The sequence below is a fragment of the Phyllobates terribilis genome, unplaced genomic scaffold (assembly GCF_046119375.1).
Source record: "Phyllobates terribilis strain yellow unplaced genomic scaffold, ASM4611937v1 Scaffold_10__3_contigs__length_209671492, whole genome shotgun sequence".
Lineage (NCBI taxonomy): Eukaryota > Metazoa > Chordata > Amphibia > Anura > Dendrobatidae > Phyllobates > Phyllobates terribilis.
In genome coordinates, this window is record NW_027362770.1 from 155654480 (window position 1) to 155798658 (window position 144179).

Consider the following 144179-nt stretch of genomic DNA (forward strand, 5'->3'; position numbering starts at 1 on the left):
GTTCAGGTGATCACCGAATCAGAAGCACATTAAGTAGAATGAGGTGGACAGTGGTTGGAATTCACCTGACACTGGAATGGAATGGCTGTCAGACATGTAGAGATGGGGATTTTTAGAAAACTGTGCAGTGGTCTCTTAATTTTTGCCAGAGCTGTATAAGTACCGGTTCACACAGGCAGTAACAGGACATAGCAACTCTACAAAAGTGATTTCCCACAGACTACGCCTTACCCTACCTGTAGTAGGTATAACCTCAGTCAACCCTTTATTTAGCCATCCTTCCATCTCAGAAAAGGGTTTCTCAAGTGTCTTCAGGGGGTCATAACCAAACCTATCCCAGGAGGCGCCAGGTGAACTTTTAATTATCTATTTCCTCCGTCCACATGGGTGAAAAGCATTTTTTCCCAAATTGTGGTAAAATTTGTGACTTTTTGATGAAAAATAACTGATGCAAACGCCTTTATAAATTGCCCTTTGTATGACAGAAAGCCTGAAAGAATCTATATTATTCCATGTGTTGCCCCATGGTGTGCCATAAAGTGCCATTTTTGCTAAGGAACACTTCTCGGGAAATTATCTGTTTGTCTCAAAGCTAATTATCCAAATGAGAGTTGAATGTTTTCAAAGCTATAACAATTAGGAAGATTGCTATAATCACTGGAGGCCACCGGCACAAAAATAAACCAAGCATTTAATTTATACTAATGATACATGTATGTCCGACACCTTTAAAGTGAATTTCACTTTTATCGAAAAGTCCCAAAACCCGAGCACCTCAGCACTATGAAATATATACAATGTCATTGACACAGGATCTCAGAAATGATCTGGATTATCAGGATTATTTTGACTTTTCCATCATAGTTACAACCCCAGTAAATACTTTGAGAGATCAAGAGCGAGATGGAAAGATGAAATTTCTACTAATTTGTATAAAAATACTTCTTATTGGTATGGTGCCTAAATCCCATGTTCAAGACTTTATCAGATTTTATGTTGGAACATTTAGTACTTGAATGAAGACCAGATTATGTTTGGTGGAAGTATAAGCTTATCCTGCAAGAGAGAAGCAAAGACAAAAATGGTGGTTCCATCTTCAGGTACTTTACATTTCCTAAATGTAGTGAATTTAAAAGCCATTTACCTCTAGTCAAAATCTATTAGAACAATTGTCCTATCATTGCTCTAATTTATGTCCTAAGTCTGTACCAATGTGTAGACCATTCATATATATTTTATATTCCAATCCCTGTTGGCTCAGTGGAAAAGCATGCTCTCCCCGGTGAATTTATGCGATGGCATCTGTTCCCTAGTGATCCAACTGAATAGTATCAAACCTCTGGTGACCTAGTTGGCTAAGACCTAGTCTGTTGTGATACATGTAGTTTGTGGTGACTCAGTGAAATAGTATCTACACTCTGGTAAACTTATGAGATGGAATCCATTCTCTGGTGATCTCAATGAGTAGTTTGAAGTCTCTAGCAACCTAGTCTAGGAGCATCTATTCTGTGGTGACTGAGTAGGATAGCATTCATTCCCCGATGTCCCAATTTAGTAGTACTTAGCTTTTGGTGAACTCATTGAATAGGACTTAGTGTATGTTGATATTTTCTGATGATCTAGTGGGTATATGCTTTCTGGAGAGCCTATCATATGGCACTCTTCTCGTTATTGTGTATGTGTTGACCTATGGTGGTTCGGTGATGTCTAGTTTGTGATGATAGACTGTGGTGACCAAGTAGGATACCTTCCACTCTCTTTTGAGCTAATGCGATGGGATCCAATTTGTGCTGACCTCATTGAGTAGTCTGCATTCTTTAGTGACCTAGTTTGAGATAATTTTTACTGAGTTGACCGAGTGACGCGCCCAGGGGATGGGGATGACTACTCGGCGCCCGGGCCTTGTTGTTGCCTGAACTTGGGGGATGTCGCGGTGGTTGGCTCCCGGGCCCGTACCCTGGGGTCACTCTTAAAAAGGAAGGGGGGGAGGTGTATGGGAAAGGGGAAATTGTTCGTGACGCCACCCGTGGTGTCTGGTGAGGATCACCAGCGCTGCTACAGTCCTCTGAGGCCGGTGATCAGGCAGCTTAGTTGGTGCGGCTCCCCACAGGGCAGCGTAGGAGAATGGATGCAGGACAGAGGGGACCCAGCCGGGTCAGAAGAAGAATAGGCACACTCACAACAGTTCACTTCAGTACCTTTACTGGTGGTGTTTCAGGCACGATCCAGGGCACTGTAGGTTGAAGGGTGCATTTCAGGACTCTCCCCAGTGAGTGGGTGTGAGGCCTCCTGTTTCTTGCCTTTTCCTGATAAGTTTATGACCTGCCTGGAGCTAGGCCTATCTTGGTCTCTGTCTTGCACCGGCTGACCTGGTGGTAGGGCCTTCTGTTGGAGATCACACTCCCTGGTCTCTTGGGCCTCCGTGACTCCTGACCCTGGTATGACAGTCAGCTTTTGGTGTTCCTGGGACATATAGTTCGCCAGGGGTTCCAGTAGTTTCTGCTGGGCCTTAGGGATCCCTGCAGACGCGGACCCGGTGTCCGGTAAATGGTTGTGGGGTGAGCTGGTTAAGCTCCTCTACCCCCTATGTAGCTCGCTTAGTCCACTTGCTTTCGGCCACACTCGGGGCCCTCACTAGGCTTCACACTGGCAGTAAGCCTCGCTACTCTTCACCGCTCTTATGGCGTCGGCACGCCTTAGGCTCACTAACCTGAGCTCCCTGAGTCTGGGCTGGACTGACTTCCTCACAGACTGTAGGTTCCAGACTTCTTACAGACTTGACTAGACTCAGACTGAACTGCCTAGCTCCACCTTCCCTATTAATGTCCCTAACGGGCTCCCTCTGGTGGTCTGAGGTGGAAGGTGGAGGTGTGTGAATGCTACGAGGGCCTCTTGTGGAGGAATCCGTCCATGCACCCCTCTGGGATTTGTGGCACCAATGCGCAGCAGGGCGCCACACCAGCAGGATACCATCTACTGCCTGGTCAGCAAAATGGATGAGATCCAATCTCTGGTTACTTCATTGAGTAGACAGAAGTCTTTAGTGACCTAGTCTGGGAACATCTATTCTGTGGTGACCCAGTAGGATAGCATCAACTCCCTGGTGAGGCCGTGCGTTTGAATCCATTTACCGATGGCCCAATATAATAGTTTCAAGTCTGTGGTCTACAGTGATACAGTGATGACCTATACTTTGTATTCTTTGGTGACCCAGTAGGATTGGATCTACTTCTTGGTGAGACTACGTGATAGCATCCAATCATTCAGAAGTCAAGTCTCTAGTTACCTATCTGTATAGCACCTGTTTTATGGTAACCTCCGTGATGAAATGATGAGATAACATCAACACCCATGTGATCTCATTGAGTATTATCAAGTTTCTGTTGAGCCAGGTGGATATCACCTACACAGTGCTGATAGTATTATAGTTTCTGGTGAACCAATTGGGTAGCATCCATGCATTTTTAGTTGGAAGTATTTCTGTGGTAACCCAGTAGAATAGCACTCATCCTTGATGATCTCATTAGGTGGTAATGAAGTTGAATATCACGAATACTGTAGTGTTAGACAATATGCTCTCTTTAGTGAACCTTCAAGTTGGAATCTATTTATTGGTGAACTAAGTACTATTAGGTCTCTTGTATTATAACTTTGGCCACATTAGATGTTGGCTTAACTGCCCAATTTGGGTGACCTGTACCTAACCTGTATGAAATTGTTGGCCAGCGTTGTTTCAAATGCCCAATCCTTTGTTCTCAGCTGAGACTAGAGGCACAACCATTATAAACACATACATGGTTGATCAAACTAAGCATGTGTAGCGCCCCGAGGGTTCGGTCGCTACAGAGGTATTGCACCTCAACAAGAGGTGTGATATTCCACTCCCGGGTAAGGATGGTGTGTGGACCGGGACTCTGTTAGCTGCATGCATCACACACACCCCATTTCCTGGGGACAGCTCAACGGTACTCCCATTAGTACAGTAATGCAGGCACGACAGAACATGTCCCTGGCTGGAGTGGGGAGGGGGGAGGAAAACCCAGTGATGTAGGAGCAGGAGGGGACGGTTTCTGGGCATAGGTAGGAGCCCATTTGTTGCAAGTCACCTGGGCTCATACACTAGAGGGAGGTATAAGAGGTGGGCACCATCTTAGTTCTGAGTGAGTTCAGTGAGAGAAGGAGTTCAGCCAGAGAGGGCTGACAGGGAGCTGTGGCTCAGTCTGGGCCCAGCTCCACGAGGCAGGCCTAGGGTGAAGGCCGGAGCCAGAAGAAAGGAACAGAAACAGAAAGGAATAGCAAATGAAGAGAAGTACCCAAAGTGTAGAAAGGCCCAGAGACACGAAGGCGGAAGGAACCCTAAGGACCCAGGAGATTACGGGTGACGGGTTGGCAGAACAGGGTAGCGGATCCCAAGTTGGTGGAGGTGACTAATCCTTAACCAAGAACCGGCGGTCGTGACTATTTACTGGTGCGACCCCTCACTACACCTACTAGAAAGGCACACCACATAGGGTCAGGGAAGTGGACACCCAGTCCTCCCAGGAGAAGACCCGAGGCAGCTGGACAGAAGTAGTGTCACTGGTGGGGCACGGCTGACGAAAGGATAGAACGGAGTCCTATGCCACACTCCGGAATTGCCTGGGGGTTGATCGAGCCCCCTGCCTGGTGGACGCAGCATGGCTCGGGCGGTTCTATCTGTGCACAAGGGACCTGGATGAGAACTGTGAGTAAAGAACCTGAACTGCAACACCTTATCTCTGTACTTTCTCACCGCGTCAGCACTACTAGTATTGGGACGCCCGTGCACCATCACTCCCATCATCTCACTCTACACTGCCCTGAGGCTATACTCCTCCCGTGGGGAGTTGTACTACACTCTGCTGCACCCACAACACCAGCCTCAGCGGTCTGCCTTGCAGCGGCGGTTCATCCTGACCGCAATCCACGGGTGGCGTAGTCAGACAATTAACCTAAAACCTTACAAATAGACTGCCACTGGTTTGACCACCCTGAGCCACGGGACCGGGTCTCCGCCACGGTGACTACAACCCCCAGCGTCCCACAAAAGGCCCAGTTCCGGGTTCCCCACGCGGCCCAGGGGGCGCGTCACATGCATGTTGAATTCTTTAAGAACAGCTTTCATCTTGTTTGGCTGGGAAATAGTGAAATTATGTGGCCATCTTTAGTCCATCAGGACTGGTTCTGTTGGGAGTAGACCCATCATGATGCCATCCACCTCACCCAATATTTCCTGGTTACTTCATTGAATAGAATCAAGTCTTTGGTGACCAAGTTGAACAACATCTAATCTGTGGCAATCCAGTAGTATTCTTAAGTGCACCCTCTTTTCCCCTGCTGTCGCCCTACTATTAGCCTGATTCCATACTCTGGGTTACCAAATCTTCAAACTACCTATAACATAACAAATTAATGGGATTTCTAGATAATAATCAGATATAGTTTGATATGTGACACAATAGACCGAGACTGCCATAAAAAGTACATAAATATAGAAACCCTATAACATTTTCTTCCCAATAAAACAATTTAAAACAATCCAACTGGTCGTGTGTGTCAATTTTTTTTCCTGTAATGAAGATTATCTTGATGAATATGTTGTTCAAGCCAAATTCTTTGAGCAGGGAATGCGAAAATTGTGTTTTCCTCTTTTTCGTTCTACTCCTATTGTTAGTGTTTTGTTTTATTTTCCTGATAGGGAAATTACTAATGGAACTTTCCCCTTAGGTCTCAACACGTACACAGTACCTTGCAAAAATTCGGACACACCTAAAAGTTTTTAGTTATTTTTAAGGGGTTGACAAAGGATATAAATTGGTAGTGCTTGTCTCCTGTTGGCTATGCTCAACTTTCTTTGCCACTTTACTAAATTACCCACTATTCAGTCATGGGGAAAAGACAATGTGCCATGGGGAAAAGACAATGTGCCAAAGATATGTGCCAAACAGAGGCTGGACAGACATCTGTCTGAGATGGTTTAGTGAATCCTGCATTGAGTAGGAGGTTGGACACGATGACTCTGGCGGTCCCTTCCAACTCTAACATTCTATGATTCTATATTGCTTATGACGCGCCCAGGGGATGGGGGAATGACTCGGCGCCCGGGCCTTGTTGTTGGTTTTGGGGATGTCGCAGTGGCCGGCTCCCGGGCCCGTACCCTGGGGTCACTCTTAAAAGCAAGGAAAGGGGGGAAGGTGTATGGGATAGGGGAATGTTTGTGACGCCACCCGTGGTGTCTGGTGAGGATCACCAGCGCTGCAACAGTCCTCAGAGGCCGGTGTTCAGGCAGCTTAGTTGGTGCTGCTCCCCACAGGTGGAGCGGGGCCTCAGGGCAGTGTAGAGAGGGAAGCAGAATAGAGCGCTGGCGGGTGCAGAGCCGCGGAGGAAAGAACAGACAGAGGCAGTTGTTGAAGTCATCCAAGTCTTTACTCACGGTAACGTTTTTTCAGCTCAGAGCTTCTCTCTGCTGTCACACGGTGAGCTGCGGCCGCCAGGGTGGGGGTCAGCACACTCCAGGTAATTCAGGAGCACTTGACAGGACCCCCAGCTCTAGTGTGTTCCTCTCTTGTTGAACTTCTCCCACCTTGTGTCCCCCACTGAGTCCCGTACGGGTACTGCGATGTCCCTTGTGGGTAACGTGTAGTTCCCGGACCGACTGGGTGTCCTTTTTGGTGACTTGTGGTGAGAACGTGGCATAAGGCCGGGTCCCTCTGGATAAACTCAGATTAGGGCATACAGGTGGCGACTCCGCTCCGTACGTATCCCCCTGGGATCCACATAAGCCTCCGGACTTTTCCAACAGAGATGTGAAGTGCAAAGTCAGATAATCGGGGAGAGGTACCCCCTCTTGCGGCAGGGTCTCTCTGGCTGGGCCAGAATAAGGTATGCAGGTGGCGACTCCGCTCCGTCCGCACCCCCTGAGATCCTTTCGCCTGTGGAGCCTATCTCCTCTGCTCCTCTCCTGGGCCTTCTTGGTTGGACTCTGACCGGGGACAGAGCCGGTTATAATTCTGCCCCGATCCCCCGTCTCGAGGCCTGAGACCGGGAACCGTGGACCCTGAGGCGGCTGCAGCCTTGTGCTGACCTGCCGTCCCAACGACCCACGACCAAAGACCCGGTTAATAAAATGGCCTCCAGTTATATATGATTCTAATTAGGTGCTAAAGTAAAGTGCTTCCTCCACCCTCACTCACTACGTGGTTCCCCCTAACTTTGGTTCCCCCCAACTCCTCCATTCAGGCCCGGGGCAGCACTATGGTGCTTTAGGCCCCCTTCTGAACTGGAGTGGTGTAGTGTTGAGTGTGTGGTTGGGGTCCTGTGAGGTACTCCATCCTTACCTGGGAGTGGAGATACCACACCTCAATCTAAGGTGCAGTACCCCTGTGGCGACTGAACCCTCAGGGGCACCACACTTACCTAGATTTTGCCACTGCGGGAACTTTTCTCCCTGAATCAGGAACACACTACATTACTGTGACAATTGAGCATTACCTGTTCTTCACCTGGCCAAGGCTCATTATTTCTGTCCCTTGACCAGAAAATGTTGATAACTTACTCTTAGATCTTCTTGCTTCATTATTAAGGTCTCATTGGCTACATCATCTCCCTTTACCTGAGGATCTTTTTTCCAATCTTCACTTGTTTGCACTTCTGGTTTCAATCCCTGCTACATCTCTAATTGCAACTTTTGGTATCGTGTTCTTTGGATGTCTGGCTTTAATCTGCCATGTGCTAAATGTGAAGGTCACAACATTAGGATTTTCTTGCTCTGGAACCTAAATTATAGGAGGGGTCAAGGTTGTATATCTGTGATATCTGTAGACAAGTGTTCCCCAACTTCAGTCCTCAAGAGTCACCAACAGATTATGTTTTTCAGGATTTCCTTAGTATTGAACAGGTGATAATTTCAACACCTGGGCAATACTAAGGAAATCCCGAAAACATGGTCTGTTAATGGCTCTTAAGGACTATAGTTGAGGAGGAACACTGCTGTATACTCTTCACCTCAGTTAAGCCATATTTGCCAACTTTTTAGGTTGGCTTTTGAGTTAGAGCAAGCAAGGCATGCAGAACATTATTTGAAACTTTTGCAACTGACTATATTCTCACTTTGAAGCTGACGCGCCCCCTGGGCCGTGCGTGTGTGTGAATACCCGGAGCCAGGCCTCTGTGCGACGCTGGGGTTTGTAGTCTCCGTGGCGGCGACCCGGTCCCGTGGCTCAGGGTGGTCAAACCAGTGGCGGATCTGTCTCTTTGGTTTTGTAATGCTTATGACGCGCCCCCTGGGCCGTGTGGGGAACCCGGAACCGGGCCTTTTGTGGGATGCTGGGGGTTGTAGTCTCCGCGTGGCGGTGACCCGGTCCGTGGCTCACGGTGGTCAAACCAAATGGCAGTCTGTATGCTGAATGTCCGACTACGCCACCCGTGGATTGCGGTCAGAGTGAACCGCCGCTGCAGGGCAGACCGCTGAGGCTGATGTTGTGGATGCAGCAGAGGATAGTATAACTCCCCACGGGAGGAGTATGGCCTCAGGGCAGCAAGTGTGGATGTTGGTGGTGATGGTGCGCGGGAGCAGTAACGACACAAAGTCTGTCATGCTATTCAGGGTCTTTACTGTTGATGGTATTAAGGGGCCCGTCCGAAATACAGGTTAACAATGGAGGCCTGGTCAGTCTGAGAGCAACTGGGAAATCCCGCTGGTCAGGGGGAGTTTGGAGGCCTACCGTGCTGACTTCATTCTTTCTTGGCTATCCTGCTGTAGTGTAGTGGTAGCCCAGGTCTCTGAGTGTACCGTGTTGTTCTCACCCGTATGACTGGTGACTCGGGCCTTCCGTACTTCTCACCCCTCCGGGGCAGTAGTAGTCCCTCTCATGTGGCTGAGCCTCCGGGCTTCCTTGGGCCAGAGGACTTGAAGTCCCCTGCGTGGTCGTTTTCTGCTGCTGGGCTTATAACCCTCACAGCCTCGGACTCCAGTGTCCGGCTTTCTAAGTCTCTATCCAGGATGAGCTCTTCTAGATCCCCTCCTGGCCTCGTGTTCCTCCTCTGCCTACAGGGACTCCTCAGCCTGCTGCTGACCTGTCCCTGTCTCTGGAACTTGTCTCTGGCTGGACTCTGTCTAACCCCGCCCCAGATCCAGTTTATAAAGGGCAGGTTTCTCCCCTCTCTGGACTGAGGCAGGAGGTGCTGCATGCTAATTGTCCCCAACCAGGGAACCTCCCACCTGCTCTCAGACATGACATTGCTGCCACTGTGGCAACCAGACCTCGGGGTGCCACACTTAAATGTCCGACTACGCCACGCGTGGATTGCGGTTATTAGGAACCGCCGCTGCGTGGCAGACCGCTGAGGCTGTTGTTGTGTGTGCAGCAGAGAGTAGTATAACTCCCCACGGGAGGAGTATAGCCTCAGGGCAGTGAGTGCAGATGGTGGGGGTGATGGTGCACGGGAGCAACAGTGATGACTCAGAGTCCAGTGATGCAGTCCAGGGTCTTTAATCACAGTTTTACATTCCAAGCCACTTCTGCAGGTCGTGGCTGCCCGTGTCGTGCTGTGCTCACCAGGTGATGGGCTCGGCCAACTCCCAGGTTCCTTTGGAATGCTTTTCAGGACCCCCTTCGTGTGTCCTTTCTCTGGCCTGTCGTACCCCACAATTGACCACGTTTCTGTCCAGCTGCCTCGGGCCTTGGCGGGCAAACGTATGTTCCGTTTCCCTGGGCCCTATGTGGTGTCTTCCTAACGGGGTCCCTTCAGTCTTCTCCTAGAGCTTCCTCCGTTCTTCTTCCTTCCTTCCTTCTGCTCCAGGCCCAGGCCTTAAGACTTGGCCTGCCTGCGGAGCAGAGCCCATGCCGAGCCTCTGCTCCCCGCCTTTCTCTCTCTGCTCTCTCTCACTTTCTACTCTTCTACCTTGACTCTAAGATGGTGCCCACCATATATACTCCTCCTTACAGTGCACCCGGGATCTACTCTCCCCACCCACACACTACCGGGTTCCCCCTTTCTAGGTGTTCCCTCCCCCCACTCCAGCCAGGGACAGGGGCAGTTGTGCTCACACCCGGGAGTATTGTCGCCCTGCCCCCCAGAAATGTGGTGTAGTGCATGTGGGTGTTAGGGTCCTGAGCCACACTCCATCCTTACCTGGAAGTGAGATATCACACCTCTGGGTGAGATGCAATACCTCTGTAGCGACCGAACCCTCGGGGAGCTACAAAGCCATATCCCCTCGTCGCCCCACTACATGCCTGCCTAAAAATGCAATTGGATGTTGAAGCTTCGTTTACTGACAGAGTATCCTATCATCAAGCATGAGAAACCTTCCAGAAATTCTTGCTTCTAGGACGTTTCCAGAAAGTTTAGGTGGGATATTTGACAACTTGTCTGGGAGGTCTTCTCTTTTTTCCTTGAGCCTCCCGGATGCTTTGGGAAAGTTATCAAGTTGGACTTAGGCTAATATTAAGTCAGAGAGGTAACTCTTCTTCTACCATTACCCTGCACCTGTTTTTTCTGGTCAAAGAAAGACTTTTATATTAAGAATTTGTAGCATATAAATGTATGGCTACAAGGCTCTTGTATCTACCTGGTTAAGTCAAACCCCATCATAGTCTCTTTAGGGGACTTCAGTTAGCTGTTTTTGGGCACGTTTCTCAGTAATTTTTAAATACCTTTCTTTTTAAAGGGTTTTTCACTTCTAACCTATTAAAAAAAAGAAGCTAAAACTGCTTCCGTCACCCTTACGGGTCCAGCACAAAGTCTCCATCGCTGCTCCCACTCCCTGGTTTTGTCTGAAGCACTGATGTAAAGACGACAGCCCTGCAACCAAGAAATGAGCTAAGTTATTGACTGCAGCGCTGTTGATGAGATATTAACATTGCAGACAAAAACAGACACCATTACCCTGGAAGAGGGAGCAACAAACCGCAGCATTTTCCAAAACCAGAAAACCCCTTGAAGAAGTTTTTTTGATCTGCTTACTTCTCCAGAACAGACATGAAAATACTTTTAATCAGAGATTCCAAAAAGTTTCTTATAATTGCCTTATGTACATGGCCGTTAATTTGAAACCTGTACAGCAGCACCGGAAGCCCCTAGGGTGTATCATAAAGCAGTGGGCACTCTTCTTACTACCACATAGTGCCTGTATAGTATCAATACCTATGTAGTATGGTTACCTATGAAAAAAAACCATTTTATGGAACAATGAGAAAAAAAACATGAATGCATAGTAAGGTTCAATATTGACCCACAGGTTGTGTGCTATGGCTTAAAGGGTTATTCCCATCTTCATAGATGGATATCATCCGATTGTGCTTGAAAATGTTAAGTTCACCTAGTGCCAGGGGCGTACATAGAAATCATGGGGCCCCATAGCAGAAGTTCTAATTGGGCTACCCGCCCCCCCAAAAAAACCTTAATATTAGGCGGGGTCACAGAAGAGCATATCACACAACTTTTCAGACCTTACAAAATAATTTTCCTCCTATTGAAGCCCATAGATTGCTCTTTCATTGCCGCCATAAAGTATAATATTGTCTCCCCTGAAACACAATGTGATAACCCCACAGTGAATTCTTCTATAGTATACTCCACACACGCGGTATGATGACCCTACTATACCCCCGTCTCACTCAACCATCAGCTGGGAAAGTATGGTGACTCCAACACAGTATGATGCCCTAACAGTGATTGCCACACAGCACTCCATACAGTATAATGGGCCTCCATGCAGTATAATGGCCCCCACACCCCTCCACTCAGTATGATGGCCCCAACGCAGCCATCCACATTGTATAATGGCCCCCACTAGCCCTCCAAACAGTTTCGTGGCCCCTACACAGCCCTCTGAACCCCACAAAAACCTTCACACCATATAACTGCTTGCATACGCTATAATGGCCCCCACATAGCCCTGTAAACAGTATAATGCCCCACACCTAGACCTGCAAACAGTATAATGGCCCCCACATAGCCCTGCAAACACAATAATGTCCCTCACATAGACGCCCAAATAGTATAATGGGCCCCACATAGTCCTCCATACAGTATAATGGTCCCACATATTCCTCCATACAGTATAATGGGCCCTACATAGTCCTCCATACAGTATAATGGCCCCACGTAGTCCTCCATACAGTATAATGGGCCACACATAGTCCTCCATACAGTATAATTGCCCACATGGTCCTCTATACAGTATAATAGGCCCCACATAGTCCTCCATACAGAATAATGGGCCCCACATAGCCCTCCATACAGAATAATGGACCCCACATAGTCCTACATACAGTATTATCGCCAAATACAGTCCTCCATGCAGTATTATGGGGCCCATATAGCCCTCCATACAGTATTATGGGCCCCATATAGTCCTCTATTCACTACTATGTGCCTCATATAGTCTTCCATATGGTATTATTGGCCCCATACAGTCCTCCATACAGTATTATGGGCCCCATATAGTCATCCATACTGTACTATGGGCCGCATATAGTCCTTCATACAGTATAATGGGCCTTATAGTCCTCCATACAGTATTAAGGGCCTCATATAGTCCTCCATACAGTATAATGGGCCCCACATTAAAAATAAATAAATAAACAAATACTCACCTCTCCCCGTTCCTCCACTGCTCTGGTCTCCTCAATGTCTTCTGACCCTCTACACTGCTTGGCACAGAGGTAGTGACGTCATCATGCCCTCTGCCCTGAGATGTAACAGAGCTCAGATGCAGAGGGGGAATAATGGGAAAGGCAGAGTCAGCTGATGGCTGCCTCTCCCATCATTGGTGTTCAACTGTATCGGCATCGCCGATACAGTTGAAAGTTCAATGCTGGGCGGGGGGCCCGGTGCCGGCACTGGCACCAGTCCCCCCTGACTCATGGGCCCCATAGCAGCTACGTGGTCTGTTCCACTGACCGGTGCGGTGGATTCTGTAAGCCTCAGGTCCAGGTGGGCATTGAAGCAGCAAGGGGGAAGGCATGAGGGCAGTGAGGACTTGGCAAACACAGGAATCTCAGGAGTTGCAGGAAGTGGAACCCAGAAGGATCCGCATCTCCTGCCTCTACTCCCTCTCCCCTAGGTCTGTGCATGTCTGGCAGATCTCCTGTCCCTGTCTGTTAAAGAAACATCACACACTCTCCTAAAGTATCCCCAGCCAATAGCTGTGAGACACTTACTACTTAAGGCACCTCCACCTGTTGGGAGGTGCCTGAGCAACATTTGTGTTAGTTAGTTACTTGCTTGCATGTTGTTAGTTTCCCTTGTCCACTTAATCTGATCTTGATCCTGATTCTGTGTTGTCTAATCTGTATTGTGTAATCTGTATCATGTTTCCATACCTGACCTGTCTGCTATGCAGACGCAGCACAGTCTGTACCAGTTACCAGTACCAAGTGGCCATCCTGTCTGCTCCTCAGAAGCTGCACAGTCTGTACCAGTACCAAGTGGCCATCCTGTCTATCCAGAAGCCGCACAGTCTGACCCAATACCAGTGGCCGTCCTGTCCTGCTTAGGACACACAATTCGAACCAGCGTCTTTGACCCTTGGGATCAGCTGCCACTGTTCCGGACACTGCCCTGAAGTGGTACCTGTCAGCTACCTGCCGCGCAAGCCTGACCTCACTATCAGAGGCTCCAGTGAATATCAGGTAGCTGCTTAGTTGCACCCCTCCAGCGTAAGCCCAGCTTAATGGGTCCATGATCCACAGGCGTTACAAGCTCTAAACAAAGGAAAGTGTTAATATCTCAAAAACAGCTGGAAATTTAAATAAGCAGTAAATTGCAGAATTGCTTGGTTTTACAAGCTCTATCTGACAATATCCATCTATGAAGATGAGATTAACCCTTTAAAGAAAAATTTAGGGCTCCATTAACCCCAATAAATTAGCACCTAGCTGCATATAATGTAAAGCATTCCATACTGCTTTTTTTACCTAAATTTTTCCTTTCTTTACCACATAGTGGCGCTGTTGCCGTAGATGAAGCTCCACGATTCACTTTCAGCTTTTCAATCCGGACTGTTAATTTTTTGCAGAACCACGTGTTGGTTCATTTGTAAGGACAAAAAAAAAGAGAAAACACAGAATTCTATAATTAAGTATTTCTACTTCTGAAATAATCCATCCAACTTCTGTACATTTTGATCCTCGGCTGTGATTATTTTTGGACTCTCTAGTGGTCTTCAGGAATATCTCAGCACACGTGCCGCCTTTCATGTTTGTTGACATGGTCAGGGTAAAGGTACCTAAAAATATAACACAGTTAATTCCCCAGGAAGGGCCTAACACAATCGGATCTGGATTATAACACGTCTTAGCCGGCCGGTCTATCACTCTTCTACTGAAGTACGTAGAGATCAACGCTCTGGTTGAAGAACATTTGCAATGTGTAGGACAAGCTCTGCTGTTTACTAGCGTAAAATACACATAAAAATTACCAAAATAAAAATCACTGTAAACGAATAAAATCCAGAATCCGTTTCAAAGGGTTGTATGATCAAGATTAAATACACTTCCACAGTGATCAAAGATAAACGATGTTTGAAGAACTAAGAACATGTTTGGTGCTGACATGCTTCACATTTCTGCCCCTTCTCCACTATGTTTTATTCTTTTTTTCTTTCGAGACTTTTCTACTTCGTACACATTTTTGGCAAGTTTTAGCTGTCAGATATCGAGTTACAAGGCGTGTTGTTTGCATGCAAATGTGTACAGTACACACACATACCCTCGAACACATTTATGCTTATGACCCCCCCATCCCACCCTCCCACCACCCTTAACAAATCCTTATGCAATAGAAAAGTCAGCCTTGGTCTACGTCTCTCTCTGTCTCTCGGGAACTCTTGTAATAACTGTGAGCCTTCAGCTCTGCTTATCGTAGTCAGATTTTCATAAGACTTGGTGGGATGAAAGAGCCTCCCAGATCTTCATTATCTACATTTCAATGTTAACCCTTCTAGTGGCCACCAACGACCGGTTGACTCTTTGTTCGACATCAGTGCTCCGAAGCCTTTTCTGTCTCTAAAAACTACATTGGATGGCTTAATCTGTCACTCAACTATCCAGGGGGTGGTGAATTCCTTTGGGAAAACATATTGTGAGATTTGCCAGCCAACTCTTTCACAGCAGAACGTTTTGACTTGAAACTCCCTGATCGGTTGTTGTTGGGACTCATGTTGGAGAGTCAATCTAAGAGTGCTGGGAAACCTTTGCACGCTTCGCAATTTTTTCTTTCAACTTTTGCGGACTCAGAAAAATGCTCAGACCATTGACATTACTACGAGCTACCGAGAAGAAGTTTTCGAAACGATTTTCCGCCCAGGAGTGTTTGGCTGATACCTCTTTCGTGTCTGATCGCGACGAGCTTTCATCTGTGACCATTACAACAGCCGGGGATGTTCAGACCAGGGCAATTTGTATAGAGCAGATTTTTTTCAAGCTGTTTTGTCTATTTCATCTGATTGGAAAAACTCTTCGGATTGAAAGTGAAATTTACCCTACTGAGAATCCTAGACCCAGAAGAGGGTGTAGGATTTCCTGAAAAGAGGGCACAGGTAGGGTCAAAATGCCAAAAGATATTTGAAGATGCAAAAGGGGGAAACTGGAGATGGATATACTGAGGAACAAAAGGAGTTTTGGGAAAGTGGAATAGAAGCAACTACACCTAATTTCAATGTAACCCAATGCTTTCAGTCTCTAAAAGGTATTTGAAGGTCCACTTAACGATTGCAAGAATATACATGTCATCTTAACTGTTCGACTGATAGTCTAACATATATTTTGACACGTACGCACAGTACTTTTAGAGAAATATGGTAAGATTTAGAGACGTGCATTCTGAATGATGGCAACTAATCTGTACATAGATCTGGAGAGGTAATAATGTAACTAAAATGACAATGACCATACAAGAGGGATTTAGCCATCATCACCGAGATTAGCGTTGCAGATTGACAGAAAGTATGTTTTTGTAAAGATGATATTTTTGACAATCATCAATGTTGGTATACTCTTTCAGTATAACAGGTTTTATTTTCTCAATTATTATTGTATTTATATTTTTTTTTATATAGAATATTTCCCCCAGAAATAAAAATTGAAAATTGTATCAAAATGCAAGAAAAAAAAAAAAGAAAAATTTACAATTTTTCCTAACCACAGAAAAACTGCATGTTTTCCCCTAAAAAAAAGGAAAGGAAAAAATATATATAAAAAAAGAATAAATAATGCAAATTTGTAATTCTTTAAAACAATCCATAGGTAAATAGAAAGATCAATTTGAACCCAAAATAAGAAATCTAGCAATTTTTCGGTGGTCAAAGTCAAGTAGCAGCTCCTGTGATTCTGCACAGTGTTGCTTAGACACTTGGCAGGGAAAGGGTTACTCTTCAGAGCACCGAGCCATCTGGCTGGGCTGGTTTGGTATAATCGAGCAGATTATGTTCACAAGACTCAGAGTTTAAGGCTCCTCACCCATAGAGCAACTCAGAAAAATCTTTTGTACGAGGCTTGCAAAAAAAAACAACTTTTTTTTTTTTTTGTTACCCTGAATGAATACACTTCCAGCAAACTACAGCTTCATGTCGATGTTTCTTAATAGATTAACACGGATGCCATGGTCAATCCAGCCGCCACGGTAAGAAAAATTACCTGTGATCTGCAAAAGCAAGGTAGGCAGCTGAGAATAGGAAAAAGGTTATGGGGTTGAGTGGGAGGGTTAAAAATCGAAAAATTGACAAAAATTTTTACACTTTGTTTTAAATGAAAAATTGCTAATTTATTTAGTATTTTGCATTTGTTTTCAGAAGAAATTCCTACGTAGTTTATAGGATTTATGAAAATTAAAAAAAAATAAATAGGATAAAAAAATTGTAAAAAAAAATATATAAATTATTAGAATAGAAAAAAAAAAATCTTCGTTCGCAGAAGGAATGTATAACTAGCTGTAACAGACCTCATTCACCCCAGAGGCAAATTTTAGACCTTGCAAAATCTTTTTTCTCTTACTGGCTTTCCTTCTCAGGTAATACACTTAATCTGCCAGCTTAGTTAAACATTCGCCATCATTGTTTGCATTGTTTTTTTTTTTATTATTATTATTATTTTTTTTTTTGCGCAGCGCTCCATCCCACATGTGTTGGATACTGTAAAGTGTTCTTGTAGAGTTTGGTGAGAGGGTTATTTACTATGTTAGAAAATCTCTGGGGGTATACTAATTCTGAACATACCATTTCCACATGCTTAAAAAAAGTTACTTAATAGAGTGCAGTCTCCAAAAATAACGTCCTGTTTCTTAGGACACGTCAAGCTGTTTTATTACTGTATTTATTTTGGTTATGTGTAGAAGAAAAAAAAAAGAATCTTAAAATAATATATTAAGCTAAAAATTTTCTATGTGTTCAGGTGCATTCATGATAAAAGTCGAAAACTTCACTTTTAGGTCGCGATTTATTGAGTTGGGTATTTTTGTTATGGTTTGATTTTTCTTTGGTGAGTCTCGCTCAAGACTCAAGCTTTAGGTTCTCAGGGTTTACTATCTAGTGGTTGTGTAACGAATGTCATCAGTGCTTAGCGAAGACGTAAGACTCTGAATTGCGATGATGTACGGTCGGTTTCGAAAAGAAAAATTGAAAGTGTGAAAATTTTTGGCATGGACGATGATCAACTTGACTGATGGCAACGTCATCCCTACATGCATGGGCATAATGGATGATTATGACTAAATGCTGAAGGAAAGCTAGGGGTGTTATAACGATGAATGATCTCAGCTAATTACTTTGCTCGCTGGAAAAAATCATTAAAGTGTAGCGTTTATGGACGTTTTTGAAATCCTGAAGTCGGGAGTTCAGATGCTCTTAGAATCCATCATTTTTTTTTACTTCTCACCAGTAATTATTTTAAGGCATTGTCTTTGGGAATCTTATCTCAATCTCAACTAATAGGATTTCGCCGGATATTTCTGACGAGCCATTGCCAGTTTGCTGTGAGCAAATCTTGTCACGTGTTGGTTTATCTATGGACAAGTGAAACCGGAATCCAACTTTTTGAATGCTGTCAAAATTTACTCTTTTTATTGTTTTGTTTTTTTGGGGTTGGGGGGAATTTATGTTCTTTAAGATATTTATATTTTAAGAGCGTGTTTTTTTAGGGCATGAAGAAAAGGTGAAGCCTGTATAACAACTTTTATATGGAGTACTAAGTACCGTATTTTAATATGAAGAGTTTAATTTAAAGGATAATTTCACCCCTCCCTTCGAGCTGCACATGTGTTGCACCTGTTGCCCCTACAGCAAGTTGACAGCTTGCTGCCAGGAGTAATCTGTAGGGCCCAGAAATGGGGAAATCTTTTGGTAATCATATGTTTTGGGTACCAGATTGGCCCTTAACTTGGATTTGCTTTTTGTTATTTTTGGTATTTCATTGTAGCATATCTATAAATAGGAAAAGCCCACCAGGCCGAGAAATCATTTTATTAGCGTTGCGTTTCCATCAAGAGCAAAACAATTCAGTGCAGGAGTGTTGATGCTTCTAGTGTCTTTGTAAAAAAGTTGAAAACTTCAATCCATAGGATAAGTGATAACTTGTTGGTTCGTTGGGGTCCAACCACTGGAATTGCTGAGACTGACACCAATCAGGGTTTTCCATCTATAGAATAGGTGATTAATTTGTTGGTTGGTGGTGGTTCAACCACTGGGACTGCTGAGACCAGCAACAATCGGGGTTGTCCATCTATAGGATAGGTGATAACTTGTTGGTCAGTGGGGTCCAACCACTGGGACTACTGAGACGGGCACCAGTTGGGGTTGTCCATCTGTAAAATAGGTGATAACTTGTTGGTCGGTGGGGTCCAACCACTGAAACTACTGAGACTTGCACCAATTGGGGTTGTCCATCCATAGGATAGGTGATATCTTGTTGGTCGGTGGGGGTCCAACCATTGGGACTCTTGGGATCAGCAACAATCGGGGTTGTCCATCTATAGGCTAGGTGATAACTTGTTGGTCGGAGGGGGTTCAACCATTGGGACTCCTGGAATCAGTAACAAGCAGGGTTGTCCATCCATAGCATAGGTGATAACTTGTTGGTCGGTGGGGTCCAACCACTAGGACTGTTGGGACCAGCAACAATCATGGTTGTGCTTTCATAAGATAGGTGATAACTTGTTAGCCAGTGAGGGTCCAACCACTGGGACTGCTAAGATTAGCAATGATAGGGGTTGTCCACCCATAGGATAGGTGATAACTTGTTGGTCAGTGTGGTCTAACCACCGGGACTGCTGACACCTGCAGTGATCAGCAGAATAAGGCACTTTTATCACTATTAGGGCTCACTCACACTGGTAAGTAGCCAGGGTATAACTCAGATGAGTGCTATCCAATATTTAATCAGATAGCACTCGCTCCATTGTTATACTATGGAGCAGTGCCGACTAGTCAGCATGAGAAAAAAATCACTGCATGCTGCGATTGGCAGCATATATCGGACAACACACACCCATACAAGTCATGCATGCACAACGTCGGACTACACTAGGATGACATCCGAGTGCAGTCTGATATACGCCAACTCACATAATGGAGAAGATGGAGAAGTTAAGTTCTCCATGTTCTCCTCACCTGTGATCCGATTCTTGCATCCGAGAGAATCGGATCACATAAAGACGCTCGAAGCAGTGTTTGAGGTGAAGGTCACTGGCATAAAGTATCCGATTCTCTCGCATGAGAGAATCATCGGATGCTGTACACTCGTGTAGAATTGAGTGGAAATGAACATGCTTGACCGCCATTCCTTTAATTGTCCATGGGGCTGTTGAGAGTTACCCCATGTTTTCTCCGGAAGCCCCATTGAGGATGAATAAAGTGTCAGTCAGGCATCATTCATTTTATAATGGGATAAAAGTGTCCTATCGGGAATAAAAGAGACCTCCACCGATTTAACTCCCATCGATGAGTAAGTTATCACCTTTCCCGCGGATAGGTGATAACTTGTTTTTATTAAACAATTCATTTAATCTTTTTTTAAAAAGCCACTGCAGATTTTATATGGTTCTCGTTGGATGGATGATTTATCAACTCTATGGTTTCTGGAAATGAACAATGGAAAAAGGCCCATGAGTTTATAACATTCTATCTGCCATTTTTGTGTCCTATTAAGCAGTGAGACACTTGAGAACATTTGGTTTTGACTAATATAACGTGATTTTAAATTTAGAATTCAAAAGTGGATAATAAATGTTATTTTTAAGGGTCCACTTTGGAAAATCCTGTTAAAAAGCTACTAATAGATGAGATGATCTCAGGTTATATAACTATTGGACACTCGGCAATCAGGTGTGATCTTTGAGGAAAGTCTACAGCAAACGTTCAATTTCTCTGCAGCGCCACCACAGGGGAAATTAAGCATTACATTAAAATAGTGCCGCTCTAGACCATGGTTCATTACAGTTCAACTCCATACAACTTGAGCTGTATCCTGCGTCAGACTGGCCCATTGAAGTACCGGAGGATCAATTGGTTGGCCCAGCCTATGAGCCTTTAATATAAAAGGTCCAGAAGAAGACAACCCCACTCGTAGATGACACAGGAGGCAATCACTTGGGTTTTTTCTTATTGGTTGATTCACAAATAACCATGTTGGTTACCACTTTCAGGTAGATGTAGTCCATTTATCGATGTAGCGCTACAACTTTAACCTGGCTTTCCTTTCTTATTGTAAGTGTATAAGAAATGTGTACTAGACAGGCTATATAGCAGCTATATGGACTATAGTAAACACTAGTGTGAAGATGTTCCTTGTCATCTTTAGGATAGTGTTGTGTGCATAACCCTTAACCTGCACAGAGGGGGGGGGGATATCATCACCTATTGTAGATGGTGGATCCTGTGTTATCGACATATAGATGTTACCCATCCTTGTAACCTTGTCTGTGATGATAAGGAGACTGATGAAAAGTAATCTCTATAGACCAGGAAGTGGTGTCAACCTACTATTAGGCCCTTTTGCCCAAGTGGTGATATTTTGGAATATTTTTGTAAATATGTAAAATAGAAAAAAAACAAGAAAATTTCTAATAAATGTCACTAGATTTTACTATACCAACTTCTTACAATATTAAATAGATCTAGATCTCTTAGACCTGATGAGGCTTTTGTGAATTTATGTCATAGAGGCTGTATATGAGAGAGAGAGATTTTTCCAGCTCCAAAGTTCGGGTCTTCTTTGATTTCTATAAGGTTCGGGTTCCCAAACTGAACTTTGGACTAAAGTTTGATCGAACCCGACGAACCTGAACTTCCATGTGTCCACTTATCCCTACTCAAGAGTTCAAGTGAATTCAATCTCTGCCCACATAGCCTAAATGACAATTGCAGGCAGGAGGAATGCTGAGAAGCTGTTAGGCTAGGTGGGTGGAAAAGCAGCAGCAGAGAGGAGGGACACTGAGGAGCTGTCATTGCTAGGAAGGTTGAGATTCAGAAGCAGCAGGGAGGAGTGATATTGAAAGGCTGTCAGAGGTGGGTGGAGATTCAGCAGCAGCAGCAGGGAGGAAGGGGGAGCATTGATCTGTCAGATTAGGTAGGTGGAGATTTAGAAGTTGCAGGGAAGAGGGACATTGAGGAGTTGTCAGACTAGGTGGTGCAGATTTAGCGGTTGCAGGGAGAAGGGACATTGAGTAGCTGTCAGGCTGAGTAAGTAGAGATTCACTAGCAGCAGGGCAGTAAAGGACTGAGGAGCTGTCATACGAGGTGGGTGGAGATGTAGCAGTAGTGAGGAGGAACATTGAGGAGTTACCTAGATGGTTGGAGATTCAGCAGCATGGAGGAGTGACATTTAGAAGCTGTCAGGCAAGATGGGTGGATATTCAACAGGGATGAGGGTAATTGAGGAGCTATCAGGCTAGCTGGATGGCGATTCAGCAGCATTGAGGAAGGGCACTTAGGAGCTGTCAGGTTAGGTGTATGGAGATTCATCATGGAGGAAGGATATTGAGAAGCTATCAGGCTAGGTGTTTGGAGATTTCGCAGGGAGGAGGGACATTGAGGAGTTGTCAAGTTAGATGGGTGGAAATTCAGCAGCTGGAAGGAGTGACATTTAGAAGCTGTCAGGCTACATGGGTGGAGATTCAGCAGGGAGCAGGGTCATTGAGGAACTGTCAAGCTAGGTGGATGGAGAGTCAACAGCAGCATGGAGGAAGGGCGTTGAGTCTGATTTGTACTAGACTCAGTTTAAATTTTTAAAGGATTATACGGACATTCTACACGGATTTTCAAAGTAAGTACACCAGCCTCACCAGGTATATACATATATATATATATATATAATATATATATATATATAATAATGTATGAGGTTTACATGGTGACATCTGGATACAGCTTTTCTTTAAACAATAGGCCGGTCCCTTTAAGTTCTCAGTAGTCACTTTTTAATGATTTTCTGATACACCAGGTTTTATGATGCAATTCAGGGATACATTTTAGACGCACAAAGTCAACTTAACAGATGTGCACTTAGGAATCCGAATAAACCAAAAAGGTATTGAAGACTCCATTGTCTACAAATAAATGCCTCGAAGCGATGGAAGTAAAACTATGCCCTTATTTATGTTGTAAAAATTTGGAGTTAGTCCAAAAGAAAGACTCTTGTTCCTAAGCTGTACCCAAAACTTTTATTAAGTGCACTTCTCAGCAATGTGCATGAATGGAGATTGCCTAGTTAAAAAAAAATGTTACGGCACTTGTTGTGTTGATGATGATGGCTTGTTGCCATAGTAACATGACTTGTTCAACCATATACCCTTCCATTTACAATAGCCATTGACACAGTCTTTTTATACCATTGTCTTTTTTATATATCCTTTATATCCTTCTTAGTCATAATGTAAGCCATCATCGTTAAGTATCTTCTTTAGGGAGTGGTAATACGAGGATGTATAGTAAAATGCAGGGTCACTTTAATGGTAGAGTTCAGTACCCCTCCCTTGCCCAAGGCCCACCAGTTTTGATCTACTAGTTATAATGTTCTTGCATATATGTAGAGCAGGCATTCGTAGGTGAGTGTGCATGTACTGTATGTGGTGAGCATGCATATATGTGATGAAAGTGTGGGTCAAAAAGGGATGTTAAACTGAATAACTCTTGTTCATATGCCCTATCAAGTAAAGCACATGGACATCAAAGGAGGTAGACATGTGCTCGGGACAGTCCAGGGCCAGCTCTTGCTCTGGTAGCTATGAAAAGATGAGCAATTCATTTATAGCCGCCCTGGTCCGGTGTCCAGTCCGGTCCTTCGCGGCAGCCGGTCTTTACTTCTGCATCCATGACTCAGCTTCTGGAGCGCTTAATAGGTCTTGCGATGTCCTGATGTCACAAGGAGCCTGGTAAGCACCAGAAGCTAAGTGAAGATTGGCTGCCACTTGATGTCAAACCAGGACGGCGTGAATCAAGTTGCTCATTTCTACTCCCATATAATAAGACATGTTTTTGTGGTAGGGTAAAATATGGCCCCTTCACCATCTTCCATCCAGAAGATACAATAGCTGGCCAGCTGATTACGGCATAAGGAGAGACGTCTAACCCACACTGGTCAGTAGTCTTGCTTAGGGTCCACTTGCGTGAAAATGGGGTAGTCAAGCTGGACTAATTTCACATGGCAATGCCATGAGTTAATTACTGATGTCATATTAGATAGAAACCATCAATTAGAGATGGTTTGAATTAATCCACAAGAAATGGTCCAGAGACTACATCAGTACTGGACGAAAGCCCTGAGAACCATCTGTAATCTCTCGGCATCTATGACTCTTTTTTTGATTAGCCAGTGTGACATCACATTTGTGTCAACCGACAACGGAGATGTCACTCCAGACTGGCTATTCATAAAAAGAGTCTCGATTGCCATCACATAAGAGGTGGTTTTCAGGGCTTCCGTCAAGCGGCCAAAGATCACCAATGTGGCCACTGGGCCAGGTCCTACTAATGAACTTGCATCATCTCTACCAGTCAACCATTATTTTTCAGAGTGAGCGCAGCTGACATCCTTACTTCTGAAATGAAATACCACTGTAGTCTAGGGAACACATAAAAACCCTTTCTTGCATGTTTAAGTCAAGTTAGAAAAGTTTAGACAACTCTTCATTATAGTTTACAATTCACAATTCACTTGAGTACAATTGAAATCAACCACAGTGAAATCCAACCGTAAACCTCAAGTGTTTGTTTGTCTGCGGTAACCCCTTACCAGCCCGATCCAGACTACTTCAACCAGCCTTGCTTAATATTATACTCCTCAAAAGACAAAAGAGTCGACTGGGAAGACAATGACCTGACCCAGAAGAGGCAAATATCTTCAAGTGTCTTTAAGGAGCTATTGTGAGGTTTTGGCATCTCGTAACATACATCACAATATCGCACGTTATAAAGCATTTCTACAGATGGGAAATTTTGAAGCAATGCTTAAAGACGTAGCCAAGCAATTATACTTCTGATAATAACAGATGTATCTTCTAAAATGGCTTCGCGGAGTCTGTGTGACTGAGGAGGAACGCTTGAGCTGGCCATACACATTAGAAAAAACAGGTTCTCCAGCAGATAAAAAATGTTATTAAAAGGGTTAGATCGCTCTAAAAATAAAAAGGATCACCGATCCCTCATAGCTCTTGGTCCGACACTTGCCTGGTCTCCTTGTTCAACCTCGACATACCATTTTCTTATGTGTTAAGATGGGACCAAGTTGTGGAGACCAGCAGGGACCCTAACCCTAAGCATCAGAAAAGGATTTTCTCTTCTTTTTTTAACCAGTCTGAGAAATTTTGAAAATTACTTTTATTTGTTGGACAACTCTTAAATTGTTGGCTCAAGCAGCCAATCTTTTTAAGTGTATGGATACCTCCTGACTATCCACCGACAGATCATATCAGGACAAAAAAGGACGAGATTTGTTGAATTTTAATGCCCAATCATGTGTTCGTAAGGAATGGTAGTCTATGGTGGCAAACTCCCTTCACTCGATACATGCATGTTCACCAAGTCGGGTGTTCTTGTGTATGGGACAGTGGGGGAAGCTTTTGGCTGTGTCTTGATTCAAAGGACAGCTTTCTTTTTGTATGGGCAGTTTTAGCAATCCAACCATATCCCTTAACCCTTTCCTTACAAATATAATTCTGAACTTGACAGATTTTTTGGGTTTGTGTTCTTTCGAGTACATAGCAACAGACTCTACAGTATTTGGTTTACATTACCCTATAAATAGGTTTCCACCATTTATACGAACAAGAGATATTGCCACAGAAGACAATACCGAGGACTAAGTAGCTGTGGGGACACTTTTTGGTAATTTTTCGAGTTTGAAGGGCAGGATTGAGTGTTTTGTTAGCCTATATTTTGGTGTAGTAATATATCTAAGTACTTGAGGGCATGTTAATTTATGTAAGATGTCAACTGTTTGAATGACAAAGTAATAATTTCAGGGAGGTCTGTTGCTACCTTAGAGCAGGTAGAAGGCTATGTTTTGCATCAGTCCATCCATGAGAGCTGTGGGAATCAGAGGTTGCCCTTTGAAGGGTATCTGGCAGTAGGATCAACCCTCCTAAGCCCTCTACAAGGCCATGTAGGTCATATAACCTTGAATAAAATGATATCTTGTTATCTATGATCTGATGTATTAATCCAGAGAAATCCACATTTTTCTTAATATGTAAATGAGCGGTTAAGATCTATGGGCGGGACATAGATCTCCCTGAGAATCAGCCTCCAGAGCTTATTTTACATGAAAGGGGAAGATACCAGTGGGATACATGTAGATCAGGAGAGTAGACTGTCAGTCATTACATGTCTCAAACTGATAATGCCCTGTTTCATTTAAAATAAGCTCTTGAGACAGATTCTCCAGGAAATCTATGCCCTGTCCATAAATCCTAACAGTTCATTCACGTATTAAGAAAAATGTGGATTTCTCTGGAATTTTGGTTAGACCAGTGCTTGCTTTCACTGTGATCAGGGCAACGGTAAACTCCTAGTGATAAAACCTTCATTGTACGTAAACTACAGCACACAGCCTAATAAATGACACATCTCTGAATTCAATGTCTCACCTGCTACCTCAAGTTGTCCTCAGATTATTAAAGTTATATTTAATCTTCACCACCTAAACTATATATCAATTTGTTTACCTCTATTTACCTCTACACGATGTTTCCCACAGACTGGTCTACATTTTCAAAGTCATGAGTTTTCTTTTTCTTACTAAAGTAAAAAAAAAGTTGTTGAAACTCTCATAACTACCATTGGAAGCCAATAAAATTTCTTGTGTCCTGAAATTAATCTGTTATGATAACATATTCCTAGCTAGATGAAAAATTAGACTACTAGAGTACCAGTGAGTAGATCATGCTTTTGGGTTTCAGAGACAACGTTTTCAATATAAGCTAGACATAGATTTCCTACTTTAATAATGGCTATTTTTTTTCTATTTGATTCACCATGTTAGATAACTTTTACAGCAAATTAATTTGCTTTGAATCGCAATATTGCAAAGTCTCTAATTGCTCTAAAAAAATGTCCCAAAAGCTATAGCTCCTAGTGATTTGTGATCAGGTAGACCATTCTTTGCCAAACAATAACTTAAACTGATAGTGTCGCTGTCAGAGGTAACACAATCCTGCTGTTACTAAAGCAAGTAATGTGCCATTTATCCTATAATGTCCTCACTAATACGTTTGCTGGGGCAAAGGAACCGATTGTTGCCTGCATTTGGTAGTACTGCTGCCTGGATAGCTGGTTAAGCAAGGGTGACTTGTGTCAGCAGACCTGGAGAGCACATTTGTCCGCAACACCGACGACGTTACATAAGTGCTGCAGACAAAAGCAGGCACAAGGAGCAGTGGCGGAAGCTCAGCATTGGACACAGGCAGGATAACTAAAGCATAGTTTTTTTTTTTTTTACTGCCAACGTAACTTAAAGGAAAAACTTTTTTGAAAAGCGACAACCCCTTTAATGCATTATATTCATATCACTGAATCAGTCATGGTAGATGTGAATACCCCTTTCACCAATTTCCAAGCTATATTGAGACATGGTCTCAGACCAATCACTTTCTTAAGTGTGTTCGAGTCTTCTCCAGGTCGTATCACCTGGAATTTTCTGGTCAACTACTTTAATTACTTGTAAATTGTAATCTTATTGGTCAGGGTTGGTCATTGACTGTCTGCATAATGAGTATGACCCATATGTGAGCTGAGAAGATTAGTGGATTATTGTGGAAAGGAGAGAAGGAACCAGCTATTCCTTCTACTTAATGACGCAAGTAATCAATCTGAATTTCTGGGCTTGACTAACTTCCAGTGATTATCAATAGCACAGATTTTACTGATCTTGGGGAACTTTTGTAAATGATGTACTGTTTAAAACTTAAAATGATTCACGTTCCCGTTATAGCAATAAACTATTCTTAGAATGCACAGGATTCCTCCTTTAGTTTATGGCTTGACATATTCCGAGATGAGTGGCCCGAGACGTCTGAAGCTCTCATGTTAGAATATATACGTTATGGATGTCTCCGAAGTATGCCATCCGTTTGCCAACTGTCACCATTAGGCTTATTGTTTTTTTTACTCATTGTGATGGATGTCTTCAACAAATATCATCTAGCAGCCATCCGTCACACATAGTTTAGATTTTTTCACCTTGTTGGTTCGAAACAGAATTTGTGTTCTGAAATATTGGAGTGCTTTCGAAATATAGGGGAAGTTAAAGGTTGGCACAAATGTTAGTTGCAAGAGCTAATGAGGTTATATGAAATGCACCTCTATCTATCTATCCATCCATCCATCCAATCTAGATCCACGATCTATCCTAAATTTCTCAAAAAAAAAGGACAAAAAAGCCCCAAAATAATGTGTGTCCCTGAGTGTTACTCAACACCATGAACAAGTCTATAATAGAACAAGACAAATCTTTTTACACTTACAGGAGATCTGACCTAAGCAGGATTTAGAGGGAAAGAACTGCAAAAGGTCTGCTCAAATGCAACCCAAGAATCCGCTTAGCCAAAGGGATTACCCATGACATACCGACTGTGACATCAGAGGATTTCCCTATATCACCAGATCTTAAGGAAAATTTAGGAAAATTTTCAGAACCAGAAATGTATTGTCTTAGATTCCATTGGATTGTAGCAACGAATGTCTTTCTAATCTATTTTATAAACACAAAATACCCAATGCTTGAGGCGAGGACCTTGGGTTATAATCCAAATGTTTCATGACCACCAATTTCTCTTTCCAAAGCTGTGATCCCTATAATGGTCTATGGAGGAATATTCATCTCTTAAATGGGATGTGTCTTTAGAAAATGACCTATTGTTTAAATATTTTTTTTTATGTGTTAAGTGTTTTAAAACACTTTTGACAATCTTCTTTTTCCATATCACAAATCTTTTAAAAAAATGAAAAATAGAATCTTGCAATTTTCACACTGGCCACTGGGGCTTTCTAGACTCTAATTTCCTGTTGTTGCAAAACTTATTTTGAAGGGAGGCGAAGCAGGGTCAGATGTAACATCACCCAGTGTGATTGGTGGATCCTGTGTCATCAGCTGTGTATGGAAGTGTTATATCAGTCATTGTAACCTTGTCTCTGATGATAAAAAGCCTGCTGAAAATGCTTCCTGAAAGGACTGGAAGTATGAATCTAAAAGATCTCCACTGGCCAGTGTGAACATTGCAAAATTACAATTTTTATTTTCTGAAGATCGTGATACTAAAAATTTGCTCCAATTTTTTTTTAAGTAGGTCATATTTTATTTTACATCCCCATTAAACTTTTGAAAGGCTAGCAGAACAGGAAAAGTAAGAGCTCTTTCAGCCAAGGTGACCTCGGACCTTCAATGGTCTACCTATGAGGAACCAAATAGTATAAGCACTAGAAGTGGTGGGAAATGTGGAACATGGGAATATGATTATTCTTGTTAGATCAGCTAAATGTGGCCTTCATTGGACTTCTTAGAGTTGAAGTCAAGGTCTTTTTAATCTCACTGGTTTATCAGAACGAGACTAAATGTGAAAACAAATCAACAATTTGAGCCTACAGGAGCCACATTTCCATGGTATTTACAAACACTCCATTGATTTCGTATACTTCAACTTCTATAATATTAATATTATGATGTCCTGTTGATGAACAACGGAGGATGACCTTGGTCATCGCTTTGGATGTATAGTGTAAATTGACATGACAGCTGTTCTTCTTGGGTTTATTCATTCGCTGAAACATTATGATTCTAGGAATATGGCTTCATGTATTTACATAGCTTAAAAGCTTACTTATTTGTTGTGCACCCTTTGGGACTCGCCTTGGACTGACGTAAAATGGGTCTAGGCGTGACCCAAAGAAGACGCACGTAAGAAAAACTCAGCGAGAAATCTTTAACTTACTGTTTCAGTTGGAATGCAAAAATAAAATACCAGAGATTACCCAAGTTGAACTTTCCAATCATAAAAAACCTTTAAACTACAGATGGCTTGGTGGACATTAGGCTTATTAGACATGAATAAGGGTCTATAAAGATCTAAAATATATTTTCAGTACTACTTAGATCTACTGTCTCAGGGTAGAAAAGCAGCCATGCGTAGTAGGCTCGGACTGGCCCATGTACTGGAGGATCATTCAATCCTACATTGGTCATGCCCCATCTACTTCTCCTCCTTCACCTTGCACCATGAGTCTAAAGCCATAAAACATATAAAACTGAAAGGTTTTCTTCCTTGTGTGGGTTCTCCTATTTGTTGGCTTTTCTTCCCCTTTGGTATCGTCTGTTGCCCATTTTTAATGGATTGACCAGAGACCTTTTGACTTTCTATATACTCACACATGGTTATATAGATATGGTGATAGAATCTACATTGACCCCTTGTATGTACTAATACATAATATTTGGTTGGTTCTCTTAGTTTTCCGTCCAGTTAGTTATTGAATTTCTTTAGGTTTTTTTTTTTTTTTTGTGGGGGGGGGGGGGGGAGTCCACCTCTCTTCTTATAGAACATAGAATACTAATAAGTACATAAGTATTGGGCTAAGGAACATGGGATAAGGGGCAAAATAAGATCATGAAAGCAAACGATTCCTTAATGGCTAAACAAAGGTTTACTTTGTCCAACCACTCATCCTTACTGTTACACAGTAAGTTCTTGATATGTTGTAGAAAAAATAAATTCGACCAAACATTTCTTGACTCGATTATTAATTATTTGTGCCCTCGACTGTATTTCCTTTTTGGTGTACTCAGTCTTTTTGTCGCTAACTGTACTTGGCCTGGAACACTTGGCTAGTAAAACTACAGAATCTGAATTTCTTGCCTTCCTGTTTGGAATATCGTATTTTTGGCTTTGGAAAGCTGCTAGGAAACATCACGGAGGCTTGTAGCAGCTACCCTTTAACTAGGTGAAGATGAGATAGTGAACACAAGTGATGACATTTTGGAGTTGGCAATCTTCTCCAGTGAATGGTTTGTGTATCAGTTTTTGGATTACTCTCGATTAAAGATGATTCTTACGAGGCAGAGGAACAATTTGGACTTTTGCAAAACTGATGAACCTGGTTCCTTTTGGGCAACTTGATAAATGCAAAATTTTATGGCTCAAACTAGTAAAGTATTTGACATGAAAACATGTCTGGTGCCAAGTACATTCATATTACAATTGTCAATTTATGTATAATGTGTAGAATTGAAGACAAAGGGCCCAATTCATCAAAGCTCTCATGCCAGAGTTTTGGGGTAAATACTGTGAAAAGTCTCAAAATTTTGGCGCAGCTTGGTGTTACACCGCAAATTTGAAAATTTGAGTATTTTCATGTCAGTTTCTCCCAGTTCTGACAAAATGGGCAGAGTTGGGGCAGGACGCTGGCCCGGGAGGGGTGGGCCACCACATGTTGTATAAGTCATGATGAGCCATAGCGTTTCCTAAGCTAGAAATCTTACTCCAGTACCTGACTGGAGTGAGGTTTCTGGTGTGGCGCATGGAGGTGCACGCAACTTGTCAGATGCTACAGATTCATGAAGAGGTCTCCACCTCTTCATGAATCAGGAGCGTCAGACTCCAGCATCCCCCCTCATCAAGACTGGCGTAAGCAACATTGGGTCTGATGAATCGGGCCCAAAGTCTACTGCCCTCAAGGGAGAGGTCAATGAGCACACATTGCATTGGCCGTCACCAGTATAAGGCAAATCTGGACAGATTCTGGAACCTATTATTTATGCTTGTCAAGTCCAGGGTGAAGTGAATAGGAAGCAAGGGGCGTTACTATGGTAAGTGCAATGGGTTTCAGTCACACTCGGGCCCTGGAGCTTAAAGGGGTTGTCCACTACTTTAGATTACCCCCCAATGTACCCCTCCGGGGCCCCTAAGATGTTTTGTAAACACCTTCCGTTTCAAATAATGTCTGTGAGCGGCGCTATCACTGGCCGCTCACAGACATCACATGACCCCCGGCTGCAGCCAACTCTGACATCCTCTGATGTCATGACAAGTGCTGGCAGCAGCCGGGGGTCTTTGTCTTCCTGGTTCCATGGTGGATGCTGGGTGTGACGTGGAGGGGTAACCCCCCCCCCCACAAACCAGCAGCCATCGCGGGGACCCCAGCGCTGATTCACGCCTCACTTGTCGTGACGTCAGCACAGGGTCACGTGATGCCTTTGAGTGGCCACCGATAGCGCCGCTCACAGGCATTATCTGCAACAGAAGATATTTACAAAAAGTCTTAGGGGCCCCGGAGAGATACATTGGGGGGGGGGGGGTGGTAATATAAAGTAGTGCACAACTTTTTTAAGAGGCTCCTTAGGCCCATATAAGAAGACCAATACTATTACAGATATACGATAATTATTGGAGATTTTGCTTCAAGTTACGCCACTGATAGAAAGTCCTTAAAGGGTTTGGCCACTACTAGGACAACCCTTTCTTGATCTAAATGTTTGGCCCTAATAAAATAAAAAAGCTTACACTCACCTCCTGTGTTGGCGCCATTCCAGTGGTGTCGGCACTCGCGGCCCCATTTCAAGTGAAAGCTAGCAGTTTGGTATTGCAGCCTGGGGGTGGGTGGTTAGCTGCATATTTGCGCTTGCATTGCAAGGAATGGGGGAGGTACAATTGAACACTGCCCTGGGACAAGGACTTGCACGGGGATAGTTGCAAGTTGCAACAGTGGTTGTTGTGACAGATGAGCCAGGCGTCCAATCAGCACCCCACTTTCTGTCGAATTGAACATGAAGAGGGAGTGTGGGCTGCAGCTCATCTCTGACTTCCTCTTCATGTTCAAGTCATACAAAGGCAGAGACAGTAACGCCAGCGCTGATTGGGTGCCGGGCTCATGTGTCACAACAACCGCACGAGAGCCCCGGGACCTCGAGTGCCGACACTGCTGGATCGGCGCCGGCTCGGGAGGTGAGTATAGGCTTTTTTATTTTATCGGGGTCAAGCTTGGGGTATGACAAGGAGTTGTCCAAGTAGTGGACAGCTTCTTTAAGGACCTATTTACATATTTGTTAACTTTTCTATAAATTATTTTCTGGACTTTAATGCCGCATCCACGCCACGTTCTCTCAGACTAAATTAGCGTCTACACCTTGGGGTGGAATCTGATGACGCAATATTCACACAGCAAAGGAAATGTTGGTCTTTCTGGAGCTTTTTCTACATCTGAGTGTCTTGCTTTTTCGGGTATCTGAGGGATCTGCCCTTTTTTTCAGGAATCTCTCAGACATTCTAGGACAGTTGACTTTACAAATTTCTGGTGCCAGCATTACTTTCTCTATACACCTTATTTACTGTAAAAAGCATGTTCTTTAAGGTCATGGCTTTCCTGTCTGACGTCTGACAAGATTTAACTCAGAATGTTTTCAACCTTAAAGGGAATGTGTCATCTGAAAATGACTTATTGTCTAAATTAGGCTTTTTGTGTTGCTTTTTATTTTTCAATTTTTGGAAACTTTTTTTTAAATTTCAAAACCTTTATTACAAAAAAATAGTAATCTTGCCATTTTCACACTGCCCACTGGGACTTTATTAGATTCACACTTGCTGTCCTTTCAGGTAGAGTTTTCAGCAGGTTCTTTATCATCAGAGGCAGGATTACAATGATCTTTATACACAGCTGATAACAGAGGATCCACCAATAACAATAGGCAATGTCACAGCTGACCCTGTTTCCCCTGCATTTATATAGACCTTATTCAGAAGTGCAAGGTCTATGGGATTGTAGCCAACCTCCATGAACGTCGCCGCAAGACAAAAATTATTGACAAATTGAAGAGATGGATAATATGAATGTCAACCAAAGAGCCCAGAACTGCTTCCAAAGAGAATAGAGGTGAACTCCGAAGGTCAAGGTACATCAATGTCAGATCACACCATCCTCTGCTGTCTTGGCCAAAGTGGACTTCATGCAAGACGACCGAGGAGGAAACCACTGCTGAAAGCAGATTATAAAAAAGAGAGACTGGAATTTGCCAAAATGCACATGGACAAGCCACAAAGCTTGTGGGAGAATGTCCTTTGGGCAGATGAAACAAAATTGAAGCTTTTTGGCAAGTGACACCAGCTCTATGTTCAGAGATACAAAAATGAAGCATACAAAGAAAAGAACATTGTGCTTACTGTAAGACATGGAGGAGGCTCGGGGATGTTTTGGGGTTGCTTTGCTGTATCTGGCACAGGGTGTCTTAAATCTAAACAAGGAAATCTCAAGAGTATGAAGATATTCTGGAGTGAAATGTGTTGTCCATTGTCAGAAAGTTTGGTTTGAAATGCTGGTCATGGGTCCTCCAACTGGATAATGACCCAAACTGCTAAAACATCCAAGAATGGCTAAGAGCTAAACATTGGACTCTTCTGAGGTGGCTTCTATGAGCCCTGATCTAAATCCTATTGAATATCTGTGGCCTGGAGAAGGCACCTTCATACCTGAGGAACAAGGAGCAGTTGGCTTACAAGGAGTGGACAAAATACCTGTGGATGGGTGCAGAAGTCTCATTGGAAGTTATGGAAATTGTTAGTTTCCAGTGATTGCTTCAAAAGGTTGTGCAACAGTATGTTGTGGCTACCATCACCATCATTTTTGTCCAAACCAGTTTAATTATTTTTCTTTAATGCTTCGATTGAACTACAATTCAAAAGCAATGTCTGATTGTCATTAGTTGATATCCTCTCTCTCTCAAATTGGAGTAATTAAAGGGAATCTGTCACCCCCCTGGGACTAATCAGACCTCTAATATGGGCATACAGGTGATAGAAATGTAAATCTATACATACCTGTATGTCCCATGTTAGAGGTTTTCTTTCTTTGAAATTGTTTTTTATTAATTCAGTTTTCACATGATTCCCGTCCAGGGGACGCTAAGAAATCCCTGCCTATCTACTCAATTTCCATATTCCTCCCCTCCCGTGCACGTCACAGTGCCCTGTGACGTGCACTCTTCTCGTTCACATCCCGCGCATGTGTATATAGATATATATGTATGTGTGGCACCCGTGTCTATAGCGCCACAAAATGTCTGCATGTGTGATATAATTCATATGTATTGCCAGCAATGGTGAGGGATAAGTTCTTTGCGGTTTTCATTACATACACACATTGTTACCCGATCTCTTACTGGAGAATTGTGCACTTTTGTCCAAACCAGGAAGTTTTGCACGACCCCTCAGATAAGGGAGTAGGTGCTTCAGTTCTAGATGTAGTGTGAGGAAGGAACATCATGGAGTTCCCTGTGCAAGGGAGAGAAGTCTGCTTGCGCTCTGCATGCTTAAGCTGCACAAGGCAGGGTCCAGTCCCCAGAGCACAGAGTCTGTGCTAAACTGTGAGCCTGCTCGGTCTTCATATAACGAGCAGGGAAGTGTTTTGCCTGGGAGCTCAGCAACCGCATGGAATCAAAGACACTGCTGCAAAAGAAAGTGAGTGCTCTGACAGGATTCATGTTGCCTGCTCGCTGGAAGGGATCACAGATCCAGTAACTGTTTACCTTGGACCCCTGGGGATCCAAGGAATCGTCTACCAGAGGTATAATTAGCAGCAGGAAGGCTACCTAACCTCACAGCAGAGAATCTGAGCCCTCACCATGCAGGTTTGTCTAAAACCCTGTATGTGAATTGCCTAGAAACTTCTGGGACTGTTTGCAGAATTCCAGTAAAAGGTACAAACTAGTTATTACCCCATCTGAAGCTAATTATTTCCTGCTGTGCCATTCCTGCTCCAACTCCTCTGGGAGCCAGCCCTGGTTGGGAAGGGTTAATCATCTGGCACTGCTCATCGCCACCTAACTCCCAGGGGCCCTCATCAGTGCCGGCCATACCAGGCCGAACATCCCAACTGGTGTCACAAACCATTTTATTATTAACCCCCACAATTGATAAAGACTGTCTCGCACCCCCGGTCGGACCATACCAGCACTCAGACCGCCGTGCACCAGTACTGTGACCGCAGCTGCCTGGCCGGTGCGGCACATACTGTATGTATATACATATAATTCTTCAAAAATCCTTATTTGACCCCTACAAGTAGCACCATGCCAATCCATTGATTTACAATAATAGCATAGTTTTTCTTCGACCGCAGAGCTGGACGGGTAGACTACATATCTGTAGCCTTGAAAAGCTAAATCATGATTTAAATGAGGACATCGGTGCAGGTTCCCATGAGAAAGCAGCCTAATCACAGTCCCTGACTCGGAAAAAGGTCAACTATGTTCAGCATGTCAACAATGGTAATAGCATTCACGGCTGGACTCATGCACTGAAAACATTAATTTTCTGAATTTCCTAATGTGAATAATGTCTAGATGTAGACACACCAGATAGGAGAAGGGGGCTGTTTAATAACAACGTCAATTCGAGGGTCATCAGAAACGACGAGGGGCCGATCTCATGTTCTGCTCAATGGCCTGAACGTTGGCCCTCAGACTGTGTCACCAAAGCAACAGGTTTGGCATCATTCGACTACTGGAAACCATTCAGATGTTCAGAAAAAAATATCAAAAGTTTGGTTTTGGATGTTTGTGAGGATTCTGTGGGAAAGCTTGTGTTCTGTTTCTAATATAATTTCCCATGTAATTGCCAGAGCCATAAATATCTATGATAATGATAAAACATTGGCAAGGAACACAGGAATGTTGCTTTGAAGAACGGCTTGGTTGGTGGCACAGGCTTGCTTCACGCCATGCTTCACCCATCCCCGCCGCACCGTATATATTATATTCATAAACTTCTATTGACCAGACATACAGCTATACTGTATATACCTGGGACATATTATTGGGGGCTTGTTTCAAACATTTATGACAAATATAAATCCTGACTTGAACTAAACATCACGAGCGAGGCCTTGTGTTCATATTAGTAATTGATGTAAACAACCATAGCAGTGTTTGTTTCCCATAGCAACCAATCACAGCACAGCTCTCATTTTTTAAAAGCCGAGTTTGAAATGAAAGCTCTTTTGTTGCTATGGGCAATAAAGGCAGTGTTTCTTTTAGACAGTTCATAATCTGCATCTAAGGCAGGGATGTCAAACTTAAACACACAGAGGGCTAAAATGAAAAACTTTGACAAAGTCGCGGGCCAATCAATATACAGTATAATGGGCCCCACATAGTCCTCCATACAGAATAATGGCCCCACATAGTGCTCCATACAGAATAATAGGTCCCACATAGTCCTCCATACAGTGTAATGGCCCCACATAGTGCTCCATACAGAATAATGGACCCCACATAGTCCTCCATACATATAATGGGCCTTACATAGTCCCCCGTACAGAATAATAGGCCCCACATAGTGCTCCATACAGAATAATGGGCCACACATAGTCCTCCATACAGAATAATAGGTCACACATAGTCTTCCATACAGAATAATGGGCCTCACAGAGTCCTCCATAAAGAATAATGGGCCCCACATAGTCCTCCATACAGTATAATGGGCCTTACATAGTCCGTCATACAGAATAATGGGCCCCACATAGTCCCCCATACAGAATAATGGGCCCCACATAGTCCTCCATACTGTATAATGGGCCCCACATAGTCCTCCATACAGAATAATGGGCCCCACATAGTCCTCCATACAGTATAATGGGCCCCACATAGTCCTCCATACAGATTAATGGGCCTAACATAGTCCTTCATACAGAATAATGGGCCTCATATAATCCTCCATACAGAATAATGGACCCCACATTGTCCTTATTACAGAATAATGGACCTCACATAGTCCTCCATACAGTATAATGGCCCACATAGTGCTCCATACAGAATAATGGGCCCCACATAGTCGTCCATACAGTATAATGACCCCACATAGTCATTGATACAGAATAATGGACCCCACATAGTCCTCCATACAGAATAATGGGTCCCACATAGTTCTCCATACAGAATAATGGGCCCCACATAGTCCTTCATACAGAATAATGGGCTCCACATAGTCCTCCATACAGAATAATGGGCTCCACATAGAGGGGTGGTGGCTCTGGTGTCGCAGACCAAATATAACCACCCTGAGGGCCACATTTGGCCCATGGGCCTGAGTTTGACAAATATGATCTAAGGCATCATTTACACATATGTTTTTTGCGTACCTATAGTACTGAATGGGACTGTGATTTTTCGTGGACCGAGCGGTCGCACAGACATGTCCAATTTTGCAAAAAAATGCTGATGAAACTCGGACCAATTTTATCGTATGAGAAAATCACTGATGTCTGAATAAGCCCCAAGGAGAAGCCCCCCATTAGGCGATGACACCTTATTGAGGGGCAGACATACCACTATGTAGACAGCCTGGGTGAAGGGGCTCAGCTAAAGGGGTTTGAACTATCTGGGGTCTGGTTCACAAAAGCGTATATAACTCGCCCCCTGGGCCGTGGGGCACTCGGATCCGGGCAGTAGGGAACGATGGGGGTAGTAGTGGCAACCCGGTTCCGTGGCTCAGGGTGGTCAGGCCAGTGGTAGTCCGTTATGTGCTATTGATAATGTCCGACTACGCCACCCGTGGATTTGCGGTCATTAAGTACCGCCGCTGCAAGGCAGACCGCTGGGGCTGATGAGGTGTGCAGCTGGGATGGTGTGACTCCCCACGGGAAGAGTGCGGCCCCAGGGCAGTGTAGTGGATGGTGGGAGTGATGGTGGTGAGAGTCCCAGTACCGGTAGTGCTGGAGGCGCGAAGGAGCACACAGACAATAGGTTGCAGTCCAGGGTCTTTACTGAAACAGGTAAACTGACCCATAAACAGTCCCAGCTAGGAGGGGACCTGGATGTCTGAGAGCAACGGGGAAATTGGCCCTGGTCAGGGTGAGGGTGTAGGCCTACCGTGCTTTCTGCGCTCCTTCTGGCTATCTCCTCGTTATAGGGTAACAGCCCACGTTTCCGAGTTTTCTGTGCATTCTCGCCTGTATGGCCTGCGACGTGGGTTCCTTTCTGCTCCCAGCCTTGTACGGCTTTACTGGTCCCTTCGGTTGTGGCAGGGCCTCCAGGCTTCTTAGGCCAAGGAATATACAGTCCCTTGCGGACTGGTTCTCTGCTGGAGAATGTGGAATCCTCCCAGCCTCAGACACCAAAGTCTGGTAAAGTCAGTCTCTTATCTGCCAAGACAGGCTCTCTTCGCCTCTTGTCTCTGGCTTGTGGCTCTCCTACTGCCACACTTCCTCTTAGGTGCAGTGCAACTGTCTGTCCCTGCTCTGCTCTGGGACCAGTCTCAGTGCTGAGACAGGCCATCAAGTTCTCCCCAACCCTGCCCCCAGCACCAGCTTTTATAGGGGCAGCCAGCTCCCCCTACTGGCCTGAGACAGGAGGCATTGCATGCTAATGTTCCCCTGACTAGAGAACCTCCCCCTTGCTCTCAGACACAGCTTTATTTACACTTGTGGCATCCAGGCCAGGGTGACACATTCCCCCCTAGTGAAATTTAGTACTCCAGGACTAAACAGTAAACAAAGACAATATGCATAACCATAAAACAACAACAGACAGACGACGCACAGATTGAGTTCTTAAGGTCACAGTGTGGTCTGTGACCGGGTGTCCATATCACCAATACAACGGGGAGCTTTAACCAGGTGGGGGTCTGTCCTACCCCAAGTTCTTTACAGTCTTAGTTCATTCCTGGGTTAGGCTCCGAACGCAGTCCATACAAGGTCCCGGTTATAAAAAGTCCATAACCTTTGAGTCCTTGCGGTAGCTGCAAGAAACTGAAACACAGAATTACCAAACAAGCATGTAACTTGGCAAACAATTCAACATTTGGTAACAGGGTTATTTACAATTTTAGTACACTCTATATTCTCCAGCGAGCGGGTATCTGCCCCTTTGTGCTCCTGGTTGACCTCCTTAACCCACTGTCTGGTGGTGGACCAACCTGGCTTTCCCCACTAGCGTTAGGGGTACAGCTACCAGCTGGGTGTACAGGTAGGGCAGGCAGCTGTCTGCGGGTCCTTTGGCTTACCGCAGGCATGGCAGGCTCACTGTCAGCAGAGGGTTGACTCTCCTGGGCTGCTGATACAGGCTCTTCTGCCACTGGAACCGCTTGCTCCTCTTCACCTTCCGGCTCTGGTGTTGGTTGTTGCTGTGCCGGTTGCAGGAAATGCAGGACGGTTACCACTATGGCATCATTTATGCGAGTCCAGGACTGAGGGAACTCTCAGAGAACGGTGCTGATCATTTCTTCCTTGTCCTCTGCGGGTTCAAGGTCACTTTGATCCTCTTCTGCACTACGGAGTTGCTCGGGGCATCTTTTAAGGTGGTCTCTGGAGACGACACTAGTGGTTTCTCCTCCGTCCTTGGTGATTACGCACACCTTTGGGTTGTCATGGTCAGACTGCAGTACGGTGTAGGGTTCCCTTTCCCACTGGTCGTCCAACTTATGTAGCCTTCTTTTTCGCTTTAGGACTTGCTCACCAGGTTCTAGGGGACCAGCAGGGGCATGTTGGTTGAAGAGTTTTTCTTGCCTCTCTCTCACCTGGGCCAGGCTCTTCTCCACACTCTCCTGTACCTTCTTGTACTGCAGTTGCCTTTCCGTATCCCAGTCCGCATCCGGGGAGGTGTCCTCAGGTGTTAGGACTCCCATCTCCAGGTCTACGGGCAGCTTACCTGGTCTGGCTCGCATCAGGTAAGCCGGGGTGCAGTTTGTAGCATTCACCGGGATATGATTGTATAAGTCTATCAGATCCGGCAGTTTTTCTGGCCACAGGCTGCGTTCCTCCAGGGGCAACGTCTTTAGGAGATCAATGACTATATTGTTCATCTTCTCACACATCCCGTTGGTTTGGGGGTGGTAAGGCTTTGTACGAATCTTCTTACAGTCATAGAGGTTGCAGAACTCCTGGAAGATTTCAGCCTCGAACTCTGGACCCTGATCTGTCAGGACCTGTTCCGGATACCCGTGTGGATGGCAGAAATATTGCTGGAAGGCTCTGGCCGCTGTTTGGGCTGTCAAGTCCTTTACCGGGACCACCACTAGAAAACGGGAATAGTGGTCCACGATTGTCAGGGCATAGATGTATCCTGACCGGCTGGGAGCCAATTTGACATGGTCCAGAGCTACCAGCTCAAGAGGCTGCGTGGTGACGATGGGCCTCAAGGGTGTCTTCTGGCTGGCACGGTCCTTCCTCCTTAGGTGACAAGGGCCACAGTCTCTGCACCATTTTTCTACAGCTCCTCTCATGCCGACCCAAAAGAACCTTCCTCTTAGTAGGAACTCCAGTTTCTTCCAACCGAAGTGTCCCGCTCTGTCATGGTAAGCCCCCAGGACCATAGCAGCATCCCGCCTTGGGACCACGACTTGCCAGGTCAGCTCGTGCGTCCGGTGGTTGACAATCCTTCTGCACAACTTGCCTTCGTAGAGGAACAGCTTGCTCTTCTCCTTCCATAGCTGCTTGGCTTCCTCTGGGGCATCTGGATCTAAGCGGGCGTCTTCCCGGGTCAGCAGATCTTTCACCAGGCGGACTGCAGGGTCACTATCTTGGGTCTCGGCCCAGCTGTGGTGAGGTAGGGGATTGATCATCACAGTTGTTAGATCCTCCTCCTTCACGCGGTGAGAGTATTGAGCGGCTCCATACCGGTGAAACGCGGGGAGTTCTACCTCCTCCAGCTCTTCTGGGTCTTCGTCACCTTCAGGTAAGTGAGGCATCCTCGACAGGGCGTCTGCGTTGGCATTGGTTTTGCCGGCCCGGTACTTGATCACGAAGTCATAGTTGGAGAGACGGGCCATCCACCGCTGTTCCAGGGCACCCAGTCTTGCATTGTCCAGGTGTATCAATGGGTTGTTGTCCGTGTACACGGTGAACTTTGCGGAGGCCAGGTAATGCTTGAAGCGTTCCGTCACAGCCCACACCACCCCCAAGAATTCTAGCTTGAAGGAGCTGTAATTCTCCGGGTTCCTCTCGGTGGGTCTCAGCTTCCGGCTGGCGTACGCGATCACCCTTTCTCTGCCCTGTTGGTTTTGGGACAGTACGGCTCCCAGTCCCACATTACTGGCGTCTGTGTGGAGAATAAAAGGCTGACCATAATCAGGGTAGGCCAGGATCTCATCCCCCGTGAGGGCCATCTTCAACTGGCGGAAGGACTCCTCTTCCGGTTTATCCCACTTGAAGGGTGGCTTTTGACTTCGGGACTTGGACTGTCCGATCAGGAGGTCCTGCATAGGAGCTGCCATCTTGGTAAACCCGGGGATGAATCTTCGGTAGTAGCCTACCAACCCGAGAAACTGTCTCACCTCTTTGATGTTCGAGGGGCTTGGCCAGCTCTTGATTGCCGTGACCTTGTCAGGGTCGGGGGCCACTCCTTCCGCGCTTACCACGTGCCCTAGGTACTGGACCTTTGGTTTCAGCAGGTGACACTTCGATGGTTTCACCTTCAGGCCATAGCCTGCCAGGGCTTCGAACACCTCAGCCAGGTGTTTGAGATGGTCCTCGTAGGTCTTCGAATAGACGATCACGTCGTCCAGGTAAAGGAGGACCGTCTCGAAGTTTCGGTGCCCTAGACAGCATTCCATCAGCCGTTGGAAGGTCCCTGGTGCGTTGCAGAGCCCGAAAGGCATACAGTTGAACTCACTCAGTCCCATCGGGGTGGTGAAGGCGGTCTTCTCCTTGTCAGCCTCTGCCACAGGAACCTGCCAGTACCCGCTAGTAAGGTCCAAAGTAGAAAAGAAGTTAGCAGATTTTAGTGCGGCTAAAGACTCCTCTATTCTAGGCAGCGGATATGCGTCTTTGTGGGTGATACGGTTGATTTGTCTATAGTCCACGCACATTCTCATGGTGCCGTCCTTCTTTTTCACCAGAACCAAGGGGGCTGCCCAGGGGCTACAGCTGTCTCTAATGACCCCAGCTTCTTTCATCTCTCTTAGCATGCCCTTTGCGTTCTGATAATGTGCAGGGGGTACAGGCCTGTGTCTCTCTTTTATTGGTGGGTGGCTCCCTGTGGGGATGTGGTGTTCTATCCCCTTTACTCTGCCGAAGTCTAGCGGGTGCTTACTAAAGACTCTCTCGTACTCCTGTACCACCCGGTAGACTCCTTGTTTTTGGTGCAGGGGAGTGGAGTCAGCACCCACATGGAGTTTCTGGCACCAGTCCTCCTTTTGTTTCTGGGAGCCATTACCCTCCGCCTGTGGAGATGGAGGCAAGGGTTCCACGGCCCTGATAGCTTTGTGTTCGACAACAAACAGTTTGGCGAGTGTAGCGTACCTGGGTAAGTGTACTTCCCTCTCCCCAATGTTGAGGATGCGGACGGGCACCCTCCCATGAAGGACATCAACCAACCCCCGGGCTGTCAAAATGGTGGGCCTGCTGTCTGAGTACACGGGTTCTAACATGGCTTGGTAGTCTCTACCTCTCAACCCAATTGCAGTCCGACACCAGATCATCATTTCACTTTTGGGAGGCATGGAAATGGGGAATGGGTCACTCAGTCTTACGCTACCGATCTCACCACCAGACAGTTCTACCTGCTGCCGTCTCATCAGGGCTTTTATCTCCTTGTTGAGGACTCTCTGTTGGCTGGAACTAGCATTCACCGCCACCTGTTGTAGAATTACAATTACCTCTGAAAGACAATTTTCAATTACATTAGTACCCACAGTTATTTTAGGGTGACTTTCACGACGGTCAATGTCCACAATAATTACTCCCTGTGCCGGCAGTTCAACTTTACCAATTTTAATGGTCATCTCCTTGAACCCCATCTGCGGCACGGGTAAGCCATTACTGGCAATGATGCTCAAGTTACTGTCTGGATACCGTGTGATATCAGCATCAGTCCAATACTGCTTAAAAAGTACATAAGGGATAGTGGTTACTTGTGACCCAGTATACAGTATCATGGGGATACCGTCCAGCACCACGGGTAAAACCGGGCGCCCCCCAACGTACTTATTACACCAATTGTAAGGGCCTGGTGATCTTACGCCTGGGGGTTGGCCCTCTGCCCCAGGTTGGACCCGTTTAAATTACAGTACCTGGAAATGTGTCCGGGCTGGTTGCATCGACGGCAAATGGGCTGTCCATCCTCTGCGTAGCGGTCTCTGGGCCTCCCTCGGAACGACGGGATCCTCCTCTGTCGACGCCACGGGACATCCTCCGGACTTGAAGCCAGCTCGATGGGTCTTGACGGGTCCACTTGCAACGCCTGGACGGTCCTGGTCAACGCCGCGACGCTCCTGGTCAGCTCCTGGACTTGATGGTGCAGGTCTTTCGACGGGGCTTGGTTCAGGGCCTGTGCATCAGCCCCCACGGGATCCATAGGGAAGGGCGCCGCCTCCTGGTGGTAGGTGATAGCAGGGCGCCGGGGGTTTATAGCGCCACTGGTTGCAGATTCACGGAGCACCCTTATGGCCCTGTCCTTGAATTGGGCAAAGGTCAGGTCAGGGTTCTGGAAGAACATGAGGCGCAGCTGGGCCCTGTGGGCGCTAGACAGCAGACCTTCTATGAATTGCTCTGTCAGTAGTTTATCCGTTTCCTTCACGCTGCCAGGGTCAGTTTGTTGTATGGCCCTCAGGGCTTCTTGCAAATTTAGGGCATAGTCTCTGATGCTGTCCTGTGCCCGCTGCTTACATCCATAGAACCTCATTTTAATTTCAGCGGAGGTACGTGTGTCAAAGGTACCCCGCAGCCGGGCCAGAATACCCTTCACAGTCCTTTTCTCCTCAGGGGGCCATGATTTTACCTCCCTTTGGGCTGCGCCAGTTAACTGCCCTGTTAATATGCTGACCTTCTGTTCCTCTGTCAGGGGGTAGACTTGGAACAAACTGTACAGCCTTTCCTTGAAGTCAGTTAGGGCATGGGGCTCCCCTGAGTACTTGGGCAGCCAGGCCGCTCCAGGGATGTAGGGCAGGGAAAAGGGCATCACCGCTGCTGCAGCTGCGTTGGTGGTAGTGGGCGCCTCTGTGTCCGACATCTTCCTCCCCCCTAGTTAAGCGTGGCCTACCTTCCGACGATCCTCTTCTGTAGGCCGCGGCTCCGCTGCTGCTGCTATGGACGAGGACCTGGCGTCGCGTCCTGATGACGTCAGCGTCGCTCTCTCTTCCTTCCAGGACCTTGTGCAGCGTCGGTGCGTGGGGCGGAGCTTCGGATCTCGCGCGGTTTTGACGTCCACGCCCCTCTTCTTCCCGCGCGGCGTCCTGAAGATGGCGTCCGATGGCGGGCAGCAGCTGCGGATGGCGGAAAGACGGCAGAAGACGGCGGGAAACGGTCCAAGATGGCGTCTGATGGCGGGAATCGGCTCCGGATAGCGGGAAACGACTCCAGATGGCGGTAAACTTCGCCACAGGTAAGTTACAAAAGTCTTTTTCAGGCACGCAGTACCCGGTGGTTGCGGGAACGAAATCCTGCCGACTACGCCAAAGCTAACTCGCCTCCTGGGCCGTGGGGCACTCGGATCCGGGCAGTAGGGAACGATGGGGGTAGTAGTGGCAACCCGGTTCCGTGGCTCAGGGTGGTCAGGCCAGTGGTAGTCCGTTATGTGCTATTGATAATGTCCGACTACGCCACCCGTGGATTTGCGGTCATTAGGTACCGCCGCTGCAAGGCAGACCGCTGGGGCTGATGAGGTGTGCAGCTGGGATGGTGTGACTCCCCACGGGAAGAGTGCGGCCCCAGGGCAGTGTAGTGGATGGTGGGAGTGATGGTGGTGAGAGTCCCAGTACCGGTAGTGCTGGAGGCGCGAAGGAGCACACAGACAATAGGTTGCAGTCCAGGGTCTTTACTGAAACAGGTAAACTGACCCATAAACAGTCCCAGCTAGGAGGGGACCTGGATGTCTGAGAGCAACGGGGAAATTGGCCCTGGTCAGGGTGAGGGTGTAGGCCTACCGTGCTTTCTGCGCTCCTTCTGGCTATCTCCTCGTTATAGGGTAACAGCCCACGTTTCCGAGCTTTCCGTGTATTCTCGCCTGTATGGCCTGCGACGTGGGTTCCTTTCTGCTCCCAGCCTTGTACGGCTTTACTGGTCCCTTCGGTTGTGGCAGGGCCTCCAGGCTTCTTAGGCCAAGGAATATACAGTCCCTTGCGGACTGGTTCTCTGCTGGAGAATGTGGAATCCTCCCAGCCTCAGACACCAAAGTCTGGTAAAGTCAGTCTCTTATCTGCCAAGACAGGCTCTCTTCACCTCTTGTCTCTGGCTTGTGGCTCTCCTACTGCCACACTTCCTCTTAGGTGCAGTGCAACTGTCTGTCCCTGCTCTGCTCTGGGACCAGTCTCAGTGCTGAGACAGGCCATCAAGTTCTCCCCAACCCTGCCCCCAGCACCAGCTTTTATAGGGGCAGCCAGCTCCCCCTACTGGCCTGAGACAGGAGGCATTGCATGCTAATGTTCCCCTGACTAGAGAACCTCCGCCTTGCTCTCAGACACAGCTTTATTTACACTTGTGGCATCCAGGCCAGGGTGACACATATACATCGGTTAAGTGCTATGTTTTATCGGGTAGCACTCGGGCCAATATTACTCTATGGGGCAGTGCTGATCAGCGTTTTTTTTCTCATACCAATTCGACATGAGAAAAAAAATCACAGCATCCGCAAATCAGATGGCAAGCAGCCATTCAAGTCTATGAGTGTGTGGAGAACACCGGTCTGCACTCGGATGACTTCCAAGTGCAGTCCATTTTCTGTCGGTCCACAGAATGGAGAAGATGGAGAAATTTTGTTCTCCATCTTCTCAACAGCTGTGCTACAATGTTCTCTGAGGGCTTGTGTGACTCCGGCCTAAAAGCAATCACAGTCCATTAGGGACACCGAACATTGGATGAGGGAAGGGGCCCTCCTCCTGGCATTTGACTACACTCAGTAGATGACCCCATTAGATTAAGTTTTTTGCTTTTGACTTAAACTTGTAGAACGGAAGGCAGAAACATTAACAGTGAGCCGCATGCGTCATCGTTATGTTTCAAAGAATTTTCTCAACCTAAATTTTTAAACTGTACTCTTCTTCTTTGCAGGTATATTGTACTGGTACATAGAAATAAAGCTCTTTTCATCAATATACATCATCTCAACTGTGTAAATGTGTGCAGAATGCGCACATATTTGCATTAGAGGTTGCGGCATGATGGTGAGAGAACCAGACATATGTCCTTCACAGAAGTTCTTCATTGTCATTGTCCACTCCTGGTCTTTCTTTTTTATAAAAGTTGTCTATCAGAAAAAAAGCCTTGTTGCCCATAACATCCAATCATGGCTGACATTTAAATTAAATCTGCAATGATATTGGCATTAGGGGAACACGCATTGGATTGATACCTGAGAGACAAACATTTTCGAAATGCGGCTGCTGAAATAGTCAGCTGATTGCCCAAAGTCTGTTCTTGGCACCGGCGGCAAAAAGATGCCAGTATTGTAGTATGACATAGCAGAAACCTGTAATTAATAACCATACTTTTAATACAAGATTGTCTCAAATCCTCCTGAACTGTAGTCAGAGAGTGGTATTCCGAGCTGACGACCAACTTTGATTAAGCCCTAAAGATCTTCCTGTGACATGCAGAAGTAGTGCTGTTGCTTCAAAAGCATCCAGCAACTATAAGCGTTAACACAGTCACAAGAGACAGGAAGTGTTGTGCTTCAGAAGCATCCAACAACTAGAGGGGTTAACACAGTCACAGGAGACAGGGAGTGTTTAGCAGAGCCTCAGGGGGATTGTGGGGAACTTTGTTTATTAGCTCTGGCTGGAGCCTAAGAGAAAGGTGGTTTGTGATCTGTATCTCACAGAAGGCGAGTGAACAGAATTCAGGTCAGGAGAGAAGCTAAACACAGGTCAGATAAACTCCCTGAACTAACAGTTCAGAGTATTATCGGGTAGGAAGATAAGGACTGGAAGGAATTGTGTCACAGGGATCATCTCCCTCATCAAACCCCCCCTCCATCTCCATGCAGGATAAAGAATGTTGTGCACTATTGTGTCCTTGTACAGGAAAAACCTGTGGTTGTGTATGCATAGAAGTGGGCTGCAAAGAGATCTAATCTGTGCTGAATTATGCTACTGAAGAGACTGACATTACTGTGCCTGCTTTAATAGATTGTACTGTGGTGAAGCCTGTTGCTTCAAAGAGTTAAATGGTACTGGCCATACTTGATTAAACTCCACTGTTCAACTGACTCTTGTCAGATGTGTCTGGTCAGCAATTGAATCTATCATGTGCCTGAGAGAAGCTGCAGCACATGGTCTATGGTCGCCCTGGGTAACGGTTCTCCCAGGATTCCAATGAATTCATGAAACCTGTCTCTCCCTATCTGAACCTAGCAGCGTGCGTGTAACATTCCCTTTAGTAGCAGCCCTCACACTGTTCAGTTGTATATGACAGTCGAAGATGTTGCTCCTGGTAGCTTAAGACACTACTAAAACCCCAGTTGGTGCTATGGCTAATAAATAAACTATTTTCTTAAATCAGACCTGTATTGGTGGTGGCCCATGAGAACCATTTCCCAAAGCAAACCCCAAGGTACTCTTAAATCATTTAAGATCATGACTCATCATTAGAGATCAGTGCCACCTGCCAGGGCCGGCTCCAGGTTTTCATGGGCTCCTGGTGAAAGAGTCTCAGTGGACCCCTTTAACACATACCATTCTTCATGATGCACAGATATGGCAGAGAAATATAGGTATAGTACAATCCCAAAGACTTCACTTACTTTTTACATTATATGAGTGATATATATTGTAAATTCTACAATACCATACATATAGTATAATGTGTCCCATAGTTCTCTATATAGTATAATGCACAGCCCATAGTCCTCCATATAGCATGATACACAGCCCATATTCCTCCATATAATATAATGTACCCCCATAGTCCTCCATATAATATAATGCACCCCCATAGTCCTCCATATTCCTCCATAAAGTATAATGCTCCTTCCTTTATAATGCACAGCCCATAATCATCCATACAGTATAATGCACAGCCCACAGTCATCCATGTAGTAGTATGGCCATCATGTACTCTCTAATTTAAAAAAAAATACTAACCTCCCATCCGCTCCCCCTCCATGCGGCGTTCTCTTCTGAACCAGGCAACTGACTTCAGTATGCAAGCAACGGGAGCGCATGATGTCTCTGCCATGCGCCCCTGGTCACGTGCACGCCAAGATCAGATGCTGGCCTCTGATAGGCCGCCAGCGTGTTTTGATGCTCATGAACCCAATGGGTCTGTGTGCTGCAGTACACTTAAGCTGAAGACACACATCCAGCAGGCCCGGGCAGTCGCAATGGCAACCGCTGCAACCACGGTAGTTACGCCCCCTTCCAATGGTGAGTGGACCCCCCATTTGTCTAGGGCCCTGGCATTTGTGCAAGTGCGCCGGGTGGTGATGCTGTCCTGCTACCTGCATTGAGTTGCTCAACAGGGTAAATACTGAGGACAACACAACAGCAGCTAGCACGGAGTAAATCGAACGTCCGAAAATCCATATTAGCCTAAAACCTCCCACAACTTAGAGTTGGATATTAGAAATGAGCAAATATATTCAATGCTAATCAAATTAGTGCTGAATTTTAAGAAATTTGCTGGAACTAACGAATTTGTACAATTTGCAATTCGATTTAAGTGAATCACCCAAAAAATGCCCTCTGCACACAAACAGGGGCGTACATAGAAATAATGGGGCCCCATAGCAGAAGCTCTAATTGGCCCCCCCCCCCGCAAAAAAAATAAACAAATATTTGTCTGTGTCACAGAAGAGCAGATATCACAACTTTCCAGCCTTTACATAGTAATTTTCCTCCTGCTGAAGTCCTAGATTCCTCTTTTATTGCCCCATAAAGTATGATGCCAACAAAAGTGCCCACCAAACACAGTATGATACCCCCATGGTGCATTCCTCCACATTAGCCTCTACATGCACAGTATGATGACCCTATTGTACCCCACCTCAACTCTGAAGGCAAAGTATGGAGACCCCAACACAGTATGATCCCCCAACTGTGACTCTCACACAGCCCTCCATCCCTCCATACAGTATAATGGCCCGCACTAGCCCTCCAAACAGTATGATGGCACCCACACAAACTTTCATACCGTATAATTGCTTTCATGCAGTATAATGGCCCCCCACATAGCCCTCAAAATATTATAATGGCCCCACATAGACTTCCATATAGTATAATACGCCACCCATAATCCTCCATATAGTATAATGCGTCCCCCATAATCCTCCATGTAGTATAATGAACTTCCCATGGTCCTCCATAGAATGTAATGCACTCCCAATAGTCCTCCATACAGTATATTACACAACCCATAGGGTAAAATGCAGCCCCCATATAGTATAATGCATCCCACAGTCCTGCAGTATTATGGGCACCACGTACTCACTGATTTAAAAATACTGTATATTTTAAATAAGCCGACCCGAGTATAAGCCGAGGCCCCTAATTTTACCCCCAAAAAGTGGGAAAACGTATTGATTCGTGTATAAGCCTAGGGTGGGAAATGCAGCAGCTACTGGTAAATTTCCCCATCCTGGTATGTATTAAACCCTCATCCCCCAATACTGGTATGTATGGCACCCCTCATCCCCCAATCCTGGTATGCATGGCCCCCTCATCCCCCAATCCTGGTATGCATGGCCCCCTTATTCCTCAATCCTGGTATGCATGGCCCCCTCATCCCCCCAATCCTGGTATGCATAGCGCCCTCATCCCCCCAATCCTGGTATGCATGGCCCCATCATCCCCCAATCCTGGTATGTATGGCCCCCTCATCCTTCAATCCTGGTATGTATGGCCTCCTCATCCCCCAATCCTGGTATGTGTGGCCCCCTCATCCCCCAATCCTGATATGAGTGGGCAGCCCCCTCATCCCCCAATCCTGGTATGTGTGGCCTCCTCATCCCCCTATCCTAGTACGCATGCATTTACTGAACATACTTTTCAGTAGGCCAACATTTCGGATTTTAAAAGCATTTTTCAAGCTGCTGTTGAAGTATTCTAATTTACTGAGATAATGACTTTTGTGATTTCATTGGCTGTAAGCCATAATCAACATTAACAGAAATAGACACTTGAAATAGATCACTCTGTCTGTAATGACTCTATATAATATGAGTTTCACTTTTTGTATTGAAGAACTGAAATAAATTAACTTTTTGATGGTATTCTAATTTAGTGAGATGTACCTGTATCAATCATTTAGCTCCTAGAGGATTGTCTAATATATTGAGCAGTGCATTTGGTTTCCTTTAAAGGGGGTATTTCAGGGGAATGGAAATCACAGCTTCAAGATCTCCGACCAGCCACAAAAAATAAAAGATATAGTACTCATCCTTCCTGGTTTTGTAAGGTCCCATTCTGGGATTCCCGATCCATTGATGGGTAAAGAAATGTAGACATCAGACTCCCTCCAAGCTTTAATATGCTAAACTTACACTGCCCTCCTTTATGTGTATAACACATAAAGGAGGGCAATATAGATTTAGGGGACTGGATATTGGAAATTAGTGTACATGGCAGCAGAAAATAAACTAAGATGAAGAAATCTGCTTCTAGGGTCAGTTTCCGGAAATGGCCAAAAATGGCTACTCAGTCAATAACTGTTAGTGTTGGGTCACAACTACAACCATTGATTGATTGGCCAGGCATGGTGTTTTAAGGATGAAACCAGGAAGCATAGATTAGTGAACACTGGGTTCACTGCTGGAACGAGACCTACAGAGGATCAGGGAAGGTATCAATTATTTTATTTGTTTTTTTTTAGTGGTCTGAAGAATTTAAGATCTAATTTCTATTCCCTAGTTTAATGTCTTTTATATTGGGGTGTATGTATGATATATTTCTCTATGGCATACCCCATAGTTTTATAATACATCTACAGACCTACCTGCTGTAAAATTTCTGGGGTTCATATGCTAAGCATAAATTATATGATCTGAGTATTAGTATGAAAATATAAAACTACTGTAGATATCCGGGTTGGCTGTAAAGTTAGACAAAAATTAAAACTAAGTTTTGAACAAAAATTGTCAGCAGAATTAACAAATTAAAGTTTGACATAAACAACCACAAGAACTCGTAATTAATGTTTACTTATTATTACACTCTCTCCCCTTTTCCTTTTATACTGTACTAAAAACATCATTAGAAATTCTTAATAGATAAGAAAAACTTGCCACCTGTCTCCATCTCAACAAAATATGTAATTAAATTTGGTAAAAAAAAATAAAATGTTACTTTTAGAATGGAACATTTTAAAAAGTGAAATTCCCTGTCGTGAAGTAGTTAAGCACCTACATTTACTACTCTTTGGCAGGAAGTTGTTTAACTTGTGAATTTTTATTAGAACACATGTTTACCATGATCTCTGGAATTAAACCTGGAAATAGGCCTCAGAGACCCAGGTACTCACATCATTGGGGCATGTTTTTTCTCTGATATTGTAATGGTAATGGCATTTCGTCTACTCGGCAAGAGAAAATCGTCTAGAAGAAACTGAACATGGCTCGTCGGTTAAAATCATTTTGTATTCTTAGGAATACAAATAAGGATGAAATATATTTAGCAGTTATTATTGAATTGTATAAAGTTGTGCAAAAAGATTCACATGACCTTGGTCCAGCGGCAACTACAGTAGTCCATGGCCACCCTACCAGAACACTGCGAACCTCATCATACCTGTCATTATATATGACATCCTCTTCTGATTAGTAGGCTTGACATGATGTTCTCATTGTGGTGTAACGCATGCATGATGTCTTGAGGGACCTACTCATCAGAAGATATACATGTAGGAAGAAGCTTGCAGAGCCATGATCCTGCGGCGACATGCAATTGAGAGGACTGCTGGTCCAGGGTCCTTTGAGTCTTTTTTCTTAACTCTTATATTGTGTATTGTGAAAAAAACGTCGTCAATGTACCCTGGAATTAACATTGTAGGTGGAGTGATATAATGCTCCTGTTTTGATAGTTAACATGATTGTAAAATAAAAATCTTTTTTTTTGGCTAAAAGTCTTGATATTTTAAGGAAATTCATGAATATTGATGAATATTGAATTGTACATACAGTATATATTTAAGACTACTCTATAGGTCTCTTGCACTAGAGCTTTATAACTTTTATTAACCAAGTTCTTCCATGTCTTTTAATAACTATTTCATTCATGATTATAAACTGTCCTAAATATGGCATTATTCTGTGACTTTTTTGGTATAGCACTAAGTAGGTGGTCTTAAGGTAAAAGATCAAAACAGGCTCCCAAAAGCTGGCAATATACATTAGATATTTGAATGACTATATATCTGTTCTGACTCCCTTTAGAAACTAGAAAGCTGTTGGCCAAATGAACAACTATCGCACTCGACTTCCCCATGTACATGAGTTCTCAGCTTGGCCAAGCTTTCATGGTTTTCAGTGGAGAGGAGAAAACCACTTTCAGACCCCTCTGACAGCAGCTTTTCTGACCTTAGAACAAATAGATTAGGCATTGAAATGATACCTTTCGGATCTCCAATGCCATCATCCGTCCAGGGAGATTTTGGAGGCCCTCCAACACATCAGATGATAAGCTTTTCCGCCGAAAACATGTGTTTTAGTTGACTTTCATCTAATGTTATGAGTACCTGGACCACACCAATCACAAATGCTGTTAGAGAGTTAACAGTCACACTCAAATCCTGATGCTTGGGGAGGGTGAGGGTCCATAGGATACTCTGCCTCAGTAGAAGACACATGTATTATAATTGCCATATGGTAGGGAGGTGGAACTTGTTACGAATATTGCATTGAGTTTCAAGAGGTTCATGTTTCACCCTTGACCGTTCAAATTTCAAGACATATCCTAGTAATTATCAAGCACTGGCAGAAGTACCATTTGGACTGCTATCCCATAACCATGACCATAATACAGATCCCATGAGGATCTGAAGGGCCCCATACAGATTAGACTAAAGTCAGCTGAATCCAATGATATCGGAAGGACCAACCTACAATCTGATGCGGAGGGATGTCTTGACATATGATGTTTGGGGAGACAAAGATATTCCTTAACAAATGAGGTTGAGGAAAGAACCTCTTGGCTATACCCTGACAAATGATGTTGGTGGAGAGAAAGCTCTTCCCTGACAGATGATGTTGGGAGAGGGACCCATGACTGTCCTCTGACAATGATGTTGTAGGAAAGAAAGATCAGGCATGTTGAAAGTCGAAGATGCTAGTGCAGAGGGCAGTCAAATAGATGGCTATTTGGCTGACCACCATCTACTTTATGGTGTATAGACAACTTATGTCTAGTTCTCATAAAATGTGAGAGAGAGAGGTATTTTGGCTGTAATAGGGAAGTTAAAATAAACCCGTTACAGTTACGTGAAAGCAACTGCTTACACATATTATACCACTGGGTAGCAAGTTTGCTGTTCAGTGAAGTAATTTGTAAGCTTTATTTTGTTCTACAATTTTTCAGTCTTCTCAAGATTTCTACGAAATTAGAGAAGAAACTACCCATGGAGACTTTATACATGCATTCCATATAGGCCAAGAGATTCTAATCCATTTCCCTGCCCTTGATTTACCCGACAGTGAAAGCCTTCTAAATAAAGAACCATACTTTCCTAATCCTATGTTGACTTTAGGAAGCAATTTATCAAGCACAGAGGTGTTTTATAAGACACTTCAATAAATGGACCTCATAAAAAGAGAGTACAAAGTGAAAATTTTCTCTACTGTGTTTTCTTTGGCACCAAACAAACCAGGCATTCGGGCTTTACTTGAATTATAGGGACCCAATGAGACACTTTTTTTCTGGAATTGTTAAAATGTCTTCAGAAAAACATCAAGATCTACCGGCCACTAGTCTACAAAAAAGTCTACCTATCGATAAAGTCCACCTATGCTTGCTCCAGTTTTTCCCTCAGAATTGAATTATCCAGACATTTTGTTTAACTAGGAACTGTAATTTTACAGTTTCATTGAACCTAGTCACTATGAGTTGCCATCCCAGGTAGGTGTGATCGTGTACTTTACCATGTGCCTCTAGCACAAAGCTGACAAGTGCTCCTCAACATGAACCAACTGATGGTAGCCAAGTTTTCACACATTGTGGAAAATTTGGAATGATTATTATTTTGCCATCATAATGGTAAGCATTGTGGTATCTCAAAGAGTTTGAATGGGCTGTTTAGCTTAGAAATCACAATTTCAAACAAGGTTATAAGGAATTCTGAGTACAAAGAGCATCTTCTACTCTGAAGGACCCAACAATTTTGTAGATTAGATGGACAGCCCATTGGTTTGAGCAGAAACCATGTATTACTTAATTTCCCTTGAGATGGTGCTGAGGGTAAATTGAACACTCTACAGATGATTGTTGGAGTATTTGTAACATTTCTAAGCTGGAAAATATGATTTTTCCTCCACTGATGAGACATTTCTTCTTCTCCGCTTTGACACTTGAACTCATGAATGAGGCATCAGATTTCAGCTGACCATTTAACTGTATGGAGAGGAGAAGATAAAAGTAAATTAGGTAGAGAAACAGATTGTGTCACTGCTTTCCAATAAGAGTTTATATCACTTCTGAGCTGGATTCACAATTACACTGCTCAGTGCTTCTGCTTGATGTCCTATATGCAGCTGGAACTTTTGAACATGTACTACACAGAGACATAAGAGCAGAAATATTTCATATCTGTGTGTGCTGTGTATGGGGAAAATCTTAGAAGCGTGTCTTCACTCACTAGCTCAGAGGAAATGGAAAACTAGAGATAAAGCCTGCAAAGGGGAAAACTGGTGAAAAATTCAGGATACCAGTTACGCAATGGCCAGAAATACTGTTATTTTTCATGTAAACACACATGACTGCTTATTCTAAACAGTCACCTAAAACGATGGGTATGCATTTAGATTTGTTTTGTGAATTGGGATATTTGGGAAGGTTTTGTTGGATTTATGAGGTTTTAGTAATGTCTGCTCCATGCTAATATCGTCCATTTAGGTCTATTACTTAGGCGTTCAGCCTCTTTTCAAGAATATTGGCTTTCGGCCTAAATGTGACTAGAGTCGTACCTCAAAATAGAAGCATGTTAAGTAATTGTTGAAATACTTCTCATAATTCCTACTTGAAAGAACTCTTCCTTTTGAATAATTGCTCTTAGATGAAAGGTGTTTATTATGTTTATGTAGTTTTGTGATTTATTGCACCTTTCCAGGTTATGTGAATATGGATTCCTGATAATTAAAGACTAAACATGGTAAAAGGAAATACACAGGGGTAACCATACACAGTGCGATGTAAGGGACACCTTATAAAACCTCTGTTGGACTGGTGTCCCAACCACAAAAGAACCATTTTTGGGGTTATAGGCTGGGGGCTGAGCTGTAGCTTTAGGAGGTGCACTGGCATAGCATGAGGGTAGTTAGAGGGTGGTTTTTCACCCACACACATCATCCAAACTGCAAGTGCACAGTGAATGCCCATCTGGAGTTGCTTATGTAGAGCTCAGCAGTGGAAATGCGTTTGTTACCGGCTGCTGTGCTCTGCATAGGCAGCAACCAAAATAGCAAAGCTAAGTTCAATGAAGTGAGCTTTATCATCCCGGTTTCTGCCTATGCAGAGCTCAGCAGCCGATACCGAACTCCTCTCCACGTCTGCTGTCTGCATAAGCAGTGGCAGTGAGGATAGCTGATTAGCATGTAAAGAATGATGACAGTATTAGATCAAGTGCACTGGACTTCATATCTTCATTTTTTCTAACCCTAGCTGGGGTTAGTGTTAGGGACTGATTTAAGGTTAGAATTAAAGGGGTATTCTCAAGTTCTTAAATTGCTTTAATTGGTTATATAGCATGAAAATAAGCAATTTTGCAAATGACTTGTTTTTTCTATCCGCTGTCCTTCTCCTGTAATGAGACCTTTTATGTTTCATAGTATAGAGCTAATTTCCATGGAGCTTGATCTCCAAGAGTGCACAGTAGCTATTTTCCAGGAATGAAAGAAAAAGGTTAACTCCTAACATACCAGCCACCTCTCTCCAGCCAATTGATTTCTGTACAGCACATAGCTGCTCTCCTTCCTCCCTTTCATCTTCTGAAGAGATGCAGTTATAAATCACCAGCCTGCAGCTTTCAGAGCAGATCTGCTAATATTGGTTCTCTGCTCTTGCTGTCCAGACCTGTGTGCTTGTTCAAATACCCTGTCATTTCATTGTGCAAATATTGTGATAACAGTGTAGACTCCAGAACAAAACACCGATGAATGTGTTACTTACAGCAGAACTTGTGCTGATCTTTCTGGTTCTACCAATACTACAGCTCTGTTACTCACTTGAGCTTGAGCTGTCACTCAAGGAGGAGAGCCCACCCTGCCAGACTCCAAGAAGTAAGGAAACTATAAGGAGATTGAGAATACCTCCTTAAGGTGCATTTTTAATGAAAGATTATAATGAATGAGCATCTTTAGGAGCATGTCTTTCATGATAATCCTACAGTCTAAACAAGCTTGCTTAAAAATCATCGTTCTTGGCTACTCATCTTCCGGTGTTAACAGGACTTACACTGTAGATAACAATGTCAGCCTATGCACATTGAATGATCTATGGCAGGTCCTTCAGTGCACACCATTTTGTGTAAACAGGCTTTTAAATGACTAAAGTCCACTTGTGTGCCCTTGAGCTAAGATTAGGGTTAGGGCTAGGGCTATTCTTAGTGCTAGGGATTGGGTTTGGTTTTGGGGTAGATTTAGGCTTTGGGTTAAACTGAGGATTAGGGATCTGGATAAGGTAATAAAATTGTTACATAAAAAAAATCTAATAAAAAAGCAAAAAATATATATATATTTTTTTATTTTTTAAATTTTTTGCCTGATTTCAGCAAAAAGCAGGAAAAATTGTGTAAACTATAGTGTAAACTATAATCACATCAGTATTTATTACAATATATGTGCTTGGGGGATAAGGGGTTCAATATTGTACTTGTGGAAGGAACTGGGGGAACACTAACAGTTCAAGGGTTAGGGGGTGCAAAATGCTCGCCTTGCCTTGGAAGCTGGAAAGCCACTCTGTGCCACTGAGGAGTTACAGAGGTTGCAGTCACACCCGGGCCTTGGTGCCAGAAGAGACCTAAAGCCTTCTCTGTCACATAGGAATTCACTGGGATTATCAATGGCACATTGTAGGTGGTGGTCCTGTTACAGATTTGGTACTGGGGCTAAGGACCTTTAAGTTACACCTTTGCTTAGATAGACTTGTTGATAGGATAATCTCTATTGGTTTGCATGAAAGAGCTTTCAATCTGCGTCCAACCACACTTGGTCCCTGAAATTCACAATGATTAGTGTTGGGTTCAGCCAGTGCCATGCACATTGGGCTCCATATGAAATGTCAGCAAATACAGTGACAACGGGTCAGCTGGGTACTCTAGCCTTAACTGTAGAGCAGAAGAGTCCCGAGACCCTCCAGCATCATTTGCTTCTCAGACATAGCTTCTAACACCTCATCTAGAGTAAGGGTCTTAGATGGTGTCCACTCTTTCTAAGCCATGTCCTGGTCCTGTATAGTCTGTTAGGTGACCTACAATGGTGAACATTGGTGGCAGCTGTTTTGGGTCTTTGAGGAAAAAACACAAGTACATGGCTATACAAAAGGTGAGATGTTTTTGAGCTCTACTAGCAAGCTAAGCCAAACTACTAATGTTGCATACCAAAAGAAGGGTTCTCGGACAAACCTGAAATGTACTGCGTGTCGTTATGTCTTACTGGTATCTTTGGAAATTTTTATGAGATCTGTGATAGATCTCAAAAATACCTGACATCCATTAATTTCTGCAAATTAATTGATCAGATATTTACAGTGCTGAAGGTACAATGATGGGTATGGGCATAAGACTATGCCTACCTAAGTCCTTGGGTGTAACTATAAAGAGTGAAAAGCCTGCCCCTACACCTAGGTTCTGGTGCTTGAGGTGGTCCAAAAAGTTTCTCTGCCAAATGAGAAGATAGAAGTACTATAAATTAAATGGGGGGTTGTAGATTTTGCCTTGCAGCCTAGCTAGAGATGATCGACTCTGACATGATTCAAATTCGCCAAATTGTACAAATTTTACAGGGAAATTTGATTTGCAGTGAAGTGATTCAATGCAAATTGAATGTTTCTTATTGTGTTCTGGGGTCTTTCCAGAGCATAATAATCATAGGAATTAAAAAATCCCACAAATAATACTCACCGCACAGTTCACCTGTGCCATCGACCAGTCTTCTGTTGTCTCTTCTTGTCCCCTTCCTCTGTCTCGTACATCCTCTTCAACCTCTTTAATACAGGCCATTGCTTTAGGATCTACCAGGTCTAAGATTTCACCATGCTGTCACTTGGGCGAAATGCGTAGTAACATCGTGTACGTCCCAACGCGCGACGCGAATACACGACACACAGTGATGTCAAAGGCCTGATCTAGCCAGAAGCCATGGCTTGAAATAAAGAGGCCAAAGAGGATGCTCAGGACAGGGGAAAAGATGAAACATGGAGGACTGGATGGCAGGTGCGGGTCGATGGGACAGGTGAATGGTAAGGTGAGTATTCTATTTTTTTTTTATAACTGTTTGTTTGCCTGGCCTTCATTGATCAGCTGGCCGCCATTTCATTGAATTAATTAGGAGCCACATGCAAAAAAAATCTATATTTTTGAGAATGCAAATTTTTTAAAAATTACACTCGAATAAATTCACTCATCTCTAAGCCCTGATAATTCAAATAATACTTGGTGATCACCTGTGATGGATGATAACATCTTGCACCATCCATGACAATCAATAGTCCGAAAAAAGACCAGGATGTTTAAAATATATATCTAGTAACCAGATATTAGTGAGTACCTTCTCTCCAAACCTTTCAACTTCTAACAAACTACTGGCACTGAACTCATTGTCACAAATATTGCAATAAACATTGAATATAAAATATAAAAATGAAGAACTTTGTAAGTACTGTAGGACTTAATAAAAACTTGTATTTTCCACAGCTCCTATGTGTCTCCATGGTAACAGACTACGAACAAACCTTGTGTAGTCAGATCCTGATGTATTGTGTTGCTCCACTCTATCAGCCCCCTACTTCTTGCTTACCTACAGGTTGGGCAAATCGAGGGTAACACATGTCATTTACTTTGTTGACTCTAGTATACAGCGTACATTTATTATAATTACATTGATGATCACTATACAAATATTCTATTATTAATTGTTGTCAGTAGTACATAGAGCAGGATAAACACTGGCTCTTACCGGGATCAACAGAATGCAATCAGTGGATATCTGTTACCATCAATCAACAAAACATGAAAGATTGTGGTGACGGATGGGACAGATGTGTAATTGGTGTATTTGTGATGTGACTTTTCATGGTTGATAGAATGGCATGAAGCAATGAATAATGCCCAGAATAAGGCTAGAGCAACATGGGGACTAAATCTTGGTAAAATTGTCTTCACACCATATTTATTTTTGGGGTACATGGCCATTGGGAGTGCTGGGTGTTGGACCCCACTGACCCAATATTGATATGAATTGGTCATCGATATTGTAGTCCTGGACATCCTCTTTAGATGGCAATACATCAGATAAATGTTTGCTGAACCTGAAAATTCTGGTGGGGTTGACCAAAATTCTAATGTGGGTTTCACTGATTCTTCCTTCAAATTTTCCTCTTTTATGTTATTTCTCCCCAAAAAAGGTATCTACTATCCATAGGATAATGAATGTCTTGCTGATCCCTTAGGGTCTAACCGCTGGAACTCCAATGATCCCAAGATCGGGGTTCTGAAACTCCAAGAATGGGGCTTTGTATTCTCATTCTGAATGTAGGTGAAGTGTACATGCTTGGACTCCTCTCCATTCGGGATGGGGCCACAAAGCCCCATTCTTGGAGTTCCAGAGCCCTGATCTTGGGCTCGTTGGGGGTTTCAGCAGTTGGACCCAAAACAATTAGCAATATGGATGGATAGGGGATAACTTGTTTTTGGAAATAACCCTTTTATGATTGTGTGTATTTACTTTAATCACCGGTTTATTTTTCACTGTATGCTTATGTGAAAAATTAATTGCTTGTACCTCCATGTCTGCAATTGACATGATATTATAAATGATCTTTTGAAGAGTTAGGACATATATTTATATGATGTAATGCTACCTGGTTTGCAATGTGTATAGTAATGAGCATGTCCACCTAATAAGCTGAGTGCTGGTGGACACGCACATGCTCAGTCCCTCTCCGCACAGCCAGGTCTCTGCATGGTGATCCACTGGTTAGTGCAGAACCTAAGGAAATCGTTCTCTGTCCTACTTGTCAAGGAAGGAGCAGAGGATCTGCAGTACGATGGCTATATAACTGAAAAGCCTCTTTCTACAGGGAATGTAAAGAAGCTAAATATGATCAGCTGCCAGAAGGGGGAGGAGACTGATTCTATCCAAAGCTTGCTCTCAGCAGCATAGCTAGTACCAAGGGGGACACATGGAAGCAAAAAATGAAATATATTTTTTTGCTAAAATCACTTAAATTCACAGCTATGAACAATCTTTAAGGTCTTCTGGTATGAAGATGATTCATGGGATAACCATAACTCCTCTAAATAATTTAGTAAATACATGACATTACTTGACTTGCATATTTTGGATTTACAGAGTTGGTGAGAATCGTTTCTCATGACTTTCTCCATTGGTCATGACTTTCATCATTGGTAACGTCAGTAATTGGTGACCGCTTGACGGGATCTGTGAGAACCAATTCTCATCTGATGGCATCTAGGGGTCTTCTTTTGACTAGTCAGCGTGGCCTGATGCTGTAAGGTAAGAGGTGGTGCTCACGCCCATCCAGCAATCAGAGATTCTCACCAACTCTACAACTTTTATTGTAATCCAGAGCTACATTCACAATTCTACTGGTTGCTACTGTCACTAATCAACAACTTATGGGCAAACACATGACCCAAGAGCTTAGCTGATAGCAATACCCAACATTGGCACAGTTTTCTCTCTGTCGAAGCCCAACCATCACCCATCTCTCCATTTTCCATATGGATGGGACCACCACCTTTCAAAAGTTTCATGGCATAATATGCGTGCGAAGTGGGAAACCCCAAGTTGGGCTGAGCTGCCATCTAAATCTAGCTTTTTCAACGTGTCTTGACATTAGTATTAAATTACTCATAACCTTTTAAGTAATATTAATCTTAATAGGATATTGGATACAAGTGTGCATCGGAGGAATGGTTAACTATTCATCCATGTGATACAACAGTTTACCTGTAGTGGCCGCTGTAGGAATTATGTGCAGCTTCTGCAGCCTCCTCCTTTTGGTAATCACTGATGATCACCAGAGGACCTTCACTTAATGATATTGTCCAGGGTAATTAAAAATATTTGATATAATGAGGACAGGTGCAATGGTGTTTTAATTTTTAACAATAGTAGCCATAAGATCCATTGATATCTGTAAACAGAAAACATTGGTTAATTTGTTGCTTTATTAAATATGTTCAATGAGAATAACTAAGAAGGAAAAAAAAAAACAATACAGTGAAGTGACACATCATCACTGATGGATTTGTGGTTTGTGAATTGTTTTTGTGGTTGTTTTATACTCATGAACGTCTAATTACTTCCTGAAAGCCTCGTTGAGTAATGACTTCATATCATCATGATCTCCTTGTGTCCCTGCTGAGCCATGAGCCAATATTTTTTTTCAATGTATTGTAGGACGAAGCTGGAGTTACCTTAGATCTTCAAAGTAGTCACTGACTCCCTTTCCCCTCAACCTTTTGAACATTCGATCTCAACTCTAGCACCAATATGGTTCCTGGTTCGGGAAAACCTTGCATTGGCAACCAATATTGGCATTCCCAAGGCTGGGGTGTGTTGACCAATTCTTGTCTTATTGGAAACTTAGAGGTTGTCCACTACTTTCCTTAGGATAGATCATTAATGTCTGATCGGCCGGGGTTCAACACCCGGCACCCCAGCCGATCAGCTGTTATCTGTGGCAGCCGCCTGCCGGAGGAGCTCACTTACCAAGTTGCTCCATCTACTTGTAGCGGCCACCAAAGGGTACTACACATCCACCTCCTATTGATTTGAATAGGAGGCGGATGTGCAGTACCAAACCCCAGCCACTACAAGTAGCTCGGCAAGTGAGAATTTCCGGCCGGCAACACCGATAACAGCTGATCGGCGGGGCTGCCGAGTATCTGACCCTGGCCGATCAGACATTGATGACCTATCCCAATGTAAAAGTTGTGGACAACCTCTTTAGGTCATCCTTTTGACACTCAAAAATGCATTTCTTACAGGGGCATTCCATTTGTCACCCGTCTACAGGATGGGAATTAAATTTTAGATCAATGGGAACCCAATTCATCACTACAGTCTCCTCTTTCTCCCCACTAGCATGTCTACATATGTTTCTTCCCTTACGCTTCCTCTTAGTTCAACATGACCAACCTTGATTCTGTGATACTTTGTCGGGAGATGTTTATGCTATATGTATCTATAATTTGACCGCACAGATGTTTTTCCATGTGAATTGAAGCCTGTTGGGTTTTTGGTAGCATAGTAAATTACTATCTTGAGAAATTGTAGTCCTTATCAATTTTTTTGTGGACAGAACAGGCTGGAGACATCTGAACTTTGGAGTAGAGTTGTATGTTTTCTCGGCCACCACACAATATAGCTCAATAGGAGATATAAAAACAGTGGGGTAATATGGCTCCGCCATCTACTAAACACAAGCCATCTTCAGAAAATGACACTATTGGTCATAGACTCATAGCAGTTGCCATTTTTTATTCTAAATGTCCATTTATTTATCTTGAGTCAGCTATATAATACCTGAATCTTAGTGCTCAGTAAAGTAGAAAAATCCTAAAGAAAAAGCTTCCAACAAGTAGCTTAAACGTAGAAAAGATCACTAGAGAAGTGATTACTTTTTGTTTCCAGAAACAGTGCCACTTTTGTCCAGTGGTCATGTCTGGTATTACAACTCGTGAATATTCAAAGGATGAGCTGCAATACTAGACAAAGCCCATGCACAAGAATGATTCTTCTTTTCCGAAAGAAAGAAGGTAGACTAATTTTTTTAATCTCCCACAACCCCTTCATTGCAGTTCAGGATGACAATTCCAGTCAGCCGATATTTGATCTGGCAGAATAGAGGTTTTTATAGAGTTCTTTCTCCTGAACACCTCGGCAATGATTGTCTAGTATAAGATTGGAAAGTAGTAGTAGTTGCTTTCTTCCCAAAACAGCGCCACCCTTGTCCATTGGTCACGTCTGGTATCGCAGCTAAGCTCTTCAGAAGTGAGCAAGTTTAAGGTGCAATACCAGACTCGACCTGTGAACAGGTGGGGCACTGTTTTTGGGAAGAAATTAACTATTTTTTTGTATTCCCAGACTCTTTTAAAATATTCTAATATGGTCAGACTGGCACTTTAAGCGAAAAAACGACTACAGAGCAAACGGAGTGCAGAATATTCAACTCATCTACACCACTAAGCTGCTTTAAATCACATGTAGAGCTATCACTTTGCCGCTAATGAGTTCACTTAAATTACCTAACATATTGGCTAATGACTATGTTTCAGACGGAATAATGAGAAGCAGATTCATGGAAGCTGAGAGAGAATAACTGGATAATTGGTATCACTTGTTTAATTGCGGAATAGTAACCACATTTTAATCAATTTGAATTAATTTATTTCACTCAAATAAGCTGAAGTAATTCATATTACCAAGTAAATATCCCTTTAAGGTATAATCTCTTAAAGGGGTTGTAAGCCAGACTGATTACTTTTTCACAAGATAGATGATATATATATATATATATATATATATATATACATATATGATTGCTGGGGGTTTGACTGTTGGGGCACTCACCGAACCTGAGAGCAGAGGTCTTAAAGTCCCTTTTGTGATAAAGTGTTAGTGAGCATGTGCGACCACCACTCCTGTTGACAGTTAATGGAACAGTGGTCGCACATGCTCACTAACACTTTATTCACAAATGAGATTTTAGGCTCCTTTTTTTATTACAGGTACTGGGGCTCGAACCCACAACAATCATACTTTTGTCATCTACAGTATGCTGTGGTTAGGTGATATATGTTAATGGAATGTCAAGTTAAGGGTACGGTGGAATGTTGGGAGATACAATTTGCTGTAGATTGTTTGGTGGAATGTTGGGAGATACAATTTGCTGTAGAATGCTCGGTGGAATGTTGGGAGATACAATTTGCTGTAGAATGTTCGGTGGAATGTTGGGAGATACAATTTGCTGTAGAATGTTCGGTGGAATGTTGGGAGATACAATTTGCTGTAGAATGCTCGGTGGAATGTTGGGAGATACAATTTGCTGTAGAATGTTCAGTGGAATGTTGGGAGATACAATTTGCTGTAGAATGCTCGGTGGAATGTTGGGAGATACAATTTGCTGTAGAATGCTCGGTGGAATGTTGGGAGATACAATTTGCTGTAGAATGCTCGGTGGAATGTTGGGAGATACAATTTGCTGTAGGATATTCGGTGGAATGTTGGGAGATACAATTTGCTGTAGAATGCTCGGTGGAATGTTGGGAGATACAATTTGCTATAGAATGTTCGGTGGAATGTTGGGAGATACAATTTGTTGTAGAATGCTCGGTGGAATGTTGGGAGATACAATTTGCTGTAGAATGCTCGGTGGAATGTTGGGAGATACAATTTGTTGCAGAATGCTCGGTGGAATGTTGGGAGATACAATTTGCTGTAGAATGCTCGGTGGAATGTTGGGAGATACAATTTGCTGTAGAATGCTCGGTGGAATGTTGGGAGATACAATTTGCTGTAGAATGCTCGGTGGAATGTTGGGAGATACAATTTGCTGTAGGATATTCGGTGGAATGTTGGGAGATACAATTTGCTGTAGAGTGTTTGGTGGAATGTTGGGAGATACAATTTGCTGTAGAATGTTCGGTGGAATGTTGGGAGATACAATTTGCTGTAGGATATTCGGTGGAATGTTGGGAGATACAATTTGCTGTAAAATGCTCGGTGGAATGTTGGGAGATACAATTTGCTGTAGAATGCTCGGTGGAATGTTGGGAGATACAATTTGCTGTAGGATATTCGGTGGAATGTTGGGAGATACAATTTGCTGCAGAATGCTCGGTGGAATGTTGGGAGATACAATTTGCTGTAGAATGTTCGGTGGAATGTTGGGAGATACAATTTGCTGTAGAATGCTCGGTGGAATGTTGGGAGATACAATTTGCTGTAGAATGCTCGGTGGAATGTTGGGAGATACAATTTGCTGTAGAATGCTCGGTGGAATGTTGGGAGATACAATTTGCTGTAGAATGCTCGGTGGAATGTTGGGAGATACAATTTGCTGTACAATGCTCGGTGGAATGTTGGGAGATACAATTTGCTGTAGAATGCTCGGTGGAATGTTGGGAGATACAATTTGATGTAGAATGTTCGGTGGAATGTTGGGAGATACAATTTGCTGTAGAATGCTCGGTGGAATGTTGGGACATACAATTTACTGTAGAATGTTCGGTGGAATGTTGGGAGATACAATTTGCTGTAGAATGCTCGGTGGAATGTTGGGAGATACAATTTGCTGTAGAATGCTCGGTGGAATGTTGGGAGATACAATTTGCTGTAGAATGCTCGGTGGAATGTTGGGAGATACAATATGCTGTAGAATGCTTTGTGGAATGTTGGGAGATACAATTTGCTGTAGAATGCTCGGTGGAATGTTGGGAGATACAATTTGCTGTAGAATGCTCGGTGGAATGTTGGGAGATACAATTTGCTGTAGAATGCTCGGTGGAATGTTGGGAGATACAATTTGCTGTAGTATGTTCGGTGGAATGTTGGGAGAAACAATTTGATGTAGGATATTCGGTGGAGTGTTGGGAGATACAATTTGATGTAGAATGTTCGGTGGAATGTTGGGAGATACAATTTGCTGTAGAATGTTTGGTGGAATGTTGGGAGATACAATTTGCTGTAGAATGCTCGGTGGAATGTTGGGAGATACAATTAGCTGTAGTTGTTCGGTGGAATGTTGGGAGATACAATTTGCTGTAGGATATTCGGTGGAATGTTGGGAGATACAATTTGATGTAGAATGTTCGGTGGAATGTTGGGAGATACAATTTGATGTAGAATGTTCGGTGGAATGTTAGGAGATACAATTAGCTGTAGTTGTTCGGTGGAATGTTGGGAGATACAATTAGCTGTAGTTGTTCGGTGGAATGTTGGGAGATACAATTTGCTGTAGGATATTCGGTGGAATGTTGGGAGATACAATTTGATGTAGAATGTTCGGTGGAATGTTGGGAGATACAATTTGATGTAGAATGTTCGGTGGAATGTTAGGAGATACAATTTGCTGTAGAATGCTCGGTGGAATGTTGGGAGATACAATTTGCTGTAGAATGCTCGGTGGAATGTTGGGAGATACAATTTGCTGTAGAATGTTCTATAGAAAAAGTAGATAGAATCTGATTGGACAATTGCGGAACATATGAGCAATTTTCCACATGGATAGTCGTGAAAATGTTTTTTGCAGCTCCTGATAGTCTTATCGTTTTTGAGTCATACTTGCCAACCGTGAGTGTTGGCCTTTCCAGAACTTCATGAATGCAAGGCGTGTCGCTTTACGATTTTAACATCCATGCCTCTTTTTATAGACCATGCCTCCTTCCACTTCCTCTTCCCGCCACCTAAATGTGCAATTGGATAAAGCATCGCTAAATCAAGGGCGAGAAACCTATGTGGATATCTGCTTCATGAAAGGCATTATAGGGTTATTCCCATCTTTATAGATGGATATTGCCAGGTTGTACTTGTAAATTCATTAAATTTTTACATTTTACTGCTTATTCAAATTTGCAGCTATCTTTGAGATATTAACACTTTTCTTTTATTTACAGCTCGTTGCCTTGGAGACCGACCACCACTGCTAGACAGCAGAACATGGCACAGCTCTTACAAGCTTTTTTTCTATTGAGCTTGTAAGTGCTGTTTTGAAACTGGCTAGGATCACTGGAGCAAGCTGTTACCTCGCCTGTAAGCAGTGCTTACAAGCTAGACAGGAGCGGTGGTCGGTCTCCTAGGCAGTGAGATTTATGTAAAAGTGTTAATGTCTCAAGAACAGATGAAAATTTTAATAAGCAGTAGATTGCAAAATCCTTGTTTTTCCAAGCTCTATCCAACAACAGATGAAGATGGAAATAAGCCTTTAACAATGTTTTTTGCTGCCCTGGGAAGATTTGCAATTATTTCCTGGAGTCCAGGTCTCCTCTTTCTCGGAATATAGAATTAGTATGTCATACGGACAGGTTCTTTTGCACTAAGCTCTGTATCCATTGTATGATATTTTCTTTATATTGCTTTTAGAGGAGGAAATGTCCATAGTATGGCATCTTAAAGGGGTTTTCCAGCTACATTCAGACTAGACGTGCTCGTCCTCTCTCACTTCACTTCTATTGAGCATGTCTAGTGGGCACGTGACTGCAAATCTCATACTTGCGCCCACGTGACTGCCCACTCTCACAGGTAACACAAGAGAATCCTGACCGCAAACGCACCACATGCTGTCAGCATTCAGAAGTTTGTAGTCACAAAGAGTGGCTGTAGACATTCATTCCAAAGCTGCCTTTAAGTTTCTAAGCTTGTGCATAAACTTACAGGCAAAGAAAGGTACAGGATGGCCCTGTAAAAGTCTATGGGCATTTTATTACTGAAATATGCTGGTTGCACAGAGATTCAAGATTGTCATGTGTATGACCCCATGAAAAAAATTGTACAGGATTAGAAAAAACACAGCTGCATTCTTCCAGAAACAGCGCCACATAAGTTTAGAGGCTGTGTTTGGTATTACAAGTGAATAGGCTAAGTTTCAAACCACATGCAATCTGTACCTTTGGTTAGTCCACTCACATTTAATCTGGAGTCTTGATTGGTCTTTAGTTTGTCATTATCAGAGCAGATTGATTTGGGCAGATTCGCTCAATTTTTGGTGGAGAAATTGGATTTGCATCAAATAAAGTTAGAACAAGACAAACTTGCTGGGTAGAAGTTACAAAAATAAATTAATTCACTTTGTTCCTCCCCAAGCCTGTCCCTCCATCACTTGGTCCTCAAATTGGTTCTTCTCCAGCCTTCTTCTCCTTCTGGCCAGATCTTCACTCTCATGGCACTTCCATTGATTAGGCCCCAAGCTGTTACATGGGACGTGATGCTCATCATTGACGTCATTGACCACATTGGGTCTAAATAGCAGCGGTATCCGACAAATTATCTGAAATAAGAAAAAGGCCAAAGAGTAGCGATCAGTGGACAAGGCGGTGGGAGAATTTGTATGGAGAATGCCAAGGAGAGATGAGTATGAGTTGTTTTTTTATAAACCCGTTACTGGTGCTCAGAATACAGCTATATGTCTGTAGAAACCCCCCAGGCCACCATTTTTCTGGATTTGCACAAATCGAATCACAAATCAAATCCCAATCAAATTCTGATAGCATCCCTGCACGATCCCTCTTCCTCCTCCCGGCAGGTATGCCGACATGCTCACTCACTCACCTGCTCTTCTCCGGTCCCTGCCACATCTGCTTCCTCTCAGGACTTGCGTATGGCGCGCAGATCTCCTGGGAGTGTGCTTAGGGCATACACGCACTCCCTGCTTCTTAAACAGGCAGCGCGTGCACTTCTGAAATGCCCCCAGCATGCTTCCAAATATTTAAGGCACCTTCCCCTATAGGGAGGTAGAGAGGTGCCTTGGCAACATTACTGATCAGTGTTTAAACCTGCTTCTTAGTTGTAAGGTCCTTAAATCTGTGCTCTCTGAGTTTGTTCCTGTCCATCCTGTCCGAACTTGGTCCTGTCCTTCCTGCTGAACCTATTCTTGAACCCGACCTAGCTATACCTAGTCCTGAAGTCTGATCCGCCTAGTCCGCACCTGTACCGCTATTCCCACCTGTCCAGTCTGAACCTGCAACTGTGATCCTGCACCTGAGTCCTCCCTGTGTTCCGGAACCTGTCCTTTCCATGTTTGATCCAGTATCCATTCTGTCTACCAGCTGTTCAGTCCTATGCAGAATATGCTCTGTCTAACCAGCCGTACGTCCTCCTGTTTACCAATTCTAGGCTATCCCTGCTCTCCTAGTCCAGCCCTGCTTTCCTGCCCCTTTGGGTTCAGCTGCTGCTGCTCTGGGGTCTGTACTTGAGTAGCACCTGGTGTCCACCTGGGTTCAAGTCTAACCACACCATCAGGGGCTCTAGTGAAGAACCAGATAGTCAGTTATGCCCCTCCAGGCTCTCCCCGATCCCTTACGCAGTGGCTCCACAATCACCAGCGTGACACAAATATTGTTCCAACTCTTACCAAGTCCCTATTGTTCTCTACTTTCTGTTCTTGTCTAGACATACCAGAAGTGATAAATATTGTACACTCAACCAATCACTAGCCAATTACATCAGCCGATGATTGGCTAAGCAGCATCTCCAGCCTCTTCCTTTGTGTCAAGAGAGGACCAAAAAAGCAGAGACCAACGGTACCCATATATGCTTTGGAAAACTGGGTGTAGGAGATTGTTGAGGGTATCGAGTTTTTGTGTTCCTTTTTATAGCAGAGTCCTAACAGGACAACCTCCTTTAGCCACAAGTGAGAGGAGATGGTAATAGGACCACCTTTAGTGTCCATATTACAGCCATAAAATATAGAGCCCCAACTGGGTCAAACTTCAATTAGATACAAAAATGAAGTCAGTTCACTCAAACAAGACCATAATAATCCTCAGCACAGATGAATCCACCCTCAACCAACATTGCAACAGGTAAATCCAAGTAAGAAAGTCCTCCAGCCATAGATTACAATTAAAATAAGATTTTATTCCTGTAAGGTTAAAAAGGTGACATCCTCTGATACATCCAAAGTACAATTGACGAATTTCCAACGCGTTTCAGACTGCGACCAAATCCTTATTCATGGACTTTTTTACTCCAACTTCAATTACCCTTAAACCCTTCAGTGTGAAGGACAAAGGAGGTCCCAGTTTTCTGACCATAATATAGACATTACAATAAAGACTGTATGTAACTGGCCTTAGAGGAAAGGGGTTTCATTTTAAACAAAAGAAATGTAGGTAATGTATATTACAGATGACTTATCTAATCCATAGGTCACATAACTCCTTCTCTCTGATCTTCTGACATCTTTTTCCCTTTCCAAAATGAGATTTCCATTTGACCTCAGCTTCTGTTCCAAATTGTGAAATCCAAGACCTTAAACTCTTTTGATGCCATTAATGCATATGTATAATAGGTTATGGTTATTATTACATTTCCACTTGAAGCACCAACTTGTGGGTAATGGAAGTTGGTAATCTCATTAATGGAGACTTAAAGAAGTATTAATAGAAAGACATGTGTCCTATAAAACCTAGTATTATCCTAGTTGGCCTATCCTTTAATATTTTTAACAGAAACTACCACTTCCCCCCCAAACAGCTGTGTAAATCTATTCTACATATGTACCGGGAATCAAAATTTATGTAAAAAATTAGTTAAAGGGGTTATCTAGGTCAGGAAAAATTATTTTCTTATATCAAATTAAGGAATTCTGAGATAATTGAGGGAGATGTCCATTCATAACTTTTGTTAGACACAGAATGTTTGTAAAGAGTGTCTCTTCCTCTGGAGGACCCGGTACACCCAGGACAACACATAGATATAAATGGAAAGTGGTGGCGCTGCAGGAAAGTTGGACACTTGTTTGCGAATTCATCCCCAGATTACAGCTGATGGTGCCCCACTCACTCCCTTCAAACTTCTCTTTTTGGACCTTCAAGTGCTGATTAGTCCTCACATGGTAACTTGAGGGACAACGCACGTCAGTGATATGGGTTTTCCTCCACGTGGCTGCTTCACAGGAACTCCTCACGTGACCATGTGACCGCATGGAGTGATGGCACCAATTTGCTGGATTAGTGCGAAATGAATACCAAAAATTTCTAATTCTGGTAAATACAACATTTTGGAGAAATTTGTTACGAATCGATTCACTTACCTCTATTTACATGGACTTCCCTTTTCTCATAGATTTTGGTTCACATCAAGAGTAGAGGAATTGTTTCCTGGAGAACAAAATATGGTGGTTACCACATTGAGTGTCTTTGATATGTTTGGTCATACATTCTGTACTGTCAGCACGAAAGGCTCAAGTTAGGAATAGGCAAAATTTGGTAACTTCCTTCAGATAACAAGAACATCTCCCATTCTGGAGGACTAATAATGACCACATGTTTCATGGTAGCTCATTCATTTGAATTGGTGAACTGTAGCCGGTCCACATTTCTCCAGCTGTAGCCACTGCAGGAAAGTTGTATTGCCACCTTCAGCTTCCATTAATGGTTATAGCTAATCACTTGGGATTTTAGCTGCTGGACCAGATCACAAAGGGTAGATTCTAAAAGTTTTGACTTTGGATAAGTTCAATGAAGCTTTGGTGCTAAATCTACAGTGGTAGAACATTTGAATATTGATTTTTTAAAATAAATTTCTCTATATTTAATCATTTTTTATCCTCAAAACCCCTTTAAAGTGTTTGTGTCATCTACAGTAAAGATCCCACCCTCCAACAAAGCAGCTAAAATCCTACACGATCAACTGATGGTGGTCGCATGATTCTCCTGCTGTGGCCACTGCTGGAGAAATGTGGAATTGCATGTCACCTGCTCAAATGAACTACCATGCAAGACACAATTTTTGTTATTAATTTGAATGCAATACTAAGTAATTTTTAAGAACCCAGATAACACCTTCAAGTTTATACATCTGGATTAAACCATTTTCTTCTTCATTTTTAATTGTGCTATCAAGGGAGTGATGATTTCTCTCCATGTAGCTACAATACTGAGAATTCCATCTCGTAGCATATTAGTCACCATCTCAGATACCAGTACATCTGTGATCGTCAAAACTTCAATGACATTTTTATTAAATACGTCCAAGAACGCCCTGTGGACCTAATTACTAAATCCCTCAATTACATCTGAACACCACAGGCGAACCCTTCAATATAAAGCTTCAGTTCAACTGAGGACGATGCAGGAAAGTGCCTTGTGTGTATCCTGATTGGAAGCAGAACGTTTCGTGAACTCTTCCTATCTCTTCTACATGACTGGTTACTATATTAAGCTTTGGCTCCTTCGAGACTGTGAATAATTTCAGAACTCCGATGTCACATTTTATCTCCATCATTGACGTTGTGGTCAATGTTGACAGTTGTTAAGTCGGTTAATGGTTCTCTTTGTTCCATTATCCAGTGCAATGAAAACAGTCAGGATATGTTCACATTAGGCTTTTTTTTCACATGGTTTGTTGAGGCATATGAAACCCACCTATAAACCTCCTTCCATTGATTTCAATGAGAAATCGACGTCGCTGTTCAAAAATGCGTCAATTTTTTTTTACATGCAAATTTGAAATCCAAACTGAGAATCGAACAGTCATGTCCTTAGGTAGTCTTATAGGGTAGCACTTAAAGGGGGAAAATCTGAATATGGATCCTTGACACATCAAACTGCAAATCCATACATTTTCTGGCAAGTTAGCATAAGAACTTTTTTTTCCCCAACTTTTTGAACTAAACTTATATTATCACGCAAGGTGAGAGAAGGAACAAGTGTACAACACCGGGAAGAGGGGGAAGGGAGCCCAACAATTAGGGGGAGTGGAGACCCCCTAGGTAGATCTAATATCATCCTTACTACCCTATCGACCCTATATAGGTTCCCCACCTATCGCCAAGCAGTAAACCTAATCACTTAATGTCCCTAGAGCTAGGCCCTAGGTAGTGAGGGGATGGGGTGAACACTAGTCAGGCCCCACTGTAACTAAAGACAACAAGGTAAACAAACAAATACACTTAGCTTGAGAAGACACCAGAGAGATAATGTCCTCCAAGGGAAGTCCAAGAAGAAACTAGCCAATTACTAGTACTCCAGACATGGACAGAGGAACATAGAACTATCACCGGTGACTTTCTGGAGACACTGAGAGTTTTTAACTACCAAGCAAGGGTGTGTCAATTAGCAGCAGAAGGTGGAGGTTGCTGCTGGGTCCTAAAGGAAGAAAGATATCACTACACTACAGAGATGGGAGGATCAAAAAGGCATCTGCAATGCCAAGCGCAGTGACCTTCTACAGCTGGATAGAGAAATTTTTCTTAATGGGGTATCTCAGCCAGAAATATTCATTACCTATCCCCTGGTTTGGGTCCCTCCACTAGGAACCCACTTATTACTTGAACGTGGCTGGTAAACCACAAAGTTGTGCTATAGAATACCTATAAGGGGTGCAGAGGTCTGGCGCCTATGGGACTCCAAAGGCTCTTCTAAAATATAAGAAAACCTCGGTATTAGAAATAACACATAAAAGGTTATAGCCCTGTTATAGGTTTTGCATGAAGGCCAAGGAGCTTGAAGTTTCATCTTTAGTGGGGGATGTATTCAGCAGTTTCCGACTGTCCTATAGTGTTTGAATGAAGTTCCGGCATGAACTAGTTGGATTTCCTTATGTGGAATCGGGAAGGAATTTTTTTCCCTAATATTGGGCAATCAGCATCGGACTCATGGGGTTTTTGTCTTCCTCTGGATCAACATCATAGAGTATAGGAAAAATGTGGGTAGTTTCCGGCACAACCAACTGGATAAAATGTAAGTTTATTGACTAAGGGCATCTTAGTATACCAAAAACACATCAGGTGTTGAGGTTTTTAACTTTAATGGACTTTTAACTTGATTCAATAAACTTAAATTTAATCCAGTTGGTTGTGCAGGAAATTACCCTTGTGTTTGCTCTGTCAACTGCAATCACCAGCAGGTACGGCACCCACTGGTTTCTAATTACAGCAATGGATCCATCTATGTTTCCAGCATGAACAGCTCCAACCTTCCTCCTCTCCCCTACCTGCTCTTCTACTTATAATAGGGTATAGGTTGAACTCAATGTCTTCTTTCAACCTCAAAACTATGAAACTATGCTAAACTACAAGATATGGGCGAATCAGTCAGAATTGAAAAGGAAGGTACATCCAACACTGGGTCCTCATAAAAAATTCTTCTTTTTTGCAAATCCACAAAAACTCCAGATATAGAGTAATCGCATACGAGTTTCAGACGGTTACGTCCTTAGTCATTGCATACAGTCAGAATTCTCCTATTCTTTAAGATTTTCCAAGGAGATTAATTATTCTCTATAAATTTAATGTCCCTTATTATGCCCTGGAGTCTTTTTAGAACCCATAACATAATAAACATAAGATGTAAAAAGAAAATACTAATATTAACTTCAAACACTCACCTGTCCGGCTGTGTCTGATGCTCCATGGCTGCTGTCCGTTCCTCCACAACTTTGTTGCATCGCATCTCTGGACCTGTGTTCACTCTATGTTGAGACTTCTGATAACGAATAAGCTCCAAAACATGCTAAGTGAGCTCCAGGGCTTACTCGCTGCCGGACGCTCCGGCCTAGAGTGAACACTGGGCCAGAAATGCAGTGGACGAAGGCGTGGAGGACCTGACAGCAGGGAGGGAGCAATAGGGGCAGCCAAAGAGGTGAGAGGTGAGCTGAGTGATTTTTTTTTTTTTTTTATCCTTTTGGTGGCCCTCTACCGTTCAGCAAGATGGCCGACATTTTGTTGAATTTGTTCGGAGAAAATGACAAAAAATCTGCATTCTCGAGAATGCAGATTTTTGTAAAATTTAAGTAGAATTCTATTCCACGGGAATAAATTCTACCGTCTCAATTTTTTTATTGATTGGTGCGATTGATCTAAATCCCATCTGTCTAGCGGATAGGGCATCCATGTGGATGGGGCATCAAAGTTTTAGGTTGGAACCCTTCTTTAAAATGGCATCCCACAGTTGGAGTTTACTGATAATTAAGATCGAAAGTTAAAGATCACTGGATCACTTTTTTACCTAATAACTCAAAAAAAGTATTTTTATAACTAATATTTAATAAAGAGGGATCTTATATCCATGATCCTCATTTCTTGGCAGAGTGTCCATCACTCTGGAGGAGCTGTCCTGTCCTGAATCACACAGACATCCTATTAATTGACTTGTGCATTGTGTAATACTTCATTTCTCCTGTGGAGGCATTGCAGGGAAATGAAACAGTTCTAAATTTTCTCATAGCTGATTCCTTGAAGTTAGAACAGTGGAAAACTTTTCAGTCAGCTTTTTTTTCGGAGCCTCTTTTTAAAAGTAGGGGTGGTCTACAGCGGACAGCCCAGAGGTCTCAATTTAACTGCGCACAAAAAAGAAAAATAGTTGAGTGTGATATTCTACCAAAAATGTAAGAATGCTATCCAGTAACAATGATTATCTTTGCTTCAATTTTCATTTTTACAATAACATTCATCATTGCGATTGGCATAAATTGTTGTCAGGCTTCAAAGTGGCCACAAATGTTGAAATGTCTCCTTTAGAAATCAGTGTGAACAGATGTGGAATATCATCTTTATTACTCTTGACAGGTCTAGGCCATTTATTAAGAAACGTTTGGGTAATAATAGTCTGGTAATTCATATGGTGGGGTATTTATACAGAAAATGTACTGCTAATGCACTTCTAGTAAAAGTAAGAAGATAACTCAAAACAATTATCAAAAATGTAAGTTTAGGATCCTACACATTTAAAGGCTATAGACAGGTCTGACATAAAAAAAAAAGTTTTACATATGTCCTTGATTACTATTAGTTAATAATATTGCATTAAGTTTCACTCTGCAATTGGCATTCCTTCCTTAATTTTCATACCCCCTGATATGCAGTTTTCGGCTAGATCCAAGTTTCAGCTTTTTTTCTTGTGGGAGTGTTCCTCTCAGTAATATAGGCTGGATGTGAGGTCTGTGTGTATCCAGGATACTGCTGTCTTCATTAGCTCATATATCACCACAGCTTCTATCCTGCACTTATTTCCTCTTAATGTGTTTTCCTCTTTTTCCATAGCTTGCTTACTCTTCCTTCCCTGAGGCTTTAGACACTTTCTCCGCCCTCCCTTGGACTTTAGACAATTTCTCCCCTTTCTAGGCTGTGAACATCTAAGTACAACATCCCCACCTCACTGCTTCTATCTCTAACACTGAGAGAAGGGAGGGGAGAGCAGAGAGAGCTGTGAGAACTAGGAGCAGGACGGATTTGTAACATTTTTGAAGAGCTCTCAGCTAGGTAAAGGATTTTGCAGAGACAGTACAGATGAAAAATAGTAGAACACTTTTTAATGAATACTATTTAGAAACTTGCTTAATTTTGCAGTTAAAAATTTAATGAACTTTATAAAGAAATTCGGTGAAAAGGTATAAATAGCCTTTAATGTTAGAGGCATCTTTATAGAGGTTGTCTTTTTTTAGAAGGCTCATTTTTATGTTATTCAGTTAAAGGGTGGGGTGTTCAGGATCTAGATCTATTGGCTAAAATGAAAAGTGACTATAAGGAGCATTTCTTGCTTTGGAGGACCTATCCAATCTTGCATTACACAGACGACCTATTAATTTAAATAAGCACTGTGTAATGCTTAATTTCACCTGCGGGGATGCTGCGCATAAATCAAACTGTTAACAGCCAGCTTTCCTCTAATTGCTGGTGGTCCCAGCAGGGAACACTTTGTGTTCAACTTATTGCTAAGAGCGCCCCCTCCAAAATCAAGGGATTGTCCATATTTGAAAATGACTTTACGTGAAAGTTTATTACTAAAAAATTATCGCATATGGGGTATGGGTTAGCATACTAATCGCTGGGGGGCTGAGCATTGGGACCCCCCGTGATCCTTAGATTGGGACTCTTGAACCCTACGACTGACTCTCCGCAGCCCAGTCCTTAATGGAGCAGAGTTACTGTATGCTTGATCAGTCTCCGTACCATTCATAGTCTATGGTGGACACCACAGTCTTCCACCTGGCGCTGCAGCACACAGTTTCCCTCTTTCCAGACGACTGATGAAGGTCTTGCATTGACCGAAACGTCTCTGATTTTTGTTTCTGGATTTACTATGATTAATAAAATTTCTTGTTGAACACAACAAAACGAGTGTCAAGTGTTTCTACGTTACAGTTGATGGATTTGGTATCCTACTTGCGCACCACTGTTTTTCCAGAAGTTTCTTGTCTTTTTTACAATGAATGGAAGGATGGCTGAGCATACACAAATCCAGTCCTTACCATTCAGGAGATTACTTTTTTTGGGGGGCGGGGGGCGGGGAGAGGGGGAATCAACCTTTAAGCAACAATCGTTTCTCTTGCTGGAGGACCTAACATGTACTTGTATTGCATAAACAGTTAATTTCAGTGTCTAGTTTTCTTCGAGGAGGTGGTTGTGGTGGTGGTGAAGAGGTATAGAACATTTGTTAGGAGTCCAACCTTGTCTAAAGTTACCTAAGTGATAAGGTTTAAGGGTAAAATATGTACTTTCAACTATTTTATTATAGCAACCAACATTTTTATGAACTTCAAAGTCAAGTTATATATAATCTATGTTGGTACAACAAGAAAACCAGGTCTCTACAATATCCAATGCCTCATCTGTCCTTGGGTGGTGTCAGGTATTGCAGCTCAGCTCTTTTAAAGTACCGGAAACGCAGCTGAGCTGTAGTACCCTAAAGAACCTGAGAGCAGGAGTGGCGCTGGCTGTGGAAAATAGTAGCCATTAACAGCTTCTGTAAAGCTATGAACCTACGAGTGAGGTCAAGAGTCCATGCTTTAGGTTTGGAACATATCTCCATTTTGAACTTGAAAGGAATTGTCAACCTTTAGCCCTTCCTCCTACATAGAAAAAGATGTCTAACTTGGATACCTCATCAAGTCCATATTGCCAAATTTCTATATTTAGGTGTTCATGGGAATGTACACATTCTGTAAAATATTAACTTTGACTGTGTGGGAAAAAGTAAAAAAAGGTGGAGAACCTCTAGTAGGACGTTAACCTAACTTTTCGGTCACATCCATTTCGTCAACTCAGCACTAATTCTGTGTTTTTTTTTTTTCGTCTTCTAGATCTTACAGGTGAATAAGGTGATGTCCATCCTGTTCTGTGTGATGTTTCTTCCTTATCTTTGTGGCATCCACGCTACCACCATGGATAAAAGGAATTTGCCAGAAAGTTCCATGAATTCCCTATTTATTAAGCTCATGCAAGCAGACCTTCTAAAAAACAAGATCCCCCATCAAGTGGTCAACGTCAAGGAAGTCAAGCAGCAAAGTACAATACCAAAAGCGGAAATACTTGACGTGGACATGGTTGACAGGGGGAAATCTGACTTCCAACCGGTCATCTCAATAGAGGCGGAACTGTTTAAGCAACAAAAACAAAAACGCTATAACTCACCGCGTGTGCTTTTGAGTGATAGTCTTCCCTTGGAACCACCACCTTTGTATCTTATGGATGATTTCATCGGACACTCTTCATCTTCCAACAGAACCTCAAGGAGGAAAAGATTTGCAGAGCACAAAAGTCATCGAGGGGAATATTCAGTGTGCGACAGTGAAAGTTTATGGATCACAAATAAGTCGAATGCGATTGACATTCGGGGACACCAAGTAACTGTGTTGGGTGAGATTAAGACTGGGAATTCACCCATCAAGCAATATTTTTATGAAACTAGATGTAAAGACGCACGACCCTTCAAAAATGGATGCCGAGGCATTGACGACAAACACTGGAATTCTCAATGTAAAACATCCCAAACTTATGTCCGAGCATTGACTTCAGAAAACAGTTTACTGGTGGGCTGGCGATGGATAAGGATAGACACGTCTTGCGTGTGTGCGTTATCGAGGAAAATAGGAAGAACATAGCTTTGACTTTTCACTATATAAATTATTACTTTAAATTATATAATATGCATGTAGCATATAAATGTCTATATTGTTTATATATTATAAGATGTTCTTATTTATTAAATTTCAGCAAACGTATATAAGCTTTATCTCCTCTCCAGATGGATCTCAGAAGAAGTCTGTGCCTTCTTTCAGGGGGCATTGTTGAAAAAAAAAACTATCACAAAAAAAAAAAGTATACATCCAATTCTACTGCGTGCAGTATATAATTATGACCCTACAAAACCAAAATCTATATGTCAGTATTCCTCCTACAGTATTTTCATGCCACCGACTCTTTCTAAGTAGACTTTTTGAAATCCGAATATATCAGAGATGTATAAATTGTATGAACTTTATATTCAACGGCAATATATTTTACCTCAATTAAAAGAAGACAAAAAAAATAATATTTAAAAAAAAAAAAATTAATAATTAACTCGTTCCATTTCAAACAAATGTTAAAAATAAGATCCTGGTGATGTTATACGTGACTTTAGTTTTTTTGTTTCATTTTATTTTGTATATATAAGATGTTTTTATTAATATAGACTTTTTTTTTTTCTTATCTCTGACATTTCTAAAACTAGAAACCCGTAGAAAAGAAGGGGCATCATGACAAAGGTCAACATTTTCCCCTCCACCATAGAGGGCTTTGCTATCCAGGACGGCTTGCTAGTTATCTTCCTCCACCACCACCACCATGGTCTATCCATGACCCATTGGCCAACTTCCCAGTAGCTGCATGGGTTCTTGGTAGGATGGGTCCAACAAAGTTTGGATTTCCTCTTTCTAAGTACCCCATAGAACCATTAGTATGTCTTTTTAGTATGTATTCCATTGTAGTAGCCCAAACTTTTTTTATTTACTTATTGATCAGTCTTTGCAAAGTTATGAATCTTTCAGAGTTGAGGAGACGGATTTGCCAGACCCTAGTCCAACATCCATGTTGATAGTCAATTGAACCCTGCAAACCTTCTCCTACCTGCCGGCATCCTCAGCGCCTCTTCTAATTAGTAGGCCTGGCTCAATATTTTGAATGCATCCCAATGGCTTGGGCCTATTAATCAGAAGAGGCTTTAGGATTGCCAACAGGTAGGAGGTTTCGTAGTGGTCATGTTGGTAGTCTGTAGTTGATCGACAAGGGTCTTGTGAATCTTTTTGTTCAGCCCTTGATTCTTGATAATATATTCCTTTATCTTATTATGCACCCTTCTCTTTCAAACACCATACCAAATATGCTGTTTTAACTGCCTAGCTCACGCTCTTTTAGAAGCTGCTTTGAACTGCTGCTCTAGCAAGGATGTGAACTTAAACAACCTCCCTGTGTGAGCTTCTCTGCTTCCCTCCCCTATCCTCATACAGTGACAGCGCGAGTGTATGTCACTAGTGTTTGAATAGGGATTCTTGCTAGAGCAGCAGATCAAAGCAGCTTCTAAAAGAGCATGAACTAGGCAGTTAAAACTGCACTGATGCATGGTGTTTGGGAGAAAAGAAAGCAAAATAAGGTAACTAAAAAAGAAAGATTCATAACTTTGCAAAGACTGATCAATAATTGAATAAAAAAGAGATTAGTTACTCTTTAAACAACCTTGGAAATTAAACAGTATGTGATGTATAAAAAGAGGAATTGCAGCATGTATATGTGACAGGAGGATATCCTGCAATCCTTTGCCTAGCAAGGTCAAGTATGTCTGATGTTGGCATCAATATGTCAACTAAATAAATCATTTGAGTTAGTCGAAATATCATGATAGATATAAATATACTAGATGGTGGTCCGATTCTAACGCATCGGGTATTCTAGCATATGTCTCCCGACCCTCAAATATATTAATTAAAGGGGTGGTCTGGCCACTTATTTATTTCTTTATTTTTTAATGCTCATAGGGATGTAAAATAATAAAATAAGGAATCACCTTACCAATCCTCCTTAACTCCCATTATGATACTTCTGGGTCCCCTAACAGTCTTTGTACTTCCTCCTCTTTTTGGACAGTCAAGTGACCAGGGCAGCTAAGCACTGCTTGTAGCCGCAGAAGCCACATGCCCGTCCAGACGAAGAAGGAAGTACAGAGGTATCAGGAACTGTTAGAACAGGTGTGATAGGAGTTTGGAAAAGTTAGTTTGACTTCTTATAGTATTTGAATAAAACAAAAGTGACCAAACCACCCCTTTAAGATGCATTTAACATTGCTCTGTTTATTTTTTCACTATCCAATGAAATATTAAAAATAGACCCATAAATATCCCCAGACCGCACCCTTTTACAGAGTTGTCCAATTTGTACAATCACTTTTTTCTAGAATGGTCCCATGTTAGAGTTAACCGAATCTGGCAAAATTTGATCTCTAGGTTTGCTCGAATTTGGCAGGAAAACTTGATATGTGACGAATTTAGTGCCACAAATTGAATCGCTAGTAAAAACTATTCTCTCCAAATTACAGAGCATAATAAACGAAAAATGTAAAAAAATAAAATAAAATACTCAACTTACCCCTCGCCTGTCTCCATGCCCGGGCTTTTTATTAGCTTGATTCTTTATAGGGCAAAAAAGGGATTAAAAAGTTGAAAAATGTTTGCACTCGCATCAACCCTCACCTGTCCTAGCACCACAACTCACCCCCCAGACCTCCATTTCCTTGCTTTTTCTGTCTGGCTCCAGTCTCTTCTGTCTTCAGTCTTCCTCACTCTTCAGCACCTACAGCATTCACTAGGCTTCAAGAGACATCATGACTCCCCGTTACGTCAACATGTTGCTTGAGGTCTAGAGAACACCGAAGCGTGACAGAAGAGACTGGAGCCAAAGGGAGGAAGCGAGCCAACCAAGGGCTGGGCGGGAAATTGCGATGCCAAGTCAGGTGAGGGTCGATGTGAGTATAAATTTTTCACAACTTTATAATCCTTAATAATCAAGTGAAAAAAAAACTCCTACAAATTTGGGTTCTGGCATCTGAATATTTTGCAAAATTCTAAGTGAATTCAATTTGTCTTGAATCAATTCGCTTATCTTTATCCCCTGAATATAAATTGAGCGCACCACTTCTATGAGCCCCAGTGATTATTTGTAATCTGATGAAACCTGATAGCAATTATTCAATTTCTCTGTAGCACCCCCGCAGGGGAAATAAAGCATTACACAGTTTATATTCAAAATCAATGGACTGGTTGGTACATGTGTCCTCCAGCGCAAGAGAAGATCTTGGGATCGTATAGATATTTATTTAGCTTCGAATGACCTGATCTTTAGACAAGGTCTTCAATCCATGGTGAGGATGTCAATGTTCTCAGTCACCTGTTTTCAATATTATTAATATTAATCCTACTTCCAAAAAATCTAAATTAGGGATTTCTCTTGCCAGTGGCTTGAAGAACTGTATAAACAGCTATGGTCCATCATTGTGGACCCTAGTAGATGGTTCCTCACTGATGCTGGTGGAAACCCAACATAAAGCTTATATATAATGCAAACTAAACCCTTAGGAAGCTAAAATGGAGCCTTCTGCCTTTTGGACTTTGATGTCCTAAAGCTTCGACAAGGTTGTTCTTCTCAAAAAGGACAAATGCTATCCCCATCTATGTAGAACCAGCGTCCTCCATATTTATATGAAACATTTTCAGTCCATAATGGGCATTGTATGTAGCGTTTTATTCATAGGGCCAATATTGTAATTAGTAATTTCATGAAAGTCCCTAACTCATCTGGATTACAGGAGATGTGCAAAGGCAAAGTATAAGAGTAAATGTACCCAAGGTCCAAATTCATAAATGTTCTAGAAATATTGGAACACAGAAAATTAAAGAAATTTAGGATCTGGAGAATATCCTCGGGAATGATAATCCGGGCTACACAACACCCAATGTCCCTGTGAACACTGTATTTTAGATGAATGGCAAGCGCAGCATAACCATCCTAGACAACGACATCTCTTCCGTATCACATAGCCACGAAAATAAGGAAACATATTTTTAAAGTTTTACTCCAGGTCGGCTATTGTATGAAATGACCAAAGTTATGCAAGGATATTCTGTTTTCCACTCATGTTTTTGACAGATGTTTTGTGCAGTTCAAAGCTGAAACAAAATTTGATACGTCCTCCAAGTAGCCTTATTCAATATGTTTTGTATTATTTTCTGTATGAAATAAATGTGTCTTTTGATATGGAAAGATATTACTTAATCTCAGTGGTTTTCCTGAAATATCTCAAACAACCATTTACTTATCTATCTATCATCTATCTATTATCTATCTATCTATCATCTATCTATTATCTATCTATTATCTATCTATCTATCATCTATCTATTATCTATCTATCATCTATCTATTATCTATCTATCTATCATCTATCTATTATCTATCTATCATCTATCTATTATATATCATCTATCTATTATCTATCATCTATCTATCATCTATTATCTATTATCTATCTATCTATCTATCATCTATCTATTATCTATCTATCATCTATCTATTATCTATCATCTATCTATTATCTATCTATTATCTATCATCTATCTATCATCTATTATCTATTATCTATCTATTATCTATCTATTATCTATTTATCATCTATCTATCTATCTATCTATCTTCTTCTATATCTACCATTGCATCAAAAAAGAGAGAGACAACACTCTACTACTTATCTTTTATGATCTTTCTATTTATGTTTCTATCAAATATTTATCTGTCTCATCTATCAATCATTTATCTATTCTAGATCCTGGAAAGACATACTAGTAATAGTGTCATCATGACCCCTTCCTGTGATAATGTCCCCCGTCCTGGCCACTTTCTTTAATAATGTCACTTATCCTGTCTCTTTCCTGTAATAATGTCCCCCTTTCTGAGCAACTTTCTGTAATAATGGGCCCGTCCTGTAAAAATATCTCTCATCCTAGGCCCCTTCATGTTATAATATTCCCTGTCCTAGATCTATTCCTGTTATTATGTCCCCTATCCTGAGCCCCTTCCAGTAATAATGTTACCTATCCTAGCCCCTTCCTGTAGCAATGTCCCACATTGTGGTATGATGACCCCCATCCTGGGCCTTTCCTAGTATAATGTCCCCCATCCTAGGCCCCAGGTATAATGACACTCATCTTGGACCCCATTCTGCTATAATGACCCCCATCTTGGGCCCCTTTCTGGTATAATGACCCCATCCTATAATAATGTCTGCCATTCCTGGGTACATTCATGGTATAATGACTTCCATTCTGGACCCCATTCTGGTATAATGACTCCCATTCTGTACCCCATTGTAGTATAATGACTCCCCATCCTGGACCCCATTCTGGTATAATGACCCCCATCCTGGACCCCATTCTGGTATAATGACCCCTATCCTGGACCCCATTCTGGTATAATGATTCCCATCCTGGACCCCATTCTGGTATAATGACCCCCATCCTGGACCCGATTCTGGTATAATGACCCCTATCCTGGACCCCATTCTGGTATAATGATTCCCATCCTGGACCCCATTCTGGTATAATGACCCCTATCCTGGACCCCATTCTGGTATAATGATTCCCATCCTGGTCCCCTTCCTGGTATAATGTTCTCCATCCTGGGTTCTGGGCCCCTTCCTGGTATAATGACCCCCATCCTGGACCCGATTGTGGTATAATGACCCCTATCCTGGACCCCATTCTGGTATAATGATTCCCATCCTGGACCCCATTCTGGTATAATGATTCCCTTCCTGGTATAATGTTCTCCATCCTGGGTTCTGGGCCCCTTCCTGGTATAATGACCCCCATCCTGGACCCGATTCTGGTATAATGACCCCTATCCTGGACCCCATTCTGGTATAATGATTCCCATCCTGGTCCCCTTCCTGGTATAATGTTCTCCATCCTGGGTTCTGGGCCCCTTCCTGGTATAATGTCCATTCCATTTTCCAATTTGTCTGTCTATCTATCTAGATCCCCAAGTTCATTGGCCCTTTTAATCTTTTTCTCATAGCTTAGAACCAGGGGGACATAAACACACTTCCGCCACATGAGAAGACATCAGAATTGTGAATATCTCTTCGTAGAGGAGGATCTTCTTACAGAATTGCCACTGGATCTTAGATAACTTTTTCCCAGACCTAAACTTTTATGTTTTCTGTCTGTAAAATAATCCAACGAGTTTTAAATGTCATCTATAAGTTTCCAAGAGCAGTGATGCATAAGTAATGTGTACCACACGTTCACAAAAATGTCACCAACGCCAGAAAGGAAGCTCACAGTCAACAATAGGCATTTTGTTGTGAAGTTACCATTTGTCATTTGTCGTAGTGTCTTCATATAGTCTGTGGGTTTGGATTCAGCAGTTCTTTGTTAAGTAAGGAGAATACATTGTTTCTAGATTTTCTTATGGAATGTAAAACCCCATCCTCTCTCAACCAGCGGACCATGACTGAACAAGAAGTACCATGGGGAGTACATTTGTTTGTAGCAAGAATCACCTAGAGGTGTAACTCAAAGTTGCATTTGCTTTGACTTTTCTGTATTTTTAGTAACAATTTTTGCAAATTCCAGACTAAAAGAGGATAAGGCTTAGGTAAACCCTGCCTAAAAGAAGTTTCCTTGATCCTCAAGGGTGGGACTTACTATACCAAGTAATGTTGAACAACTTGTAATTAACCCTGCCTAAAGGGAGTTTCCTTGATCCTCAGAAGTGGGACTTATTCTATCAAGTCATATTATGCAACTTATAACTACTGGACCTGCCAACACATCTTTTATAGAAGGGGAATTATCATATGAGACAAAGGGCTTCCTCAGGACACAAAGCCCAGATAAAAGCCTGTAAACAGTCGGAATCCAACACCATGTTGGTGAGATGTAAAGGCCTTTGTAGCCTTCTAGATCCTGTAAAGACAAATGTGTAATAATGTCCCTACCATGGCCCCTTTCTGTAATAATGTCCCTCACCCTGTCCCCTTCCTTTAATAATGTCCCCCGTCCGGTCCCCTTTCTGTAATAATGTTCCCTGTCCTGCCTCCTTCCTTTAATAATGTCCCCCTTCCTGACCACTTTCTGTAATAATGTTCCCCTTCCTGGCCACTTTCTTTAATAATGTCACCCATCCTGTCACCTTCTTGTAATAATGTCCCCCTTCCTGTCCCCTTTCTGCAATAATGTTCCCCTTCCTGGCCACTTTCTGTAATAATGTCCCCTGTCCTGTCCCCTTCCTGTAATATTGTCCCCCGTCCTGTCCCCTTTCTGAAATTGTCCCCCGTCCTGTCCCCTTTCTGTCATAATGTCCCCCGTCCTGTCCCCTTTCTGTAATAATGTTCCCCTTCCTGGCCACTTTCTTTAATAATGTCACCCATCCTGTCACCTTCTTGTAATAATGTCCCCCTTCCTGGCCACTTTCTGTAATAATGTCCCCCTTCCTGTCCCCTTCCTGTAATATTGTCCCCCGTCCTGTCCCCTTTCTGAAATATTGTCCCCCGTCCTGTCCCCTTTCTGTCATAATGTCCCCCGTCCTGTCCCCTTTCTGTCATAATGTCCCCCGTCCTGTCCCCTTTCTGTAATAATGTTCCCCTTCCTGGCCACTTTCTTTAATAATGTCACCCATCCTGTCACCTTCTTGTAATAATGTCCCCCTTCCTGGCCACTTTCTGTAATAATGTCCCCCTTCCTGTCCCCTTCCTGTAATATTGTCCCCCGTCCTGTCTCCTTTCTGTAATAATGTCCCACTTCCTAGCCATTTTCTGTATTAATGTCACCCATCCTGTCACCTTCTTGTAATAATGTCTCCCTTCCTGGCCACTTTCTGTATTAATGTCACCCATCCTGTCACCTTCTTGTAATAATGTCCCCCTTCCTGGCTACTTTCAGTAATAACGTCACCCATTCTGCCACCTTCTAGCAATAATGTCCCCTTCCTGTAATTTTGTCCTCCATCCTATCCCCTTTCTGTAATAATGTCCCCCTTCCTGGCCACTTTCTGTAATAATGTCCCCCATCCTGTCACCTTCTTGTAATAATGTCCTCCTTCCTGGCCACTTTCTGTAATAATGTCGCCCGTCCTGTCCCCTTCCTGTAATATTGTCCCCCATCCTGTCCCCTTTCTGAAATATTGTCCCCCGTCCTGTCCCTTTTCTGTCATAATGTCCCCCGTTCTGTCCCCTTTCTGTAATAATGTTCCCCTTCCTGGCCACTTTCTTTAATAATGTCACCCATCCTGTCACCTTCTTGTAATAATGTCCCCCTTCCTGGCCACTTTCTGTAATAATGTCCCTTTCCTGTCCCCTTCCTGTAATATTGTCCCTCGTCCTGTCTCCTTTCTGTAATAATGTCCCACTTCCTAGCCATTTTCTGTATTAATGTCACCCATCCTGTCACCTTCTTGTAATAATGTCCCCCTTCCTGGCTACTTTCTGTAATAACGTCACCCATTCTGCCACCTTCTTGTAATAATGTACCCCGTCCTGTCCCCTTCCTGTAATTTTGTCCCCTATCCTGTCCCCTTTCTGTAATAATGTCCCCCTTTCTGGCCACTTTCTGTAATAATGTCCCCCATCCTGTCACCTTCTTGTAATAATGTCCTCCTTCCTGGCCACTTTCTGTAATAATGTCCCCCGTCCTGTCCCCTTCCTGTAATATTGTCCCCTGTCCTGTCTCCTTCCTGTAATAATGTCCCCCGTTCTGTCCCCTTCCTGTAATAATGTCCCCCGTCCTGTCTCCTTTCTATAATAATGTCCCCCTTCCTGGCCACTTTCTGTAATAATGTCCCCCATCCTGTCACCTTCTTGTAATAATGTCCTCCTTCCTGGCCATTTTCTGTAATAATGTCCCCCGTCCTGTCCCCTTCCTGTAATATTGTCCCCCGTCCTGTCTCCTTTCTGTAATAATGTCCCCCTTCCTGGCCACTTTCTGTAATAATGTCCCCCGTCCTGTCTCCTTTCTGTAATAATGTCCCCCTTCCTGGCCACTTTCTGTAATAATGTCACCCATCCTGTCACCTTTTTGCAATAATGCCCCCCCCCCCTTTCCTCTGGGAGAGAACAGTGTCATATTATGAAATGCAGTAAAATATAATTTTTTTGCCTTTCAAATTTTATACAAATCTGTGAAAAAAAGGCCTCATATAAAATCCAGGCACACGGAGGTGCAAGGTGTGTGAATCTTCCGAAATTCAAACTTATTAGATTCACTCAAATTTAAAAGGAAAATTAGAATTTATTTGATGCAAATCGAATTTGCCTTATTTTGATCTGATGTATCTCCAGACCCCAGATCATAATAAATGTAGATATACACCCCTTCCCCTGGCCTCACCTATCCAGCCTTGCATCCCCACAAGACATGATGTGTGTCATCCAACGTTCTCACAACATCATGAGGCCTGATAGCGCTGGAGATGCCAAATATGCTGGAAGACTAAGTCTGGCTGAAGACCTGAGTGGGGGTGCATGGCAGGACAAATGTGGGGAGAGGTTAGTGTAAATTTTTTTCAATTTTTTACCCCTTCAGAACCCTTTAAAATTTTCCAAAATAGTGGCCAAACATTTTCAGTATTTACATGTAACAGACTTAAAAAAAAATTAAAATTTTAGCTAATCTGAAAATTTTTGTAAAACTAGAAGCAAATTTTGATTAAAGGGGTTATCTGGCTTTGGGGTACAAGTCTGCACTCACTGTGCATTGTGAAGATTTTCCGGTGCCGGCGCTCTGGGTGGGTGGTCATGTGACTTCAAGTATACGATTTGCATACTTTTGGCTACATTCCGACTAGACGTGTCCGCCCTCACTCAGTACACTTGGATTGAGTAATGCTGCACATGTCTAGTCGGCATGTGACCGCATGTATGCAAATCACATACGTGCAGTCAATCATCCGCAGCTCCCAGCGCAGTCACCAGGGACTCCTCACAGTGCGCAGTGTGAGAGATGCGGGGATTCACAAGTCTGCAGTCACATAGAATGACTGCAGACTTGTTCCCTAAGGCTGTACAGCACCTTTAAAGCTTCATTCAGGCATCCATTTTTTCATGTAATGTTTTTCACATAACACTTAACTATTATAGTTTTTGGGGATTTTTTTGCACAATGACTGGTCTACAACAACAACAAAAAATGGACACGTCCGTTTTTGATCTGAGTCATGGACCAATATCACCAAAACAAATCTCATGGTCCGATTTTTTAGAATTCTTTAATTTATTTAACAAAAGTTTAACATGTAAAAGTATTTTTATTTCAATACTTGATCTGTAAATAATCCTCAACAAAATCAGCGACAATAATTTTCATCTAGCAGATTTTGACATCCTCATTGAACTTAATGCGGAAAATCTGCAACAAATCCAAGAAAGAAATTGAAATAGTGAAGATAGTCCTAAAATGTAATATTTTTTTTTTTACCTAAAACAGTTCATAAATACAATTAAAAGACAAAATCCACCCCCCCCCCAAAAAAAAAAACAAAAAACAAAGAATTGACAAATAGTGGTACTAATAATAGTAGTAACAATAATAATAATAGAACAATAATGACAAAAATTGCGCATTTTTGAAAATCGAAACTTAAAATAATTCGAAATTCCTTCCTCAATCTGTGACACATTTTGGAAATGTTTAATGAACAAAAATAATAAAAAAAAGCCCTTGAAAACAAAACAAAACAAAACTACAAAGTGTGTAGCTTAGAAGGTCCATTGTTCTATTATGGATTGCAAACATTAATCCAAATGATACAAAACAGATGGCAAGCTCAGAGCTTTGTTAGGATTGTTTATAGGAAGGCTATGTGGTATTATTGGCTTCCAACAATCTTTTGTCAGGCTCCAGTCTCCTTTCTGTACTTGGTTTTAGGTTACAAAAAGCATAAAAGCTATCATTAACCCTGTGGAGGCCGATGCAGGGGTGACATGTGACCTCGGCATTTCACGGATATCGCTTCGCTTCAGGAATTAAGTCTGGAGATTTCTATCATAACATTGCTACACTGTGTCTTGTTACTGGAGATTCGATCTTGGAAAACTACAACTCCCAGCCAACCAAGCAGTAATTTAGAAGCAATGTTCAAGGGGGCGATGTATCAAAATTGGTGAAGGCCAATTAAGCTCAGGTTAAAACCTTTACATTTTCTACAATTTTGGTGCCTCTTTTCTTAGAATTCTGCATTGTCATTTCTCCTGGCGATTTATAACTGAAGCCCTTGGGGGCGTGTCCATACAGACTCTGACACTAACCAATCAGAGCTTACGATTTCAAACTGTATTAAGACACACCCCTCTGAAAAGGGAAGTGGCCTGGAGCATAACGATCATGGTTGCAGAGAATGCGACCGCAACCGGGCCCGTGAGGGTGAGAGACCCGCCGACAAATGCACCTACTTCAGTTGGATGAGCGTCCGAGGCATACTGAAGAAGATGCTGCAGAGCAGAGGAAGGGAAGAAGAATCGTTTATTTTTTATGTTTTGGAAAACAGAATGGACAGTATAATTAGGAAGGGGCCCAGGATGGGGGTCATTGTACAAATAAGGAGCCCAGGATGGGGGTCATTAAACCAGAATAGGGTCCAGGATGGTGCTCATTGTATCAGGAAGGGGCCTAGAATGCGGGTCATTGTACCAGGAAGGGGTCCGGAATGCGAGTCATTATGCCAGGAAGGGGCCTAGAATGCGAGTCATTATGCCAGGAAGGGGCCCAGGATGGGGGACATTATTATAGGATGGGGGACATTATACCTAGAAGGGGCCCATGATGGGGGACATTGGACCAGGTTTGGATACATTATTATAGTAATGACCCCAGGACAGGGCACATTATACAAGGAAGGGACCCAGGATGGGGGACATTATATAAAGAAGGAGCCAAGGATTGGGGTCATTAAACCAAAATGTGGTCCATGACTTGGGTCATTATACCAGAATGAGGTCCAGGATGGGGCTCATTATACCAGGCAGGGGCCCAGGATAGGGGTCATTAAACCAGAATAGGGTCCAGGATGGTGTTCATTGTATCAGGAAGGGGCCTAGAATGCGGGTCATTGTACCAGGAAGGGGTCCAGAATGCGAGTCATTATGCCAGTAAGGGGCCTAGAATGCGAGTCATTATGCCAGGAAGGGGCCCAGGATGGGGGACATTATTATAGGATGGGGGACATTATACCTAGAAGGGGCCCATGATGGGGAACATTGGACCAGGTTTGGATACATTATTACAGTAATGACCCCAGGACAGGGGACATTATACAAGGAAGGGGCCCAGGATGGGGGACATTATATAAAGAAGGAGCCAAGGATTGGGGTCATTAAACCAGAATGTGGTCCATGACTTGGGTCATTATACCAGAATGAGGTCCATGATGGGGCTCATTATACCAGGTAGGGGCCCAGGATGTGGGTCATTATACCAGGAAGGGGCCCAGGATGGGGGTCACTATACCAGGAAGGGGCCCAGGATGGCGGACATTTTTATAGGATGGGGGACATTATACCAAGAAGGGGCCCATGATGGGAAACATTATACCAGGTTTGGGTACATTATTACAGTAAGGAGCCGAGGAAAAGGGACATTATACAAGGAAGGGACCAAGAATGGAGGATATTATTACAGGAAGGAGACAGGATGGGTGACATTATTTCAGGAAGGGGCCCAGGACAGGGGACTTTATTGAAGGAGGGGGCCCAGGATGGGGGACAAGAGGCAAGGACATTATTACAGGATTGTGCCATGATGGGGACACTATTACACGTGTCTTTATAGAATCTAGAATGCTACAATGGCTCTTACATCTGACCTAATGTAGGCAGGGGCCCAGGTCTAAATTTTGCACCATGGGACTCTAGTTACACAACTGGGAGTGGTAATGCCCAGTTGTCAATTTATTTCAAAATATTGTGGAGGAACAAAAGAGAAATGATGCAAAGTAGTGTAATAAAAAATGATGGGAAATGCAAGTGTTTATTATAAAAAAAGATCCAATTCACTGTCTATATGACTTCTGGAAATTTCCGAGTACACCCCTCCATTCTACCAGGGCATTTCAGAGCTCCGTTATCACCTATATTGGGGTTGGGAATAAACCTTTGACATATACAGAAATTTAACAAAACTTTAAAGGATTGTGAAAATTTTACAATCTCTTTTTGGGAAAAGGGTGCCCCCCCCCCAAAAAAAAGATGATCACAAGTTTTCCTGCTGATGAGATCTCTAGCGATCAGCTCTAAATTGCAAGTATTCAGTTTCCCTACAGCAACACCGCAGGTCAAATGCGGAATTGCATGGTTCCTATAAAAGTCAACAAGTCATTTGTGTAATGGAATATGTGCTAAGTCCTCCAGCAAATTAATGGGGATTTTGAGTCATTGTGTCCTTTATCTATTTACTTATTTTTTTTGCTCATTTTCTAAACCGGAGAACCCCTTTAATACCACTATGATTAAACCTACAAATTGCATACAACTAGATAGGCGAAATCTCAGACGTGTGACTCCCACTCACATATCCTTCCAGCCTTCTCTTCTGTGTAACCTATATCTGCTTTTCTCATCATCTTGTGTTTCTTTCTCGTGAATTGTGTCGCCCTGCATATACCAGAAATCCGATATTGTGGTAATATCAGAAACATACACCTGATTCATAAAAATCTGGAACAAATTTTTTCCCGCTCAGATGAAATAATTTTGTAAGAAAGCAGAGAAGAGAGACTTTTCATTTTTTTTTTTTACATGTGACCTGATCGAAGAAGTTTTCCAAAATATGTCATGATTTCATCGGGATGCGGGCTGCCGGAGCTCGGTTGTGTATATAGATGCAGAACATTCATGATCTACGTTGGATGATAGGGTTAACTCTCAAGTTAATCACTTAGGACATAAATTACAGAGAATATTTTACAACGGATGTACAGAAAAGATTGGTGCTTGCTTATTGCTGGAAATACATAAAATCAGGTGTCAATTCTCCCGAAATTCAAATTAATCAGATTTACTTGAATTCGGTGGGGAAAATACATTCACATCGATTAAATTTGGCACAAATAAATCTACGGGGAAGGCAAGCAGAGTTGTTTTTATGTGGTCAAAAACTACAAGTTTCTAGTGGAAACCACCTAAGGAAACTCTCCTTTTTTAAGGATATGTCTTTTTTAGGTGGATTCCCCCTGAAGAAGCATGTCAAAAAATTAACACAGCGCACAGCAATGTTAAAAAGACGTTGCTGTGCACATCTTCAGTCTTTTGTTTCTTCTTTGAAATGATTCAGTGTTCGGAAACCGTGAAGCGGTTAAAAGATGTTGCATGTTCATTCTTTGGGAAGCCGCTCATTGGTTGAAGAATAAATTTATAGACACCGGCGAAATGCAGCAGATGCAAATCTGAAGGCAAAACCGCCAGCAAAGCCACTTCAGAAAAATGACCACCAGCTTTTTCTTGAAGAAGTTTCACCTAGGAAAACCTCAGAGGGTGCGCTGGCATCTTAAAAATGTACACATATCCCTGGGGAGTTTTTGGAGGAGTTTTTTTGTTTGCTGAAGTGGTTTCGAAGAGTTTTCGAAGCCTAGAGTTTATTCTTCCTGGAGCATTTCTTGCACCCTTTTGATTGTGCCTAGTGGAGCAGATTCCATCAAGAGCTTCATCTAAGTTGCTTGAACTTTTCTTTTCTCCCAACAGATGTTTTTCAAAAATGTTAAATGTGGAAAAAACACTAAAAGAAGTTGTATATATGAATAGCAAAGAGGCTTTACAATATGATAACAATGAATAGGAAGAGTCTTATGAGCATTTTTTTAAGCAATTTTTCAGGATTTTTTTAAATTGCGGATCTGCTTAAAAAACTCGTCAAAAACTCTGCTTGCCCATACCCTTATACTCACTTTTCCTCGGCCCTACATACATATCATGCCACCAGTGCCGGTTCTCCAATCCTATCTCTTTTCTTTTCTATCTTCTATCGTCTTCTGTTTCTAAGCCTTACTACATATGTCATTAATGTTAATTGTGAAACAGCATGGTGTCTGATGAACAATGGCAGCTCAGGAAGCCAAGCACAAATACCTCCATTGGTGTCTCTGAAGTCTCTAGCACTGCCTCAAATGACAGCATACATAAACTTGGATGCCCCTCAGAGTGCCCATCTCGGAGATGCTCCGAAGAATACCTTCTACAGGTGCCCTCATACTGTGACTCATTCTTGGCTGCCCTACCTTTACATAGTATCTCAGCCTCAGATGCCCCACAGAGTGTCTTCTACAAGTGGCATAGCTGCTGATTTGTCCCTGCTTGAGCGCAGAGGTTGGCACTCTAAAATTACGTAATGGTCCCCTACTCAACATTGCCTGACCCTGAGTGTCCTGAACTGCACCCTCAACTATACACAGAGTGTAACCCAAAACCCCAACATCAGACCAAAGTGCACACAGACAAAGGTTAAGACACAGGGCTAAAGACATGTTCTCACAGTCATGAATGAAAGACAGGAAGAAAATAAAGGAACCCAAAAAGACCTTTAACATACATGAAAACCCCCAGACCGTGAATGTAATAAAATGGGAAAAGTGCTGAGATAGGGAATACACAATCAAACCGCAGGAGAAGCAATAGATAAAACCTCAGCAAGGTAATCCTTCACTGAGGAGCTGGGACTCCAAACATTTATCTAACTTGGAATATAGCCAGCGAAGACTGCATGTACCAGGAGAGTATAAATTGCCCCTCCTAAGATGTGATAGGAGACACCAAAACGAGGAAGTGAAAACACCCGCATAGAAGCAACACAGCAAAGCAAATACAAGAGCATTATCAGGAGTTGGACAGAGACAACACAGGCTGTGGTCAAACACAGAGGGAAACTGACCCACAGCCAGAGATCACTGGATCGAGTCCCGGAGTCAAGCCATGACACAAACCCATTTGCACCTCATGGGCTGGGCTTCTTCCCAAGGACATGTGATAACATCATATGCTGAAAAGTGGGAGGAGCTAACCAAAGAGGCCAATCAGAGTAATTTGTATTTTGGAGACTCAGAAAGCAATAACATTTTTATATTTTTATAAAACCTGAATGATCTACCATATTGATGAATATGTAACTTTACTTCATGTTGTATATACTTAATTCTCAAAGTAGTAAAAAATAATAAAGAAAGAAAGAAAACAAAACAAGTTAAATTAAAATTCGCCCACACTATTAAGTGTAAGAGCATAACCTTTTACTGGTGTTAATTATTGTCAGCTTCTATAGCAGGACCCTGTTCAGAAAAAGTTATAGCTGCAAGATCTGAACCGGGTACAGTACAGGCTCCCCTGGGCGCAATAAATATCCATTGCCATGCCTGCACTCACTTTATAATACAAAATGTGCATTGACACGTCCGTCCGCCTTCCCAGAGGTCTCCCAGCAGCTGTTTGCTTCCCTGCAAGGAGCAGGCTGGCTATGTAAAATGAAGATCAGGGACGACTTCACATTCACTACACACATATTTTCTTTATGCAAATATTTTATATTTTTTTTACTATTTTCACATTATTTTAGTCACTAGGGGGAGCTATTTTAAATTCTTTGAAACTGCTAAAGGTAGCATTTACTCAAACAATTTAGAGAAAATCATCACATTAGGTTCTACCAATGCAGTTTCCATCATGCTTGCAGAAATCAAACAGGTCTGCAGTGGCACAACTTGATGCTCATGGGGATCTAATGCAACATTTCCAACAAGACCCCCCAATGATTGCAAGTCTTTAATAGTATTGGTCCTCCTAGATGGGTCAAAGGGACCATTTGGGCCGCTATATGGCTCTGGGTCCTGGATTTGATTGCAACCCCTGCACCCACTATAATTGGCAATGATAGGGGATAGTTGGGGGGACAACCATGGCATATGCCCTGGCCAGTGAGTGTCGGGACTAAGGCTTCAACAAAAATGTAGCCCTAGGTGAAGGAAAGCATAGTCACGTCTCTGCATCTAGCTGCATGAAGATAGTCTCTCAGTAGGGGGATGAATATATAGCAAAAGCCGCTACATTTGTTCAACCTGGTAAGTGAGTAAGGAGGTGCAACTGTCACTTTAAATGGGTCCTTAAAGGGGTTGTCCACTTTATCTATATTTTACCAATAGACATGAATTGTGGCACTTAATAGTAAATAATTATAGCACAATCTTCTCCTGTACTTATTAGTTCAGCTACAGAGACTGTACAGCTCTCCTGTTCTCAATATGGCTGCTGATCTAAGATCATGTGACCGGCTTCCTCCAATGGAACAATGTGAAGTGTTTTTCATTGGAGGAGGCAGGTCACATGTTCCACCAGCAGCAGTCATTTTGAGAACAGAAGTGCTTTGTAGTCTGTGCAAAGTCTGGATCTGTCATACTTTCAGTCATGGCCCGAAAGTGTTCCAGAAAATGAGCTATTTCTCCCAGAAAATTAATGCAATTACACATGTTTTGTTATACATATGTTTATTTCCTTTGTGTGTATTGGAACAACACAAAAAAAAATAAACTGAGAAAAAAGGCAAATTGGACATAATTTCACACAAAACCCCCAAAATTGGCTGGACAAGATTGTTGGCACCCTTAGCTTAATATTTGGTTGCACACCCTTTGGAATAAATAACTGCATCAATCGCTTCCTATAACCATCAACAAGCTTCTTACTCTCAGCTGGAATTTTGGACCAATCTTCTTTTGCAAGCTGCTCCAGGTCTCTCATATTAAGAAATAAGATCTAGCTTGGTCTCATCTGTCCACAAGATGCTTTCCCAGAAGGATTTGGGCTTTCTTGTAACCTTGAGATTGCTGATATTTTTTAAACAATTTTGGTTCTCAAGTCCTCAAATAGTTCTCTTCTTTCTGTTCTCCATGATTAATATGGCACACACAGATACACAATGCAAAGAGTGAGTCAACTCCTCCCCTTTTTATCTGGTTTCAGGTGTGTTATTTCCATATTGCCCACACCTGTCACTTGCCACAGATGACTTTGAACGAGCATCACATGCTTGAAACAATGTTGTTAACCCACAATTTTGGAAAGATGCCAACAATTTTGTTCAGACTATTTTAGGGATTTGGTGCGTAATTATGCTCAATTTGCCTTTTTTTCTCAGTTTTTTTTTGTGTTGTTCCACACAAAGGAAATAAACATGTGTATAACAAAGCATGTGTAATTGCAATAATTTTCTGGAAGAAATACAGAAATACTTAATTGTGGAACAATTTCAAGGGTGCCAACACTTTTGGCCATGACTGTATACATAAGCAAGTGCCACAAAACCATGCCCACAATATATTTGTAAAATTTTATATATATATATATATATATATATATATATATATACATATATATATATATATTTATTTATATATGTATATATACACTGCTCAAAAAATAAAGGGAACACTCAAATAACACATCCTAGATCTGAATGAATGAAATATTCTCATTGAATACTTTGTTCTGTACATAGTTGAATGTGCTGACAACAAAATCACACAGTAATCATCAATGGAAATCACATTTATTAACCAATGGAGGTCTGGATTTAGAGTCACCCCCAAAATTAAAGTGGAAAAACACACTACAGGCTGATCCAACTTTGATGTAATGTCCTTAAAACAAGTCAATATGAGGCTCAGTAGTGTGTGTGGCCTCCATGTGCCTGTATGACCTCCCTACAACGCCTGGGCATGCTCCTGATGAGGTTGCAGATAGTCTCCTGTGGGATCTCCTCCCAGACCTGGACTAAAGCATCCGCCAACTCCTGGACAGTCTGTGGTGCAACATGACGTTGGTGGATGGAGCGAGACATGATGTCCCAGATGTGCTCAATCGGATTCAGGCCTGGAGAATGGACGGGCCAGTCCATAGCTTCAAAGCCTTCATCTTGCAGGAACTGCTGACACACTCCAGCCACATGAGGTCTGGCATTGTTCTGCATTAGGAGGAACCCAGGGCCAGCCGCACCAGCATATAGTCTTACAAGGGGTCTGAGGATCTCATCTCAGTACCTAATGGCAGTCAGGCTACCTCTGGCGAACACATGGAGGGCTGTGCGGCCCTCCAAAGAAATGCCACCCCACACCATTACTGACCCACTGCCAAACCGGTCATGCTGAAGGATGTTGCAGGCAGCAGATCGCTCTCAACGGCATCTCCAGACTCTATCACATCTGTCACATGTGCTCAGTGTGTGTTAGGCGCCAGGCGCTTGCTGGATCAGAAATGGGTTCTGAATCATCAGTGGATTCTGTGGTCTCCCATTCTGGTTCAGCCAGGGCTGATGCTGCACAGCATCACCATCAGTCCCAATGCCTAGCCAATGCACGAGAGGTACAAGTGGTATCTCGTGTATTTGTGCCTAGCAACTTGAAGCACAGGTTGCAGAGAGAGACTAGGTCACCACAGCCTAAGTCTAAAATGCATCGCACTGAGCATGCCCGTGACATGGCGCACCGTGATTGGTGATACAGGAACCAGCTGACCCGGTGACCTGGCACCGCCTGATTGGTCACAGGCGACGTCACAATGGTGCGACAGTGGGGCAGGGCTTAGTTTTTAAAAGGTCCGCCCACAAACATGGTGGCGCGCTCAGATCATTTGAGCTAGTTGTTTGGTTGTGCACGCATCTCTCCTGAGCTCCTCTAAGAGCCATATTGAGCGGGTCGGCTCAGTCCGGTAGCACGCCGGCTGAGTGCACGAGTACCTGGCGGAAATCACTCCCGCACACTAGCGTCGTCTCCTATAGCGTAGCGCCTGTATCGTAGACAGGGCTACTGCTCCTAGTCCGGTCACACATCTCCCTGCGGTTCTTGGAGATAGTGTGAACCGCTTTAGCGCCAATCCCCATAGCGTAGCGCCTGTATCAAAGACAGGGCTACTGCTGTTCCCACGGTCGCACGTCTCCCTGCGGTTCTTGGAGATTGTGCGAACCGTCTTACCCTTCCGTGTGCTTTAACACGAAGGGCTAAGATTTTTGTTAGGTGCTTTGCCGGTCGCTCTCCCTCTGTGCAGTCAACGGAGATAGAGCGTACCGCTGTACCCTGTCCGGTGTGAAGTTAATACGGAAGGGTTATCTTTAGTTGGTTGTCTTCCCTTCTCACCCGGGAAGAGTTCGGCAGCAGTCCACCAGGCTGCATCGCGGACCCCGGAGTCGTTTGCGTTCCTATTTAATAAAGTGTTTGCAACCGTCCCCCTAACAGTGTGAACCTACTTTCATCTGTGAAGAGCACAGGGTGCCAGTGGAGACTTTGCCAATCCTGGTGTTCTGTGGCAAATGCCAAGCGTCCTGCACGGTGTTGGGCTGTGAGCACAACCCCCATCTGTGGACGTCGGGCCCTCATGCCACCCTCATGGAGTAGGATTCTAACCGTTTGTGCAGACACATGAACATTTGTGGCCTACTGGAGGTCATTTTGCAGGGCTCTGGCAGTGCTCCTCCTGTTCCTCCTTGTACAAAGGCGGAGGTAGCGGTCCTGCTGCTGGGTTGTTGCTCTCCTACGGCCCCCTCCAAGTCTCCTGGAGTACTGGCCTGTCTCCTGGCAGCGCCTCCAGCCTCTGGACACTACGCTGACAGACACAGCAAACCTTCTTGCCACAGCTTGCATTGATGTGCCATCCTGGATGAGCGGCACTACCTGACCAACTTCTGTGGGTTGTAGAGTCCGTCTCGTGCTACCACGACTGTGAAAGCACAACCAACATTAAAAAGTGACCAAAACATCAGCCAGAAAGCATTGGTACTGAGATGTGGTCTGTGGTCCCCACCTGCAGAAACACTCCTTTATTGAGGGTGTCTTGATAATTGCCAATAATTTCCATCTATTGTCTATTCCATTTGCACAACAGCATGTGAAATTGATTGTCAATCAGTGTTGCTTCTTAAGTGGACAGTTTGATTTCACAGTAGTTTGAGCTACTTGGAGTTATATTCTGTTGTTTAAGTGTTCCCTTTATTTTTTTGAGCAGTGTATACATATATATATACCTAGTGATCAACTCCTGTACTAGCAGCTTTCTTCTGCCTGCTGGACTGCATGTAATGAATTTCATGTACTACAAGCTAAATGAAGGTTGTGAAGGCTCCTGACAATTTCCTTCTGGACCAACTTAAACAATAGAATGCAAAATTTGTAACAGTGCCCTCATCTACTACACCATGTGCCACTTATGGTACATAAAGCCATTTTATTATGGCATTTGCGCCTTTTTTTTCCTCTAGCTTTTGGTGTTTTTTAACTATTTTTCATTTGCTCCTTCTTTAAAGTCTATTTTATATACAGTACAGACCAAAAATTTGGACACATCTTCTCATTTAAAGATTTTTCTGTATTTTCATAACTATGAAAATAGTACATTCACACTGAACGCATCAAAACTATGAATTAACACATGTGGAATTATATACTTAACAAAAAAGTGTGAAACAACTGAAAATATGTCTTATATTCTAGGTTCTTCAAAGAAGCCACCTTTTGCTTTGATGACTGCTTTGCACACTCTTGGCATTCTCATGATGAGCTTCAAGAGGTAGTCACCGGAAATGGTTTTCACTTCACAGGTGTGCCCTGTCAGGTTTAATAGGTGGGATTTCTTGCATTATAAATGGGGTTGGGACCATCAGTTGTGTTGTGCATAAGTCTGGTGGATACACAGCTGATAGTCCTACTGAATAGACTGTTAGAATTTGTATTATGGCAAGAAAAAAACAGCTAAGTAAAGAAAAATGAGTGGCCATCATTGCTTTAAGAAATGAAGGTCAGTCAGTGCGAAAAATTGGGAAAACTTTGAAAGTGTCCCCAAGTGCAGTTGCAAAAACCATCAAGCGCTACAAAGAAACTGGCTCACATGAGGACTGCCCCAGGAAAGGAAGATCAAGAGTCACCTGTGCTTCTGAGGATAAGTTTATACAAGTCACCAGCCTCAGAAATCGCAGGTTAACAGCAGCTCAGATTAGAGACAAGGTCAATGCCACGCAGAGTTCTAGCAGCAGACACATCTCTTCAACAACTGTTAAGAGGAGACTTTGTGCAGCAGGCCTTCATTGTAAAATAGCTGCTAGGAAACCACTGCTAAGGACAGGCAATAAGCAGAAGAGACTTGTTTGGGCTAAAGAACACAAGGAATGGACATTAGGCCAGTGGAAATCTGTGTTTTGGTCTGATGAGTCCAAATTTGCGATCTTTGGTTCCAACCACCGTGTCTTTGTGCGACGCAGAAAAGGTGAACGGATGGACTCTTTATGCCTGGTTCCCACCGTGAAGCATGGAGGAGGAGGTGTGATGGTGTGGGGGTGCTTTGCTGGTGACACTGTTGGGGATTTATTCAAAATTGAATGCATACTGAACCAGCATGGCTACCACAGCATCTTGCAGCGGCATGCTATTCCATCCGGTTTGCGTTTAGTTGGACCATCATTTATTTTTCAACAGGACAATGACCCCAAACACACCTCCAGGCTGTGTAAGGGCTATTTGACCAAGTAGGAGAGCGATGGGGTGCTGCGCCAGATGACCTGACCTCCATAGTCACCAGACCTGAACCCAATTCAGATGGTTTGGGGTGAGCTGGATCGCAGAGTGAAGGCAAAAGGACCAACAAGTGCTAAGCATCTCTGGGAACTCCTTCAAGATTGTTGGAAGACCATTTCCAGTGACTACTTCTTGAAGATCATCAAGAGAATGCCAAGAGTGTGCAAAGCAGTCATCAAAGCAAAAGGTGGCTACTTTGAAGAACCTAGAATATAAGACATATTTTCAGTTGTTTCACACTTTTTTGTTAACTATATAATTCCACATGTGTTAATTCATAGTTTTGATGCCTTCACTGTGAATGTACAATTTTCATAGTCAAGAAAATACAGAAAAATCTTTAAATGAGGTGTGTCCAAACTTTTGGTCTGTACTGTATGTTCACCTGTTTTTTCTTAGTTCGTCATTATGGGCAATGTTTGGCGACTCCAGATGTTTTCTGCTGCTTCATCAATTACCTCTTTTTAAAAAGTCACCAAAAAATTTTGCGCAAAATTTCCACCTTTACTTTTCCCTGTTATTTTATGTACGCCTGGAATTTGGCTGCAAATTTTGCAACATTTTAGGGGAACATAGGACAAGAAAAAGCATTTTTGATTTTGCCCCAAAATTTTTGAACCGACGTGTGCCATTGACGCACCCCCTGGGCCGTGGGGTACTTGGTGCCGGGCCGGTTGTTGCTAGGGGAGATGTCACAAAAGGGGAATATTTACAGGGGATTTATAGTTTTTATATACAGTTCGTGACGCCACCTGTCGTATGCGGCTATATGGAGCCGCCGCTGCAGCACAGGTCCTCTGGAGCTGGTGTGAATGCAGCAGAGTTGGTTTAGCTCTCCACAGGTAGAGCTTAGCTCCAGGGCAGTGTAGATGTTGCTGTTATGGTGTAGTGCACTTGATGGCGCAGATAATGATCACAGAGACAGTAAGGTGCAGTCCTCAGGGTTTACTCACGGTTTCTTAGTCTCCAGTACTAGAGTAACTTCCCACGGCGTCCTGTGCTTACTCATGGAGGGGTTCAGCAAACTCCCAGGTCTCTCTGGAGTACGTAACGGGACCCCCTTCTGTGTATTCCCTCTGGTCGTCTCCCTGCACCTCACACCCAGTGTCTCAGGCCAGTGGCCGCGGACCTTGCTGGGCAACATCTTCTCTGTCCCCTGGGTCCTCTATGGCCACCTTTCTGATGATTAGATGTGGCTTTTTGGCTGCAGTACCTGAAATACTGCAGCCTCCGGTTTCCTAGTTGAGGCTTAAGAACTCTGCTAGTTTAGGGACCGATCCCCTCTGTGTGACCTGACCCCTCCGCCTCCTGGTAGATTCGGGCGTACGGGTGGCCTCCAGCACTTCCCGTACCCCTGGGGCCCCTTCCACGTTCCTGGAGCCTTTCTCCTGCTCCTCTCTCTCTCTCTTCAGTCTTGGGCCTCTCTGGCTAGGCCCTCCTCCTGAGCAGAGCTCCTACAGAGCTCCTGCTCCCTTTACTTCTCCTCTCAGACTCCCCACACTCCCAAGATGGCTTCTCTCTTTATACTATCCCTAACAAGTGCTCTCCTGATATTCTTCCTCCACCCACACCCACTACATGGTTCCCCCTTCTTTGGTTCCCCCCACTCCAGCCAGGGACAGGGCTCAGCAGGAAGCGACGCATCTTGCCCCTCCTGCTGGTCTGGAGTAGTGTAGTGTTGGATGCAGGTGTTAGGGTCCCAAGCTGTACTCCTTCCTTACCTGAGAGTGAGATACCACACCTCTGGATAAGATGCAGTACCTCTGTGGCGACTGAACCCGCAGGGGCGCCACACCATTATGAAGAATTTGGCGCAAAAAAAGGCGTTAACGAAATAACAGTAACTTAGAAAAAAAATGCAAAAAATTAGGCTCATAGTGTCAGAAGGACCTTTGGTCTCCATTGGGCACAAGGATCCATGCGTGAAAAGGACTTCCATACCCTCTATATTCCCACCCTAAATTTGAGGACACCAAAACAATAACATTTCCCTTCTATAAGGAATTTGTGTATGGTCTAACAGAGCCAGAACATTTCTTCTTGTGCTTTCTCCTGTTTCTTCGTTACCGTCTTTCCCTCCCCCTTGACAAGTTTGAGTTTCCTATTATTGGAGGGCTGTAGAGGCTTATAACTGGCGTTGTATTCCCCCGGTGTCACTGAGCAAGTCCACACTTGAAGTCTGCCTGGTGGAATCAAGACGAGCGACATCCAGGTGTTTTCGCCTAGAGTACAAACTAAAACTTAAACCTTTAATCCCCCACTGTTTTATAGTCGTAGTGTTCCTCTGTAAAAGTCTGCCTTTCCAATATTTACTGCACTTTCTGACAAGGTTTCGGAATATCAGGGGAAGCCAACACCCTGGGTGCCTGATTTTACTGTAAATGAAATAATGGCATCCTGTCGAATCATGTCCTCACAGCTGTTATGTAGAGGAATATTAATATTAAACCATACTGGAATTCAGACTCTGGGAAAAATAAGAACCAGAAGGGGCTCGTGCCTTGGGTGAGGAGAGAAAAAAGTTTATTCAAAAGTCCTATGCATGCTCAACTCAAACTCAACACGTCAAAAAGGCATTGGGTATAAGTAGGGTTGGTTGTAGGTTGCCTTGGATGCCCCAATATGATGAGCCATAGAGCAACAAAATAATACATATGGCATACATGGAATTGTGGCCCCAGAGATATACTTTGTTGTTTATTTTTCCTTATTCCATGTTTTACATAAATGTTTCGTAGTGTAAATTGCGCCTTATGTGCATATTATGTTATGGTAAAGTAGTGGGCGACCTTCAAGAAGCCTCCAGGTGGCACAAAGTTAATAGAAACAGTCCACCAGAAGGAGGTCCGGAATGACTCGAGAGCCAAGCAGTGGAAGGAGATGGAGAAAGACCTGTAGAAACTATACATTAGTCAGCATCACCAAAGACCGTTTCTCTGGGTAGAAGAACACATAATTTCTCTCAGGCCAACAGAGGAATAATGGGAGAACCTGACAGTGATAGAGATCCCTACGGTCCAGAAGCACCGCAAACTTGTCCATCTTACATACAAGTAAGGGTAAGGCCAAATGGAGCACGGGTGCTGCAGCTTCAACAGATGCAAAAAAAAAAAAGAATCTCAATTTTTGGCTGAAGTGTATTCAAAAACCTTGTTAATTGTAATTGTTTCTCCAAATTGTAATGGCCAAATGGTTTTGTGGGTGAATTATCTGTTTCCCCTCCAAATATCAAGTGGTTGCTTGTTAATCACAAAACTGAAGCTGCTCCACTTGGCCTTACCCTAACACTGTCCAATCAATACCTAGGCATGAAGGTTTAACTTGTGCAGTTTCCATCAGTTCAGGTACTAAATGTGCGATTCAGGTGCAAACTCCAGATGGCCAGGCCATTTAGGAAAATGGCTCCTCCCTTCAGTAATGATGAGTGATGACAGAGGCCGCACATATCTAATAAGGCTTATATAAAGGGGAACCAAGCTAAAGTTGGTTTCTTGCTTTTTCCTCTTGGGTGGAATGCAATTCTTCAGGTCTCAACCATTACCAAAAGTACCAATAAATATAAGAGAAGGGGTATCGCGGTTAGATGATGAGAAAATCCTGCAAAAACATTGTACTTTCCTAATGTTTTGCGTAGATACCTGAGGAGTCTGCACCAGTCGGGAGCCTCCTTTTCGTGTACACTAGGTACATTCATGTCATTTTTAACTTGTATTCAATAGGCCCCCAAGTATGAAAATTAGAATGGGGTCAAAAGAAAATTTACTTCAGACCTACAAAGAACATTGAATTTTCTTTTGGCACCTCTCACGTCACTTTCGGAGCACACATTCTCCTGTATTAATACAAAGAAGGATGGCTCTTAGAAGAAGGAAGATATTAACATTAAGGTATGTTTTTCCTTTGTCTCATGCTGAATGACTTCAACTAGGGATGTGTTCTGCTGTAGTTTTGGGTCTCATTAATGGGGACGTATCATTGGAAAATTACCAATTATATAAATCAGGTTTTGGTGTTACATGTATTTTTTACAAATGTCTTTTTTTTCCATATCGCGATCTGTATAAAAAAAAAGAAAAGAAACCTTGCAATTCTTACACGGGCCACTAGGGCCATTTTTAGACTCTAACTTCCTGTTCTTTCAGGAGATTCACATGTACATTAGTAGCAATAGATAGACTCCTCCCATTTATTTTGTACTGAAGCATCTAATGAGCGTGTGCAAAGGTCATTGTGAAGGCAGGGGGGCAGAGTCAGCATTGGGGCATTGCCTATTGTGATTGATGGCTCCTGCATTATTAGCTATGTATAGAGGTGGTACCTGTCATTGTAATCCTGACTCTGTTGATAAGGAAACTGCTGAAAACTCTTCCTGAAAGGACAGTAAGTATGAGTCTAAGATTGCCCTAATGGCTAGTGTGATAATTGCAAGATTTCTAATTTTTTTGTACAGATTGTAATACTAAAAAAACAAAAACATTGCCAAAAATGAAAAATGCAAAAAAAGAAAAATACGTATAGCACAAAAAGCTGATTTAAAGTAGGACATATTCTCATTTTCACCCAAAAAATCGACATATACCTTTGGTGGTCCAGATTGACCTTGCATTACTCCTATAGATACCAGTCTATATCTTCAATCACTCGTACCTTGTGGTAGAGACATCCACAATATAGCCCACATGCACCCTGGGGAATATAAGCACCACCTAATAAGATAGAATTTGATTCTCCCATATGGCATTTTTCAGTTCGAAATATCCTAAATTTTTCACCTTTCTAAACTAGGGCAAATCTTACGACAGATGTAACACTAGACATTACTTAAGATTACAGTACATCGTGGGAAAAATACCTATGCGAAAAAGTGAAAACATACTGAACGCATTACTTAGATGACCTGTAAAATTATTTGCCTATAAGGACCAATTTTTATCATTCTACTGGAAGTTCAAAAAGAAAACGCTTGATTGATACTCATCTGGAATGTTGACCTCATCTCATGAACCCTGACACTCAGACGTTACAATTGTTCCATTCTCTTTTTTTTCTCCACCGATAGTCCCTTTTCCACTAACATCCTCCTAACTTGAGGTTGATATGGGCTTAAGTTGCATGTTTCTTAAATGCGGCCACCTGTGCCAAGTTCTACTGGTAACCTGGGACTTAATGTGGGAAACCATCAAGTTTCAGAATCCCACAAAAACCCATAATCTAGTCAGTAGCAATTTTATAACAGCTGATGTAATTAATCTCTTTCTTCCCCGCTCCCATGTTACTGTAAGAAATTTAGCCTTCCGTATTTCTTCTTGTCAAAAAATATTCAGAAAAAAAAAAACAATAAAAAAAACTTTCAGAGAAAAAAAAACTTTGGGTCTATGATTTCATTTCTGGAAATAAACAAAGTGGTAGACGTGCCAGAGTTTTATGTTCAGCGTGGGCATAATTTAGAAAAACTTTTTTGACAGTTTTTGGTAAAATTTAGAATTGAAAATAGCATGGTTTTTTATTCATGTGTGACAGTTTTCAATTTACAATTTTGGTCTGAATTTGTCACATATTCCATAAATTGCAAAACTACTTTTCATTTTGCAGGACCCAACATGAGTGTGCATTAGACAAACAGCTCAATGGTGTCGATAGGATGTGTAATCCCTCTTTTGCCCTGTGGAGGCGCTGCAGGAAATTCAGTAGACTGAGTTCCAGCCCTGTGATCTGTGGAGAACTAATTATCAAACATCATTTGACCAAAGTGAACAACAGAAAATTTAGAACCTGTTATTAAGAGTCCCACTAAGCCACCATAGTCCGGCCAATTGTGTATCATAGTTGGCATGTAATTATTTATTTATGATGTATTTTTCTTTTTTAAAAAAAATGTAACAAATTGCTCTTTCAGAATGTGAACCGAGTCCCACTAGGCCACCAGGGATGAGCTCTATCTTTTTAGGTCAATGATAAATAAAAAAAAAATCCAGAAACCATCACCAGAATATGGATGGTATCCTACAAAGCCACCAAGAAGCAATTATGTCTCAACAGTTATCTCCCCAAAACCATTACCCATCACCACCAAGAAGTTATCATGTCCCAACAGTTATCTCCCCCAAACCATTACCCACCACAACAAATGCACACTCTGTTCAGCCAAATCTACATTTGTTTTTAATGGGGAAGAGGAAACTAAATGTAACTGGGACAGTGTTCATGGTCACCTGGCTGCCCTAAAGATGGCTACCATGAGTAGCCTTGGTGCTTCGCCTTCCAGATCCCATTGGTTTTTCTGGCCTTCAATCTTTAACCCCTAAACTGGCATCTAGATTTAACACAGTCCCCTAGATTGGGGCCACGGAGTTAGCGTTTGTTCGGTGGTGTGATCTGGAAAGAATAATGGTCCAGGAGAGGAGGTCAGTGCAGAGATATAATTGTAAGGCAGGGCAGTAGTCAAAAATAAGCAGAGGTCAAAATCAGAAATGTCAACTGGGAAGCAAAGCAGGAAACAAAGATGTTCACAGGAGCTAGTCAAATTATAACTGGCAATGGAAAGCAGGCTATTAGGAGCTTAAATAGCTTGCAGGCCTGCCCAAGCCAAATAGGAGGAAGCAAACACTGACAAAAGTTAACTCTTACTCTCCCAACATGGACAGAACTATAGTTGTTGCCATTTACCACAAGAGCATGGCGCCACCTGGAGACAGCAGCAGAGACAGGAAGGGCAGGCACCGATACACACATCATGCTAAGTTATAGGGGAAAAATCAGGACTGTAGCAAATTTCAGCTTTCAGCAGAATCATTCAGCACTAAGACATTGTGGGAAAATGAACTATTTTGCTTGGGGCATAAAGCAACCATTATCTTCATCATCACAACTTAGACCATTACAGGACACAAAGAAGACAACTGAGAGGTTATACAATACAATCTAGAGGAACTACAAGAACACATCTGTCGTCTGCTTAACGTAGTCCCTCCAAAATAACCTACAGCTGTTGCTATTACACCAACAGGGATTCCAACACACACATTGGTTGGTAGTGGTTGACCAGCCTTGCCAAAATCCGGTCAACAGGTTTCAGCCAACATTCAAGAGGTTGTCCAGGGGCTAAAATTAATTTTTGAATGGGTTCAAATTTGTTGAAGAAGTAATATTTTCCCCCTATGAGGTCCGGTTCCAACGCTTACCCAGTCTCTTCCTCCTGGTCCCATCTGGATCTATCATTTCTGGTGTCTCCAGATGGGACCAATAAAAATTGAGACTCGTTTTTAACCTCTGTAAAACACTTTTAATTACACTGACGAGCAAAAGGGTAACAATGCTTTGAAATTTTGACTTTCAGGCTCCATATCTCACCATCCACTACTTCTTCAAACATGAGACTATCATCAATTTATAGACAATCATCTTGGCTATCTCATACATAAATTTGACTTGCAACTATTTAGCATATGATTAGTTATGCAGATTCTTGTCATGTCACTGCATTGTTACTGTTTTGCTTCTAAAAAAATCTAAATTTTTATTTTCATTATTTTGTCAATATTTTGTAAATCCACCTTTGTCTTTCAACACTGCCTGAATCCTTCTGGGCATGCTCTTGATCAGATTCAAATTCAAGCATGTCTCGACCGAAATCTGATCCCAGGTCTCTTCTACTTGTTCCCAAAGTTAGTGCATACTGATCGACTCACTTGGGTATGTATACAGTTTTTTCATCAATTTTACCCACAAGAGTTCGTTTGGGTTTAGGTCTGGGGACTAATGGGATCTGGAAGGCGAAGCAACTCTACTTCATTGTCATGGAACCATTTCTTCACCAATCTTGACGTATGCTTCGGGTCATTGTCCTGCTGGAAAACTACATCGTCTTTTCATACCCATAGTAATCGAGTGTATGAAGTAACTCATCTTGTAGAATACTCACATATTGCTCAGCATTGAGACCCCTATCAACCTGGTCAGGTATCCAGCGCCTTTGGCTGCGAAACAATCCCATATGATCATGCTTCCTCCACTGAACTTGTCAGTTCCTTCAATTTCTCAATCTGTTAGCCCCTTTTTCCCTTGCTTCTTCCAGGCTCATTTGTACCCATCTGAGCAGAGTCTATTGACTTTCGTCTCATCGCTCCAAAGCACCCATTTCCAATCTTCTACTTTCCACTTTTTGTACTTATTTGCAAAGTTGAGCCAATGCTTCCGATGACGATATTGAAGTCGAGGCTTCTACTTTTTTCACTATTCCAGACTTGTGTAACCTGCGTCGCATGGTGCTTGCATGGACATCTGTGACCTCACTATTACGAAACATACGAGCCGCCTCCACTGCCGTGTTTGTTGCGCCAGAACTGATAGACCTTGTGATGAGCCGACTTGTTGACTCTGATATTTTGCCTGGACGTCCACCTCTTGGCTTTTGAATGGATGGATGGACTTCAATTTGTATTCTTCCAACTGTCATGGCGCTCACATGATGCAGTTTGGCAATTTTCTTGGCCGAGAGACCGCTATCGATGAGCTGGATGATGCTGTTTCTCTTTTCATGGTAAATCTTCTTCATAGTTGTTCCAGTGACCTTTCACTTGGGAATCAACCTAATGACACACTGAGCTATCAGGAAATGTGAAAAGAGGTTTTATTTTGTAGTATACGGGAGGAAAAAGATTTTTGAACGAACAGGAGCAAAACAGTAAAAATGCAGTGACATGGCAAGAATCTGCATAACTCACCATAGTTGCAAGTCAAATTTATGTATGAGATAGCCAAGATGATTGTCTATAAAATGATGGCAGTCTAACGTTCGAAGCAGCACTGGATAGTGAGATATGGAACCTGAAAGTCAAAAGTTCAAAACATTGTCATTAGTGCAAAAAGACTTCCTCAATGGGCCACCAAAATGTGGCATGAAGCCACCAGTGGTTGTTCTTCCACTGAGATATCATATCATGCCATTGGTGTGAAAAGACTTCCTCAATGGGCCACCAAAATGTGCCATGAAGCCACCAGTGGTTGTTCTTCCACTGAGATATCATATCATGCCATTGGTGTGAAAAGACTTCCTCAATGGGCCACCAAAATGTGCCATGAAGCCAACAGTGGTTGTTCTTCCACTGAGATATCTTATCATGCTATTGGTGTAAAAAATCTTCCTCATTGGGCCACCAAAATGCACCATGGAGCCACCAGTGGTGGTTCTTCCACTGAGATATCTTATCATGCCATTGGTGTGAAAAGACTTCCTCAATGGGCCACCAAAATGTGCCATGAAGACACCAGTGGTTGTTCTTCCACTGAGATATCTTATCATGCCATTGGTCTGAAAAGACTTCCTCAATGGGCCACCAAAATGTGCCATGGAGCCACCAGTTGTTGTTCTTCCACTGAGATATCATATCATGCCATTGGTGTGAAAAGACTTCCTCAATGGGCCACCAAAATGCGCCATGAAGCCACCAGTGGTTGTTCTTCCACTGAGATATCTTATCATGCCGTTGGTGTTAAAAGACTTCCTCAATGGGCCACCAAAATGTGCCATGGAGCCACCAGTGGTTGTTCTTCCACTGAGATATCTTATCATGTCATTGGTGTGAATAGGCTTCCTCAATGGGCCACCAAAATGCACCATGAAGCCACCAGTGGTTGTTCTTCCACTGAGGTATCTTATCATGCCATTGGTGTGAATAGACTTCCTTAATGGGCCACCAAAATGCGCCATGAAGCCACCAGTGGTTGTTCTTCCACTGAGGTATCTTATCATGCCATTGGTGTGAATAGACTTCCTTAATGGGCCACCAAAATGCGCCATGAAGCCACCAGTGGTTGTTCTTCCACTGAGAAAGCAATGAGTTGGTGCTTGCTCATTTGTTCCCAAAATAGTAGATGTTTGCCTACTGAGTCATGAGGGAGACATGGAATTGTTGTGCGGGTGCGGTGGGGGTAGTAGAATTACAACGTGTTCCTGTCCATAATAATTAATCTTTTTTTTTACAACACTTTTTTTTTTCTTCCTGCCTGAAGCATGTGCATGCCAACCATCCTCAACACTCCAGCCGGGCGGGCAAACTTGTCTGGGTCTAGAACAAGCAAACAACACGAAACAGTTTCCAGACCAACTATGATCATCGTGAAATGTCGGATTACAATTATTGATATATCTGACATTCCTCGTGACCCAAGGAGGCTTTGAACAATCTTTTTGTTTGTTATTTCTCTTCACAGCCTGTTACCGCTGCTGTCTCACATCAAAGAACAAAAAATGTAAAAATATAAAAAAAAATAAAAAATTTAGAAGAAACAAAAACTAAACATACCAGCTGCTGGCAAAAAAGTGTCTCAAGTCAGGAGCAGGCGATGAAGAGTGTTAGTTACAGTATGTGATCCTATTTATTGCTATGATTACGATGAAAACAAAGGTTCTTTCACTACTTTATGTGTCTGTTTTCCTCCGACATGAAGGAAATGTGTTACGACGGCCACCACTTAAGCAAAACCAAACTTTTTTTTAAATTTTTTTTTTAGATCTATTATTTTGACAGCTGTTTTCTACCATATTGTTTTTTTTTTTGTTTTTTTTTATAATTAACAAAATTAGCTAAAAAGTTAACTTATGGATTTTTCATTTAAATATTTAGATGGAAAATGGAATCGTTGGAATAATGTTTAGAAAAAAATAAAAAATAAATTAGCAAAAAATGTAAAAAAAAAAATACATTGTAAAAAAATAATTTTGACTTAATTTCAATAAAATAAACAAATTGAACAAAAATGAAATAAAAAAACATTTTTATGGAATTTCAATAAAATAAAATAAAAATAAAGTAAACAAAAATGAAAAAAAAAGAACATTTTAGTAAAATAATTAAAGTTGCGACTCTATTCACTTTTCATCAATTGACTGAATTTTCATTTTTATTTATAAGGGTTTTTTTTTAGCATTTTTTTGCCTATGGGACATTGAACCAAAGGTGAAATGAAAAAAAAAAATCATGCTAATTTGGGACAGTTAGTTGTCAAATATACGAACAAAAGGTTAATTCTTCTTTTCTAGAAACAGCACCACTCTTGTCTATGGGAAATGCCTGGAATGGCAAATAAGTTCCTGAATAGTGATAAGTTGTAGTACCCAATATGACCATTAGTCAAAAGTGGAGCTATTCTGAAAAAAATTAGAACCCTTTAATCAGAGTAGCGCAGCCACTCTTAGCTGATTCTGTGGCTCCATCTCCACTGGACAAAGTTATTCCTGCCTTGTTCATGAAAGGCTGAGGTGGAAGAAACCCTTTAAGGGCACGACTATACCCTTGAGATCAATAATTTCCAGATAGTTAGTTGTTCTACAGCATCTTGGAAACCCTTCGATTGTAGACTAAATGAGGGATTAGATAATGTCTTGAATGGGTGATGAAGATTAATTACCATTTTCTCAGAAAGAGCGCCACTCTTGTCTGTGGCTATATCAGGTATTACAGCTCAGCTGTATTCACCTTAAAGTGATTTTTCTTCATCTTCATAAATGGATATTGTCAGATAGAGCTTGTAAAACCAAGCACTTTTGCAATTTACTGCTTATTAAAATTATCAGTCATTCCTGAGATATTAACAATGATGTAGAAATACTACCAATCCCGCGAGCCACACAGGAGCGCCAACGGGAGGTTAGGGAGGTGAATAAGTGGCTAAAGAGTTGGTGCAAGGCAGAAGGGTTTGGGTTCATGGAGAACTGGGCCGACTTCGCTGTCGGCTACAGGCTCTACCGTAGGGACGGGCTGCACCTCAATGGGGAGGGTGCAGCGGTGCTGGGGAAGAAGATGGCTAATAGGTTGGAGGAGTTTTTAAACTAGAGACGGGGGGGGGAAACCAAGGAAATAGGTGGGATGTGAGGCAAGCAAGGGGGAAGGGGAGAAGTGAATATAATGAGGGTGGAGAGGGGGTGGGGATAGTACAGTTAGATCGTTAGAGAAGAATAGGATGCTAAATAACCCCAAAGTTTTATCTTGCATGCTGACCAACGCAAGAAGCCTGAGCAATAAGGCGGATGAGCTGCGGGCGCTTATATCGGAGGAGAGGTATGACATCGTAGGTATAACAGAGACTTGGCTAGATGATAGCTACGACTGGGCGGTAAATTTAACAGATTATAGTTTATTTAGAAGGGACCGGAAACAGGTGAAGGGCGGAGGAGTCTGCTTATATGTAAAGTCACGTCTAAAGCCCAGACTAAGGGAAGATATAGGAGAGGGAGAAGAGGGGGTCGAGTCCATGTGGGTAGAGATAGAGGGGGCAAAAAATAATAATAAAATATTACTGGGGGTCTGCTATAAGCCACCCAATATAACAGAGGAGAATGAGAAACTGCTATTAGGACAAATAGACAAAGTAGCAAAACATAATGAGGTGATTGTAATGGGGGACTTCAACTACCCGGATATTGACTGGGAAACAGAAACCTGTAGATCTCAGAAAGGTAAAAGGTTCTTGACAAATATCAAGGATAATTATCTCTCCCAACTAGTGCAGGAACCAACGAGAGGGAAGGCCATGTTGGACTTAATATTGACTAATAGGCCTGATAGAATAACTGAGGTACAGATAGGGGGGCACCTAGGTAATAGCGATCATAATATTATCAATTTCAAAATGCCCTTCAGTAGGGTTATCAATAAGGGAACAACTAAAACATTAAACTTTAGGAGGGCGAAGTTTGATCAGCTGAAAGAAAACCTTCAACTTATTGACTGGGACAAAGTTCTTAATCAAAGGAATACGAATAGTAAATGGGAAACCTTCAAAAGAATTCTGAATACTCAGTGCGAGAGGTATATACCGTATGGGAATAAAAGGGCCAGAAATAAGAGGAAACCAATATGGTTGAATAAGAACGTAAAAGGGGCGTTAAATAGCAAAAAAGAGGCATTCAAGAGATTAAAACAGGAAAACAGTAAGGAGGCACTAATGTGTTACAAGGAAAAAACGAGAACCTGTAAAAAACAAATAAAAATAGCGAAGGAGGAAACAGAGAGACGTATTGCTAGGGAAAGTAGATCAAATCCCAAACTGTTCTTTACGTATATAAATAGTAAAAGGATTAAATCGGATAATATTGGACCGATAAAAAGTGATGAAGGCAAAATCATAGAGAAAGATGAGGATAAAGCTAATCTATTAAATTTTTTTTTGACAACTTTCACAAAGGAAATCGAACTAACAGGAGAAATGAGAAGTGACAAACTTAATCCTCCACTAAGTATGACAAATCTAACCCAAGCTGGGGTACAGAAACGCCTCAGTAACATTAAAATAAACAAATCACCAGGACCTGATGGCATACACCCACGGGTACTAAGGGAACTAAGAAATGTGATAGACAGACCCTTATATCTTATATTTAAGGACTCTGTTGAGACTGGGTCTGTGCCACTTGATTGGCGACAGGCGAATGTAGTGCCAATATTCAAAAAGGGAGCGAAAAGTGACGCCGGAAACTATCGGCCGGTGAGTCTGACGTCCGTTGTGGGCAAAATTTTTGAAGGCTTTATTAATGAGGCAATCATGGAGCATCTTGATGCTAATAATCTATTAACCCCGAACCAACATGGATACATGAGGAATCGCTCCTGCCAAACTAACCTGATTGACTTCTACGAGGAGGTTAGCTCTCGAGTAGATCAGGGGGAACCAGTGGATGTCGTGTATCTCGACTTCTCAAAAGCGTTCGATAGCGTGCCACATAATAGGTTGGTATACAAAATGAGAATGATGGGGCTGGGGGAAAATGTCTGCAAGTGGGTAGCTAACTGGCTAAAGGATAGAAGGCAGAGGGTGGTTATAAATGGAATATACTCAGATTGGGTAAGCGTCACTAGTGGGGTACCACAGGGGTCTGTACTAGGCCCAATGTTATTTAATATCTTTATTAACGACATAGTCAACGGGATAAATAGTAAAATATCAATATTTGCAGATGACACAAAGTTATGTAAAACAATTAATACAAAAGAGGACAGTGCAGACCTACAGAGGGATTTGGATAAGCTGGGTAGGTGGAGCATTAAATGGCAAATGAGGTTTAACGAGGAGAAATGTAAAGTCATACATATGGGAAGGAAAAATGGAAGTCACCAGTACTCACTGAATGGGAAATCATTGGGGAATTCAGAGATGGAGAAGGACTTGGGCATCTTGATTGATAGCAAACTAAATTGGAGTGCCCAAAGTCAGGCCGCTGCTGTAAGGGCAAACAGGGTAATGGGATGTATCAGAAGAGGTATAGCTGCAAAGGATGAGAACATTGTTCTTCCACTGTACAAAGCACTGGTCAGACCACACTTGGAATACTGTGCTCAGTTATGGGCCCCAATATATAGAAAGGATATAAATGAGCTTGAAAAGGTACAAAGGAGGGCAACAAAATTAATAAAGGGAATGGAGGGACTGCAATACCCAGAGAGGTTGGCAAAACTAGGACTATTCAGCCTGGAAAAGAGAAGGTTGAGGGGGGACATAATAAATGTGTACAAATATGTTAGGGGACAGTATAGAGATCTTGCCCGGGATTTGTTCAAAAGGAGGGATATTACGGTAACAAGAGGGCACTCACTAAGACTGGAAGAGAAAAGGTTTCAGCACCAGCATAGGAAGGGGTTCTTTACGGTAAGAGCAGTGAGAATATGGAATTCACTGAGTGAGGAGACGGTAATGTCAGATTCACTACACCAGTTCAAGCGGGGACTGGATGCATTTCTAGATACCAGGCAGATTTCAGCATATACTTAAAAATAAAATAAAATAGTAGGTTGATACAGGGATTTATTCTGACTGCTGGTTTCAGAGTCGGGAGGGAATTTTTCCTCAGGTGAAGATTGGCCAAATCATTTGGGGTTTTTGCCCTCCTCTGGATCAACTTTAACAATTACAGAACTAATAGGTCGAACTTGATGGACGCAAGTCTTTATTCGGCTTTACAAACTATGTTACTATGTTACTATGTTTACAGCTTGTTGCCTTGGAGACCGACCACCGCTGCTGTTTACCTTAAAGCACTGCATTGAAGCTGGTCAGGATTAGGAGGTAATTGCTGTGCACTCCAGTGATCCCGGACAGCTTCAAAACAGTTCTTACAAGCTCAATAGAAAAGAGCTTGGAAGCTCTGTGGGTGTTCTGCTGTATAACAGAAGTGGTCGGTCTCCAAAGCAACAAAATGTAAACAAAAGAAAAGTCTTAATATCTCAAGAACGGCTGAAAATTTTAAGGAGCGGTAAACTGCAAAAGTGCTTGGTTTTACAAGTTCTATCCGACAATACCCATTTATGAAGATGGGGAAAAATCACTTTAAGGTGAATAAGGCTGAGCTGCAATATAGCCACGGACAAGAGTGGCGCTCTTCCTGATAAAATGGTAGCTATTCCTTATAACCCCTTAAAGACATTAGTGGTTTTAAATTGCAAAATTGCTTGTATTTAGAAGCACTATCCAACAATACCCATTTCTAAAGATGGGTCTGACCCTTTTAAATGTTGAAGAGCTGCAGTACCAGCCATAGCCTTTAGTAAAAGTGGCGCTATTTCTGAAAAAATACCCTTTTTTCTAATCTTGGACAAAACCTTTAAGGGAGCTCCGTCATGAAAATACACAATTATATCCAGCATTACATGATGAAAACAAAGGCCCTCTTCTGAGAAGTTGCATGCTTGGAGCGTCTATAAAATGACACATATTGAGCTCAGACTTTTATAACCTCACATATAGCCTTGTTTATAATTTAGCTACTCTATCATCCTGACGAGGTGCCAAAGCCCGGGGCCTTGGCAGCGCGTCCTGCATAATAGAGCATTGTCGCGTGTAACTTCTCCTCTTTGGATACAAATGTGCCCTACAGATGAGGCTCTGGCAGGCGGCTCACCATTTTGTTTATTTTCTTTGTTCGGCAGCGTCGTAAAAGAGCATATTTGTCATTTTATAATGAGGCTTTTGTGCGGGGAGGATATACGGGGGAGGACTTTATGTTTATTAGCGGTTAATCCCATATTTGTTATTATTTATGGGTCAGTATTTCAGATCTGCTTGACGATGTGTCAAATTTGCTTACAATTGACCACGGACTTCCCTCTCTCTCCATCCTTAGGGGATTTCAGAGTGTTTCCGTAATCTACTATGGAAAAGATGATTTGCCCAGGTTGATGGTTCTGCACTCTCCAGCTTGTCCATTTTTAGAAATTGAGAGCATAAATTATGATGAGGTTCTTGGTGCTGGTAATTCAGAAAATCCATCTCGATCTCACCATTCAACCTATAAAAACTAGTACTCTCACTACGGAACAATCAGGCCACACTTCAGGCCCACCACAGATTCAAGCACCCCAATAGTAGGGAAACCTTCCCACCTTGACCTGACTCTTAGAGGCTTCCAACAAGACATCCGTTCTAATGTCTACTCCAGTCAGTCCTATCTACTGTAGTTTAGGGCTGTATTTTCAGACTACACTTCAAGCTCCTTCAACATTCACTCACACCAATAGTAGGGCCACCTTCTCATCTTCACCCTGAGTTTAGGGACTTCCACTAGGATATCTGTCCTAATATCTGTTCTAACCGGTGCAATCTACTTTAGTTTAGGGCTGTACTATCAGACTACAGTTCAGGCTTCCTCAACATTCACTCACCCCAATAGTAGGGCAACCTTCCTATCTTCGCCTTGACTCTTAGAGACTTCCACCAGGACACCCGTTCTAATGTCTACTCCAGCCGGGCTGTACTTTCAGGCTACACTTCAGGTTCCCTCAATATTCACTCACACCAATAGTAGGTCAACCTTTTCCATCCTCACCCTGACTCTTAGGGGTTTCCACAAGGATATCTGTCCTAATATCTATTCTAACCGATGCAATTTACTTTAGTTTAGGGCTGTACTATTAGACTACATTTCAGACTCCCTCAACATTCACTCACACCAATAGGAGGGCAACCTTCCTATCTTCGCCTTGGCTCTTAGAGATTTTCACCAGGACACCCGTTCTAATGTCTATTCCAGCTGGTGCAATCTACTGTAGTTTAGAGATGTACAGTCAGGCTACACTTCAAGTTCTCTCAATATTAACTCACCCCAATAGTAAGGCAACCTTCCAAACTTCACCCTGACTCTTAGGGGCTTACACTAGGTCATCTCTCCTAATATCTACTCCAGCCAGTGCAATCTACTGTAGTTTAGGCCTGTACTATTAGGCTACTTTTCAGACTCACTCCACATTCACTCACACCAATAGTAGGGCAACCTTCCCACCTTGGCCCTGACGTTTAGGGGCTTCCATTAGGACATCGGTCCTAATGTCTACTCCAGGCAGTCCAATCTATTGTACTTTAGGGCTATAGTACCAAGCTACAACTCAGGCCTAGTCCACATTTACCCCCACCATGCTGCTACTCCCAATGTCTATGCAGCTCAGTCCAATCTATTAACAGGCCGATCCCAAGGTTTACAGGATAGACCTCAATGTAGCTACTTACCAGCCCAGATGGCTATTCCTCAGTGTAGCCACTTGTCTTTGTTTCCCTCAATTGCCCCAAGCTAATGCCTCCCCTGGATTTCAGCATTATTCCCTAACCTATCATTAGCTTCTCTCTCAGGTTCTCCATACTTGCCAGAATTAATTTCGAGAGGTAATGATATACTTCAGCCAACACTGCTTTAGTGGCAGCCCACATAAAACCTTTGTAGGCCCACTTTTGCATGGCTAGGGGTCACTCTGTTAGCTCACTGTCTTCACCATGACATCCTTAAAAGCCCCACTTGAGAAACCAGCTTCCTCTTACAATGTTCCCTTCATCCCTCTAAGGCAGGTGATCCTTCTCCTCAGCTCTACACAGATCCCGGTCATGCTTTCCAACCTACAGTCTCCCACCTCTACACCCATAACCTCAGGTCTCCTAGCCACTTCCACTGGTGACCAGGTTATTTGCATAAATTATCAGCACCTGTTCCCTAGCTCTACATTACTTGGTCCACAGTGGCTGAATCTTGGTCTACGTCACCCTCTCACATGTAGCAGGCTTTCCTAGCTTTCCATGTGGCTGCAGACGCACACACTGTCTTGGTGATCTGAAGTCAGCCTCTTACATAATTTGCCCTATATGGCGTATACATAGTTGAGAATGCTAACTTAGCATGCTCGGATGAGTACTGCATATACCATATATGGGAATTTCCCTTTTCCAAGATGGCTGCTCGGGGCCTTGCTCTCTTTCTTTCTGTTTGATCTAACCTTATCGATATGTGCAGTGGAATTCAATGGACGCCAGATTCGGCTCCATACTGGGCATTTTTTGGACTGTTTTAATGAAGTAAGTTGCTTTCAAAATGATGTATACATGCGTGTGGTTTCACATCCAATTTCTGCACTATGCACTTTTTTTTATCTTGGATTATGTCATATTGATCTGCTGATCACGTCTGCACTATGTGATGATGAGTTATAATGTCTGATTATCTATATCTCTATATATATATCTATACATGATATATATATATATATATATGTATATATATATGTTACACTGGTTGCACAAAATGATGATTTTTTTTGTATTAATGATGTCTAATTAGGTTACTAATTGATATATCTTTATATACATCGCTTGTACACTTGTGTAGTTGCTTGAGAAAAGGTCACACTATGAATCGAAACATCATCACATGGGCCATTAAAGTCCTAGAATTTTGCACTATTTTTGGAGTGCTGCTTCCATTTTTTGGATTTATCAATTTACTCATCTCATATCTATCTATCTCCATTTTTTTCACCAGCTTGGTCTATCCATACATCTTCATGTGATTTTCGCCAAGGTAATTCGGATGCCTAGACTTTTCGCCAAGGTTATTCGAATTGATATACTTTTTGCCCTAAATGGAGCTAGTCCTAGAATTTTGCACTATTTTTGGTGTGCTGCTGACTAAGTGCACAACAAAGGGAAGAGGGGGTGGAAGCCCAAACACTAGTGAAAGGGGAAGTGGAGACCCCTAGGCAGATCTGACAACCCCCTAGATCCCCTAACATCCCAAAATAGGTTCTGCACCTATCGCCGAGCAGGAAACCTAATCCCTGACTGCCCCTAGCGATAGGCCCTGGATAGGGAGGGGACGGGGTGAGCACTAGTCAGCCCCCACTGCAATTAAACCCAAACAGGTAAACAGACAAGGGAAACACTTAGCTTAAGAAGACAACAGAAAGATCATGCCAACTATCCTCCAAGGGAACTTCAAGAAGACACTAGCCGAATACTAGTACTTCAAGAACTGGACAGAGGAAAATAGAGCTATCACCGACGACTCTCTGGAGAGACTGAAGATATTTAAACATCCAGCAAGGGCATGTCAATTAGTAGCAGAAGGTGGAGGTCACTGCTAGGGAGAAGGCTATCACTACACTACAGAGATGAAAAGATCAAGAAGGTGCCTGCAGAGCCAAGCGCAATGACCTTCTACAGTTGGATCCAGATCGACTGTCTATCATACTTGACACACCCGTAACAGCTAGTTCCATTTTTTGGATATATCGATTTACTCATCTCATATCTATCTATCTCCATTTTTTTCTTGGTCTATCCATACATCTTCATGTGATTCGCCAAGGTCATTCGGACACCTAGACTTTTCGTCAAGGTCACTCGGACACCTAGACTTTTCGCCAAGGTCATTCGAACTGATATACTTTTTGCCCTAAATGGCGTTATAATCAGCAGATCACAAGCCCGGTTTCCATACTGAGATGTTATGCTCGTCTCTTAGTAGTCAGCAGGGATTCTACTAACAGTATCATTAGGTTAACAAGTTTCTTCTTGCTCGCCACCAACGTGCTATGTGACCGTAGGCGTGGGCTTTATCAATGTGTTAAACACTGCTACTTTTCCACCATTAAAAATTATTTTAGCTCCGGCGTAATTAAGCAAACACGACTTACTAAGATGTTGCCAATACGACAGGTTAGCTGATAACATTATATGTCTGTGTTATGAGAAACACTTTGAGTTTACGGAAACTAGGATCTCATCCAGGATGTCGGTATTTTGGGTCGATTTCATGTTCGCAGAGGTCGTGGCAAAATCAAAAGTCACTCAGATCAGAGGTTACTTCATCTATAGCATTAAAAAGGTTGTGCCATAAATGTCTGATAGGTTTCACCACTGGGACACTCTCCTCTCTCCAGAATGGGGGTCCTCCAAATCCCCATTGTCACTGATGTCTGGCCACCAGTAAGTGGAAAGATGACGGCACATGTGCAAGATCTCTCCACTCATTGCTGTATTTCTGACTACGGTCAAAGAAAATACTCTTGTTTGTATCTGGAAATCCCATAGTAATTAATGGAAAGAGTCGCCGCATATGGCACCACATCTTAACTCACTGGTGGTCGTAGACCGGCTGGAAAGACAGATCCCCTCTCTGGAGATAGGTGTGGGACTCCTATTTATCAAACATTGTATTATACTGAAATTCTGAGCTTATTCATTTCTTTATACATTTTTATAGAAAAAATAACATTGTAGCGGCCTCCTGCCACCACAAGGGGGAGCTCAAGAGCTAACTGCATACTGTTCATTCATTAAAACTGATGATCTGGCCTAGAGCACCAGTATAAGACCCTGCCTACAGTCCCGCCCCGGAGCACGAGCATCTCATTAACTCAGAACTGCAAACAATGATTACACAAGACGGATTTCTTCACATTAGGTATCATATTAATCAGTGCAACAGCCCCAACATGATAATGTCGGTAGTTTACTTAGCAAAATCCTGCTGATAGGTTTGCTTTAAATAAAAAATGGGCACAGTATGCAGCAACCTCCTGAGCTCCCCCTAGTGGCTGCAACAGGCAGTCAGAATCGTAATATGAAACTACACAGCTGATTTGGAGCTTTGCATCAGAAAAATGCAGCTCCAAATGCTGTTAGGACGTTTTAATTATGGAAGAGTAGATTTGACAAAATTCTAATTTGATATATTTGATTGATTGATTAAAGAAAGCCACTTTTTATGGTCTGAAGTCTCCTGACACCAATGCATAATAAGGAGAGGGACTGGAAAGGGGTTAAAAATTGGAGCGATGCATATTATGAGGTTATAACACCAGAAAATACACCGAAGCCGATTCAGTGGCAAAGATTGAAAAGGAGAGTGAATGCCTTAGTTAATCGTCTGGGGATCTGTGGGGAGCTACGTTGGCAGAGGCAGGTGGGGGGCTTGGTAGTATGATCATTTTTGGTTGTTTAGCCCCTACCCAGTTTACAAGAACCCAAAAAGATGGCACATGGCTGGATATACTAAAATTAAATTCCCCAAAATTGAAATTCACTAGAATTTCACTAGTGCCGTTGGCCGTTGACTCTCTGCTCCTCAGTTCAGCAGGCGCGATGAAATCACTAAATCATACCTACTGCATGGAGCCTCAGTCCACACACAGCACAGAGGGAACGGGTCATGGTGAGTAGTTTTGTTTTTACTTTGTCAATCAGAACTTGGGGGCACTGTGGGGACATTAAATTGTGAGGGAGCTGGGGGAGTATCATACTATGTTGAGGGTACTGTGGGGGCATCATACTATATTAAGGCTAATGTGTGGGCTCCATAGTTTGCTGGGGTCACTGAGAAGGCATCATACTTTGCATGTGGGGGCATACTGTCTGGGCGAATTCACAGTGGGTGTAACGTAATGAATTTAGGGTTGCATTTTACTCTTTGGGGGCCTTGAAAGGGTTATTATAATGGCTAAGAACCCTAAAGGGCTTCAGTAGGGGCACAATTACTTTGCTCATGCTGCACTCTCTCTCCAAATCTTTAAGTTCAGAAGTATGCCCTTCTGTGACTGTGCCTATTTGCCAGATATTTTTTTTTTGGGGGGGGAGGAGCCCTCTTTGGATTATTTCTATAGGTCCCATTATTTTTCTATATGTCACTGGTTAACGACAAAGTATCCTCCTGCTGGAATCCCCAGAGATCAGCTGTACTCTGCGGCCAAATCTTACACTAGGTATTCCATTTTCCTGCAGCACCACCACAGGAGAAAAGAAGTATTACACACCGCCCAATGCATGGACAGGACTGGTCCTCCAGAGCGAGAGACGCTCTTCGTAGCCCTTTCTCTGCTGTGACAAAAAGTATCATGAACAGGGGACCTAAACTGAAAAATTCCTGCCATTCAATGATGGTTCTACAAGAATGAAAATGAAGATATCTTTTCACCAAGTAGGAAAAAGAAAATCTCAACTTTACCCATAAATAGAACTTCTGCACAAGGGACACTTGGGGGGGAGTGAAAAATCCTCATTGACTTTAGTCCTTTAAACCTTCTTCCAAGTGTTTTATCCCTGCGGATAGGATAAATCCCCTAAATATGCCCATCTGGGTATTAGCAGAGACCATGGCTAATTTTGAAATCTTTTCACAGAATGCGTGGGAAGAGGAAAGGAGAGAACGGCAATCAAGGTACGGTATTTCGATAGCGCTCTGATGTCCTTCCCAAGAAAACGTGACATATTGTATTTAAAGAGATTTTCCAATTTTACGTTAGTAAAGATAGATCACTGTTTGTAACAAACCGTTTGTATTGATTTTCAAAGTTTTCTAGATATCTTCTTGCTGCCAATTAATAAGATAGAATTGTTATATACCTTTAGACATATCCCAGCTACAATTAGTCTACTCTAAATCTCTCTCCGATCCTTATAATTGTTCTAGTGTATAATTGTAAAACAATGGTCTGCAACCTGTGGCTCTCCGGCAGCTGCAAAACTACAAGTCTCAGCAGGTTGTAGGAATTGTATATTCACAACAGCTAGTATAGCTGCCAATTTTGGGGAAAGAAAGAAAGTCAAAGAAAAGCATGCTGCCAAAATTTTTTTTCCAGATAGCCACGTCTCTTCCACACCCACTCCATGGAAGAAACCTTGCGGAAATGCTGGTTTATGGGAGAATACGGAAGGGTTTGTTGGTGCTTGGGAAGCTAGACAATTTCGCCAGGAGGTTTCCCCTTTTTCCGGGAGCCTTTTGGACCTTCTGGAGAGTTGTCAAGTGGGCAGTTAGAGACCTGCAAGTTAAGGAATCGCTGCTGCTATGGCTCATGAAATTGTCATGTACATAGATCCTGTACAGTGGAGAAACATGGTGATTTAGTCTTGTATGTGTGACACCCCAGGGGTCTGGTTGCCACAGTGATAGAGATATTACGTCTGAGAGCAGGTGGGAGGTCCTTTGGTCAGGGATCCTGTGCATGCCACACCTCCTGCCCAGTCTTGGGAGGGGAAGGACTTCCCCTATATAAACCCGGGGCTGAGGCAGGGTGAGTGAGAAAGAAGACAGAACAAGAGTAGAGAAGAGAAGCAGCATAGCAAGAAACATCAGGAGCTCTGTGGGGAGCAGTGTTACAACGAGTCAGGGGCTGGCAGCTGCAGAGCTCGCCCTGACTGAGAAGATTTCTAACCGGACCCGGAGTCCGAGGCTGTGGGGACTAACTCCTACCCAGCAGCAGAAACCGTCAGGCAGAGGATTTCAGGTCCTCTGGCCCAGAAGCCCGAAGGCACGGTCACACGCGTGGGACCAGCACCGCCATCGTGGAGCGGAAGCCATTAGAAGGCCCCGAGTCACCGGCCATACGGGTGAGCACCACACGGTACACTCAGGGACGTGGGCTACTTATTCCCGCCTCTAGCAAGGTAGCCAGAAGAGTACAGTTAGTTGGGAAGGCCTACAACTCCGCCTGGCCAGGGGAAATCCCATCTGCTCAAGGACTGACCAGGCCCCTATCACTAGCAAGTACTCCGGGAGGGTCTTTCTTTGTCACCAGTAAAGACCCTGAACTACACCGCACCGTCTCTGAGTGGTTCCTGCTACCCCCATCATCCACGTCGGCTGCCCTGAGGCCATACCCCTCCCGCTGGGGGTTATACCATCCACGCTGCACCATCCTTCCACCGGCCTCAGCGGTCTGCCCTGCAGCGGCAGCTCCATAGCTGCATTCAACGGGTGGCGTAGTCACCAACCATCTACTGCTAGTACATCGCCGCTCAGTTTGACTCCCTGGGCACGGACCGGGTCGCCGCCACGAGACTACCACCCTCAAGAGATCCGGCTCCGGGTAAGCTCCCGCGTGCGCATCGCAGCGCGACACAAGCCCAGGGGCGCGTCAACTTTGGCGTAGTCGGCAGGATTTCGTGCCCGCAACCACCGGGTACTGCGTGCCTGAAAAGCAAAGACTGTTCAAACTTACCAGTGGTGAAGATTCCCGCTATCCGTGGAGGTTTCCCGCCATCCGGCGCCATCTTCTACCTTCTTCCCGCCATCCGCGAAGTTTTCCCGCCATCCGGCGCCATCTTCGACCTTCTTCCCGCCATCCGTGGAGTTTTCCTGCCATTGGACGCCATCTTGAGGACGCCGCGCGGGAAGAAGAGGGGCGTGGACTCCGAAAGCGCGCGAGAACTGAAGCCCCGCCTCACGTCCGGACGTTGCGTAAGGTCCTGGAAGGAGCCCAGCAGACGCCGACATCACCGGAGCGCGACGGAAGGTCCTCAACCCTGACGATCCACTGCGGAGCCGCGGCCTACGGAACAGGATCATCGCAAGGTAGGCCACGGTCCACTAGGGGGGAGGAAGATGTCGGATACGGAGGAGAGCTTCACTGCCTCAACCCCCGCCAGCGCCACCGCTGCTGCAGTTATGCCCTTCACCATGCCCTATATCCCGGGTGCAGCTTGGCTACCCCAGTACTCAGGGGAGTCACATACCCTGCATGACTTTAGAGAAAAGCTGGATAGCCTCTTCCAGGTGTACCCCCTCACAGAAGAGCAAAAAGTGAGCATCCTGGTGGCCCAACTAACTGGGGCAGCCAAAAGGGAAGTAAAATCCTGGCCACCTGGGAGGAAGACTGTCGCAGGGATACTAACCCGGCTGAAGGACACCTTTGATACCCGCACCTCAGCCGAGATTAAGCTTAGATTCTACGGGTGCAAGCAGCGAGCGCATGAGAGTATAAGGGACTATGCACTAAACCTACAAGAGGCCCTGAGGGCCATAAAGCAGACCGACCCTGATGGGGTGGGAAACGAGGACAGGCTGTTGACTGAACAATTTATAGAGGGTTTATATTGCAATGCCCACCGAACCCAGTTGCGGGCAATGGCCTTACAGGATCCCCATCTGGACTTTGCACAGTTCAAGGACAGAGCCATCCGGGTGCTCCGAGAACCGGCACCGGGTGGCGTTGTGACCCACAGGCGCCCAGCTATCACTTACCACCAGGAGGCGGCGCCCTTGTCGGCAGGGCCTGTGGGAGCTGATGCGCAGGCTTTGGACAATGACCCGGCTCCAGACCTACGCCATCAGGTCCAAGAGCTAGCTAAGAGCGTTGCTGCGCTAACCCGAACTGTGCAGTCTTTACAGGTTTCCACCCCAGGGAAGATCCAGCTGGCATCCGGACCAGAGGACATCCCGTGGCGTCGACCAAGGAGGACCCCACCGGCCAGAGGAAGACCCAGTGACCGATACAGCGAGGACGGACGACCCATCTGCCGCCGCTGCAATCAACCCGGACATATGGAAAGGTACTGTTCTTTAAACGGGCACAACCTGGGGTAGAGGGCCACCCCCCAGGAAAAAGATCACCAGGCCCATCGAACTGGCGCGACAGATATGTGGGAGGACGTCCAGTCTTGCCTGTGGTACTGGATGGCATTCCCATGAGTGCCCTACTGGACACCGGGTCACAGGTCACCACCATCCCGTACGTGCTCTTTAAGCAGTACTGGAATGACTCGGATATTACCCGCTACCCTGACGACGACTTGAGTATCATCGCCAGCAATGGCCAGCCCGTGCCACAGATCGGATTTAAAGAGGTGACCATCAAAATCGGTAGAGTCGAACTGGCAGCACAGGGACTGATCATTGTAGACATTGACAAACATGAGAGCCACCCAAAAATAACTCTAGGAACTAATGTAATTGAAAATTGTCTTGCAGAGGTGATTTTCCTTCTACAGCAGGTTGCCAAGAACGCCAGCTCCGGCGAGCAGCGAGTGCTCCAGAAAGAGATCCGGGCACTGATGCGACGGCAACAGGTGGAACTCTCCGGCGGTGAGATTGGTAGCGTAAGAATGTGTGACCCTTTCCCTATTGCCATGCCCCCAAAAAGTGAAATGATGATTTGGTGCCGGGCAGCTATTGGTCTGAGAGGTAGAGATTACCAGGCAATGGTAGAACCAGTTTACTCAGACAGTAGGCCCACCATTTTGACAGCACGGGGGGTGGTCAATGTACGCCATGGGAGGGTGCCCGTTCGCATAATCAATATCGGGGAGAGGGAAGTGTACCTGCCCCGGTATGCCACGCTAGCAAAATTATATACCATCAACCAAAACTCTATACAGTCTGTGGAACCCTTGCCTCCATCTCACCCGGAGGAAGGTAACGGCTCTAAGAAAGTAATGGAGGATTGGTGTCAGCAACTACACTTGGGAACTGACTCCACTCCCTCCCACCAGAAACAGGGAGTCTACCGGGTGGTTCAAGAGTATGAGAGAGTGTTTAGTAAACACCCGTTAGACTTCGGGCGAGTCAAGGGGGTAGAACACCGCATCCCCACGGGAGATCATCCTCCCATAAAAGAGAGGTATCGACCCGTACCCCCTGCACATTACCAACACGCCAAGGGGATGCTTAGAGACATGAAGGAGGCTGGGGTAATCCGGGATAGCTGTAGCCCCTGGGCAGCCCCGCTAGTTTTAGTCAAAAAGAAAGACAACACCATGAGGATGTGTGTAGATTACCGGAAAATCAACCGTATCACACACAAGGATGCGTACCCCTTACCAAGGATAGAGGAGTCATTGGCTGCTTTAAGGTCTGCTAACTTCTTCTCTACCTTGGATCTCACTAGCGGGTACTGGCAGGTTCCTGTAGCAGAGGCGGACCGGGAGAAGACCGCATTCACCACCCCGATGGGACTTAGCGAGTTCACCTGCATGCCGTTTGGACTCTGCAACGCCCCAGGAACCTTCCAACGATTAATGGAGTGCTGTCTGGGCCACAGAAACTTCGAGACGGTCCTGTTGTACCTGGACGATGTCATCGTATACTCCAAAACTTATGAGGACCACCTGAAACACCTGGCGGAGGTGTTCGAAGCTCTGGCGAGTTACGGCCTAAAGGTGAAACCCTCCAAGTGTCACCTCCTGAAACCAAAGGTGCAGTACCTGGGACACGTGGTGAGCGCTGACGGAGTGGCTCCCGACCCCGATAAGATCACCGCAATTAAGGGATGGCCAAGCCCCTCCAGCGTAAAAGAAGTGCGGCAGTTCCTCGGGTTGGTAGGCTACTACCGAAGGTTTATTCCCGGTTTCACCAAAAAGGCAGTGCCTATGCAGGACCTCCTGATAGGCCAGTCCCGGAAGGCCAAGAACCAGAAGCCGCCCTTCAAATGGGAAGAGCTAGAAGAAGAGTCCTTCCGCCAGCTGAAGATGGCCCTCACGGGGGATGAAATCTTGGCGTACCCGGATTATAGCCAGCCCTTTATCCTCTACACCGACGCCAGTAACATCGGGCTAGGAGCCGTACTGTCCCAGATCCAGCAGGGGAAGGAACGAGTAATCGCCTACGCCAGCCGAAAGCTGCGACCCACCGAAAGGAACCCCGAGAATTACAGCTCATTTAAGCTAGAGTTCCTGGCCGTAGTATGGGCAGTCACCGAGCGCTTTAAGCATTACCTCGCTTCTTCCCGGTTCACCGTGTACACGGATAACAACCCGTTGACACACCTGGACACGGCAAGACTCGGTGCCCTGGAGCAGAGGTGGATGGCCCGTCTGTCCAACTACGAGTTCACAATCAAATACCGGGCCGGACGCTCCAATACCAACGCGGACGCCCTGTCCAGGATGCCCAACCTGCCGGACGGAGGAGAAGATCCGGAGGGACTGGAAGAAGTTGAACTCCCTGCGTTCCACCGTCATGGGACTATCCAGTACTCCCATCGGGTAAGGAGTAAGCAGGCTGCTACGTTGAACCCCTTACCCCACTACAACTGGGCGGAAACGCAAGACAGCGACCCTGCCGTCCGACTGGTGAAGGAAATGCTGACTCGGCCGGAGGCTCGCCTTGAACCAGACGCTCCGGAGGAAGCCAAACAACTATGGGCAGAGAAGAGTCGACTGTTCCTTTACAAAGGGAAGTTGTGCCGCAGAATGGTTAACTCCCGGACACATGAATTACTCTGGCAAGTAGTGGTGCCACGAAGAGACGCAGCCGTAGTGATGGAGGCATACCACGACGGAGCTGGACACTTCGGGTGGAAGAAGCTGGAGTTCCTGCTGCGCGAGCGATTCCACTGGGTAGGCATGAGGGGAACCATTGAGAAGTGGTGCAGAGACTGTGGCCCGTGCAACCTAAGAAGGAAGGATCGTGCCAGCCAGAAGACTCCCCTGCAGTCCATCGTCACCCGGCAGCCGTTGGAACTGGTAGCCTTGGATCATGTAAAACTGACCCCAAGCAGAAGTGGCTACGTCTACGCACTAACCATCGTGGATCACTACTCCCGGTTCTTGGTTGTCGTCCCCGTCAAGGACTTAACAGCTCGAACAGCAGCGAGAGCCTTCCAGCAGCATTTCTGCCGTCCACACGGGTACCCGGACCAAGTGTTGACAGACCAGGGACCTGCCTTTGAAGCGGAGGTCTTCCAAGAATTCTGCACTCTGTATGGCTGCCGGAAGATAAGGACGACACCCTATCATCCGCAAACTAATGGACTTTGTGAGAAAATGAACCAGGTGGTAATGGATCTTCTTAAAACGTTGCCCCTGGAAGAACGCAGTCTGTGGCCTGAGAAGTTGCCCGATCTGGTGGACCTATACAACCACATCCCGGTAGGTTCCACCAACTGCACCCCGGCTTACCTAATGAGGGCAAGACCTGGTAAGTTACCTGTTGACCTGGAAATGGGAGTCCTGACACCCGAGGACACTTCACCAGAAACAGACTGGGACACAGAGAGGCAGCAGCAGTACCGGAGAGTACAGGAGAGCGTGGAGCGAAGTCTCTGTCAGGCTAGGGAAAGACAAGAGAAAACTTACAACCAGTATGCTCCCGCTGTTCCCCTGGTACCCGGAGAGCAGGTCTTTAAGAGAAAGAGATGGCTCCACAAGTTGGATGACCAGTGGGAGAAGGACCCGTACACCGTACTGCCCTCAAGCCACGAGAACCCGAAGGTTTGTACCATCAGTAAAGACGGAGGGGAAACCACAGCCATTGTATCCCGGGACCACCTGAAGAAGTGTCCCGAACAACTGAGGAACCCTGAAGAGGAACAAGAAGACCATCGACCCGTAGAGGAAAGGGAAGATATGGTTAGTACTGTGCTCGGGGACTTCCCTCGGTCTTGGACTCAAGTCAATGGTGCAGTTGTGGTACCCGTACTCACCTTCCTCCAACCAGCATCCCAAGCACCTACGGAGCAACAGGTAGAGCTGGAAGAACAGCCGGTCCAGGAGGCAGAAGACTCCACACAAGCAGAACAGGAGGATCAACCCTCTGCTTATAGTGAGCCTGCCGTACCCCTAGTGAGACAAAGAGCCGGTAGACAGCTGCCCAGTTTACCCTTGACAGCTCCTACACCCTGTAGTTCAGGGCCAGACAGTCAGCTCCGTAGGTCCACTAGGGCCACTAGAGGCCAGTTACCCGCACGCTGGAGGATTTGAAGTGTATAAATTGTTTTATTTATGTTTATCTGTGTATTGTTGCTTGTGTATAATTTTGTGTTTCCAGTTATTTTTAGGAATCCTTGGTGGATTTACCGGGAATCCTTGTACATAGTTGGAGCGTAACCCAGGATGGACTAGAGACTGTTAAGGACTCGGGGTAGGACAGACCCCTACCTGGTTACGTCTCCCTGTTTTGGTGAAATGGACACCTTGCTTTTCAAAACTGCACCTGGTTGCGGACACGCCGTAACCATCTTATGTGTTTTTCTTATTGTATTGTTATTGTTATACCTTGTTATGTTTTTCTAAAAAAAAAAAAAATATATGTTTAGTCCCGGAGTACTAAATTTCACTAGGGGGGAATGTGACACCCCAGGGGTCTGGTTGCCACAGTGATAGAGATATTACGTCTGAGAGCAGGTGGGAGGTCCTTTGGTCAGGGATCCTGTGCATGCCACACCTCCTGCCCAGTCTTGGGAGGGGAAGGACTTCCCCTATATAAACCCGGGGCTGAGGCAGGGTGAGTGAGAAAGAAGACAGAACAAGAGTAGAGAAGAGAAGCAGCATAGCAAGAAACATCAGGAGCTCTGTGGGGAGCAGTGTTACAACGAGTCAGGGGCTGGCAGCTGCAGAGCTCGCCCTGACTGAGAAGATTTCTAACCGGACCCGGAGTCCGAGGCTGTGGGGACTAACTCCTACCCAGAGGCAGAAACCGTCAGGCAGAGGATTTCAGGTCCTCTGGCCCAGAAGCCCGAAGGCACGGTCACACGCGTGGGACCAGCACCGCCATCGTGGAGCGGAAGCCATTAGAAGGCCCCGAGTCACCGGCCATACGGGTGAGCACCACACGGTACACTCAGGGACGTGGGCTACTTATTCCCGCCTCTAGCAAGGTAGCCAGAAGAGTACAGTTAGTTGGGAAGGCCTACAACTCCGCCTGGCCAGGGGAAATCCCATCTGCTCAAGGACTGACCAGGCCCCTATCACTAGCAAGTACTCCGAGAGGGTCTTTCTTTGTCACCAGTAAAGACCCTGAACTACACCGCACCGTCTCTGAGTGGTTCCTGCTACCCCCATCATCCACGTCGGCTGCCCTGAGGCCATACCCCTCCCGTTGGGGGTTATACCATCCACGCTGCACCATCCTTCCACCGGCCTCAGCGGTCTGCCCTGCAGCGGCAGCTCCATAGCTGCATTCAACGGGTGGCGTAGTCACCAACCATCTACTGCTAGTACATCGCCGCTCAGTTTGACTCCCTGGGCACGGACCGGGTCGCCGCCACGAGACTACAACCCTCAAGAGATCCGGCTCCGGGTAAGCTCCCGCGTGCGCATCGCAGCGCGACACAGGCCCAGGGGCGCGTCATATGCATCCCTTGTGCCTGCATATGGGGCATTCAGGAGACACTGTATTCTCTGTATGCTGCCCAGAGCCACGTGGAGTCTCTGCATCTGCAGACTACAACTACATGTAGGCAAGCTAAGATCTGTAGTTCCTTCTCTGGTTCCTTCATGCACAGTCTGAGAATGCAGCCGCATCTCCCTCCTCCCCTGCTCTCTCTCTTGCATGATTGTCATATGGAATAAGGAGAGGTCTGGTGTCTTCTTACGCGGCAAAGTGGTCAAAAAGTCTCCTCTACTGACTAGAGATGAGCGTTGTTCTACTCGAACTGTTCGCCAATCTCAAATTCGAGCTGTTTTGGGCGGTGTTCGAGCCGGTCGGCGAACGCGAACAATTTGAGAAAAATTCGGCTGTTCGAGGTTATGTTCGATAACTATTCGTGCACCAAAATCATAACTGGATTTTTTCTCAGCAATGATGAAAATTAATGTTAATACGCAGTTTGAGTGTACAGCGGGGCGGGGGGAGGGGCAGGGGATGGATCTCTGCAGGAACAATGAAGATCTCCATTTTTTTTTCTCTTTCCCGCATTTGCAGTGGGGAGGTGCAATCTGTCAGTGACGCGCCCCCTGGGACATATTCCTTTTTGAGGGGAATACCCGGCACCGGATCAGATGGGGGGTTGTAGTCTCCGAGCGGCTGTGACCCAGTCCCGTGCCCAGGGCGTCAAGCTAAGTGTTATGTGGCAGCTTTACAGATGTTACTAAAGTTCTTTTGTGTCGACTACGCCACCCGTTGTGATGCGGTCACTGTGGCCGCCGCTGCTGCAGGGTCCGCTGAGGCTGATGGTGGGTGCGCAGCTTGGTGGGATAACCCCCAACGGGAGGGGTATAGCCTCAGAGGGGACAGGCGCAGAGGATGGGGGTTGTGGTGGTGCGGTGCAGCCGGCAATGAAGACAGACTCGGGTTGTGCAGTTAAGGGTATTTACTTACTGCAGATGTTGTACTGGTCACTCCAGCTGCTAGTGACCACCCGAGCCGTGCTGCGTCCACCAGGTCCTGGATCCAGCCAACCCCCAAACAAGTCCGGAGCGTGGCCCTGAGCTCTCCCTCTGTCCTTTCTTCAGCCGTCCCCACCAGTGATTCACCTAGGTCCAGCTCCCTCGGGCCTTCTTTTGGGACACCCTTGGCCCTGGGTTCCCTGACCCTTCATGTGGTGTGCCTTCGGGGTGAATGTGGTGGGTGACCGTGACAGACACTGCCCACGGTCTCCGGTCTCTGGCTGGGGAATGTCTTTGCCCCCACCAGCTTGGGTTCCGGTACCCTCTTGCTGACTCCTCACCCGGTGCTCTAATTTGGGTTCTTGGGTCCCTTCAGTCTTCCCCCTCTGGGTCTTTCTCTGCTCCACTCTCTCTCTCTCCAGGGCTGCTGTTTCCTTCTCTCTCCTCTCCAACTGACTTGTTCTCAGCGTCTGACCCTGATCTAAGTTGGTGCCCTCCTTATATATCCCTCTATGTGTGAGCTCAGGTGACCAGCACCCAATGAGCTCCTATCACTACCCAGACTGCTCCCCCTATCTGCCCCTACACTACATGGGATGTACCACCCCCCTCCCACTCCAGCCAGGAACAGGCTCGGTTGTACCTGCACATTTCTAAGTGGGAGTACCGTCGGCCTGCTCCTCTGGAATGGGATGTATGTAGTGCATGCAGTCTATCTGAGCTCAGTTCCACACTCCTTCCTTACCCGGGAGTGGAATATCACACCTCTGGGTTGAGGTGCAATACCCCTGTAGCAGCCGAATCCTCAGGGTGCTACATTCCCCCCTGGTAAATCACAGCACGTCCTCGGGCTGTAAGACATAAAACACCAAAACATACAAAATTTTTATATGAACATATAAAACATATAAACATTATATATATATAAAACTTTTTATATAAACATTCTCGTAGACTTCTCTTGTCTCTGGTTCCTCCTCCGGACACTGTGCAACGTGTGTCCGGGAAAAGTGCGACAGTCTCTTAGAAAAATCTGGTTTTCTTATAAAACCGGTAGGGGGCGCTTTAGGACGCGCAACTATATACAGGGGAAGTTGAAAGTTGGCCGCTCTCAGTCCTCGGCCAGGTAGAGGGTAGGGAATGGCTGCTCACAGTCCTCAGCCTGTAGGATGAAGGGGTTAACGGGTAAACAGTTCCCTGGTCCCAACGGGGACTATTTTAGCAGCAACAGTTTCAGTTTCTATATACCCCGATTGGGTAACTATTTACAGCTCCTGCTCTGCCGCACTCAACGGCGTCTTCCTCCTGCTCTTTCTTGATATGATGTTTCTTCAGACCCGTCCGGGTCCTCTGGCTCCTCCTCTCCGTACCGCAACTCCTCCTCCGTCAAGCGGTGTACGTGGAGGGCGTAAGGTCCTTTGGCACACTTGTGCCGGGTGAAAGTGACCTCGTCTCCGACGTAGAGGTCACGGCCTTTGTGACCTTCCGGCAGGTGGGACTCGACGTCTCTGCGGGTCACAAAAACGTCACCGCGGTTGTTACGGTCCCGAATAAAGCCCCACCCATGCTGCGGGTTGAACTTTATCACTGTCCCGATGGTGCGGGGACAATGCGCTGCACGGGGGTTCCTCCTAGTCCGGCTCTTCTGCTCCGCGCTCTGGATTTGGGCCTGTTGTTCTCTGACCCGCCTCTCCTCCCGTTCTCTCTTAAACTCTGCCAGCTGTTGACGGCAACACTCTGTACGTTCAGCTGCGGCTGCCCGAGTTTCTCCGGTGAACCCCATCAAATCTTCTCCCGTGGGGTCCCACACGAATTGGGCTTCTGCTAGAGGAGGCGAGACCCGAGCCACGGGCTTCGGAGCCGGGATTAGGGGCTCACACAAGGGCCCTAGTCTTTGCTGCCGCTCCAGCTCAGGGTACCCTTCGGGCCAGATGAAGGGCCGCCCGTCCGGCCATGTGAGCTGGCCGAAGAGGTCCTCCCCCAGGTGTGGCACCCTAGGTATTGCGGGCGCGGGCGCGGTGGTGGTGGCGCCCGGGTTGCCCAGGCCTTGCGGCCAGGCCTGGGGCACCTGGAATGTGAAGGGCACCGTTAGGACGGCGGCGCCCTGGGCTACCTGGCCTTGCGGCCAGGCCGGAGGCTCCGCGGAGGTAGGGGGCGCTGTTGGTGGTGCGGCGCCCGGGGGTACTAGGCCTTGCGACCAGGCTGGTGGTAATTCCTGCTTTGTCACGCTCCGGGTCGGGGCGCGTGACGTCACAGGGGTCGCTGCGGCGGCTTCCGGTCGGGGCCTAGTCCATGGCGGTGACCTGGCGGCTACGGGCACAGCAGGGGGACTTTCGGGCTCTGCGACGGGGAGCTGGGGCAGGTGGGCGGTTTCTCGGCTTGGGGTATAAGCGTCCCCTTTACCTGCCTCCATGCGTTCGGCTCCCTCCTCGGCGCCGTCTCCGGCCTTGGGTCCTCCCGCGCCATCCTCAGAGGCGGTCTGCTTCCTCTTCCAGGGTAGCGTGCTCCGTTGACTGGTCTCTGGTTGCTGGGCCATCTCCCGACTCCACTCCGCCAGTATCTCGCGCTGTACCCGGGCCATCCTCCTTGCGAGGCCCTCCAGGGCAGTTTGTGCACACTCCCGGTCTCGGGGGAGCTGCGCTAGGATCTCCGCTAGACCTAGCGGGGTTGTGGACTCTAGCAGGCTCCTGACCATCGGGTCGGTGCTGCTCTGCTCTTCTTCCGGCAGGCTCCTGGCCAGCGGGCCGGTGCTGCTCTGCCCTCCTTCCTCGGTCTCTAGCAGACTCCTGGCCAGCGGGCCGGTGCTGTTCTGCTTTCTTTCCATCTCCGGGTGAGCTTCTCCGCTACTCCTTGTTAGACCTCTTGCCTCCGGGTGCGCTCGCTCCAGACTGCTCCAGGCGGCACCCATCTTCGTTCTTTTCTTTCGTCTCCTCCCACTTAGAGGGCGGTCCCGGGGCAACTCGGTGACTGTCAGCTCCAGGGGCAGTTCTTTCACGCTGACAGACACCTCCAGCATCACAGTCTCTGTTGGTGGGGGCGGTTTCCACTTTTGGCGCCATTTTCTGTCCTGGCCCACGATGGGAGGCGGCCTCCTGCCCTCCTTTGGCACGCCCATAATGGCGTCCGCTGCTCTTCCAAGGCGGGAAATCTGCGGATTTGGCGGGAAGCGTCGCCCAGTGGCGGGAAACTCTGCAGATGGCGGGAACAAGCTGGAAATGGCGGACAATCGGCGGGAAACGACCTGTGATGGGGTCCGATGGCGTGGACCCTCCGGAACCGGCGGGAGACTTCTTTCTGAGGTAAACTTGCACTTTTCTTCAGGCACGCAGTACCCGGGTGTTGCGGGCACGTAATCCTGCCGACTACGCCAAAGTTGACGCGCCCCCTGGGACATATTCTTTTTGAGGGGAATACCCGGCACCGGATCAGATGGGGGGTTGTAGTCTCCGAGCGGCTGTGACCCGGTCCCGTGCCCAGGGCGTCAAGCTAAGTGTTATGTGGCAGCTTTACAGATGTTACTAAAGTTCTTTTGTGTCGACTACGCCACCCGTTGTGATGCGGTCACTGTGGCCGCCGCTGCTGCAGGGTCCGCTGAGGCTGATGGTGGGTGCGCAGCTTGGTGGGATAACCCCCAACGGGAGGGGTATAGCCTCAGAGGGGACAGGCGCAGAGGATGGGGGTTGTGGTGGTGCGGTGCAGCCGGCAATGAAGACAGACTCGGGTTGTGCAGTTAAGGGTATTTACTTACTGCAGATGTTGTACTGGTCACTCCAGCTGCTAGTGACCACCCGAGCCGTGCTGCGTCCACCAGGTCCTGGATCCAGCCAACCCCCAAACAAGTCCGGAGCGTGGCCCTGAGCTCTCCCTCTGTCCTTTCTTCAGCCGTCCCCACCAGTGATTCACCTAGGTCCAGCTCCCTCGGGCCTTCTTTTGGGACACCCTTGGCCCTGGGTTCCCTGACCCTTCATGTGGTGTGCCTTCGGGGTGAATGTGGTGGGTGACCGTGACAGACACTGCCCACGGTCTCCGGTCTCTGGCTGGGGAATGTCTTTGCCCCCACCAGCTTGGGTTCCGGTACCCTCTTGCTGACTCCTCACCCGGTGCTCTAATTTGGGTTCTTGGGTCCCTTCAGTCTTCCCCCTCTGGGTCTTTCTCTGCTCCACTCTCTCTCTCTCCAGGGCTGCTGTTTCCTTCTCTCTCCTCTCCAACTGACTTGTTCTCAGCGTCTGACCCTGATCTAAGTTGGTGCCCTCCTTATATATCCCTCTATGTGTGAGCTCAGGTGACCAGCACCCAATGAGCTCCTATCACTACCCAGACTGCTCCCCCTATCTGCCCCTACACTACATGGGATGTACCACCCCCCTCCCACTCCAGCCAGGAACAGGCTCGGTTGTACCTGCACATTTCTAAGTGGGAGTACCGTCGGCCTGCTCCTCTGGAATGGGATGTATGTAGTGCATGCAGTCTATCTGAGCTCAGTTCCACACTCCTTCCTTACCCGGGAGTGGAATATCACACCTCTGGGTTGAGGTGCAATACCCCTGTAGCAGCCGAATCCTCAGGGTGCTACATCAGCCTATCAGCAGCGCACACACGGAGCGAAGTGCTTTTTTTCACACAAGCAAGGGCATGTGTGATTGGCAGTGTATGTCACATGTCCTTGCCCTATAAGACCAAGCCATTTTCCCCGTCGCCACCATTTTCTCACTGCTGCAGCTGCGTGTTAGACGGCACCGCTGTTGCTGTGTGCGCTATACCTTGTTAATTTCAAGCCAATTTTCGCACAAATATACAGATGGCTTGGGAGTAGGGAACAGTTGTGATTGCAGTCCTTTTAAGGACTAGGTTACAGCATTTCCTACGACTTTTATCAGGGAGGTCTGTGCTCTTAAATAGATAGATTGTGGGAGTAAAGACTAATTGTAATTGGAGTCCTTTTCAGGACTAGGTTACATGAGTTCCTATCAGTTTTTGCCAGGCAGGTCTGTGCCAGTGCTGTGCAAGTTTTTTTCACAGCATTTGGCTGAATCTAGCAAAGCTAATCCTTTTTGGCCTATTGCAGAGTGTGTTAGTCAGTGGAGTAGCCTATCTGTGTTGCAAGATATACCACCTGTGTATAGAATACCAATTTTTTTACTGCACCTAGTGAAGTAAAATCTTTTGGGCATAGCATCATTCTATTAGTCCATCTATACTGACCTCCATCAGGTTGCAAACTGAATATAATTTTTTTCTGCATCTAGCTCTGAAAAAATATTTGGGCTTCTAGCGGTGTGTGGGACTTGGTCTATTAGTCCATCTATACTGACCTCCATCAGGTTGCAAATTAAAAATAATTTTTTTCTGCATCTAGCTCTGAAAAAATATTTGGGCTTCTAGCGGTGTGTGGGACTTGGTCTATTAGTCCATCTATACTGACCTCCATCAGGTTGCAAATTAAAAATAATTTTTTTCTGCATCTAGCTCTGAAAAAATATTTGGGCTTCTAGCGGTGTGTGGGACTTGGTCTATTAGTCCATCTATACTGACCTCCATCAGGTTGCAAATTAAAAATAATTTTTTTCTTCATTTATCTCTGAAAAAATATTTGGGCTTCTAGCAGCGTGTGGGACTTGTTCTATTAGTCCATCTATACTGACCTCCATCAGGTTGCAAATTAAAAATAATTTTTTTCTGCATCTAGCTCTGAAAAAATATTTGGGCTTCTAGCAGTGTGTGGGACTTGGTCTATTAGTCCATCTATACTGACCTCCATCAGGTTGCAAATTAAAAATAATTTTTTTCTGCATCTAGCTCTGAAAAAATATTTGGGCTTCTAGCGGTGTGTGGGACTTGGTCTATTAGTCCATCTATACTGACCTCCATCAGGTTGCAAATTAAAAATAATTTTTTTCTTCATTTATCTCTGAAAAAATATTTGGGCTTCTAGCAGTGTGTGGGACTTGTTCTATTAGTCCATCTATACTGACCTCCATCAGGTTGCAAATTAAAAATAATTTTTTTCTGCATCTAGCTCTGAAAAAATATTTGGGCTTCTAGCAGTGTGTGGGACTTGGTCTATTAGTCCATCTATACTGACCTCCATCAGGTTGCAAATTGAATAAAAAAAATTTCTGCATCTAGCTCTGAAAAAATATTTGGGCTTCTAGCGGTGTGTGGGACTTGGTCTATTAGTCCATCTATACTGACCTCCATCAGGTTGCAAATTAAAAATAATTTTTTTCTTCATTTAGCTCTGAAAAAATATTTGGGCTTCTAGCAGTGTGTGGGACTTGTTCTATTAGTCCTTCTATACTGACCTCCAGCAGGTTGCAAATTGAATATAATTTTTTTCTGCATCTAGCTCTGAAAAAATATTTGGGCTTCTAGCGGTGTGTGGGACTTGGTCTATTAGTCCATCTATACTGACCTCCATCAGGTTGCAAATTAAAAATAATTTTTTTCTGCATCTAACCCAGCCAATAGTTTTGGCCTAATACCACAGTTTGACCACTCAGCTCTGCTCGGTTACCATCCATTGTTTTTTTGTGCAAACAACTCCAGAGTTGTGAATTAGTTAACCACCAAAATGAGTGGAAAAAGGCCTGCTGCTGGTGGAAAGGGGAATAGGCGTGTTGGGAAGGGGAAAAAAGGTTGTGTCCGTGGGGTAGGTGCAGAAGAAAGACCATCTTCCAGCCAAACTAAAATGTCTACTTCTTTTAGCGGACAATGTGATAAGATCCCTTTCTTACGGCCACGCCAATCGCTACAAATTCCAGATGAGGCACAAAAACAGCAGGTGCTTCAACGGATATCAAGTGCTCCTTTAAGTGGGCTCTCCTCCACATCAACTTCAACATCACAAATACTCCAGTCCTCAAAGGTGTCACCCAAATCACACTTGCTTCCTCACAGCTCCCAAATCTCCAGCTGCCCGTCTGAGTATGAGGTAGAACAGATGGTTGAGTCTGCAGAGCTGTTTACTCATACTATAGCCTGGGAATCAGAGGTCGACTCCAGCGCTTCTGTGAATCCAGACGAGGAAATGATCTGCACTGATGCCCAGAATCTTTATGAGTCAGATCCAGGACCAGACGCAGAAGGTTCTGACCATAATGTAGACCCTCGTTCCCAAACTGTAACTCCTGTTGGTGGAGACAATGAGGAAGACGATGATAAGACTCAAATACCTGATTGGAGCGACAACTTTAGTTTTTTGTCAGGGCAGGAACAGGTTGGCTCTGAGGACGACGGGTGTGATAACGCACAGGGTGATGATGATGAGGTCGGAGATCCCACTTACTGTCAACCCACAGTCAGCCAAGAGATGAGGTCAGCAGAGGAGGTGGAGGAAGATGCTAGTGACGACGAGGTCAGGTTGCGCCTTCCTGGACAGAGACGTAGTACTGGAAGCACGTCAACAACTGCATCCTCAAACACAACTCTGCCTCTCACCGCAAGTCGTGGTGGCTCTTCAGGTCGCATGGGTGCTAAGCCTTGCATAGCCTGGGCATTTTTTCAGATCGATAAAGATGACCCAACTCGTGTTATCTGTAACATTTGTCAGCAAAAGCTAAGTAGAGGCCAAAAAATACATAGTTTGAGTACTTCATGCATGAACCGGCACATGGACATGAAGCATAAGTTGCAGTGGGAAGCTCAGTGTGCTACAATGCGGTCTAGCCGGCCGGGCCAACCACCGTCTGCCATATCTTGTGCATCCGCGGCCTCTTCATCCTCTGTGACTGGGGGGACAGCAGTCACACCTGTTTTGGGGCGCAGACCTGCCACCTCTTTACCCGCAACAGCCAGCGTGATTGGCAGGTCATCATTTTCTTTGGAGGTGGTAACACCAGCTGGTCTTGAGCGCTGTCCGACATCGATAGCACCACCTTTGGATCAAGGCAACCTAACATGTCCGCCTGCATCTTCCTCACAGACCGGCAGTTTGCCGGGGACACCCTTATCAACCCCGTCTAAGCACAATAGCCAGCCCTCGGTCCCTCAGATGTGGACAAGTAAAAGACCATTTCCTCCTAGCCATGAGAAAGCTAAGAGGTTGAATTTCACCATCTGCAAGCTCTTGGCTACAGAAATGCTGCCTTTCCGCCTGGTGGACACAGAGGATTTTCGAGACCTTATGTCCGTCGCAGTGCCCCAGTACCAGATGCCCAGTCGGCACTACTTCTCAAAGAAAGGTGTGCCTGCGCTCCACCAGCATGTCGCACACAACATCACCGCTTCTTTGAGAAACTCTGTGTGTGACAGGGTGCATTTCACCACAGACACTTGGACGAGTAGGCATGGACAGGGGCGTTACATGTCGCTGACTGGGCACTGGGTAACTATGGTGACAGCAGGACAAGGGGCTGCTGTCCAAGTCTTGCCGTCCCCACGAGTTGTGCGTCAATCCTCTTTATGTCATTTTTCCACCACTGCTTCTGCCTCCTCAACCTCCTCTCGGTCTTCCACCTGCACCCAAAGCCTGTCTGGTCATGCCACAAGCTTTCTAACTGCGCAGAAGGGATCCTGCACACCTCCTTACTATGCTGGCAGTAGGGCTCAACGTCATCAGGCGGTTTTTACATTGAAATGTCTGGGAAATGTGAGTCACACAGCTGAGGAGTTGTGGTCAGCTCTGGAGAACCAATTTCATGAATGGTTGTCTCCACTGGACCTGAAACCAGGGAAGGCCGTGTGCGACAATGCTGCAAACCTGGGTGCGGCCCTTCGCCGGGGCAATGTCACACACGTGCCTTGTATGGCTCACGTGTTGAACCTGGTTGTCCAGCAATTTTTAGCCCACTATCCCAGACTAGATGGCCTTCTGCAGAGGGCACGGTCGCTGTGTGCTCACTTCCGCCGTTCGCATCCCGCAGCTCAGCGACTTACATCTCTACAGAAGTCGTTGGGCCTGCCACTTCACCGGCTAAAATGCGATGTGCCTACCCGGTGGAATTCAACTCTGCACATGTTGCAGCGACTGTGGCAGGCAGCACCGACAAGCCCTGGTGCAATACGTTCTGACGTATAGCCTGGGCCAACGAGATTCAGAGGTGGGGCAAATCACGCTGGAGGAGTGGTCTCAGATCAGGGACCTATGCACCCTTCTGCACAGTTTTGAAATGGCGACGAAGATGTTTAGTGCTGACGATGCCATTATCAGCATGACTATTCCGGTGATTTACATGCTGGAGCACATGTTAAACAGAATTCGGAGTCAGGTGGTGGCACAAGAGGAGGTGGAGGAAGTAGAGGAGGAGGAGTTGTATGCGGAAGGGCTAACATCTGCAAGGTCCAGACGGTCGGCAGCACCAAGGCGGCAGGCATGTGAGGGTGGGGGAGATGGTTTTACCAGGGCGCATGGTAGCAGCCAAACTAGTGAGGAAGGTGCAGGAGCCCAGGAAGAAGTGGAGGACGAACTGATGGAAGACTCATCAGATGAGGGAGACCTTGATCACATTTCTGTTGTGCGAGGTTGGGGGGAGAGGACAGAGGAAGGAAGCATGATTGTTACCTCGCCACCAACACAACAGGGACTTGGTGCTCCTGGATGCGCAACACACATGAGTGCCTTCTTGCTGCACTACCTGCAACATGACCCTCGAATTGTGAGAATTAGAAATAATCCTGACTACTGGGTTGCCACACTGTTAGATCCCCGGTACAAAAGTAAATTTGCAGAAATTATTCCTGCCATAGAAAGGGATGCACGCATGCAGGAGTATCAGCAGAGACTGTTGCAGAATCTTACATGTGCTTTTCCACAAAATACCAGTGGTGCACGTAGTGAATCTCACAGTTCCAACTTGCCAACCGTGGGACCGTCAAGTGTTCAGCACTCAAACCGTGACAGAACCACAGTATCTGCTGGTAACATCAATTTTGCGGAATCATTTCACCACTTTTTTAGCCCATCCTTTGCAAGGCCACAGGAGACAAGAAGTCTGACACATAGTCAACGCCTAGAGACGATGGTACAGGAGTATCTCCAAGTAAACATTGAAGCCACGACTGTGTCACTGGACCCTTGCTCTTTTTGGGCTTCCAATCTGGATAAATGGCCGGAGCTAGCCACTTACGCCTTGGAGATCTTGTCATGCCCCGCAGCCAGCGTTCTGTCTGAACGTGTGTTCAGCGCTGCTGGTGGTGTGCTGACAGATAAGCGCACGCGGCTCTCCACTGATAATGTAGACAGACTCACGTTCATAAAGATGAACAAATCATGGATCCGAAACGACTTTTCTACCCCTGTGTCATCCTGGGGAGAGTAAAAGC

General features: G+C 44.2%; 1 protein-coding gene across 4 annotated transcripts; it reads left to right on the forward strand.

The window, feature by feature from the left end:
- Positions 1-14798: 14798 nt before the first annotated feature.
- On the forward strand, positions 14799-83539 carry NTF3 (neurotrophin 3). Of its 4 annotated transcripts, none has more exons than XM_073649982.1 (2): positions 14799-15714; positions 78546-83539. In XM_073649982.1, exon 2 carries the CDS (start codon positions 78567-78569, stop codon positions 79344-79346), a length of 780 nt encoding a protein of 259 aa, XP_073506083.1. In that variant the 5' UTR covers positions 14799-15714; positions 78546-78566; the 3' UTR covers positions 79347-83539. The 4 variants fall into 4 exon arrangements, with proteins under 4 accessions (XP_073506083.1, XP_073506084.1, XP_073506082.1 ...); XM_073649983.1 differs by having other exon boundaries at positions 14800-15565; XM_073649981.1 differs by lacking the exon at positions 14799-15714 and adding an exon at positions 15723-16647.
- The last annotated feature ends 60640 nt before the right edge of the window (positions 83540-144179 follow it).

Bases quoted from the DNA above. Each gene is read 5' to 3' on its own strand.
- NTF3 (XM_073649981.1), top strand. From the start codon at position 16,627: ATGGTCAATCCAGCCGCCACG. The intron at 16,648-78,545 runs GTAAGAAAAATT...TTCGTCTTCTAG, and splicing joins TGGTCAATCCAGCCGCCACG to ATCTTACAGGTGAATAAGGT.